At 33.5% G+C, this 144,179-nt stretch overlaps 13 protein-coding genes, 1 long non-coding RNA gene and 1 pseudogene across 15 annotated transcripts in view; 5 read left to right on the top strand and 10 right to left on the bottom strand.

The window, feature by feature from the left end:
• LOC128160756 (neurogenic locus notch homolog protein 2-like) overlaps positions 1–287 on the bottom strand; it is a 3,157-nt gene extending 2,870 nt beyond the window's left edge. Inside the window, exons 1-2 of the mRNA XM_052824094.1 lie at positions 136–287; position 1 (exon numbers count right to left, since the gene is read on the bottom strand). The exon at position 1 is cut by the window's left edge and continues 128 nt beyond it. Coding sequence (XP_052680054.1) covers position 1; positions 136–287 — 153 coding nt within the window. The remainder of the gene's footprint in view (positions 2–135) is intronic.
• A 14,847-nt stretch (positions 288–15,134) lies between these two features.
• Positions 15,135–21,715, bottom strand: LOC128159721 (fibropellin-1-like). Its single transcript, XM_052822904.1, has 6 exons — positions 21,635–21,715; positions 20,510–20,652; positions 19,219–19,342; positions 18,481–18,659; positions 17,408–17,526; positions 15,135–17,327 (listed from the first exon to the last, which is right to left on the bottom strand). The coding sequence occupies exons 1-6, from the start codon at positions 21,686–21,688 to the stop codon at positions 15,157–15,159; spliced, it is 2,790 nt and encodes a 929-aa protein (XP_052678864.1). The 5' UTR covers positions 21,689–21,715; the 3' UTR covers positions 15,135–15,156.
• Positions 21,716–27,775: 6,060 nt separating this feature from the next.
• Positions 27,776–39,621, bottom strand: LOC128160755 (neurogenic locus notch homolog protein 2-like; annotated as a pseudogene).
• A 9,566-nt stretch (positions 39,622–49,187) lies between these two features.
• Positions 49,188–57,497, bottom strand: LOC128159716 (neurogenic locus notch homolog protein 1-like). The gene is made up of 8 exons (XM_052822901.1): positions 57,304–57,497; positions 56,535–56,683; positions 55,171–55,294; positions 54,719–54,897; positions 54,305–54,423; positions 50,177–54,220; positions 49,900–50,047; positions 49,188–49,382 (listed from the first exon to the last, which is right to left on the bottom strand). The coding sequence occupies exons 1-8, from the start codon at positions 57,349–57,351 to the stop codon at positions 49,307–49,309; spliced, it is 4,887 nt and encodes a 1,628-aa protein (XP_052678861.1). The 5' UTR covers positions 57,352–57,497; the 3' UTR covers positions 49,188–49,306.
• A 630-nt stretch (positions 57,498–58,127) lies between these two features.
• LOC128159718 (neurogenic locus notch homolog protein 1-like) lies at positions 58,128–65,743 on the top strand. Its single transcript, XM_052822902.1, has 8 exons — positions 58,128–58,228; positions 58,506–58,651; positions 58,929–59,052; positions 59,263–59,438; positions 60,735–60,853; positions 61,319–64,888; positions 65,067–65,220; positions 65,411–65,743. Exons 1-8 carry the CDS (start codon positions 58,172–58,174, stop codon positions 65,454–65,456), a joined length of 4,392 nt encoding a protein of 1,463 aa, XP_052678862.1. The 5' UTR covers positions 58,128–58,171; the 3' UTR covers positions 65,457–65,743.
• A 150-nt stretch (positions 65,744–65,893) lies between these two features.
• On the bottom strand, positions 65,894–69,632 carry LOC128159722 (MTRF1L release factor glutamine methyltransferase-like). Its single transcript, XM_052822905.1, has 9 exons — positions 69,355–69,632; positions 68,958–69,040; positions 68,738–68,831; positions 68,235–68,351; positions 67,952–68,069; positions 67,417–67,522; positions 67,095–67,190; positions 66,257–66,370; positions 65,894–66,108 (listed from the first exon to the last, which is right to left on the bottom strand). Exons 1-9 carry the CDS (start codon positions 69,556–69,558, stop codon positions 66,078–66,080), a joined length of 963 nt encoding a protein of 320 aa, XP_052678865.1. The 5' UTR covers positions 69,559–69,632; the 3' UTR covers positions 65,894–66,077.
• Positions 69,633–69,820: 188 nt separating this feature from the next.
• LOC128159726 (formylglycine-generating enzyme-like) lies at positions 69,821–81,434 on the top strand. Its single transcript, XM_052822910.1, has 11 exons — positions 69,821–70,542; positions 71,371–71,445; positions 71,927–72,009; positions 72,438–72,560; positions 72,714–72,828; positions 73,735–73,851; positions 74,993–75,052; positions 75,269–75,353; positions 78,038–78,119; positions 78,805–79,103; positions 79,782–81,434. Exons 1-11 carry the CDS (start codon positions 70,150–70,152, stop codon positions 80,075–80,077), a joined length of 1,728 nt encoding a protein of 575 aa, XP_052678870.1. The 5' UTR covers positions 69,821–70,149; the 3' UTR covers positions 80,078–81,434.
• LOC128159724 (uncharacterized) lies at positions 80,740–84,179 on the bottom strand. The gene is made up of 4 exons (XM_052822908.1): positions 83,988–84,179; positions 82,475–82,595; positions 82,218–82,378; positions 80,740–82,116 (listed from the first exon to the last, which is right to left on the bottom strand). The coding sequence occupies exons 1-4, from the start codon at positions 84,064–84,066 to the stop codon at positions 81,929–81,931; spliced, it is 549 nt and encodes a 182-aa protein (XP_052678868.1). The 5' UTR covers positions 84,067–84,179; the 3' UTR covers positions 80,740–81,928.
• Positions 84,180–85,511: 1,332 nt separating this feature from the next.
• Positions 85,512–89,651, bottom strand: LOC128159923 (uncharacterized). Its single transcript, XM_052823150.1, has 4 exons — positions 89,477–89,651; positions 88,759–88,828; positions 87,509–87,669; positions 85,512–86,720 (listed from the first exon to the last, which is right to left on the bottom strand). The coding sequence occupies exons 1-4, from the start codon at positions 89,544–89,546 to the stop codon at positions 86,503–86,505; spliced, it is 519 nt and encodes a 172-aa protein (XP_052679110.1). The 5' UTR covers positions 89,547–89,651; the 3' UTR covers positions 85,512–86,502.
• Positions 89,652–90,581: 930 nt separating this feature from the next.
• On the bottom strand, positions 90,582–96,815 carry LOC128159659 (vacuolar fusion protein MON1 homolog A-like). Its single transcript, XM_052822834.1, has 7 exons — positions 96,558–96,815; positions 95,861–96,003; positions 95,260–95,701; positions 94,728–94,903; positions 94,340–94,460; positions 93,805–94,086; positions 90,582–93,420 (listed from the first exon to the last, which is right to left on the bottom strand). Exons 1-7 carry the CDS (start codon positions 96,813–96,815, stop codon positions 93,280–93,282), a joined length of 1,563 nt encoding a protein of 520 aa, XP_052678794.1. The 3' UTR covers positions 90,582–93,279.
• Positions 96,789–99,604, top strand: LOC128159658 (uncharacterized). 2 transcript variants are annotated; one of them, XM_052822831.1, is made up of 2 exons: positions 96,789–96,946; positions 97,330–99,604. In XM_052822831.1, the coding sequence occupies exons 1-2, from the start codon at positions 96,789–96,791 to the stop codon at positions 99,098–99,100; spliced, it is 1,929 nt and encodes a 642-aa protein (XP_052678791.1). In that variant the 3' UTR covers positions 99,101–99,604. The 2 variants fall into 2 exon arrangements, with proteins under 2 accessions (XP_052678791.1, XP_052678792.1); XM_052822832.1 differs by having other exon boundaries at positions 96,872–96,957.
• Positions 99,605–103,527: 3,923 nt separating this feature from the next.
• Positions 103,528–110,584, bottom strand: LOC128160600 (uncharacterized). The gene is made up of 4 exons (XR_008240307.1): positions 110,465–110,584; positions 105,384–105,439; positions 104,440–104,527; positions 103,528–104,182 (listed from the first exon to the last, which is right to left on the bottom strand). It is a non-coding gene; the product is annotated as an uncharacterized LOC128160600 (long non-coding RNA).
• A 2,021-nt stretch (positions 110,585–112,605) lies between these two features.
• On the top strand, positions 112,606–126,160 carry LOC128160176 (protein CFAP20DC-like). Its single transcript, XM_052823459.1, has 18 exons — positions 112,606–112,794; positions 113,757–113,916; positions 114,271–114,343; positions 114,795–114,909; positions 115,683–115,839; positions 116,244–116,414; positions 116,579–116,679; positions 117,532–117,580; positions 117,883–118,059; positions 118,655–118,795; positions 119,122–119,346; positions 119,719–119,860; positions 121,932–122,040; positions 122,331–122,930; positions 123,371–123,667; positions 123,931–123,986; positions 125,515–125,630; positions 125,965–126,160. Exons 1-18 carry the CDS (start codon positions 112,774–112,776, stop codon positions 126,102–126,104), a joined length of 2,850 nt encoding a protein of 949 aa, XP_052679419.1. The 5' UTR covers positions 112,606–112,773; the 3' UTR covers positions 126,105–126,160.
• A 4,355-nt stretch (positions 126,161–130,515) lies between these two features.
• On the top strand, positions 130,516–137,864 carry LOC128161265 (uncharacterized). The gene is made up of 3 exons (XM_052824519.1): positions 130,516–131,187; positions 131,794–131,876; positions 137,217–137,864. Exons 1-3 carry the CDS (start codon positions 131,124–131,126, stop codon positions 137,637–137,639), a joined length of 570 nt encoding a protein of 189 aa, XP_052680479.1. The 5' UTR covers positions 130,516–131,123; the 3' UTR covers positions 137,640–137,864.
• On the bottom strand, positions 133,682–135,178 carry LOC128161264 (collagen alpha-1(X) chain-like). The gene is made up of 2 exons (XM_052824518.1): positions 134,796–135,178; positions 133,682–134,231 (listed from the first exon to the last, which is right to left on the bottom strand). The coding sequence occupies exons 1-2, from the start codon at positions 135,115–135,117 to the stop codon at positions 133,756–133,758; spliced, it is 798 nt and encodes a 265-aa protein (XP_052680478.1). The 5' UTR covers positions 135,118–135,178; the 3' UTR covers positions 133,682–133,755.
• Positions 137,865–144,179: the final 6,315 nt, after the last annotated feature.

Raw genomic sequence — 144,179 nt, 5'->3', positions numbered from 1 at the left:
CCTATCATAAAAAGTAACGAAATTAATCATAAAACCACTTGTTCGTCGTCACTTATGCTATGATCAAGAAAATCAAACTTTTCGAAAAAAAAGTTTTAGTACAATATTTAAGCTTATATCAAATTTATTTATTACTTGAGGCATACAGTGAGGACCGGTTTACACAGTTTTGTACACTTCGTCCCAGATACACCCTGACAGCAGGCACCACCATGGATTTTTCCATCGGTCGTTACTTCATCAACGTGGATAAAGAAGGTTATTTTCCCTAATGCAACCTTCAACATAGTTCAAATGATTTACTTCTGCACTACTACTGTATATATATATATGTAAACTGGTTTCTGGTAGACATAATTTTAGAAATAGTTTCAAATAGTTTTAAATAAAACAAAATTATATATTTCTTTATTTCGAAGATCGATTCAAAATTTAATGCTGCAAAAATGAGGTCGCGGCGCACGTTCAAAACTTTTGTTATGTCAACAATAAACCATATAATGTCGAAAATAATATTTATATAAACTGGACTTAAAACCAAAAAATATTGTAACGTCAAATTAAGTATTGTCTTGCTATTTTATGTACCAAATAATGACGAGATAAATTCTTTCGTTTAATAGAAGTCAGTTACTAAAGGCAGTTATTCCTCTTTAAATCGACTAAAAACGTTAGCGTCGTCGACGTCATGTCGCAACGAGCGATACAAACAATATGGATTTAACTCTGAAAAAAGCCAATACAAATTGTGTATTTGCTCAATGCATGTAATATACTCGGACAATTTCCGGTCCAGGGCTCCCGATGGGTTTTTGCCTATGACGTATATCTCCGCTATTTTAAGACCCATCAACTTGAAAGTCGGCATGAGTGAATTTCACACATCACTGTTCTAAAAACTACATGCATATTGCGAATGTTGTTAAAATAAATTCATTTATTAGGCTTTTGAAGCAAGCTGGTAGATTTTATTTGGGTCAGAGTATAATTCCAACAGTGTTTTGACACCATTGCCTAACTAAACACCCCCTTTTTAATGCACCAGTGAACTTGGAAAACAGATGCTCATATCATGTCAAACCATTTCATGCTTCTGAGCAGGCAAGGATTCAGACGTTGAAAATTTTTTTTTAAGGTAATATACATGTAGAAAGAACCAGATTTTAGGAAAAGCACAGCTGGCGATTGAATAACTTTATTTTAGACTTTCAAGGTGAAAGTACATGTATGCATGACAAGATTCTATATCATGAATTGGAATTTTTTATTCTTTTGTGTGTTGGAAAAACACACTTTAACGTTTTGTCTTTTTGTGCTGTATGTTTGAATATATTTGAATATCCAACTATATTTTAACACTACGAATCGATTTTGTAACGTACAGTCAAATACATTTCATCAATTACTGATATAGCAGTATCGTCGGAAAAGTCTAATATCTTAAATTTGCATAAATGATAAATACTGCTCAGACCCCAACCCCCCGGAAGACATCAACAATATTTTTACTCTTTTGAAAAAAATTTGGGTTCCGTGCATTTTACATTTTAGTAAATTAATGCGCTTTGTTTCCCTATACTTTTGATCGCGGTAAGCTCAAAGCGCTTGGGACATACACCGAACGTATTTTTCAGTTAATTTGTCTTTGTGAAATAATACAAATCTAGAAATAAACCCTATCCATCCACATTGAAACATGAGGAGTCTAGTTTTTATCTAAACATCTGACTCAACATTGACACAAATCAAGTTAGACTTGTATACCGATAGACCGCTTTCGAGGTTAGGGTGATTAATAATGAGATTAGACCGGTTGTTTGACACTTTTACTTATTCGCATGGTGCATTGTCCAGTTTAGTAATTTATAGTCATCATTGTATAAAATTGACTTCATACAGGTACATATAAAGCAAAGATACAATTTCATAAATGAATAATGCATGATTAAACACAAAAGCCAGTAACGGGTAACCTAAATACACACATGCATGATTTTAAAACAATGGTTTTGGGTTTAAGATTAGAGAAAAATCGTACTTTTATTTGAATTTTATTTGAAAAATGAAGATGAATTGTAAGAGAGCAATTTAGTTTTAATATCATTGTGTCAAATAATGTTCCGAATTAAAAACTCTTCCTTTTAATGTTTGAAATTCTTAGAACTGATAAATCAATATTTTCAAATTCTGTTTTCTTTACTTGAAAAACTGGGGGGAAAGTATAAAGGGACGTTAAAACAACATATTGCATTATTGTTTATCAGTACCGAGCATTCAGATCTTAGGATGTGTGTATATACAAGTACACCTGTGTCTGTCACCTTATTGTTCCCAATCTCGCTACCGTGCGCAGCAAATTGTGGCTGTATACGGTAGCTATTGAATAATCACTTACTGGCCATTCAGATCTTAGGAAGTGGTGTATATATACATGTACACATGTGTCTGTCACCTCATTGTTCCAAATATCGCTACCGTGCACTGCAAATTGTCAAGAAGGGCTGTGTACAGTACCTATTATATAACCACTGACCAAGTGAAAAAATATGTCAACATCTTCTCCTTTAAAAACTTTAACTTCAATTGTTAAACATGTGTTTTCAGGTTATTTGATCTGGTGTTAAATAAAACATTGATGGATAAAAGATTAAATTAACCGCTCTAAGTTAATCTAAATAATTATGCATTGTACGAGGGTCAATCAAAAAATACGAAGGCAATATGTCTCTCCATCACATATTTTTCTTGAAAGTCATATCTAACAGATAAATATGTACACCAACACTTATTTTTTTTATATTCAAAGTTTAAGCCGATTTGATAAAACGGTATCTTTGTTACCTCTTTGTATAAATAACATGTTTTGTCACCACGGCGCATGGTAACGTTCAAAACATGACGTCAAGCTAAAACACGCAAAGTTTATAAATATACCCCATCTTTATATCATGCTTAGTCTCTTGTGTCTTAAACCTTTCAATTTAAAATGGCACTGTGTCACTAAACATCCTATTTACACAAATTTGTTCAAGAATCATAAGTTAGTTCTCCAACGTCCGCGTATCTCTTTGTTTACAGTAAGGATAACCCTAAACTTCGGTTGACGTTACTTATTTTTTTACTTAATATTCTACTCTCTATCGGACTCTTTGATTTTCAAAATACAATTACTACCCCCCCCCCCCCCCACCATGTATTTCAGTTAAGCACAAACTTGCAAATAATAGTTGACTTATATTTTGCACCATTAAACATTTTCAAAGTTTGTGTCGGCTTTCCCCCAAGTTAAATGAGTTCTGTTTTTACTTCGCGGTGCGCCGTGACGTCCGGCGACATCAATGTTTTTAGTCAATTTTAAAGAGGACTATCTGTCTTTAGTTACTAATATCTGTTCAACAAAACAATATCTCCCGTCATTATTTGGTACACAGAATACCATGACTGTACTAAATTTGAGGTTTCAACATTATTTTGTTTTAAGCCCAATTTATAAAGATATTTCTTTCAACATTATTTTGCTTTATTGTTAACATAATACAAATTTTGATCGTGCGCCGTGGCCTCATTTTTGCATTATAAGATTCTAAACAACTCTTAGAAATAAGGGAAAATATTAACTTTTTTCTTGCAAATTGTTTAAAACTATGGCTAAATTATGTATATCAAATTAAGTACTGATTTGACGTTAACTAACATAGCTATGACAAAAGTCTTCGTATTTTTTCATTTGGTAATGAAATTAGGACTGCGAGTTAACTTATCAGGAAATAAATTCCCGTGTAAACTATAAGGAAATCTAATTCAAAATCAACACAAAATCTCTCTCTCTCTCTCTCTCTCTCTCTCTCTCTCTCTCTCTCTCTCTCTCTCTCTTGTCCGACAAACTGTACAAATGTTGGTGTAAAGTTAACATGGCTTCTTTACCATGACACCATACACCTTGTAATAGTTGATCTTTTTTTTTTAGCACGGTCGGTCTTACTTCCGGTTATATAGCCTTACATTGTATCCCGCATCACATTTTATATACAAATGGTTTTCTTACATGTGATTATCTGCATATGGCAAACCATATTGAATAAAAACATTAAGATGTTTTACGACTGAAATAACAAAAAAACCGTGGCATTCTGAGTCATTCGCATCCAACATCCACCTCCAATTCCACCCCCTTCTTATTTTTACAACACAGTTTTATGTTTAACAAGAAAGTCCCATATTAGATTTTTTTTATTATGACAATTTTTCTTATCATAATGTTTTGTTAACATTAAACAAATTAAATATAACAAACCCAGTTAATACTCTAAAATTAATATTAGTCTATCTAAACTTTACACTGTATCTAGGTACCTTATTTATTAATGGTGAAAAATGATATAAAAGAAAAAAGATCAGGTAAAATTTCATTCAGTAAGAGTAAGAACAATAGGGTCAGTACTTATCAGTACTTGGCTCAATTTCTCCTTCACTTAAAAAAATACATATAGAATTGACATTTTCATTTTAATAAGTTTTTCAGTACCGTCAGTAAAAAGTGTCAGTACTTTTCTTAGTTTATCAGAACTGTCTAAATTTGCCAGTACTTTTCTTAGTTTCCCAGTACCGTCAATAAAAACGCCATTACTTTTCTAAGTTTATCAGTAATGTCAGTAATTGTCAGTAGATGCCTAAGTTTATCAGTAAAAAATGGAATGTCAGTATTTTTTTGACTTATTAGTGTGATTTGAATGTTGTCTACTATCAAATATAATTTAATCATGGGATAGAAAGGAAATATTCAAATGAGGTATGTTTTAATAAAAATTAAAGATGTAGCACAAAATATAAAATTTACATGCTGTACATACAAATGCAAAAAATTCTATGTTTATAGTTATTTCTTACCTTAATTACAAGTATCCAAATGAGTATAAACTTCAGCCCAACCATAGTGAAACGGTATGTGCACCATTTGTTATTAGATAACTTTATTAACTGATATGTTATCTGGAGATATGATATCAACAAACTTAATAATCACCCTGTTTGCTACGTCAGTGTAAATCAGATTACAAACTTTATGTCTGCATGATAGTTAATAAAATTAATTTAAATTGCAAAGTAAAAAGGGGAAAAAAAGAATAATGACATTATGGTTGAATCAATGTTTTCATGTATTTACTTTTTTGTCCTGATTTAACTTATTCTTTCATAAACAAACTCTTAATAGATTAGGATGTAAACATACAGGTACACCATGGTGTCATAAAGCAGTCAACTATCTAATGGCCGCTTATATCTAATAAATCACACCGCTGCGAATGTTATTGTCATTTAAATTTCGACCACGTTGTTTTGTAGTTTCGCAGGAAAAATCGTGCCTAGTGTTTAAAGTATAATTCCTAGAATCTAACTACTTGTAGTCAAATAAAAAAATCTAGACGTTTATTGATTTTAAACTTTATTTCGATTAAATCGTGCCTAGTATAATCTTTAAAGTATAATTCCTAGAATCTAGCTACTTGTAGTCAAATATAATTATTTCCATTAAATAATGGATAAAATGGGTTCTAGTAATAAATGTGACAATAGAAAATATAATTGTTTCTGCTCTTGCAACAATTAACATGCTTAGTAGCGAACCCCTCCCCCTGAGGATTAATATTCGATCCGCGCCTGACCTAGTATTAGCATCAATAGTGAAGCAGACTATACTATACAAATAGTGACTGGGGTTTAGGACAACATTGATTATATTAGCCCCCGAGGGACGAAATATTGCCCGACGCAAAGCGGAGGGTAATATGTTCGTACCAAGGGTCTAATATAACCAATGGTGCCCGAAAACACAGTCAACATTTGTTTTGTTATATGAAGAAAAAAAACACACCAAAAATTGAAGATATTATTTGAAAACAGATCGCCGGAATTTTCTCAGCTTAACAAAGAATTCACGAATTCAATTTTGTAAAAAGTTCATTTCCAAAATATCCTCAGCATTAAACTGTCACCGGTGATATTTCGCTGCCCGTAACAATTAACATACCTATGTTCTACATGATTGAACTCTAAGTACTTTGCGAATCCTTATATCCATTATGAAAGCAAACCGTCACATTGCTTGTCACAATGTCCGTTGTTTACTTGCTTTGACTGACTATCTATTATGACGCCACTTTGTTTTGGAGTCGTGAAGAGTTATTAACGTCATCGTTTTCGAATCAACAAATCGACAAAGAAGCGATTAATTGAAATAGAGGGAGCATTCTTTAGATATTGTTCCAAGCCGGTCAATATTAACAATATATTGACCGGTCAATATTTTTCGGACGATATAATATTACAACTAGTAGACTAATTGTTCTCGAACAATTAGAGGTCTTTCCACCTGATTGTTTTTTATGTTTGAAATAAGATTGCTTCGATAGAATAAACTATTTTTTCTGCGTTACTTCATTAAAAAAAGTGTCACACGATTCAGTTTGCAAATTTTTATTGCTTGACGACCTTGACCTTTGACCTTTATGTCATTTTCATCTGACAAGGTAGACGCTTCAATACCAAGTGGTCCGATGTATCTATGATTATTGATTCAAAAGTTATTTGTGTTTTTATTGAATGTTCGAAACTTTCAGGGGCAATAACTGCTAGAAAGGGACTTTGGACCCTGTCGATATGAAAAGATTGAAGAATCCTCTACGTATACTGAATACATTATTGAAAGTTTCAAGTTTCTATCTCTAACAGTTAATGAGGAGTAGCGATAACAAATATTTTGTACAATAGGGGCAATAACTCTATAATTGTTACATGGTAAGGGTCAGAGGGTGATATTTTGAAACGTCTTAAGATGTCCTACTACATCCATGAAAAAGTTTTTCTCTACCATCCTAAACAAAAGAGATACAAAAACGCATTAATTAAGAGATTTCCAAATGATCTTGACCTTTGACCCTTATGTCATTTTGTTCGGCCAAGGTTGACGCTTCCATCCCAAGTGGTCCGAAGTCTCTATGATAAGTAATAAAAAAGTTGGGAGATTTTATAGAAATGTAAATACTTTCAGGGGCAATAACTACTAGATGTGGACCTCAGATCCTTTCGGTATGAATGGATTGAAGAACCGTCTATGTGTACTGCAGACATTGGTAAAAGTTTCAAGTCTCTATCTCTTATGGTTTCAGAGGAGTAGCGATAACAAACATTTCGTACAATAGGGGCAATAACTTTGTGTTTATTCAAAGGTATGAGCCGAGGGGCTATATTTTAAAATGTCTTAAGATGTCCTAATACATCAATGAAAAAGTTTTTCTCTACCACCCTTAACAAAAGAGATCTAAAAACTCATTAATTAACAGATTTCTAAATGACCTTGACCTTTGACCTTTATGTTATTTTGTTTGGCCTAGGAAGACGCTTCCATCCCAAGTGGTCCGAAGTCTCTATAATAAATAATAAAAAAGTTGGAAGTGGTTTTATGGAAATTCAAATACTTTCAGGGGCAATAACTGATAGAAGGGGGTCTTGGATCCATTCGGTATTAGTAGATTGGAGAACCCTCTAAGTGTACTGAAGACATTGGTAAAAGTTTTAAGTATCTATCTCTTATGGTTTCAGAGGAGTAGCGATAACAAGCTTTTCGTACACAAGGGCAATAACTTTGTAAGTTCTGGGAGTTATCAAGCAAAGGGTCATTTGGTACCATAACTTTTAATGGCCAATAACATAAAGAAAAAATTGTTTCAATATCTCTAGAAATAAAAAAGCTGTCCCTGGAAAAAAAGAGAAGAAAAAAAATAAAAAACATAAGAAAAACAAAAGGTCTTTCACCTGAAAGGTGGAAAGACCTAAATATTGACTTTTTGTCTATATACAGATATATATATAGTGAGAATATACTACTGAATATAACAATATTTTATGCAAATAATAATGATAATGATAATGTTCCTTGAAATTGCTCGATATACTAAGTTTTAATTCAAAACAGGGCACCCATTCATTTTTTTAAAAGCATGGTAATGCACCTTAAGGCATCAAACATAGCTATGATTTTATTAAGCAACCCAATGTTTATATTTTCAACCACGTGTAGAGTGGTTGAACACGAACAATAACTCTGTTTTGAATATTATAGTTTAGTTTAAGTAACCGCTTAATGATGAGGGAAGACATATATCTTAATACATTTTTATGTTTTAACATAAATCAAAGTAAAATATGATATGAAAAACGACCAGTACTTACGTATTTAGAGAATATTATCCGAACACACATAAATGTACTTCCGCTCGAAATTTCACAGGAACTTAACGAATATCGGGAAAGTCTCGTGAACTTTCATTCGAGCAATTCTGGATTCATTACATACTTGATGACAACGATAAAGAAAAAAACATTCTGAACATATTCACAGGGGTGAATCAGATTACACGACTTTTAATGTTTTAACAGTGTCACTGCATAATAATTTAAATATAACCAAAGTGGTAAGACTTTTACCTCTCTGTTTGAAATTAAGCTAATCAGTGGCAATATCAATCTGGAAATATTCAGGCAAAAAAAAAAAATAATGCAATAAAGCACTTACTATCACATTTAAAAAATATGGCTGCATGGTGGTAGTCTTAGGGATAACTTTATCGTTTTTAGACATAAACTTCTATGGAGTATAAGATAATGCTTAAATATTACAGCTAATATATTAGAATATTCTCCTTACAAAAATTTAGTTTATGACCAAAAATATCAGGTTTAAAAGTTTAAAGGAAATGCATTAGACATTTTGTTAACTATCAACCCTCCTTTAATGCTTTCTATAATGTTAAATTTCGGAAACAAAATAGCAGATACATCGCGAAAGTCTGGGATTTAGTGTTTTCAATGTAGCAAAGTTTTCGATCGACCACGAAATAATTAACCATTAGAATATAATTCTATTGAATTGAGATTTCTTGTCATAGTAAAGCAATATCATACATTTTCATTTGTCATTTATAATCTAAAGAGAGATATGCAGCATGTGATTCTTTTTTTTTATTGAAATATTACATTAAAACATTCTGCGCTGGTTCACAAGGTATTTAAAACCTCTGTTTGGGTATTTAAAGATTTGATTGCCATGTCAAATCCCGACTGTTTAATAATCACCTAGCTGGCTATAAATATACTGTAATCAGTGTGTCTAAACATTTCAAGGATATTGAAGAGGTACACAGGCCACATCGTTCACCTGAACCATAAAAGCCATCACAGGTCAGAAAAGCTTAACCAAATAAGAGTTAAAAATACAGAATATATCTAAACAACTAAGTACGGTAAACCTTGCTTATAAAATTTTCCTCTTTTTTCTCCAGATAATTTTAACTCGGCTATGTTAAGGCTGTGTGAGGCCTATATAATATCGGAAACGATACTGTTTTAATTACCGATAAAAAAAAATATTTACTTGGAGATTTAAGACTTTATTACATAATTTAAAAGCGATATAGAACACTATATACATGTATTTAATGCATTTTTTTTAAAGCCATCTGTACTTCTTTATCACGTGACATGCGTCTTCTACTACATAAAATGATCTATAAAAATTGCATCGGTGCAAGTGATTAATGACATTAAATTGAAAATTTTTAGGAAAAAATCCTTTCATATGTTATCTTTTTTATAGGTCTTGCTGGGGTTCATGAAAGTATTTGGTTTATTAAAATTATTACCAAAACCTCAAAATTAGGCACATATGTCTTAAGCGCGATTTACAAACCATCTGGGGAATTGGTAAGTTTTCTTCTAGCAGTATTCACACTGATACTTACTTTTCTCCAAATTTCAATCAAAATATATTATTGATCTTTCACATGTGCCAAATGATGTTTTTTGGGGCTTTTTTAAAATTCATTAATATCCCTCCATTCATTTGTTTATACATAACAAGAGAGACTCAAAAGAACTAGTTTATGAAATTGCCTTACACGAAGCGTTAAAGCTGTCGATAATTTGATACCCAATATTGATAATATTAAATTTAGTATCACTAGTATCATCGACAACATAATGATATGTAAAGGAAACAAGCTGTTTTCTTACGGTTTAGTTTTAACGGCTTTGGACAAATTACATTTTTAAGTAATGCATTACATTCCCATTACTTCATGCATTTGGGCATTAAATTATCATCATTTAATTTTCTTGAGGTATTGCTCTACATTACCATTACATGAGTAAAGTAATGCATTACCATTACCATTACTTTGTAAAAATTTAAGTCAATAATAATTTTTTTAAAGTAAAGCTAAATAAAGAGTAACTGCAAATGTACACTTTTTTGCTCACCTGAGCTGAAAGCCCAAGTGAGCTCTTCTGATCACATTTTGTCCGTCGTCCGTCTGTCCGTCCGTCTGTCCGTCTGTCTGTCTGTCTGTCCGTCTGTAAACTTTTCACATTTTGAACTTCTCCCCTAAAACCACTTAACCAAATTCAACCAAATTTGGCTCAAAGCATTCTTATGGAAAGATGAAGATGAGAGAGAGAGAGAGAGAGAGAGAGAGAGAGAGAGAGAGAGAGAGAGAGAGAGAGAGAGAGAGAGAGACAGAAAGTAATTATTTTCAAATGGGCAAATAATAGAAGAGATTTAAGCCTACAGAGATAGTTTTTAGACATTGTATTTATTTTTGCTTTTTAAAGTGCATGTCTGTCCTCTATTTTATTTGAACGCTGTCAATAGAAGGATATTGGGGTTTTTAGCACTTCTTAAAACAATAAATTATTTTGATACTTAATATATATCTAGAGAGCATTTTGTGTTGTCGACACATTCTTCACTGTAAAGAATCAGTTGAATGCACAACTAATTGGGGTAAACTTTCCTAACGATTTCAAACTCTCAATTACAACACTCTGAAAATGCTATTAAATTGTGTTGTTATAGCTAATAATATTGACAATTTAAACAGGGATTTTAAAACATTAATAACACAATTCAAACATTTGAATTTTAAGAATTTTTTCTTTCTTCTTTAAAAAAGATTCTAATTAAATACAATTTCAGTTATACAATTCATCATGATTTTAAGAATGAACATGCATAAATAATCATGACAAAGAAAAAATAATGCCTTGTTATGCCGGTGTAATGAAGAATAATGACCCCCGTAGAATAATGACCGGGGGTCATTTTTCGACGTAGAATAATGACCCCCCTAGCTGAAGAATAATTGGACTTTTCTGAAGAAAAATGACCCAGGTGTTATTTTTCTTCATGTTAAACATGAAGAAAAATGACCCCCATAGAAAAATGACCCCCCCCCTCCCCCCCGTATTGGTTACCCCGTTAATAAAACTCTGTATATAGTTTTTCATATCCATAGCAAGCACACACAAAACACTCTTACATTGCCACAAATTGATTGTTAACAATTACGTCACTTCTCTCGTCGACATACGGCGGGAAATGACGCAAATAAAGAAAGATTCATACACAATGAGGATATTGTGTGATTTAAATTAACGAACAATAATAATGAAAGAATAATTGTTGTAATAATATAAGCAATATTCATTGGTGAATGAATTGTCAATCTTAGAATGATACATGTATATATCTTTATGGAAAAATACTAAGGGGGCAGGTATATGAATACTTCTTATTTCCATTTCATGAGGAAAGTGATTTTAAAAAATCACTTTGCGTTTGTTTTGTTTTCTTCTACGTAATACATGAACACCATATTCTAAACATTTGTTGTAATGTTGTATTTGTGATCATGAATAGACTTTATTCTTTTATAGCAAATGTGTGAAGAGTACCTGACTATAGTAAATCTTAATAGATAATAAACACTGATTGATTATAGTAAGAAACGATTGTTTCTAAATGCGTTGATAAAAGGTTAGGGCCTATGTTAGGGGTTTATATCCCCCTTGATTTTGATCACACGATCTTTATTGTATCCAAAGTAATAGTGTAAATCCTTAATGCCCGTATAATTCATGAACAATATGAAGAATATAGAGGACCAGCCACGATTGGACGAAGTTTCAAGTCTGTTGGACGCGGTAATTTAATATAAGGTTCACATAAGTTTTGTATTCTAGTTTGAATTTGTTTCGACTTGTGGATTTTTAGTAAACCGTAAAAGTTACTGGTTTTCACCTCAAAGTTGAGTAGAAAATCTTCTTGTTTGTCTGTTAGATTTTTAGAAAACTTTGTAACATATTTCTTAATTCTAGACAAAACCAGACTTGAAACTTCAAGTTTCAAGTCTGTTGGACGCGGTAGTTTAATATAAGGTTCACATAAGTTTTGTATTCCAGTTTGAATTTGTTTCGACTTGTGGATTTTTGGTAAACCGTAAAAGTTACTGGTTTTCACCTCAAAGTTGAGTAAAAAATCTTCTTCTTTGTCTATTAGATTTTTAGAAAACTTTGTAACATATTTCTTAATTCTAGACAAAACCAGACTTGAAACTTCGTCCAATCGTGGCTGGTCCTTCCTGTCCAACACAAAGACTTAGCAATTTCCTAGACAGTATACTTAAACCGCTCTGTAAAATAATACCGAGCTATATTCGGGATGACATGGACTTTTTAAATCATATACCAAACACCGTCAAAGATAATACACATCTAGTGAGTTTCGATGTTACTAGTTTATATACAAACATACCTCACAACCTGGGCGTTAAGGCCATTGACTACTGGATAAATAAAAATGAAAGCATTCCACAATCAGGATTTTCGAAAGAATTTATTCTTGAGGGAATTTCACTCGTACTGGAAAATAATCAGTTTTTCTTTGATGACAAATATTTTCTACAGACAAAAGGAACAGCCATGGGAACAAAGGTTGCCCCCACTTACGCTAACTCGGTTCTTGGTTACCTCGAAGAAAAACTTACTTCAGAGTGTAAAACATCTTTTGGAGAAGAATATGCCCTATACATAAAAAATAACTGAAAACGCTACTTAGACAATTGTTTCATTTTTTTGACAAAATCACTGGACGACTTACAAAATTTCCACAAAATTCTTAATTCTCTACACGACAGCTGACAATTTACAATAGAAATTAGTGAAAAAGAATTACCATTTTTGGACATTTTAGTGATAAAAGAGGGAATGAAAATTAATACGGATCTTTTTTACAAGAAGACAGACTCTCACCAATATTTGATTTTTGATTCATGTCATCCTCATACAAAACGAAACATTCCTTTTAATATGGCCCGGCGTATCTGTACCATCGTTGTAGATGAAGAACGGAGGAAAACAAGACTGTCCGAATTTAAAACATCTCTTACTAGACAAAAATATCCGATACAGCTCATCGAATCAGCAATACGTAAGGCGACAGAAACACCAATTGCAGAACTTCGATCAATTAAACAACGTGAGGAAAGCAACAATACCAAAATTCCTTTTGTTCTCACCCACATCCCGAGGAATCACAACATGTTTAAATCAGCCAAACAGTTGTTCCCTATTTTACAACAATCGGAAAACTTACAAGAACTGATCCAGCCTAATGATATACTTTACAGCAGACGGCAACCTCCAAATCTGAAGAACATTCTTACCAAAGCCAAAATCACTTCAAACCCCGTAAAAACAACTGTAACTAAATGCGAGGATCCACGATGCGGGACATGTCCTTTTCTTCAAATCGGCCCATCCATAATGTTCAAGAACGGTATGCATGAATTGCAAATCCAAGAACCTGATTTACTGCATGACATGCCCTACTTGTGGTGACAACTATATAGGACAAACTGGAACCAAACTTGCGGATAGAGTGCGCGTCCACAAGCAGCAGATCAGAGACCCATCTGTGAGGAACACACCATGCAGCGGCCATTTCGATATATGCGGAAAGGGAATGTTTTATATTTTCCCTTTTTATAAAGCGAAAGAAAATAATGAACAATTGCGTAAAGCTAAAGAAAATCAGTTTGTTAAACTCTTTAAACCTAAGTTAGATTCTTAATATTATGTATTTTTAACATCTGCAGATCAAAAAAATAATTTGCCATCAGAATAGAACATTTTTTAAAATATTTGAATTCAGTGCATAGAGAATTATTCATACTTTTTCCATATGACACCCTGTATCAACCCGAGACACTAATATCAGCCAGAGGGCCTAATAAGTCATTTTTATTCCAAAATTCAGTGTAGCCGAAACAACACGTGAATAACTCAGACGTTTTGTGACGTATGAATCGTTGCGTAAATTGCTACCTTATTCTGAAGAGAAAAAAATCAGAGGAATTCAGAAATGGTGCGATACGGATTCGTATCAGCACTGCAAAATCCGCTTGAGCCCCAGAGACTGATAATGGTAATATAAAGTTAGCTGTATAGCATATGCAAAAACCTGTACTTATTACTAAGTATGTAATAAATTAATATAAAACTTAAGCTAATTGTCTGTCCAGGTAGTGTTGTAAGTACACGTATGGTGATAGTGACTTTTTGTTAATTTATTTAATTCAAGGACCACAAGATATTGTTGTTTATGGCATGTACAACTTTTTTTGGAGGGGAGGGATTGTTTTGTAAGTTTGTTGGGTTGACTTTAGTATTTTGCAGTAAAACGAAATAGCTGATTTAATTTGTAGGCTTTTCCTAGTAAACCAGCAAAGCTTGAGTCGGATGAATGCACGCTATTACAGTGGTTGCAAGGGGTTCTTAAAATATCTTATCCAGTTTGACACTAACTGTAATATTTAGCTTCAACACGCAAACCATTATTTTGACAAAGAAAAGTGTGATATGGATGGTATTTAAGACTGCATTTACATGCATATATATCGAGGAAACATATAAGAATATAAGGACATTATATGATATTAGTACCCATGGCTCATTGTGTGCTGATATACTAAAGTCCCGATAATTTTCCTTTTTTTTCTAAATGTTTTAGCCCTTCTAATTACTCTTTTGCATAAGAACCATTGGCATCCGCGATAAAACATTCATACTACCTTAACTACCTATGGATTTCTAGGTCTGAATATCTCAAGATCAAAATAAATATTATAAATATGAATTAAAAAATGCAATACTAATAAAAATGACTGATTTATTTATTTATTAATCAAAAAATATGATATATATTCTATTTTTGATTCTAATTATTTCTATCTATATATTATGCTAGCATGTATGGATGCAAAATTAAATATGGTCATTTATCATATGCTCGCAGTTAAAACCAGTTATTTGCCCAGAGCATTTGCAGACGTATGACCCATGTGTATTTAAGCAACTGCCGCCATTTTTACAAGGAGACACTAAACACTCATCAATATCAATGTCGCAATGTCGACCTTTGAATTTGTCGTTGCACTGACAGTGATATGTATCCTCTAGGTCAACGCAAGTAGCGTTGTTTTTGCATGGCATAAAAGAACACAATTTGACACGATTTTCACAGTGTTTGCCTGTCCAGAAAGGGCCACATAAACACGAAAAGTTGCCTTCACTATTCACACAAGTCCCGTATAATCCACATGGAGAGTACCTACATTCGTTAACATCCTCCTGGCACGAGTCCCCTTTCCAATACTTAGAACATGAACAACTATAACCATTAATTTTGTCTACGCATTTTCCGTTATTCTTGCAAGGGCTTGATAGACATTCGTTGATATTTTCCTCGCATTGTGACCCTTCCCATCCGTTTTCACATAAACATGTATAATTTCCTCCTGTATTATTCACACAAATTCCATGTCCGTTACACATATCAATAGAACAATTATTTCGTGTTTGACAACGATTTCCATGGAAACCATCAACACAGTTACACGTATAGCTAGAGTTTCCATTAAGACACGTAGCGCCATTTTGACACCCATTATTGTAACAATAAGTGTGTTCACAATTTGTCCCAGTGTATCCTGGATTACATGTACATTTGTATTTATTGTTGTTGTTATGACATGTACCATGATTTGAACAGTCTATCTTGTAACATTGATCTGTTATTTCACAGTCTGTACCTATATAACCGCCAATACATCGACATTCGTAGTTATTAATTTTGTTATGACAGGAACCGTGGAATGAACAATTTTGGTTATAGCAATGATCGAGTACATTACAATTTGTACCTACATATCCTGTAGAACATGAACAGTTATAACCGGTATTCGTGTTGGAGCATGTTCCATGTAAACACGGGTTACTATAACAGTCGTTTGTTAGTTCACAGTTTGTTCCCCGATATTCTGGTTGACATTGACAGGTAAAATTCGATGTTTCATTCTGACATCGACCGTGGCTGTTGCAATTTTGATGATGACAATAATCCCGTGTTTGACAATGATTATCTATGAAACCATCAGCACAGATGCATGTGTAGTTAGAGTTTCCACTGAGACAAGTTGCGCCATTCTGACATCCATTATTGTAACAATAAGTGTGTTCACAATTTGTCCCAGTGTATCCCGGATTACAGGAACAGCTGTATGTATTATTGTTGTTTTTACATGTTCCATGGTTAGAACAGTTCCTATCATAACAATGATTAACCGTTTCACAGTCTTTGCCCATAAAAGTTTTATTGCAATTGCATGTATAGTCATTAGTTCCACTAATGCACACCCCGTTTTTGCTACAAATCTTACCAAAACAGAAGTCGGTAGATTCGCAATCCTTGCCTACGTATCCCTGAGAACAGTTGCAATCGTACCCATTGTATTGCGGCAAACAGACTCCGTGTCCAGTACAACTTTTACCCACGCAGAGTTTGTAGGTATTACAGTTTGGGCCAATGAAATTATCTACGCATCTGCATGAGAAACTTGAAACATTATTGACACAGATTCCAGCATTTTCACACGGACGGCTGACACAATAGTCAATTTGATCACAATATTTTCCGGTATAACCCTTTGGACATTGACAGGTATAAGTTGATCGATAGTTAACACATGTTGAATTATATTGACACAAATTGTTAAAGCAAACATCTCTGTCGAAACAGTCTGTTCCAGAATAACCGGAATTGCAACGACACACAGGTTTTCTATTACTAATGGTACAATATCCATTGTTGCTACAAGAAATACCGTCACAGGTAGTACCAATCAATGTTTCACAGTTTTTCCCTGATATTCCATTTCGACAATGACATTCATAACTACCGATTTTATTTATGCACTCTCCTCCCTTGCAAGGTTCCATCAGACACTCATCCGCATCAAGATGACAATTTAAACCGTAGACAGAAGCATGGCAGGTACAGTGGAAACTACCAACAGTGTTTGTACATGTTCCCCGGCTGCAGAAATATCTTGCATTGCATTCATTGACATCCTGGTCACAGTTATGACCAGTCCATCCTGTTTAACACAACAAATCATGATTTTGAATTATCTAATAAAGTAACTCCAAATATTTTTGCTTGAATATATAAACATACCCGTTTTACAGTAGGTGCGTCCATCAACAACACATTTGTTTGGATTACCGGGACAGTGAACTGAGCAGTTTAGTCCATAGTAACCTTCAGAACAGTAAGCTTTGTATGAAATCTGAATTCTGGAATAAATACAAGGATTGAATGTAATTCGTTTCAATCTTTAAATTACAATGAATATCACTATTTATACACAAGTCCAAAGAAATTGCTATAAGATAATATTTTTTTGCTACAGTTACAGGGTAATGCTTTTCAAGTTCTTACAATATTTCAAAAACGCTTAAGTCTTTTGTCGTTAACGTTTACAAGATTTACACTCCATAAAATATTTTGCTTTCTTCATCTCAAGATGAAATTAAAATAGAGGATAGACAAATAAATAGATTTTATACTTATTGTTGCGCCACAAAGTGGTGACCAGCGCAACATTTCTTTATCAATTTTGTTAATAAACATATACTTCTCTGATCACATTACGATTTAATCCTTTAGTAAACCATTTTTTTTGTTAACTTAAAACAGGTGGTAGAAATTAAAAGTTTATAAAGAGTATACGAAAATCTCAAATACATGTAATAGGACCAAACATTTATAGTAACCACCCAAAACTGAACTTTTAATTTGATAATAATTTTGCAATGCGATGTAAACAAACAATAATAACAGTTACTCAAAACGAGCAATCCTATTGAAAGAAACCTTACGTAATAACCGTTGTTCGTAAGGAGCAATAATATAGACACGGTATTAAGTAATTGTATTACATAATTTCTTACAAAGTGATCATATATGAAAGAAATAAAAAGTAATGATTAATGATGGGCAAATAACGGCAATGTAAAGAGAAGTTGGTTTTTAAAGCATGGTATTTGAATATTCATTTAAAGCACTGATCAGCACCTGCCAGTATTATGTAAAAATACTACAGGAAAAAGATCAAAGTTTTTTTATTGCATCTCAGAACTTCTAGTGCTACTTTTGTTGTTCTTCGATCGTTAATTAGACATTTGGAATTCTTTAAGAAATTCATTTCTTTACGAAACCTCTATATAAGAATGTAAATATAAACAAACCTAAATCTATTTTTGTCGCTGAAATAATTTGCTACCAACTTCTTCTGCTGCCAGTTCTGAGACAATATGTTGTGACCTATCCTTAGGTTGACGTCAGAGAACTCTGTCTTGTAGATGAGTGGCCGAGAGGATGTTTGTAGATCTCTCACGGTAACTGAGATCTTGTTTCCATGTTTACTCTTCAAAGATATTTGATACGCGATTATATATTTTAACAATATGCTTAATTTTCAACAGAGCGGATACATTAACATGTTACAGGTTCATTTTACTCAGTCACAAGATATTTATGCACTTTATTTTTTTTAATTATTCGATATCAATATATGCCTCAGGGTTCAATCGGTATTTATTCAAAAATATGAAAAAATCGCAAGAATTTATATCCCTTTTGAAACACCTCCTTGCTTGTTAGGTAGAAATACACAGTCAAATAAATATTTGGGGATTTTGCATTGCAAAACACATGAAAATTGCTGGATTATAAACGTTCAAATGAAAAAAGTGTCTAATTTCTTTATTTTAAATTGCACCAAAAACCCTTCTGTTTTGATTTTGTGAATTTTTTCGAGTAAAAAGAGATGACAAGTTAAAAAAGAAACCATTATATTTACATTTTCTCTATCAATGAGTTTTGAAGTATTTTGCTGAAAATCGTAAAAGGGTAAGAGGACCTGTTACTTTGGATATACAACAATTTAAACAAAATTAATGATTAATGATACTTTAGTGTATTACCCAGCTATCGACTTCCAGATATTGAGGATTAGTTGTATTCCCAACTTTTAATCCATACACAACATCATTTCGTATCATATCAAGTGTCGTGGTAAAGCTGGTCAGACAAAGATAGCTTCTGTTCCTGTCATAAAAATAACAACGAGCTACAAAAGCATTAATGTTGTTACTTACCGTCAGATACAGACAGTTACAGTTAAGCTTGTAACATTCTGTAAATGAAAAGATAGCTTATTTAAATGTATATAAGTCGTTTTAAATGAAAAAAAAAATTTAAGAGAACACAGTTTTCATTTTTCCTTTAAGCTACAAAAGTTATTAACTTTCTGCAAATTATACAGTTTAAATAAAACGTATTTAAAAGTATTAAATATAAATTCGAATTTATTTATTTTTTGACCGGGCCAGTCAAGAAACGCCCAACTTTGACATATACATTAGTACGTGTTGTGGCAAGCTAATTTTAAATGAAAAAATGAAATGAAAAATTGTGAATTATTGTATTGTATGATAAGTATATATCAATATATTTGTTTATATACAATTATATACAATTTAAGGTAGGTCCCTACTCAGGATTCTTGTGGTTAAAATAAGGTTTTTTTTCATAAATCAAGTAGAATAATACCTTATGTAAAAAAAAAACAAAGCCCAGAAATACATGTCTTAACTATTTACTTTTATCAATACAGTCTCCAGAAGATGCATACCCCCTTCTTCGATTACATGATTTCAACCAAACAAAATATTTGGCTCATATTAAAAAAATTTAAAGCAAAAGAAAGTTTCAAATGTTTCAATTTATCATTAAATATGTACGAAAGTAATAACAAGTGTTATTATCATCATTTGATTGATTATAATGAAATTTTATAATGAAATGTTACAAAAATGTTATTTCAAAATTTTTACATAATTTCACATTTTTTAACTTATCCTAAACATTTTATAACAATAATCTGTTCAATCGGGGTGGGTGATGGTGTCTAATGTGCAGTTCACGCTATTCTAAGGGTCTTCTTAAAAAATATTTTTTCAGACTTCAAACAATTATTGTAATTATCATAACATTGATGCAACAATATTTTTGTGCTATTAAAACGGGAAAAAGGGGGATCAGCCCCTTTTTTGACATCCAGCAGAAGTTAACATTCAACGAATTTACAAAGTCTAAATATATTATGGTTATCTATTCTGGATTCCCATGAGCCATTTACGTTGATTATAATTTGATTTAGGTTCAATTTTTCTGCCATTCAATACAAAAGTCACTTCTCTTCAAACAGCTTACCTAAGGCATACAGTGAGGACGGGTTTACACAGTTTGGTACAGTTTGTCTCAGATACACTCTGACAACAGGCACCACCGTTGAGTCGTCCATCGCTTTTCACTGCATCGATATGGACAACGAAGGTTACCTTTCCTTGAAATACCTAAAACCGGAAAAACACAATATTTCTTTATTTTGAACTAATACTTTATATTGTTCCATGAAGATTATCTAAATAGACATTCATGTATGGACATCGTTAGTGTGACTGTATGTATTTAGATACTGTGTTTGTTGTTTACCAGAAACAAACATTTCTGCATAAAAATGTCTCTTTTTGTCACATATAAGCTTCGATTGTTTTAATTTCGAGTATCATCGGTCATGCTAACTGATTTTTAAAAAAGTGATATCAGCAACAAAAATCGAAACATTCCCACAAAATAAGATATTCTATCGTTCCTTCTATCATTCACAAAAAGAAATATAAAACAGAAGTCTAGGATGAACATATAATGTCAAATAATACACTAAAACTATGATCGGACACCAATATATAGTGTAAAAATGAGAATGTGGAAATAGTGAATAATCATTTTTGCGGAATTCCTATACCAGCATAGTTTTTTTTGGCGGAGGGGGTGGGGGCTAGGTCAGGGGTAATTCTTCCGAGTAGTTATTCTAAACCAGGCCCATCTCCCAAGGAGGAAGTTTACTCCAGACCCTTTTTCCGTATTTGGGTTTATCATACAGCACAGGTAATACAATGATTGGTTCTTTTCTTTTATGAAGAATACCAATAAGTAAGCAAATACATCTAGATACTATAACAAAAGCTACAAACATATACGTAGTTATTTACTAATGTCTTTTATTTAAGAGTTAAGTAAGTCAAAAACAGTATTTATTACCTGCTACCCCCCCCTCCAAACAAATTCTTTTTATATTTCTTAAGTTAATCTAATCTCAGTAGATTAACTAATTTCAAAACACAAGTATACATAAACAAACTAGAAAATAGATTATAAAAAATCAATGGGTATTCAATGTTGAACAAATAAACAGCGAGCTAGAACATGCTGGCATTTCTAAGATTAAAATATAACTGTTTTTGTTCATGTGTATAATTTCTTATCATACTTTACCTCAACTTGAAAAACAAAACAGCATAACATCAATAAAAAAGTAGATCCAGTCATTTTAAGACGGTTTTTCAGCGACTCGCATGAAAATTATATTTGACTTAACATTCAGACCTAAACAAGATAATTTTGACAACGTTATCAAATAAAATTGTTATTTTGTTTGCTCTGATAAAGTGGTTTTATCAGTTACTGTAGATGTTAAGATAAAAAGCTAATATATTTAATTTAAAAATAAACAAGTCAATTATTCTACTTTGCAAAAAGCTGAATTCATCCTCGATTGATAGGACGAATATAAAGAGAATTCAAGCATACATTACAAGTGGAATTGGGATCAAATGTAAACTTTTGATACTTTACACTTTGATTTGTAAAACTTAACTTCATGATATGTTCAGCAATATAATGATATTTATACCATATATTTCCAAGTTTATAATTGTTCAAAAAATGAAAATAAACGCATTCAAAGATATCTTTTGATTTTGAGTCATATAACAGTCATCAAATCTATATGATTCCACAGAGGAATAGGAGATTGAAACCTTTCAGAATTATACACGACAATATCACAGTTAAACACTTTAGAAAACAGTAAGTTGCATAGTTTTACAGATATTTTTACCGTCTTGCCTTCTGAAAAATATTTATCTTTGATATAATAGAAAAAATCTATCTTGCTTGTGAACCTCATAATCTTGTCTAGTTAATTTTGCAGAACATTTTATAACATTTTTGGTTTTTAGCCCACCCGAACTGAATGCTTATGTGAGTGATTCTGATTTTGTTTTGTCTGGCGTCCGTTTGTTTGTCTGTCCGTTTGTCTGTCTGTTTGTAAATTGTTTCACATGTGTGACCTCTTCCTCTTCGTCTACAAAACAATTTCAAAAATTCATTTTTTTTGAATGCGACTTTCTCTTTCAATGGCAGATAATTCATTAAAATCAAGTTTAAAAAAATGGCATTTATACAAAAAAAATCTCAAAAAGCATTTGACTAGAAAACTTAAACTTGTGTGGAAGCATCCTCATGTTGTTTAGATCAATTATGTTCAAGTAATGATCACTGTAGGTAGGGTGTGGCTACAATGGGAAGTGGAATATTTATATAGAAATTTTTGTTCGAGTGTAGTCCTGCCCCACTAAATTACATCTTCACGAAAACGAATTTAGACAAGTGAAAAGCTGTCAATGTGACAGCAAACTGGGTTTTCTTTAATGTAAAATGTATCCATAATCCATGTTAACCCGTATCCAGTGAAATGGATAAGGTGAAAGGGTACCCTATACGCAATATTTTGCCAAAAAAATGACTAAGTTCAAAAGCTTGTATTTTTTCATAAATAATCAGAAATCAAAATCCTTGCAATATGCACACCTCTGATATATATATACACTTAGTCTGCAAAAGAACAACTTCCTAACTTGAAAACTGTAGGAGGAGTTATCCATACAATGAGGGTACCCTATATGCAATAATTGCAAAAAATGACTAAGTTCAAATGCTGGTATTTTTTTCATAAATTATCGGAAATCAAAATCCTAGCAATATGCACACCTCTGATATATGTACAATTGAACTGCAAAAGAACAAATTCCTATTTTGAAAACTGTAGGATGAGTTATCCGTACAATGAGGGTACCCTTTTGGCAGCCATCCGCCCGCCCGCCATTTTCACCATTTTAATAACCGGATTTTTCCGATGGGAAACCCGGTAAAAATGATCTTTCTTATTTAAGTGAAAACCGACGCATAAACGAAATTACACCACCACTAGTAGCAAGAGAACCCTATAATTCACGAAAATTGGCCCCCGTGAAATCAATTGATTCTTCAGTATACAAATGTTTCTAAGAAAAGCCATGGCAATATATTAAACTTTTAAACTTGCAATTTTAAAAAAATACCTTAACTGTCTTAAATACAATACCCAATTTAAATTGATATTTTACAAGTAAATTATTGTAGAAGGCAATAAAATCAAATGTGATGAATTTTAATGATTGTTGTCAATAGTTATCTTTTTTAAGATGTCTTCTAGGGTTATTTTTTTCTAGATTTAACAAGGCTAAACAGTAGAGAACTGTCCTATACACTGAAATGATGAAGACTTTATTCATAAATTGCATTTTGTAATATCCTTCATTATAGGATATTACTTTGTTTTTATATCATATCGTTTCTTAATTGCGTGATGATTACTTGATACTACGGGTTAAAATACCACATTTAGTTATTTATATATAAACTTATCTGCAACTAGATACATTTTGATACAATTTAAATGTTATCAATACACATTCCACACATTAGCTAATATCTATCGGATCAACATTCAAAGGTGGTATTTATTTTTGATAAAAATTTCATATAACCGGGTTATTAAAACTTCCTAAATGATAACGGTATTTTGAAAAATGAGATTTATATTAACGCAATTTATAATTAAGATAATCCATATATGATTGTCTAATATCACCAGAAAGTCAAAAAAAAATAATATCAATGTACGTTTTTCAGATGACGACATTGTCCTTTTCCTTCGATAATCAAGAACTTCAAGAGATTTAGTTCAAGTAATCAATTGTGAATTTGCTTAATTATATTTTCTATATGTAATTATTAAGGACTCTATTAGTATAGATTCTTAATTTTAGAATCTAAATGAGGTATACAGTATGAGTAGTTATGCAAATCATATTTTACTATTAGTATTCATGTTTTTCGATTTTTCAAAAAATCTCATGAAAATGTACTGTTTTTCAAACTTTATATTTGTAATGTTTGAATACACAAATAGATGAATAAGTGTATCCACATGCCATTCAATTTTTCTTCAAATTAAAAAAAATATATTCAAATACAATATTAATCGATAAACATGCCGATAAACATACTGTAGATTCCTTATTTTACGCGAGTACCTAATTCTGCGATTCAGCCGTTTTTCCATTAAATTTTGAGAACATAAAATCGCTAATGCCGAATTTTTATACTTAAATATTCACGAGAGGCGCGGATACTAATTCCTCGCCTTTAAATAGGAATCTACAGTATTGTATATGTTATTCAAGTATCATTTTGTTTATGCAAAACATATAAAAAAAATTAATAAACCACGACTAATTTGATCAAGATATCATTTTTATTGGCTTTCGCCAGTTGTTAATCTGTAAGGAACAGTCCTGGGAAAAGCGTGGACTATAACACAAACAGATCAAAGTCGTAAAATTCATCAACGTGACTAAAAGGACACACATCTTTTTAACGTTTCAGGGTAAAGTACACATGGAAATTCTATGTATGATAACGGTTATTTGTATATGTTGAAAATCTTCTAGTTTTCTTTTTACCCGTGTCTATACGTACTATTTAAGTGTTTTGTATTTTATTTAATGTATATTCTTAAACTGTACTGCTAAATTGTTTACTTTAGAAAAAGAAAGTCATAGTCACATTTAACAGCAAATTTCTTTAAGAATCCGGTTTTACCTGAATTTAATCCAACCGTAACAGCATATATGACATGTTTTCCTAGACATATCTAGTTTAAAGCATGCAATTGACTATAATGACTAAAATAGTGATCTGTAAACTAGCTTTTTTATACAAGTCCATGTAACATACTCATAAAAATGCAATATTTTGTAAGAAAATTTAAATGAGTACTTCAAATCGTTAAAAACAATTTACGTAAAAAGCCTGAATGCAACATATTTCTAAAAGTTCCCTCTTCAGCGAGGGCACTTTTAAATATATATGTTATATTATTGGTTCACACCCACCAGATTGTCATTGCTTCCTTTGATATATAAACCAAACGTTTTATTAACAGAGAAACTTATTGTGACACTTTGTAGGATAAACTTGCACGTATTAGTGTTCTAAATATACTGTCTTAGCTGTTGGTGTCTACTTACATGGAAAAGGGTATTTTTTCAAATTTAGAAAGTGGTATGATCTTCACTGAAAACCCTTAACATGTACATTCTTTTTGATAATTCAAACCTCATATCCAATCTCTACGAAATCTAACCCGATAGTTTTTATATTAGGTAATTACTTCTACGCATTTTTAACATCATCTGAAAGATGTGAAAAATCTCATTACTTATGATATATATGTTTTTTAAAGATATTTAAATATTAATTCATTTCTTTATATTTACATCTACCAAGTATTATTCCCTCTACTTCTTACAGAAACTTATAGTTAATTCATAGCTCTAAAGAAACAACCAGACTGAAATCTACACGCCCCGTTTATCGATTGGTCGAAATCTACAGCGGCTGAAACTGACAAGAAAGTGACAGGACTGAAATTGACACGCCCGGTTTATCGATTGGTCGAGACCTACAACTACCCAAGAAAAATCACGGATTGCACAAAATAATCATGATGATGTCAGACTTACTCTCAAAGGTCAAGATTTGGTTGTTTCTTTTAGCTAAAGTACTTATGTACATTATGATTAATAGCAATTAATTTTACTTGGTTTTACACTCAATTTATTACATAGTTAAAAGAAAGATGTTAATATAAACAATAAAATGCTTTCTTCGGTGATTCATTCGGGATAGGAAGGTAGCAATCATTGCAGAAAAAATAACATAACTAAAACCACCAAAGTTTAATTATCTGAATTCACAGATATAAATCAAGTGTGTTGTTTAACAAAACAATTTTGTTGATCCAGTGTAAAGGGAATTTCTTGGGGTGGGACGGTGAAAAGATATGCATTTCGTTATATTTAAACAATATAACTGAAACGTGTTTCTAAAACAACAATAAATATAAGGGTTCTTTTTAAGGGATATATAATTTTCCTAAAATACTCTGCGTATTTTAATAAATCCGATTTTTAAAAAAAATTCTCCACTCACTCTTCCTGAGTTTTAATGAATTGCTTCTATTAAAATGATTGACCAGAGACTTTACCAGGTAATCAAAAGACTGGGTATACTGTCACCGCAGACTTCCCGCTACTCAGTTCCTATTAATATTGGGAACCAGGTGCCTCAATCGTATGCAGATCTACTACGTCCTGATTCTTAACTTAATTCCCCAGCCAACAATACTGCTGGTGATTTTTTTTTCTAATTATCACCTTAGCCTCTACTTTCGTGACTATTGCCTTCCTAATACTTTTCTTCTTCTGCTCAGACTTTTCCAATGTGTTCGAGCTTCTCAGCCAGACACACAGCTGCCGGCTGGGCTGACTTATATACCCTTGGAACAGTTCATTTTAAAGGTGTCAGGTCATACCGTTTTGATGGGTGCGTTCAATTCGTTTCATAACTAATTTGTAACTCGCATTACCTCTGGATAATCCTTCTTGAATTAATTATTATTTTCATGTTAAACTTTTAAATTTATTAATGACAGTGTGTTAATAAATTACGTGGCAAATACTTATATTTCCATGAAAGAAATGTCTGTGTTGAATGTTTTAAAAAAATAGCCATCAGGAATGAATTCAGAGCAAGTGTAACATTACAAGCTAAAATACAGGGAGTGGGTAAATTATAAATGCCAACTATGAATGTAACAGGACAATGTAACGATATAATAAAATTAGTAACCTAGTTACAATTTTACCGACGTCTATATCAATACATGTAATTTAAACAGTCGCTGTTATTCTAAACTTGATTTATCTCTTAGTAATTCTGTGTAAAGTTCAATTTTTCATTGATAGCTAATATCTATCGGAGAACATTCAAAACTGGTATTTATTTTGATAAAAATTTCATTTAATCGGGTTATTTAAACTTCCTGAATGATAACGGTATTGTGATGAATGAGAGTTATCATATTGCAATTTATGATTACGATAATGCATATACATTTTATTTACACAATTTTGACACAAATGATGTGTACTTGATTACCCTGTCCTACGCTAAATCGTTTAGATAATATGATGAGATATGTATTACTATTTTTCTGGTTTAGCGATCTTTCTGTGTACAATATCTGAACAATTATAATACGTTTAGATTGTATGCAAACTCTAACACTCGACTTGAACAAGTTGTATTTTAACATTATTATATACAAAATTGATAGATCTCTATATTTGCAAGATATGTTAAAAATTTAAATAAACCAAAAAAATTCAAACAAAAAAGTGTGTTACCTTTATTTTTTATTCAACAAATATTGATAATTATAACAACATTATGCATTTTTCCGTAAATGTTATGGGTGATGAGATCGTGGGGTGGGGGTTGATCTGTTGTAAATAAAATATTGCCAATATTCGTCACTTTGATCTTGTCTTGATGGGACTGAGATAAACTTTGAAGGGGATTACACCAATGCATTAACTGAGACTGTGAACTCAAGTTGACTGGTTTCTGAAGAAGGTTAAACTGTACCAAAATTGAAATCTAATATTTAAATAACGGTCGATTCTGGGGTCCAAATCTTTCTGTTCAAAATAACTTAAATGTTTATGATTATATTAAAATATTGATTTATATTATTTTCAAATAACGGGGTCTCAACAATATAATTTTTAAGAAATATGATATTATTTAATAATATTGATATCTGATGTTCCTTGCGAAAATTAGGCAAACATTATGACTCTAAAGATGTGACTGTTTAACAAATGATTTATTTATTCATTATTTGAACTAATTAGTTATGACACAGGAAAATATAAGTGATTGTGTATTGCTAAATAGATGAGTAATCTCGGCCCAATTGAATTTATACATATTCGCTAATATAAACAAAGAGCAAAAAAAACCGGCGGTGTGCCTTTAAAATGTTAATCACATTCCTTAAAACACAATATCATTGAACTATGAGAAATCATTTAAACAAGTAATTGGAAAACCAACAGATATCAAAATGATGTTTCATAATTTTTTATATGTACTAAAATTTTATCAATGGAAACTGTAAATCTTCTTATCTTCAGGCTTGTAAAATGCACCAGATCTTGAAATAAAGGAATATGCCGCCATTCCTGTGAAAATATAATTAAGATAATTTCTTATTATTTTATTCTGTATTACAATACGTAAATCAAAACACAAAACCTGGATTTGTCAATACATGTTTGGACAAAATAATTTTACAAACTCTTGGTTTTCATTTGATTGATTCGCATTGATAAATGTTTTTGTTTTTTAAATAAAATGAAATATATATTTTATATGATTATGTTTTTAAAAATATGCTATTCGATGATGCCACAAATTTAAGGTTTGTCATAGATTTAACTTTAACAATATATTTTAGGTATTTAATACTATCATATTGATAGGTGATAGTGTTTAATTATTGATCTTTTAAACCAATGCGTATTGAGTATTTTAAGATTTTTTATTCATAAAGTTGAATAATGATGAATACTTCAAAAATATATTGAACCTTAAATATCAATACCTTTTAAAAGATAACGATGCTGGCTCAAAAACTGATGTTTTCGAGTTACACGTCGCTTTTTCAATCAGACGGCGAGCTGTGACAATGTTTTCCGTCAAACTTCCCCGAGTGTTGATGAACTTTGATAACTCTAAAACACCACTTTTTGTCTCTGAAAAAAATGGTTCTATAGTACTTTTGCTTTTTTATATTTTGGCATTTTGAATAAAACAATTTCATTACCAACCTTTTATGATCGTTTCCCTCTTTCGTCTTCGTTCCCATATGCACCTGTATCCACCATCTTCATTATAGCAGGTGGATTTTGCTGGACAAACATCTGTTGTGCATTCGTCGCGGTCCTTCTCGCAGTGCTCTCCAACAAATCCGCCATGACATTTACAAACATAACTAGACGTCGTTATATTTAAAAGACAAGTCCCATTGTTTTGACAAGGTCCAGATAAACACTGATCTACAACATCGCAAGAGTGTCCCAAGAATCCCGATGGGCACAAACAAGAAAAGGAGTTTCTACCGTTGACACAAGTTCCATTATTATGACATGGAGAATTATAGCAATAGTTATATTCCTCACAGTCCTTTCCTTTCCAATATTGTGGACAGGTACAAGTATATGTGGAATTTAGATTGTTACAAACGCCGTCATTACTGCATGGCAAATCATTGCAATAGTTGAATTTGTTACATGTTTTACCTTCCCAACTTTGTTGACAGATACATATGTAATCATCTTGTACGTTTTTACAATATCCTTTGTTTGTACAAGGATCGCTGTGGCAGTAATTATAAATTTCACATCGGTCTCCGAACCAATTTCCGGAGCATGCACAGAAAAAGGAAGAATTTTCATTTCTACATGTTCCGTTATTTTCACATTTATTTCCAGTACAATAATTTATTGCTTCGCAAAATTTTCCTTTCCATCCTGTCTGACACTCACAGAGATATTCAGCTCCATGTTCAACACATAAACCATTATTTTGACACGGGATGCTTTGACAGGGATGATATTCACAGCTGTATGTATTCTTTTTGTTGACACAAAGCTGAAGTGCTCCACATGGTCCATCTTTACAGAAATTCTTTTGACTGCAATCGTCGCCAACCCAGTCATCAGTGCAATTACAAATGGGACCAATATTTGAGTCATGACATATACCACTGTTCATACAAAGGTACTTTGAACAATTTTGACAATCAAAGCCATTATTTCTATCTATACACGTTGTATTAAGTGGACAAGGGTTACTTATGCATTCATTAATGTCAGTCTCACATAGACCCCCTTCCCATTCTATTGGACAAATGCAGTCGTAGGAACCAAACGTATTGACACACGTTGCACCATTCCTGCAAAATGAATGTGTTTTGCACTCGTCGATGTCTATATCGCAATGCCTTCCAGTAAACCGATTATCACACAAACAAAAATAAGTGTCGTCGACATCAAAACAGGTCCCATTGTTTTTACAAGGTTGAACAGAACAGGAACTAACGTGGACTTCACAATGACGACCCACCCAGTTTGGTTCACACGTACAACTATAATTACCAAACATGTTTCTACAAGATCCGTGGGAACCACACACAAAATACTGACACTCATCGACATCCTTTTCACACCTCTCTCCATCAAAATAAGAAGGACACGAACAGCTGAAATCACCAATCCTGTCAATACAGGTAGCATTGTTAAAACACGGGCTTGATAAACACTCATCAATATTTGTTTCGCATTTTAGACCAGTAAATCCATTAAGACAGTCACACGAAAATCCACCTATGCTATTATTACAAATCCCATGCCCATGACAAGTGTCATTCTTTAGACACTCATTTATATCAATACTGCACTGATCTCCTTTCCAACCTTTAGAACAACTGCAAAAAGCAGTAGCGTTATCTGTATTGTTGGTTCTATTTCCATATAGAGTTGATGTTGAGTTATTTGGATAAATTATTGATTTACACTTTCCTCCATTTTCGCAAGTCAGATTTGTACAAGGGTCTGGAACATTACAATCTGGACCTATCCAGTCTCTCGTACAATTGCAATCAAATAAAGCATCATTTGAAGCTTGGCAATAACCGTTAACACAAGTGCTATTCTCACATGCAAATGTTTCACACTTCCTACCTGTCCACTGTGGATCACATATACACAAAAAGGAGTCTTCAAAGTTATGACAAGTCCCCATTTGACCACACGGTTAATTATTACAATAATCTTTTGTAGTACAGTTTATCCCCATCCAACCATCAAAACAGGAACATCTTGCTTCTGAATCAATTTGAAAGCATTGACCATGATCTACACAAAGCTTAGATGTGAAGCAAATATTTTCAGTTTCACAATGCTGCCCTATCCATTCATTTTGACACAAACAGGTAAAGTGTGTTACATGATTGAGGCATGATCCGTTATGTCTGCAAGGATTGGTATAGCAGTGATCAACGTTCTCGCACGCTGAACCGAAAAAGCCTGGTTTACAAGAGCATGTGTAATTGAACTCGCTGTTGTGACAAGTTGCACCGTTTTGACACGGATTATTAAAACAATGATTAATTTCAGTACAGTTGTTCCCTGTCCATCCATCATGGCAAGAACAGTTGTAGCCAATGTTATTGTCTTCGCAACTGCCATGGCGTCCACATGGATTTCTCAGGCAATGACTGAGTCGATCACATTTTTCTCCAGCAATTCCATATGGACATTCGCATTTAAACCCTTCGTGTGCTTCAGTGCAAACATATGGATCGATGCAAGAGGATGCATTACAAAACTGGACTATTTCGCATAGGTTTCCAATGTAACCGGAGTTGCACACACAATTAAACCTTGTTGGGCCGTTAAAGCAAGTTCCATGGTTAGAACAAGTCACATTGTTACAATAGTTGTAAGACTGACACAGCGAACCTGACCACCCATTATTACATTTACAAACAAAACCAGATGCAACGTTTACACAAACACCTGAATTTTGGCAAGGACTACTAGCACAGTAATTGGCTTGCTCGCAAAATTTTCCCGACAGCCATTTTGGACATTTACACGTATAACCAGATTCATCATTAACACATGTAGATCCGTTTAGGCATAAATTAGCAAGACAGAAATCTCTGACAGAACAGTCAGTTCCTACGTACTCATGGTTGCAATGACATATAGGTTTTCCATTGCTGATTCTACAATTACCCCGATTATTACACTGAATTCCGTGGCAGGTGTTTCCAATTAACGATTCACAATTTTTTCCTGACGTTCCACTTCGACAGTGACAGTCATAACTACCGATTTTGTTGACACACTCCCCTCCATTACATGGCTCTAACTGACACTCGTCCTCATCTAACTGACATTTCAGACCGTACAAAGAAGGAGGACAGGTACAGTGAAAACTACCAGCAGTGTTTGTGCATGTTCCCCAGCTGCAGAAACTTCTTGTATTGCATTCATTAACATCCTGGTCACAGTTTCTATCTGTCCATCCTGTTTGTTACAAGAAACAATTTTTTAAAGATTCTAATTAAATAACATAGAATTTTTCCATATTGTTTTACTTGTGTACATAAACGTACCCATTTTACAGTAATTATGCCCATTAACAACACATTTTCTTGGATTACCGGGACAGTAAGCTAAGCAGTCTGATCCATAGTAACCCTCAGAACAATAAGCCTTGTATGAAATTTGAATGCTGAAATACACACAATATGGATAAGATATACATATATGTACATGTATTTATAGTCAAATAAGCATAACCATATGAACTTGGTTAAAAATGAATACCATGTGAATGAATTCGAACAATTTGATAGCTGGATCCATCCTGCTGAAGTTGCATGATGATAATGATAATACAAGTATTTTAAATATGTTCATTTTTGTCGCCAATACAAAAAATGATAAAGGATATCAGACATTTCACTCCTTGATTCTTCCAAAATCAGGATTTGTCGTTTGCTAACATAGCTTGTAAGAAACGATGTTCTAAATTATGATTTTATGACGTTGCGTTTTTAATTGCTTATAAATGAGTTGATTGAATTGTATTCACTATCATTGAAGACAATTTATATGCAGAACATAAACAGCAAAGACTTGCACCTCCACATTCTATTTTTCGCCTTTTATAAAATCGGAACGATTGGAGCTAACAATAAAAATCGTATATGTGTTAAAAAAATAAAAATGTAATCAATAAAGCAGGTACGACAAGCTGGCACAAAAATGTCAATAATCCCTGAAAACATTATGGAATTATGCTCAGAAGCAAAAGTTAGAAGTAATATTTTTACTGCATTTAAAATATATGTGTAACATTAAAGTTTTTGAAATACAAAGAATTTAAAGCTTTCTATTACAATTTCTTTAGCATATGTCAATTTTTCTATCTTTAGCATTACATAGTAACATTTCTGATTTTTAAAATCATTAAAATTGTATTATTTCAGTTGATCTACTTTTTTTTTCACTTTTAAAAATGATATTTTTTTTCTTAAGAGAAAAAAATTGCCGGAAAAGTTTGTTTCTTTTTATTGAATAATCATGGCATCTAAACAATTTGACACTTTTCTGGATTCCATTTAGTTACGACAAGTAGTCGGACAATTTGTGAAAAAAAACCTGACAAAATTCATCGTTCTATCTTAGTGACGCTTAGGCGTCTCGCGATGATTTTTCCATTTTTCATTACCATAGAAAACTAATTTACTTGTTTCGGTTTACCTTAATCTTTTCTCAGTTAACATACGAACATCGACATTCATCTAATTGACTTAATCACCTTTTTCGGCCTTTAGTAATCAGTGTCAGCGCACAGAGGAAATTCGGTGAAATTAGCCAGCAAGTTTTTAAATCAAGCATCTTGTTTGGTCAATGAGAGCAATTCCAAATTAAGCTGGTTGGTTGGTCAATTTACTTAATTAACTCTCCATCCGACGCCTACAGAATAAAGAACTTGCAAAGTTTTACGAAATGTTCTTTTCCATTAAGTGGGCTTGACAAAATTAAATGTATTTTCATTAATTTAAGTTTTCATTTCATAATTAATTATCTTTTTCTTTTGCTAATTTGATTAATCTTTGTTTTGTTTCTTTAAAACATTTTAAGAAAATTGATTAACTCTACATATTTTTGAAGAACTATGAATTTGTCATTTATAATCAAGGATTTTAGTTTTTATCCTCTATAAAGGATATTTCACTTTTTTGTTTATTACGCCATGATATTTAATTTTTCTTCATTTCATTTAAATGTGTGATTTTTATTATTGACATTCATGCTGTTTTCAACAAATTTGAATTCGCCGCGTAAATTTTGTAAACCTATAATGAACTCTTCAGTGTAAAAAGGTACATTTACAAATCGGTAGAAATTCGTCGGCTAAGCAATATTACAAAGTTAATTCCTCTTTTCATATCTAATGACAACAATTATTGTTTTCGGTTATTATTTTTTTTTGCATAATCATTCACAATCACAGAAAATATAAATGTGAAGAGCTATATCTGCATATTATTTTTGTTTTGGGGTCAAAGCAGATAAAATATTGTTAACTTCAGATAAAGGAAATTACAATAAAATCAATATAAATTACTCAAATTAATCCAGTACATATGTGTTTTTACAAGACCTGTAAATATGATCAATATAAACACAACATACAGTACGTAAATATATTTTTTCGATTAAATAATTTGCTCGAAATTTCTTCTGCCGCCTTATAATTCTATGTTCGTTAGAAAAAAGAATGCTATAGATAAACTCTTTGCAATTAAACTATATCAATTTTAATTCAAAAGCATTCATTTACATTTAATTATACATAAAAAACATACCTAAATGTATTTTTGTCGATTAAAAAACTTGCCGTCAAGTTTTTCTGCCTCCAATGCTGAGACAGTATGTTGTTTCCTATCACTAGGCTGTAGTCGGAGAACACTGTCTGGTAGATAATTGGCAAAGACGATGTCTGTATATCTCCCACAGTAATTGAAATCTTGTCTGAATATTTATTCTTAAAAGAAGATATTCAATACGTATTTATTATGTGTTTCAATAACTTGTTTAATATTCAACATATAGGGTACGTTGACTTGTTACAGGTTTACCGTCAACAGTCATTTTCTCTCTGTCCCAAGATATTTATGCAGGGTTTTATTAATTACTACATATCAATTCATGTAAATATATCATGGTCCCTGCAAGTCCCTCTTTCTTGTTAGGTAGCAATATACACATTAAAAACTAGAAAGGGGGTCGTGCATTGCAAAAACATAAAAATTACCGTACTTTATTTTCTAAAAAAATTAAACAAAGCGTGTCAAGTGACGTTTAAATGACAAAAAGATCTCATAATTTCATTAAAGATGAAGGTATAAAAAGACGAAAAGTCAGGAAAGAAATTATGATATGTTGGTTCACATAATCTCTTTATAAAACTACCCAAGTTTTTTTTCGTTCCTGTAATTTTCGGCAATCGGTTTTTGGAACGTAGTTCGCAGTTCGAAGTTCGCAATTGAATAGTGAACTGCGTTCTAGAACGCAGTTCGCAATTCAAAATTTAAAGTTCATATTTTGGCCTGAAATTTTCAGGGGCATTTACTGGTGGTATACCACTGCCACCGTGAACATTTGGTGAAGTGGACAGTTTTTGAGATTTTGGCTTTCTCGCAATTGAATAGTGAACTGCGTTCTAGAATGCAGTTCGCAATTCAAAATTTAGAATTCATATTTGGGTCCTGAAATTTTCAGGGTCATCTACTAGTGGTATATCACTCCCACTGTGAAAATATGGTAATGCAGTTATCTATAGTTTTTGAGAATCGGGCTTATATGCAATTGAATAGTGAACTGTGTTCCAGAACGCAGTTCGCAATTCATAATTTAAAATTCATATTTGGGGCCCGAAATTTTCAGGGGCATTTACTGGTGTTATACCACTGCCACCGTTAAAATTTGAAGAAGTGGTCTTCTCTAGTTTTTGAGATTTTGGCTTTCTCGCAATTGAATAGTGAACTGCGTTCTAGAACGCAGTTCGCAATACAAAATTTAGAATTCATATTTGAGGCCCGAAATGTTCAGGGGCATTTGCTAGTGGTATTTCATTACCACTGTGAAAATATGGTATTGCAGTTATCTATAGCACCAGAGGATGACCCTAAACATTTTAGGCCCCAAATATGAATTCTAAATTTTGAATTGCGAACTGCGTTCTAGTTCACTTTTCAATTGCAAAGAAGCCCGAATCTCAATAACTAGAGAAGACCACTTCACCATATTTTCAGGGTGGTAATGGTATACCACCAGTAAATGACCCTGATAATTTCAGGCCCCAAATATAAATTCTAAATTTTAAATTGCGAACCGCGTTCTAGAACGTTCTAGAACGCAGTTCACTTTTTAATTGCAAATAAGCCCGAATCTAAAAAAGAAGATTTAAACACTTCACCATATTTTTATGGTGGTAATGGTATACCACCAGTAGATGACCCTCAGAATTTCAGGCCCCAAATATGAATTCTAATTTTTTTTAATTTATTAATTTTATATAAGACAATTTACAAAATTGTGTTCATCAATAACTTCTACATAAATATAAATTCTATTGAAATCATAATTCATGTTCGAATTTATCAGTACATGAAAACAGTATTACACACACAATGATATATATAAGAAAACATTCATAATAACACATAATGTATCGTACGAAAACATAATAATACATGCGAATAAAGGAATGTTACATTCATCGGTTTACTTAGATAAATAAGATGAACCCCTGACTTACCCAGTGGACATAACATCCACATACATGTATGCATACAGTCCATTACTATACGTCCCCGGGTAAAGCGCTGAATTCTAAATTTTGAATTGCAAACCGCGTTCTAGAACGCAGTTCACTATTCAATTGCATATAAGTCCGATTCTCAAAAACTATAGATAACTGCATCACCATATTTTCACAGTGGTAGTGCTATACCACTAATAAATGTCCCTGAAAAGAAGAAGGTACAGTTTCTTTTAATATTTGCCCTAAAATTCAAAAGTTGTTCAAATCTCATGAAAATCCACATATACTCTCTTGAACATGTGTGTATATGAAATACCAAGCTATATACTTTTATCCTGTTTCAAAAGATAATTATGAGCTGAACATTTTTGCATATTTCTAAGATTTAGTAAAAAATGGTGAAAAATGGTACATTTTCTCATAGTTTTTTGAAAAGGAAACTGTGTCCGCAGCCGTCGCCCACAACAAAATTAATATATTTTATATGTTTTAACGTGATAAAGTTATGATATGAGTTTCATCGTGGACGACGGCTGCGGACATAGATATCTATTCAAAAAACCACTTAGGAAATGGTGTCTTCTGCTCAGTTTTATGAAAATTACGGGAAAATACACTGTTTTTGACGTCACAATTACCCTTGTGAAAGTCTAATCAGGTAACTTTTTATAGATTCTTAGCTTATGGGTATTTGTTTTGTAAATAAATGTTACATTTTCAATTTTTGGTGATATTTTTAACAATCACTCTAAAACAGGGCAAAATATGACTGAAACTGTACTTAGTTCTTTCGAGCCCCAAATATGAATTCTAAATTTTGAATTACTAACTGCGTTCTAGAACGCAGTTCATTATTCAATTGCGAAAAAGCCAAAATATCAGACACTAGAGAAGACCACTTCTTCAAATTTTCACGGTGGCAGTGTTATACCACCAGCAAATGCCCCTGAAAATTTCGAGCCCCAAATATGAATTCTAAATTTTGAATTGCGAACTGCGTTCTAGAATGCAGTTCTATATTCAATTGCATATAAGCCCGACTCTCAAAAACAAGAGATAACTGCATTACCATATTTCCACAGTGGTAATGATATACCACTAGTAGATTACCCTGAAAATTCGGGCCCCAAATATGAATTCTAAATTTTGAACTGCGAACTGCGTTCTAGAACGCAGTTCACTATTCAAATGCGAAAAGGCCAAAATCTGAAAAACTAGAGAAAACTACTTCACCAAATTTTCACGGTGGCAGTGGGATACCACCAGTAAATGCCCCTGAAAATTTCGTGCTCCGAATATGAATTACTACTGCAAACTGCGTTCCAAAAATCGATTGCCATAATTTTCTCCAGGTAAAAAAGACGAAATGTCATAATCATGATATCTATCAGCGATTTATAGTATACTTCTGTGTGGTATTTTTGTTGAAAAACGTAAGTAATAAAACAGTAACTTGGGATATATTTTGATATGTTATTAGCATGCAAATTAATGATCATTTAGCATATTACCCAACTATCAACTTCAAGAAATTGGGGATTAGTTGTATTGCCCACTTTAGATCCGTACACAACATCTTTTCGTCTCATATCAAGTGTTGTGGTAAAGCTAGTCAGACAAGGATGGCTTCTCTTCCTAATATATTAGAAAAAATAGACAAGTACTTTGACGTTGTTAATATCTACTTTTATAGACAAGGACTCTTAACGTTTTATTGGTATTTCTTACATATATGGATTTATAGCTTATATCATATAAATTATTACTTGAGGCATACAGTAAGGACTGGTTTACATAGTTCTGTACAGTGTATCCCAGATACACCCTGACAACAGGCACCACCGTGGAGTCGTCCATCGCTCTTCACTTCATCAACGTGGAAATAAAACGTAATTTTTCCTTGCAATACCTACAAGTGTTACAAAAGACTTTGTCTAGATCGAACGCTTTTGATTATATTCATTATTATGCCACTTGTCTTGGTGGAAGAGATGAATGGGGAGAAATGATTTATTTTCCGGCTGATATTATATGCGTTTCGAAAGAACTTTAAAATGTTATTTATCTACGTAACAGTAAACAATTTGCTTCTAAATACTCCTTATGAGTTAATTTGAAGCATTTATTCATTGAAAAAATAGATTTATTATTGTCAAAATTTAGTGACGTATTGTAAATGTAAAATTATTTATGAAATTATTTAGATTTTAGTTTAGAGGCTATGATCCTATGCGGAATAAAATGAGAAACGTCAATTTTAATACAATCGAATTTAGACATTTGATAAAGGTCTGAAGATTTTAAGTCAACGGACTACACTGTCCACTTAATTCTGATCTTCATTTCATTGTAAAGATACGAATTTAACGTTGAGACAACTCTGTAATGCCTGCTTGGTTACCTTCGTATTAAAACAAATAGTTTGTTTCATTCATTGTTAAAAATCACGTAATTATTCTGATAATTTCCAGTATAAATAGGTTCTATTTTAAAAACTGTGCTCTCTGGTAGATGCTACTGTTAATGTTTAAATAAGCTAATTTGTTAACAATCGCTACATTTTTTCAAATAAAATTAACGTAAAAGAGAACAGAAGTAAAGATAAATAATAAAGAAAGCAAAACATATTAATTTTATATACTGAAAGAAAGCGTCTGGTTCAACATTGTCAATAATTTTATCTATATAACTCTTTCTGTGTATGAATCCAAATTCTACTTTACCTTAATTTGGAAAACACAACACAATAACATCAGTAAAAAGATCGATCCCGTCATTTTTACACAGAACCTCTCACCATCAGACTTAAAATATTTGATATCTTGCAGCATTCATGTAAAAAAAAAACCGATAACATTAACGACGTTATCAAATAACTTGTTATTTTGTTTGCTTGCTGATAAAATTTTGTACCAGTTTCTGTGTCTTGTTTTGGTATATTTTCCAATGACTATAGATAACAGTATACTATATTAGATTAAAACAAGATGCATATGGGCCACATCGCTCAACTGAGCAACAACAGACATAATAAAATCAGCTTAATGGATTCATATATAAAATATTCGATTAATGTTGTATAGATCCTTTATAAAAAGATTTTTTTTATTTTTTCCCTATGGATGTTCTTATGTTTGTCATTGAGCCCTTTTGTAATAGGGTGATTTTATTGACATAGCTCATACTGAGCATTGCAGTACTAAAGAAGATCTTAAACCATTGTTTAAACATTCGATATACACCTACATCAACCTTTGAAGCCCTTGTGAGGCATAAAGTGAGGGTCCAAAGTCTTAACAATTTTCAAGAATTAACAATATATCAAACTGCTTGGATAAAAGTAAACATATTAATAATAATAAAATATAAGAACATTTGATTAATTGTGCATAATTCAATATGTCTTCCTTTGTAAAATTAGACCCGTTCCCCATTGTGTCCCCACCACTGAAGATTATTATTTTGACCAATTTGAATCTACACTATCTGAGGCTACTTTCACTAATATTACAGATGTTCTAGGCAAATTAGTTTTTAGAAGAAGATTTTTAAAGATTTTTTGTAAATTATTCCCATGTAAAAATTTGACAAACTATTGTGGCCCCATCCCATCCCCAGAAATCATGATTTGAACAAACTAAAAACAACACTATTATATTTGAAGATGCTTACACAAAAGTTTCAGCGTTTTTTGTCAATCAGTTTCCGAAAAGAAAATTTTAAATGATTTTTCTCTTTATATTCCTATGTAAAAATTCGAACCCCTATTGTAGCCCCACCCTGCCCCCGGGGATCATCATTTGAACAAACTTGAATTTACTTTACCTGAGGATGCTTCCACTTAAGATTTAGCTTTCCGGGATGATCGATTTTTGAGAAAAAGATTTTTCCGATTTTTTTCTATAAATTCATATGTTAAAATTTAACCCCCTATTGTGGCCCACCCTACCCCCGGGTATCATTATTTAAACAAACTTGAATCGACCTTACCTGAAAATGCTTCCACATAAGTTACATCTGTTCTGGCTTATCGTTTTCAGAGAAGAAGTTTTTCAAAGATTTTCCGTTTTATATCGGAATTTCGAACCCCTATTGCGGCCCCACCCTATAGCTACTCCCAAAAATCATGATTTTATCAAACCTGAATCTACCCTTCCTGGAAATGCTTCCACTTAAGTTTGAGCTTTTCTGGCCAAATGGTTTTTTGAGAAGATCTTTGAAAAACGCCAAAAAACTTTCAATAATTTCTAATTATCTCTTCTTGAAAGGGGTGTGACCCTTCATTTTAACACATTTAAATTCTCTCACCCAGTTACGCTTTGTGCTAAATTCGGTTGAAATTGGCCATATGGTTCTGGAGAAGAATTAAAAAATGTTTTCTGTTTAAAGACAGACAGAGAGACGGACGGACGGACGGAAGTCGGACAAAAAGTGATCATAAAACACACGAGCTTTCAGCTCAGGTGAGCTTTAAACGGCACATTAGGTTAAAGGCGTGGATATTTACAAGTTCATGATGATAGGAACAGGCGGTATTAACCTGTTAATTTTAACTGAAATTGATCGAATGCATTTATTTTTGTTATGTATATCGGGATATAAATACGGGTTGGTCACGTGATCAAATCCCATAAAGCCATAAAAATGATACCTTATTTCTTATACAAGTATTTACATTTTTGGCAAATTATAACATAACAATGCTCTATACTTTCTCTTTTGTGATGACCTTGAAAGCCGCTTCGATTAAGATGACGTGACAAAAAATAGTACAACAATGTTGCAAGCATTTGATTATCATGATAAATAAATATGACACTACTTCTGTTGAAGTCGCAGAGCGGTTAGAAATGTGAAAAAAAGGATTGAAAGTTGAGTTAGATTCTGCTTACTAGGCATTTTCAGGGGAAACAGAGTCAGATTCAAGAGCATAATGGTTTCCTCCGACATTATAGGGGAAAGCAATTTTAACTTTAAAGTTCTTTTTACGGAACAAAACGGACAGAAAAGCACAAAAGGTTAAATTTTACCGTGATCCGTGAATGGACTGAACGAGAAAGGTCCGTGATATTGCTTTTGTAATTTTGATCGAGGCTTGTAATAAAGTCAGATATCAATTTTAGCTGAATTAACTCCTTTGACAAATTGCGATTGTAATTTTTAAGAACGCCTCGTTACGATGTCGATCCATAAACATTATTATGTTTAAAGGCCTAACGTGTTATCTAACATGAATCATTTAACCCCCACAATTAATGTTTCATTTTTTAAGAAAATGAATGAATAAAACTTCGTGTAACAAAATACAGATACATTTATTTTCTATGTCTAAAGTATGTTTTCATTACGATATCTAATAGGTTTGTTTCTGCACAGGTCGGTTAGTTTAGGCATATAGAAAAAGTTGTGACCTAGATTTTTCATGCGCTACTGTGACCTCTTGACCCATAATGATGTTTTACAGGAATAACAGCGGATTGCGCAAACATTTGCAAGTGTAAATATTTTCAAATAATAAACCCTCGTTCTGCAATGAGAAGTTTTGTGAAGAAATATGTGTCATATCGTGCGGTGCAAGCTACAATAACTCCGTTAAAATTGATACTTTTAATTTCAAAATTGCACAATTTGTTATAATTTAACGGGCAGTACATTTCATTTATGGTACATTTTCAAACCAAAATCCACGCAGGTTTTTATGAACAATTTTTCCGGCCTTGCCGTCGCCCGACACCTAGCAAAAGCGGTCTCAGTTTTTTTCCCTTCATGATACAAAAATCACCGAGTACATGGTCTTCACCATCAAGGTCTGTCGTGGTTTACGATCAAACCCCAAACCTCTTACACTTCCTGCAATTGTTTGCATATAGTGCTTGAGTAATGTAAAGTCATAATTCTTTGCAAATCAAGTACTTTTGGATGTTTCGACACTTGTGAACGGGTGCGTCTTTTTACCCCAATGAACCCCAATGATACCCCAATGAACCCCAATGAACCCCAATGATACCCCAATGAACCCCAATGATACCCCAATGATACCCCCAATGAACCCCAATGATACCCCAATGAACTCTTAAATACTCAAATGATACTAAGTATGTTCATAATTAATACACTTAGTGAATTTTTTGTAACAACATGTTACACAAATGAAATTTCAACTATTTGCCGTTTTTTCACCGATTGGGCCATATCTTGTAATGAGTAATGATTAGAATTTTTTGAGCTAGAAGGACTATATATGGTTTGAGCCTAAAATGGCCCCCTAAAATGAACATTGTCATTTTACTGTAATTCTTTGTTTTATTTGTACAAATATACATTTGAAGTTTTTTCATAATTTTTATTTTGATTTTAGTGCCCACAATTTAAAAATATGACATCATAAAGTTGACCTTTTCCCGCCATTATCTCATTTTTAGCATAAAACTGCTTGTTTTGAGGCAGTTTTTTTTAAAGGAAACATTGAGCGACTGCTTGAACAAACAAAATATTTTCACCAAAGATGTATCTGTACAATACTTATAAGTGACAAAAAGTTCGTTCTTGTTCAAAGAGTCGCTCTATATTTCCCATTCGAAAAAAGGTAAGAAAAATGTCAAATTTTGGTTGATTTTGATTGAATTATAAAAATAGCGTCACTTCTGACGTCATATACTGCCACTGAGTGCATATAAATCAAATAAATGGGTGAAAAACATATTTCATGTCAACTCTTTTTTAAAATAACACAACAAGTTAATGTACCTGAATGATTTTAAAAATAGCGAATTTTGGGGGCCAAATTTGACTAATATCATATATAGTTCTTTGACTCAAAGATTAAATTGTTTGTGACCTGTAATTATGTCCTGATTTGAGTTTGTGCTAGTTTAACATAATTTAAAGAAAAAGAGACATATCGATTCTTTTCCATTAGAGAAAGACTTCAGTTTCGATATTTTCATTTGTGAGCTTGCTCGCAATACCTCTAGTTTCGTAAAAAAAAAAAACCCAAACATTATCAAAGTACATTGTATACATGTTTTAAAATATACAAAACATATCCCCAATATTAATAACACAAGGCACCTTTAACGTATCGGGTCTATGTATAGATACTAAACCAGTAAATTGAATATACAGAGCACTGAAAATGGCTAACAACGCGAATTTTCACAATTTAAATTTTTCGTGTCGCTAGCCATTTTTAGTGCTTTATATACGCGGGTTTTTCAGTATTTATTGTGACATTTTTCTCTTATTCGTTTAGGAACAAAGAATAACCCTTGCAATTTCACAAATATCTAAATAAGGATATAGTTTATTGAAGTGAAAAGTTTTCTGTCTACGGCATGATTAGATCATCCCTAGTTAGCTGTTCAACGTGCCTTCTACCAGTGACCCGGCGCAAGTTCTGCAAATTTTTCACAACGTCATTTTAACGCTTCTCATTGCTCCTGTGTTTTAAACACCTTACAGACGAACAGAAATAAGACTTGCTCTTTATTTCTCATCTTTTGTTTTCATTTCAAGATGTCATCATTTATATTTTCTCTCATTCTTGATTTTTTGTGGAAAAAATTTCAGGTTATTTTTACACGAAAGTCAAATTACTGTTAATGTCTCCTTCAGTCATTTTGTACATACATTTATTTCAGAACTGTTGATAAGGGTAATCTAGTAAAAAGTGCTTGATATTTAGTCCCTTTGTTTTAATTTTAGTAAAACCATCAGTAAAAAAAATATGACGAACTGAAGCTCTTTATCCTTGTCATCGTATAGTTTTTGTTTAAGCAATTGCGTGGCCTTAAAAGGTCTTCTTCTGATATTTCAACCAGTTTGAAGTATATTCGCTGCGCCGCCATGACGTCAAAATTCAATGTAAAGTCGTTGTCAGATTTGAATTTTCTATTGCTTGGTAAATATATTTGTACCATATTCGTATTTCAACTCAAACATCAGTGAAACTTGGTCAAAAGGTAGTCGCACAAATTGTAAAACGAACATATATTATTTCATTTCTTATAACATTAACTGTAGGTATACGGGCACTTAGAAATTGGGTGTTCAAGTTTTTAATCTCAGAGTTTATGCCTGCGCCAGTTAATTATAAGACGATAATCACCGAAGTCCATATATATCCTTTCAATGATTACCACCCCATATCAGATTTACAAAATCGTCAGAGAAACAACACATCATGACATTTATGTTTACGGGCACTTAGAAATTGGATGTTCAAGTTTTTAATCTCAGAGTTTATGCCTGCGCCAGTTAATTATAAGACGATAATCACCGAAGTCCATATATATCCTTTCAATGATTACCACCCCATATCAGATTTACAAAATCGTCAGAGAAACAACATCATGACATTTATGTATAAGATCTTAGAAAATCGTCTTCTCTACTCCCATATATATTTGTGCGCAAAATGTTTTTATTGTGTCCACTTTCTGGCCAATCTTTGTAGATTTAATAACTTTATGAAAATATCTAAATATTGCAATCTTTATTCAAGTGTGTCATCAATTCCTGAAATTTCCGATCTACAAAATTCACATATTCTATTATTATTGTAGTGAAAAAAGTTAAGTAATAAGATTTCGACAACCTTAAAGTCATTAACTTTCTATTGGCTGTTGATAAAAAAAAAAAAAAAAAAAAAAAAATGAGACGCATGACCATCCAATGAAACAAATACACAGAGTTTGATTGACAGGTTGAGTCATACATGTATGCAAGTGTGACCCGATGTCCGAAGTTATGCGCGCTTATTGAACAAATTAAATTTAAAAATAATAGACATGACCTTTTTCACTAAAAGTTGATTTAGGTTTGTTTCTATCTAACCTTCCACAACTATCAAATACTGAAAAAGGTTACGAGTGAATTCCAAAAATCAAATTACTACAAAGCTTGCGATAAATGTAACTTCGTTATGTAAACTTTTTAATTGTTACATGTTATTGCTAAATTGAAAATTGTTAAGGTTCCTGAATTGTTTACTTCTTTCGAACCCTAAGATTTTTTGTCAATTGTGACACACATGTAATATTATCTGGAAGCCTCCTTCATTTAAAAAAAAAAAAAACTAATTCTCTTGAAAACAAAAACCCCTATAACTTATAATGAATAAGATTTTGCATTTAAAAAGTAGTTTTGTTACATGTATAACATACAAACAAAATTTCATTTCATTTTATCATGCATTTGGACCTTACAAAAACTGAAATAAAAACAAGGTTTACAAAAGCTTTACAAAAATACATTATTAACACAGTTGAATGATATTTGATATATACTAGAGGAAAATAGAAACTGTGCATTATAAAATTTAGTATAATTTTTCTATATCTTAGTTTGTATTTATAAAATTTAAACAATCGATAATGGTAATGTTTTTGACAATATCGGATGGTAACCGTCCGGCTGCACGGACTTTTTCATGGTAAGTGAGCACCTGTTGTTTATTGAAGAATTTGTACGCAGTTTTACGGGCCAATACTGCTTGGAATAAGAACTGAAAAGGATTTGTTTAAACTTTTTTTGTTAAGGAAATCACTTCAGTTTCAACAAAATTTACCCCTATGTCATGCCACGACTCAACGAAAACCAACGAAATCGTGCTGTTGGGATGCTGCAAGCTGAAATGGCACCAAATACTGTAGCAAGACACTTTGGAGTTCATCGGAACACCATCCATTATGGAGACGTTTTCAACAATCTGGCAACAATCAGGATCGACCGCGCACTGGGCAACATCGTGTGACGTCACGTCAACAGGACAACCACATTAGACTTGTGCATCTGAGAAATCGTTTCCAGACAGCAAGTTTGACTGCCCGTAGCATTCCAGGTCTTCGACTAGCTGCAGAACTGTAATTCTATGGGGAAACAAATATTGACAGACCGGAGAGCTACAGGGCCACCCATTGAAAAAATTGATTATTTATTGCGCAGAAAAACGTGATTTACTACTGATATCGCCTCTTTATTTACCTCAGACTTTTTCCGAAACAGGCTACCGACCTCGGAAAATCAATTATGTTGAATTTACATCAAGATCGAGAGTCGCCATTTTTACATGTAAACAAAGTGCACAATATGAATTTACGGGACTAATGGTGGTGTTTAAAAGACAATCCGAGGCAAGTGAAGAGACGATATCAGTAGTAAATTGCATGAAGAATTTAATGGTACTAATTGTTTTCACAGAATTTGCGTATAAATAAGGTAAATCAGTCCAAAACTAGCGCACGTTTTTCTGCGCAATAAATATACAGTTTGTTCAATGGGTGGCCCTGTAGCTCTCCGGTCTGTCAATATTTTTTGTTCCGGAGAGCTACAGTTCTGCAGCTAGGCTTCGACCAATTAGTGCAAGAACTGTGCGTAATCGTCTGCGCGAGCAAAACATCAGACCAAGACGTCCAGCGGTGCGCCCAGTACTGCTTTAACGTCATCGTATCGCCAGACTAGCGAGGTGCACACGACATCTGCGATTCAGATTACAGGCCAGCGCCATGTGATACCCTTCATACAAAGACATCAAAATCACATCACTCTGCAGCAAGACAACGCAAGGCCACACGTTGCACGTGTATTCAGGGACTTGTTTGTTCAACAGAATGCGCGATATCTTGCCTAAGCCAGCTGTTTCCCCCGATTTGTCGCCGATCGAGCACGTCTGGGATGAAATAGAAAGACGTGTACGCCGTTTACCAAATCAGCCAGTGACATTGGCTGATTTAGGCCAGGCTTTAACCAACATCTGGAACAACATCCCTCAAGCATTTCTGAACACTTTAGTGGCATCAATGAGCATCGCTGTCAAGCATGCGTGAACGCAAATGGTGGTCACACGCGTTATTAATTTTGTTAATTCAATTTCAAATAACAGTGACTTTCGAGTGTGCTGAAATTGACGTTATTCGACGTTGACATTAATGTGTTATGAGATGTTGTTACGAATACATGTGTTAACAGTATACACAGTGCATGTGTACTAGTTTACATATGTGAAATTCACGTGAAGAATTTCACGTGAAATTCGTGTGAGTGCTCTTTTCACGTGAAATTCACGTGAATTTTTTCACGTGAAATTCACGTGAAATTAACGTGAATTTCACGTGAGGCACAATTGTCTGTGTAACAAAAAATGAAATTTGTTCATGGTAATTTTTAAATGTTTTTTCATATGATAAATAATGCACAGGTTTTTTTTTCCGCTAGTATAATTTAGACAATGCATAGTTTATATTTATTTCAGATCAATTGATATTAAATACAGAGAAATAAGTTAAATGCATTAAACTTTACATTATGGTTGACTTTAAGCAATTAAATGGAAGATATCATGATAGTGTATACTTTAATAATTCGACGTTTATATCATGCCCAACATCACATCCCTTTGGCCTACCCACCCCATAGACCCCCCCCCCCCCCGATTTTTTTTCATTTGGATCAACGTCATTGGATGGAATATGCGCATACATCTATGTATGTACAACACACTGACACATGCAAGTCATATACTTGTAATACTTATTTTATAGGTTTGTTACTGAGTGTTTATATACTTTTGCTGGCAATGATCCCGGTTTTGCAAAAACTGAAATGTGTAAATCAATATTAACCTAAATGTAGAGCCCTTAACATCCCGAGATAAGTATTATGACGGTACGTCACAACAAGGCGATTCCATTGCGTTGGGCTATTGTTTATTTCGACCAAGTCGTAGAGCAGTGGATAAGTTATCACAATACTTACTTCAGTTATTGTGTTCGAAAACAACAAGGGCTTTTGTTTCCTTGCATGTTCAAATTTAAAAGCAAAGTTTTCCAACCATATTGCTATTCATTCAGTCATTTGTCTAGTTGTTATCATCCTAGAAATTTACTCATTTTGAAATGTAACCAGTTTTTGCTTATTTAAGGCACTTTTCTAAAAGTTTAGACAATCCTTTTTTCGAATCGTACAACTATGACTGGGAACACCAAATTCGACAAGAATGTTTTGTTCATTGCAGCGTGAAATTGCATTTATATTTTGTTCCGACAAACATCTGACGTTGCTTTGGCTTACGCGATGTACATGTATATGTTCACGCATTTCAATAAATTAAATATGTTTAATCTTAATCTGTAGAGATTTTAAAATTCGAAAAAATGTCATTTTATATGTTTCAGTATTAAGTCACTACAGCGAAGCTTCAATTGCATATACATTACTGATTTAACTTTTAACTCTTCATTACTTTATATGTTTTACATTAACTTTGCTTAGTTGCTTTTATGTAATGTCATTTAAGTCGAAATTTTCGACCCTACTGTTAGCTAGGTTTGTAAAATGATAAAAGGAACATGATTTATTTTATTCCATATCGCATCTGAAAAAACAGACAAACTTTTACTTTAACTTTTTGTCTTAAAATATTTCCAGCAAACCGTTTGGAGATCCCTGATACAGAATTTATAATTAATTTTTCATTTCCTTGTAGGAATTCTTTTGTTGTTTGCAGGCAATATTGAAATGCAAGTACAAGCGTCGGTTTCTAAAACGAAAGAAAAGAATTGAACAGAAATAAACAGTAAATATGCAACTATACATTATATAAGAAAAATATTCTCTTTAAAAAATCAAATAAATCAATTCGTCTGTTCAGAGTTAATTTGGTGAGTGTTACTGTTAACCCGTTTAATCGTTTTGTATGGTTATGGATTGTACATGCAATTAATACAATCTGCTCGGTTTTTCGGTTTGATAAAAATTGATATCACTAACCTACAATAAATTTCTTTTAAAAATTAATAGAATTTGATATTTAGTATGGTTTTCATAAAAATAGCTAAAAATTTAATTTTTTTATCAACACTAATTTTTTAAATTTTGTTACAAATAAACTTTATATGAATTTTATCCATATCCTCTAAAAATTATGGAGGTTTAAAAATAATGTGTATGTTCATATAGTATATTATCAATCTATCGTAATAAAAACCTCTAAACAAGCCTAACTGACAATGACGTAACAAATTCTACTTATTACGTTTACAACTGACAATAATTACCGTTTCAAAGCCAATGATAGAGGCTCAAACAGCGATACTTTAGATAGACAATATATCCGCTGAACTTCACTTCTAGCTCTATGAATGCTTTTCTGTATATCCCGTCTGACTTCCGATGCAGGCAACTCTATGACACCTGGTTTTAGACCTTGAAATAACATATCGAGACAAGCATAAGTTCAAATATAAAACTCAAATGCCTAGCAAACGAAAGTTTTACTTAAGTTCACCACTGGTATTTAATTATTTTAAGTTTTCCATGCGTATTAAACCTTACTTTCAAACGTCGAAAATCTTTTTCGTCTTCTTTCCCAAATGCAAGTATACCCGCCATCTTCGTTATAGCATGTTGACTTTGCTGGACAAAGGTTCATTGCGCATTCATTTTGGTCACTTTCACAGTGATATCCTATATAACCTGCGTGACACTTGCATTCGTAACTACTTTGGTTCATTATACAAGTTCCGTTGTTTTGGCATGGACTAGAGAGACACATATCGTGGATGGCACATGTTTTTCCCAAATATCCGCTTAAACAAGAACACGAAAATGAACTTTGTTCATTTAGACAGGTAGCATTGTTCCGACAAGGCGATGTGTTGCAAAAGTCGTACTCATCGCATCTCGTACCTTTCCAATTGTTGGGACAGGAACATGCAAACGAAGAATTCTGATTTATGCATAGGCCATTATTACTGCATGGAGAACTGTAACAGTAGTCCTCCAATTCACAGTGTTTGCCTTCCCTTCCTAGCGGGCATTGGCAAAAATATGAGTCTAGCATATTTTGACATAGTCCTCCATTCGTACAAGGATTCAAATGACAAAAGTCATACAGTTTGCAGTGTTTACCAAACCAGTTGGTTGAGCAGATGCAACTGTACGATGAGTTACCGTTGACGCAGGTTCCATTGTTTTCACAAGCATGACTAACACAGTAATCTTTAATCTCACAGAATTTTCCAGTCCATCCTGCTTTACATTGACAAGAATAGTCAGTTCCACTTTCAATACATTGTCCTTTGTTTTGGCAAGGATCACTCTTGCAAGCATGATATTCACAGGTATATGCATTTTTTGTATTGATGCATATTTGAAGTGATCCACATGGATTATCTTTACAAAAGTTTCTTTGTCGACAATCATCACTTGTCCAATCGTCTAAACACTTACAAACAGGTCCAGAATTTGAATTAAAGCAAGTACCGCCATTATAACACTGAAAAGTGGAACAATCGTTGCATTCAAAACCACCTACTTTATTCATGCATGTTGTGTTTTGTGGACAGGGATTATTTTTGCATTCGTCTACATCAACTTCGCACAATTCTCCCGTCCAAGCAGCTGGACAAATACAGGCAAAAGACCCGTATGTATTTACACAAGATCCACCGTGCTTACATGGTGAAGTTGTCTGACATTCATTAATGTCAACATCGCAATGTCTACCAGTAAACTTTTTATCACAGGTACAAAAGAACGTATCTTCTACATCATGACAAGTGGCGTTATTTTTACATGGGTCCAAAGAGCAGGAACTAATGTGATTTTCGCAATGACGACCAGTCCAACTTGGTAAACACATGCAATTGTAATCTCCGTAGGTATTAACACATGAACCATGCAACCCACAAACAAAATACTGACACTCATTGACATCCTGGTCGCATGAAGTTCCGTAGAAATACGGAGAACATGAACAAGTGTAACTATTGACGCCATCGATACATGTGGCGTTGTTATGACATGGATTAGAGCTGCATTCGTCAATATCTTTTTCGCAATCTTCACCGCTAAACCCCTGATCACATTGGCATGAATATCCGCCGACTTCATTGAAACAAGTACCATGTCCGTTGCAAGATGACAATTTGCACTCATCAACATCTCTTTGACATCTCTCTCCTTCCCAACCTTTTGAACATTTGCAATAAGCTTTCGTCGTGACGCTTGCACCTGATACAGTTGCGGGTGAAGTGTAATTCGAACCAATTAGAGAATTGATAGAAGATATGCATTGCCCACCATGCTCGCAAGTAAAGGATTTGCATGGATCTATGGTATCACATTCTTTACCTATCCAGCCTGGATCACAGTCGCATAAATAGAGAGCATTTGTTCCTGCATGACAATATCCATGAAGACATTTATTATTCCCACATGCATAAGTTTCACAATGAGTGCCCGTCCATTGTGGATCACAAGAACAGGAATAAGCATCCGCCATGTTGTTACAAGTTCCCATTGAACCACAAGGGTTATTATAGCAGTAGTCCCTAATTGTGCAGTTAGTACCCGTCCAACCCTCTAAGCAGGAACACGATACTTGTAAGTCCACTTGGAAACAGTGAGCATGGTCACCGCAAGGATTTGTTGTATAACAAATATTTTCTTTTTCGCAGCGTAGACCAGTCCATTCATTTGGACATGAGCATGTAAACGATTTTTGGTGGTTTTGGCACGATCCTTTGTTGAGACAAGAAGTGTTATAACAGTGATCAACATTTTCACATAAGGATCCGTAAAAACCGTTCTTGCATTCACAAGTATAATTAAACATACCATTACGACATAAAGCCCCGTGTTGGCATAAGTCATTGTCACAATAATCTATTTCAGAGCATATTAAACCAGTCCATCCAGAGTAGCACTTGCAAGTATATCCAGAATTAGTGTCATTACAAATTCCATGGTCCCCACAAGGTTGTTTTAGACAATGGTCAATTCGGTCACAGTTGTCTCCTCCCAATCCAAATGGACACTCACACATATACCCATCATGACTTTCTTTGCAAACAAAAGGTGCAACACAAGAAGATGCTTTACAAAAATGAGTCTCACTACAAAATTTCCCAGAGAATCCAGAATCGCATACGCAGACAAAGTCATCATTTCCTGTATAGCATTTTCCATGGCTGGAACAAGTTATATTGTAACAATAATTGAACGACTGACACTCTGAGCCTGACCATCCAGGGTCACATTTGCAAGTGAAGTCTTGATAGGAAGATTCAATGACTCTGTGACATATACCATGACCATTGCACGTTTTTCCAAAGCAGACGTCTGTTGTTTCACAATTTTGGCCAATGAAGCCTTCATTGCATTCACATCTATAATTCTGAGGGTAATTTACGCAACGACCATGGAATGAGCAATTTTGCTTGAAGCAATAATCAACTAAAGTACACTTATTCCCAGTAAAACCATCTTCACATTTGCAGATAAAGGAAGATACATTTGAAGCACACACACCATGAATGCAAGGATTGGAGGTACAATGATTTATCAGTTCGCAATTTTTTCCGTAATAACTGTTGTTGCATTTACAGGTATATCTATATTGCTCGTTGATACATATTCCATTATTTGAACATGTTTGGTTATGGCAGAAATCAATATTGCTACAGCTTGGGCCACTAAATCCCGTTTTACAGCTACATGTAAAGCCTGATCCATTGTTATTACAGTGACCATATTTACAGGGGTTATATTGACAGTAATTAATCTGATCACAATTCCTACCACTAAAACCTATGTTGCAAATACAAAAATGTCCTGTTTCATTTCTTTGACAACTCCCATGCCCACTGCATGTCTGCTGAAAGCAGGGATCTACTGTTTCGCAATTTGGGCCAATAAATCCCCTATTGCACTCACACCGGTAAGCAGTACCATTTGAAATACATTTTCCATTCGTATTGCACGTCTGTCGAAAACAATAATTTTTTATATCGCAGTTTCTTCCAAAATATTCCTCAGTACATGAGCATACATAGTCGGACCCAGTGTTTGTGCAATTCCCGAAATTTGAGCACGGTGTGTATAAACAAAAGTCAACAATTTCGCAGTGTGTTCCGTTGTATCCATGAGGACATTGACAGACATAACTGTGTTTGTTAGATGAGCAAACTCCCCCGTGTTTACATGGATTTTCTGCACAGTAGTCATGAATTGAGCAATCGGTTCCATGAAATCCTTTATAACAAGAGCACACAGCATGGCCATCAACTACATGACATGTTCCATGATGATGACAAGTTTGAGCATGACATGCTGTGGACATCAAAGCCTCGCAATCTTTTCCTGTCATCCCCGGCTTGCATAAACATTTATAACTCCCAGCTGTATTGACGCAAACGCCACCGTTGCAAGATTTATTAAGGCATTCGTCTTCATCCAGTTGACATTTGATACCATAAACAGAGGGTGGACAGGAGCAGTGAAAACTACCGACTGTGTTGGTACAGCTCCCATGTCCACAAAACGCTCGTACATGGCACTCGTCTACATCTTCATCGCAATCTGTACCCGTCCAACCTATTGTAAACATGTTAATAATGTAATGAAGCAGTGGTATAGAAAAAAGAGCGTAAAAATAAATTAAAGTGTTACCTGTCTTACCCATTTTGCAATACGTATGACCATTCCTAACACACTTTGTTATGTTACCAGGGCAATGAATATTGCAATATGATCCATAGTATCCTTCGGAACAATATGCTTTGTAAGTCAGTTTGATGCTTGTAATGAAAAAAGTAGAAAAATTGATATTCGTAGTATACTAATTAGAGGATATGCAGAAACTATAAACATCCATTTTGTTAATGGCTTACCATGGGTTTTTTTTATCAGAAGTCTAAAGTTAATTAAACAATGGTTTTGTCGCCATTCTTTATGACAATGATTTTGAGGAAACATATAAACGATCTTAATGAAAAACAAAATACAAATGTTTTCTGTCGACAGCTTAAAAAAAGCCACAAAAAACTACTGACTCAATAATTTATCACAGAGGTTTTTTTAAGCCATGCATACCTAAACATATTTTTATTTAGGAAATAGTTGTTTTGTAAAAGCTTCTGAATCCAGTGCTGTGACAATATATTTTCTCCAATCAAAAGATTTCTGTCATGAATTTCCTGTTTTATCAGTAATTTTTGCCCTGATTGTTGCATGTCGTAAACCTCGACGGATATCCGGTCATGTTCGCTGTCCTAAATTGTCGATATTAAGTAAAACACAATTACAAGAGTCATATTCATCGATTTGTTCACTGAAAGAAAGCTGTTGGAATCAATTTAATTTTTACTGTCTATAGGTTTATGCACAGGTAATAAAAAATGACAAATATAGGATACATTTTTTTTAATTAATAAAATATTGAAATCGTTGTTGCAATGAACTGTTTTGTTTGATCATGTACCTTGAGAACTCAAAATTATTATAAGAACTTGTGAATTAAATTTCTCAATTACTATAGTAATTACCCAATGATCAACTTCAAGCATCAGAGGATTGGTTGTGTTTCCAATAACTGAACCGTAAACAACATCATTCAATTCCATGTGGAGAGTCGTGGTCACTTCATTCAAACAGTTATTCGATGAGTCTCTGAAAAACTTCTCTTGCTAATAAAATTCATTCATCAAATCTGAAAGCTATATCATTAAACTGAACTTTAAGGTAAAGATTTTAATAAAGTAAAAGTACGAAATATTATTTAGGATATGTATAGATAAAATAAACGTCGGATTGATTGATTGATTGATTCATTCATTCATTCATTCAATCAATCAATCATTCATTCATTCATATATTTATTCATTGATAGAGGGAAGTAAAGACTCATATTGTCTGTTAAAAAAGACATTCTATTAAATATCTTTGGACTTAATTCTCAATTATATTACCATGAAACTATCAGGGGGCCAAATGTCCAGCATACATCTGATATGTTAAGATGTTTATACAAAGAAAATGGGACAATGTGGGAGGTTATCAACATTTTTGAATTTTGTATTTGGATTACAATCAAGTGCTTTGTTTTCCTATCTTTAATATCGTGACATTTCATGAACTACATGTGTAGCCGATGTATTTATTTACTTGTACATCGTCCAAAACGATTGTTAATATTTCTGTAATTTGGATGAACTAAACAAAAAGTTCAATAAATATATCGGAATATATCTTTTTACAATGATAAGCACTTGACACTCAAATAGCAATATGGAAGGAGTTATATGACAGAAATTGTATAAGGTATACTATGGGTGCTTCAGTAGCGAGCATCAATTTTCGTGGATTTGGTATTAGACTCAAAGTTACTGGCATAAGTAATTCGTAGACAATGGTCGTATTGATACAATATCTACTGTGGTTTCATCAATATTTGTTGAATACCAACTTCCGTGGATTTCGTTGTTTAGTTGATCCACGAAATTTAATGTTCATTGAAATGCAATTCTTATTAACATTTTGTATTGATAGGGTTATTGGCCACAAATTTACATATCCTTGAAACTGTGATTTTCACTTTATCCACGAAAATTGATGCCCTTGAATATTAATGAAACCACATATACAATATGTTTTCAGATACCTTAGTCCAATAGCATTTCATTTCATTTCGATTAGACAACGAAAGTTACAAGAATTCGTGATCAGCAAATATGGGTAAAGCAAAAAATATCTAAATGTTTTAACATTTTCAAACATATTGGTATTATATAGTCCGTATATAACAGTTTTCGATTTGTGAATGTTTTATTTATAAAATAATTTATTTCATTTTTTCATGCATTTGTAAATAACCGAAGAACTTTTTATGAAGCATGCAATGTTCACCTACTTGAGACATATTTTCAATAGAGGTTTGCAAAGTTCCGGACATGAAAGATTTCCATTGGCCCCTTGACAGCAATCTCCGCCATTCACAAGGTTTTGAGGATTTTTCACCTCATCGACGTGGATGAAAAATGTTATCTTTGCATTGGTACTCTTTTGAAGAGGAAAGACATTTTTTATAAATTAAATGAGCAATCAATAACCAAAAAAAATTTTCTTCCAAGAACTGAACATTATGATCACGATGAAGTCATCGTAATCATAATGTTCAGTTCTTGGAAGAAAAATAAAAAAACGTTGTAAATTATTTATTTTTAAATAATTGTTTATTCAAAACATCTCACTTTTATTTCTCTCAACACTTTTTTTTCACTTAATGCTACAATTTTCATGCTGAAATTGTTTTTTACTAAAATGTTATTTTTACTAAAATTACAAAACATATCATGATTTTTAAAATTTCTGTTCACCTTATTTTTGTTGAAAAAGCCGCTAAGAAGCCTTAATTGAAGCACGATTGAATTATTGTCGTCCTGTACAACAATTGAACTGCTATATATTCCTTAGAAGAGAAATCTTTCTTCTGACAAAAATTGATGATTTTTTTAAAACTTATTTATCATAAAAGATTAAGTTACATGCAGACTTAGCATACTAACAAGTTTTTGCAGCATAATAAAAAAAATTTAAAATACATCTTATATTGCTTTAAGGTCTTTACCCTCCGGAAATCCTTTAATCAAAAAGGTTTCGAACTTTAACTTGAATCTTACCGAAAGCAATACCAAATTCAGGAATAATATTTTGATTAATCCATCCATTGTTTGTGACCAGTTAACCTACATTTGAGATTACATTTGGACAGGTTTTAAAGTTAGTGAGAGATAGAGATAACATCAATTGATAAAATAAATATCTAGTGACAATAACAGGGTCCGATTTTTGACAAAGTTGTTTTATATCTGAGCAAAGTTTATTTCAACATAAAGTTCATTTTGCTACTTATTCGCTATTTTTTTCTATACGAACACATATTTCCACCATTTATATATCTTTTTTCATTGTTTTTTTTTTTCAAAATTTGAATTCTAATTTTCTCAGATTTTAAAGAAAATGTTTTGGAAGAACTATTTTAAGATTTGATGTCGAATCTTTTTACATAATGCATTGTATAAATATATCGGACATTTACGGATTGACATGAAAAAAGAAGAGACCCCATCAGAATAATAGGACCTTCATGAAGTTAGTTATATCTGAACTATCTTTACAAGTAGTAATTAAAAAATATATTTAACATTCATATTTTTAATTAATTCAAATTAAACATTGCTAAATGATGACTATAATTTTAAAATGATGATTCAAATTAAAGGCATTATTTTGGTTAATATTTTTCTAGTAGTGTTCCATAGATTGTCAAACTTCGAAAGAAAAGCTCCAGTAAATGAACGTATACCTGATGAAGTCTATATACATATGATTTAATGGGCTACATCTATATCATACTTTGTAGATATGGACATACATTAACATTGTGTATGATCACTGTTATCACTCGCTTCTGATAAAAATGACGCCACTTCCCCCTTTCTTAGCTGGTTACAATTTCACATTCATAAAAACCGAAAGAAGTAAAATATGAAGTTACTATTTTGCTATTTATTTCCCCTTTTAATGTGGATTTCTTTCATCCAGGTAAATATATACACATTTTCTTGCTTACCGTCGTGAAGAAATAACTTTACATTCACCTAAACATCAGAATGTTGTCCTTAATAGAGATAAATTTTGTAAATGATATACAATAATTAAAAAGCATTCTGTATTAACATATGAATGAAAATAACCATTACATAAGTTCTTTTAAATATTGCAAATTGGGGTTTTTTGTGTGAGTGTAATTTCATCTTTTCCTGTTATGGCTATTAATGATACTGTTCTAATAAAGTTGTCATCATCAAAATTTGATCAGATAACAAAAGGCAAGATAACGTTTTTCATCGAAGTTAGCGAGATAAAGAATAACGGAAGTAGAATTTATGGCGGAGCTTGTTGTCAAGGTATCAATGGTAGTCAGTGTTCAGTTCTATGCAAACCTCTCCTGACGATTTCCTTGAGGTACGTTTTAATATTATGAACATATAAATCTAAAACGACAGCGCTGTAGTTAGCTCATTCTCTTCTTTACCCTTCTTTAATACTGCTCAAAATAACCAAAATGTATGCAAAAATGATGTTTACTGTTCATAAGTTAGGTTTCATTTATTCCTTATTTACATTCATTTAAAACTTGGTACACATTGTACATTTAATAAAACTTTTCATATATTCTTTGTACACATCCTTTTAAATGTTTTTAGTTCTCGAGTTCTTTGTTAAACATATATTGGTACAGAAATCATAGTGGCCAACACTACGATTCCTTAACGACTAATGTCAACATGAGGAAAGAAGATGTTATCCTCGGATCTAGAATTGGAAATTCAAGTAACCCAATAGTTCTGGAGGCAAATTCGTGGGTAAGATATGTGGGGCTTAAAAATAAGATTATTCTTATTAAAATATATCTCCCCTTTTTACACTTGTATATATACAAGGGTATTGTCTTTGCTATGAAGCTTTATTTTCATAATTATTTTTTTTTAAAGATTAAGTCTATGCAATTTTGGATTTTTTTCTTACCAACACTATTTAAAAGTATTGCACTGCGTTGTCTCCTTTTGATATAGGACAAGCTTTGGGACCAAATACACGTAGAGGTCAGAGATTTTCGGTATTATGTACAGCCGTTAATCTTCCAAGATTCATTTCATGATTTCAACCTAAACACTGGAGATAATATCCTTTCCCAAAACTGGAGACAACGAAGACTGACATCACAATTCAACAGTAGCAATGATTTTAGGTCTAGTAATTTTTATGTTTTAATTATTCAAACACTTCAACGATTCAGAGCAATATGAACTGTATTTGCAGAAATTTATTTTTCTGTCAAAACGTGTTAATATGATCTGTAACTTAATACATTTTTATGATAATCAATATAAATGAAAAACAAATTCTTTAATCTGATCAACCTAATTATTTCTGTACATTTGAATAATGTGGAATAATTTTCAATATTGGTGGGGGTGGGGGGGGGAATGTTCGTGAGTTGGTAAAATGTTCCTTGTTTGTGGCGAGGTAATGTATTACATGCTATTATCTACGTTCGTGGTAATGTACATGTTAATTCGTAGGCAAGAGTTATTAATGAAAGTAAAAAACATTGCTCCCCCCCCCCAAAAAGATGATGATTTTACTGAATACAGCAAACCAATTTGTGCATATGATGTATGCTGCTATCAGAGTCTCTTAGTAGCTTTTTCAACAAAAATGTGACTAACGTAAGTTTATAAACCATAATTGTGTTGGTCATTGAACTAGCGAGATATCTAATTTTAAAAAATTATATTAATAAAATTCCAGCTTAAATTGTTTTAAAACAATATTTGCAGTGTATAATGTCTGATTCATCATAGTCTGTCGCTTATAATTTGATTTAATTCAAAGATTCAAATATTCATATATCTTTAAAGATTTCAATTTTTTCTTACTTTTAGCCATTCGAAATAAACTAGTTTATAGCGAATTTCAATAGACAATAGAAAACACTTCGTCATAACTGTAATCAGTTTTGCGTATATTGCGAACTCGTAAGAATTCATTATGAAATAAGCAGCTGACAGTACTTTAAACAATTTTAAGTGATTAAATCAAATTGAATATGATTGCCATTTAAAAAATTCAATTTATCTTTTTCACTTCGATTGTTTTTAGGCTTTATTAATTCTGTATAATTATTGTTTAAATTCAGCATTTTCTTATTATAAATTTAAATTTTCATGTATCTTCAATAAAATTTGTAATTTAAAATATTACATTAAAAACTATACATGATAAACTACGTTGAAATTTTGCCAGCGGGGGTCTGTCTTAAAATTACTTTATTAGAGCCTTAAATTCGTGATATTCGTGTTCGTTATTTACGGCAATTTACCAGACCTTTGCAAAGACATGAATAAGAATTTGTTATAGCCGTAAATTCGCTTCATCCGTGTTCATTATATTCAGGTTTTGCTGCATAGGATTAACTTATATGTCACAATAACAATATTAATGTTAAATTATCATATCTTGATTATTTACATAATTTTTACAGCATTACTTTGACTTACAAGGCCTACTGTTCTGAGGGTTACTATGGCAATGACTGCAGCGGCCACTGTCCAGGGAATCCAAGAAAATGCGTTGTCAATGGAACAACGTATTGTAAAACCGGTAAACTCAACGAAAACACTATTTGGTTTTATAAAAGTTTGAAAGAGTTGTCACAATATAGAAAAATAGCGTTGAATGGTCGTAAATTGTCTTCACTTACACCTACGAATGTTTAAAACTCAAAGAAAAAGTATGTCACCTAATTGCGATAGAAACAGAAAATAGCAAATCTGTAGACATTTTACCCTTACAATTGATTTCAGGTTATAATCACTTCAAAATTTATATGATCATCCAGTGTTATTAATTTCAACAAACAGTTCATGTTTGACACTACCGACATTTAGAGTTGGGATAATAGACATAAAAATACACACAATACACACAAAAATGAAATGGGAAGGGGAGGTTTATTTGATTATACTTGTTTTAAACCATTTTATGCAATATGTATGTTTATTTATCTTAAATGGATTATAAATATTCTTCTTTTACAGTTCTGATTCTGAAGAATTCTAATTTCAGGATGGTTTGGTGCTGACTGCAACAAAGACGTAAACGAATGTGCCACACCTAAATTCTGTAACCACGGCATATGTACAAACACTGCTGGAAGTTTTCATTGCACTTGTCCACCATCTTTCTATGGTTTAAAATGTCAGTTAGATGAGGATGAATGTCTCCTTAACCCTTGCAATGGAGAAGAATGTATCAATAAAATCGGAAGCTATGAATGCGTGTGTGGTAATTCTACAACTGGTACAAACTGCGAGAGCCTGGTGGCCTCTAACTGCACCAACGAAACGTGCCATTATCATGGGACGTGTAATAATCAAACTGGAGAAGCAGGTTGTAACTGTAGTTCCGAGTATTCCGGAACTGCTTGTGCGACGATTAATCATTGTTTCCAAAGGAATTGTTCTCACAATGGTGTCTGTATAAATGGAATTGATGATTATGTATGCAATTGTAGTTATGGTTACACCGGAAACGATTGCGAGCACACGTATTGTTACCGACACCAATGTCGAAATGGTGCCGCTTGTGTCACTGGAAAGTCGAATTATGCGTGCATATGTTCTCCAGGTTACACTGGGAATTACTGCGAGACGCGTGATCACTGCTACTTGCATAGCCAGAACTGTAGTGGACATGGGTTTTGTAGCAACGGGCCATATAATTATACGTGTATATGCGACTGGGGCTATCACGGAAGTGAATGTGAAATATTCAAATTTGATTTAAATGTGACAACCATACTCCCTAAAAATACTCCTGAGGCATCTTGGACTACAAAACCTATTTGTACCCTTTCTTCTTGCAACAATCACGGTAAATGTTATCTAGAAAATAATTCAAAGGGATATCTTTGTGATTGTGAAGAAGACTGGTCTGGTTCAGAGTGCGAACGTTTTGATTACTGCCATAACGTTGTCTGTTCTAATTACGGGGAATGCTTCACTGGACTTGCGGATTTCTTTTGCATGTGTGAAAAGGACCATTTTGGAAAACTATGCAATGTGACGCACTTTTGCAAAAACAATAACTGTTCATCTCCTCGTATTTGTAAAGAACATTTGGACGGATATTCCTGTGAGTGTCCAGATGGGTTATTTGGCGCTTACTGTGAAAGAGTAAACCATTGCTTTCTTAACCCATGCGGGGTACATGGCAAATGCAACAATACAAATAATGGGTTTGCCTGTATATGTGAAGATGGATGGATGGGAGAAAATTGCTCTCAAGTGGACTATTGCTATGGTCGGCCTTGTGGACAGCATGGGCGATGTCAAAACAACTACCATAACTTTACATGTCTATGTGATGCAGGTTTTGTTGGGAATCAATGTAGTACAGTAGATTACTGTTTTCAGAATCCGTGCAAAAACAATGGATCTTGCATATCAGATTCTGGTGGTTATATATGCAATTGCCCAGAGGTTTGGACAGGACAAAATTGTAGTAATAGAAATGTTTGTCTTTTAGACAATCCGTGCAACTCCCATGGAAACTGTTCTCAATCCGAGTCTGAATTTAACTGCTCCTGCTTAGCGAGTTGGTTGGATTTGTCTTGCAATGTCTTTGATTATTGTTACAGTTCGCCGTGTGGAGAACATGGAACGTGCCAGAACAAACCGGATTCATATCACTGCCTTTGTGATCCACAGTGGTCAGGAGAAAACTGTTCAATCAATGCTTGCGAAAATATTACATGTAGCTATAAAGGAAACTGTTCGGCACTAAATTCAACATATCACTGCGAATGCAAAAATGGATGGGTGGGAAAGGACTGTGGTGTGCCAGATCCATGCCAAAATTACACTTGTGAACATGGTGGTACATGTCACCCTTTAATCATATACAACACTGGTGCTTTAGATCCGCTAGCCTTATTCAACAGGCGGAATGACACAATCCATAATGCAACAGCTATCGCCGAGTGCAGATGTAGGAGGGAATGGGAGGGACCTCGATGTGAAAAAGACGTCAATGAATGTTCGAAGAGTAATGCGTGTGAAGGACATGGCTACTGTATAAATAATATAGGAAACCACACATGCCTGTGTGAACACGGTTGGCGAGGATTGGATTGCGAGGAAAATATCAACGAATGTCTATCACAGCCTTGCAAAAATAATGGTACATGCAATGACAAAATAAACAGCTTCACCTGTTCATGTTCGGATAATTGGGAAGGGGATTTGTGTCAGAAAGATGTTGATGAATGTCGGTACTTTCCTTGTGGCGTACATGGGACGTGTTTGAATCTTCAAGGAAACTATTCGTGTCTCTGTGAAACATCATGGACTGGTAGACACTGTGAAACTCACATGAGATCGTGCTCTTTTGGGCCATGCAAAAACAACGCTACTTGCGTCGACTTGGAGGAAACGTACTTCTGTAGATGTGACGAGAGATTCACAGGCCGACATTGTGACACGGATATCAATGAGTGTAAGTCTTCTCCCTGTAAAAATGGTGCCACTTGTTTGAATACATACGGGTCCTACAACTGTAAGTGTAGGAAGGAATGGACCGGCATTTATTGCGATAAAGACGTGAATGAATGTTTAAATAATCCGTGTCCTCAAAATACCACGTGCACTAACAGAGAAAATGGCTATTTCTGCCAAGACTGTACCACCTTTGTTTGTGCAAACGGAGGTCAGTGTGTTGATACTCAAAGCGGACCACAATGTAACTGTTCAAAGAACTGGGTTGGGTCTACCTGCCAGCAGAGAGACTACTGTTTCAATGGCCCTTGTGGTCCTTTGGAGGTTTGTATCAACACACGCACAGCCTACGCTTGCGAGTATCACCCTTGTATTAGCTCTCCCTGTCAAAATAATGGCCAGTGTCACGAGGCTGGTACGAGCTACTTTTGCAATTGTACATACGGTTGGATGGGCCTAACTTGTTCAGAGAGAGATTTCTGTGCCTTTACGAAATGTCATAACAATGGAACATGTACGAATACGAACAATTCTTCTGTATGTCAATGCACGAATAAGTGGTATGGTGAAAAGTGCGAGAACTTCAACTATTGCAATTCGTCCCCCTGTTTGAGTGGCGGTGTATGTAGAAATATGAAAGATCATTATATATGTGAATGTCTCCTGGGTTGGAAAGGTTCGCGTTGTGAAACCCGTGATTATTGCTATAATATGCCATGTTTAAATAATGGCATCTGCGTAAATCATAACACTTCGTATTCCTGTTCTTGCCCTGAGGAATGGACAGGAAGAAACTGCGAGTCATACAACTACTGCCATGTTCACCCGTGCAATGGTAGGGGTATATGTCACAATAACGATACGGGATATGAATGTATGTGTAATCGGGGCTACATAGGTAAGAAATGTGACATCATCGACTATTGTGCGTCCAGTCCGTGCTTGAATAACGGAAAGTGTGTTACAGAACCATATGGGTATATATGTCACTGCCACTCAGGGTACGTCGGGAAAAGGTGTGAACGTGACATGGATGAATGTGCTTTTGATCTGTGTCCTGCGAGATCAACCTGTTATAACAATCATGGTGGCTATACTTGCGTTTGGAACGACAGACGACGAAGGGCCACTTTTTTTAAAGGTATGGACTTTTCTCTCTCTGTTGTCGAAAACAACTTATTTTAATTTTTTTATTGATCCTCTCTTTATTTATTTATTTTTTTCAGAAAAACGTTCACAAACTTAACATTTTGAACACCAACGCGTTTCTCTACATTATAAACAGCAAATTTGATTAACCATATTTTTCATTTGAAAAGGGAAGACAACTCATACAGTCACACTGCCTTATACATCAAGTGCTCTAAACTTGGTCAAAAATCAGTCGTTACTGGCGTCATACCTATCACAAGGAGTCTGCAAAGATCCACAACAGTTCTTTATTCAACCCAGGAATATGACAGTTTTGGCAAGGTATACAACGTTGAAAAGGCTTTCTTACTTGAAAATTTAAAGGCCCATGCTCTCTGTGCGTGGCTACATGTAATACTAAAACATTGCTTTATGATTAATGTAATTAGTCATAATCTCGTAAAAGATCTCTGTTTAGAAGTCATTGGTGCTGTTTTTATACCCATCTTCTGACAGTGTGTTTCTATTACAGCGAACACACCATGTCTCTGAAATTCCAAGCCATGTGTTACCCATGACAACCGTTCAGGGACCAGTTAAAGAGAACTAGAATCAGATTTGCCTTAGTAACAGTATAATAGAATCAGTTCTCATAATACTGATGAAAGGACTGTAAACTGTTACTGATTTGCAATGGGGCACAATTCTATCAATGCGGTCTATATTTAAGCTGTGTGTGGTATATTTTAACACCATTTCACATTTTACATTTTTCTTTTACAATCGTCTACCTCTTTTGTGGATATTGATATCTTTGTTCATCCAAGTTTTGGTTTAAATTATATTAATTGTGATTTAACAACATAGTGATGCATAGTGCCTAAAAATATTGTTCAGCCCTTTTTTTAGTAAAGTAACACAAAAGTTGAAATCAACAATATCGTATATAATTATACTTCACCAATACATTTTATTGCTGATAGGTTGACCAAGAAATTATCAATAAATAAACATGGACATTTATCGTTTTAATAAAACAACATTTTAAAATTATTTTTTAAGGTTTAAAACATACACTGTTCTTTTGTACTTGACATTGTAATGTATTATTGAAAGTGCATTTATATTGTTCTATAAAATAATACTTGTATTCATACTATTGTTAAATAAAATTCTTCTGAACATGTGCTGCCAAATGTTCATACTTTTTGTATGAGACAAAACCGCTCTCTACAACAAAAAACAAAGCAATTCATGGGATACCAGAATATATGTTGACAAAAACATATATTTGCATTATTTTATATAACTTTATAATATTTGAGGTTACGTAATTAGATTGTTATTTGCCTTGTTTCTCCTGAGGGTTTGCACTCACCTGTTTGTAAAGTCCTTCATGGATTTGATAAATTTTAACTGACCAACAGAGTGATTGTTGATTGCATTTTCTATCAAATTGTGTTGTTCTAATCCTGTCTCAAGCCATAGTTTTCTAAAAAAAAAAAAAAAAAAACAGATAGGGATCAATGGAGATCACTATTCTGAATCGAAAAGGATGACGATGCAATAAAATTTCACAAGATGAGAATGACTTCATCATCAGTATGGATGATGACGTTGATCTTATTGTCAAAGGAATTTGAGAAGCTCTGGTACCATTCAGAGAAAAAAGCGACAACGACTACCAAATAACTTGCATTAATTTAAAAAAGCACACAATGTAGACAACAGACTTGTGCTGAATGAGATGCAACGAAAGAACAGTTTGTGGCCTAAATGAAGAACGTATTCAATAACTATGTTGACAATGAATAAAGGATTTAGCTCACAGTGAATCTCATTAGTTTCATTCCACCTAGTTTTTAAAAGTTACAATGCATTAATAAGCCTATAAACAGATTAAAAGAATAACATTTTAAGAAAATAAACTTTATTTGTCTTTCTCGTAGTTCACAAAACAATGAAATTGGGTGAATTTCTTGATGAATACTATAATTTTGATATACACGTTATCATAAAGATTAAAACATCAAAATTAAAAATAAAAATACAATATCAATAAAATGCAATATTCTGTGCGCCATAAATTACAACTTTTTAGATCGCTCATCAGAATTTTTACAGACCAGGAGCCACAGACCTGCAGCTAGATTTTTTCTCGCTATAATTGATTGCTTCACAAGATGACAATCAAATCTAAGTACAAGTGTACCTACCCCTCTTTCTTCAATAGTAACGGTGACACTGCTATCAGATGCCTCACAAAGTCCAACCCATCCTGTCCTCCATCTAGTGCCAATCTATCCTCATATCTAAAGTAAGTACACAAGTTCAACATTCAGTTTGACTCGAATTTTAGTAATCTTTAAAGATAAAGAATCTTATACAAGTAACAGTGAATCTCAGGGAAAATCATTGATGTTTTTAAGTTTTCTATACAAGTTGCTTATAATTTACATGACATGTATCTTAAATTGAAATCATTTCTCTTTAATATCATTTAAATTCATGATCAGCATATATCTTTCAGAGACCTACTTTTTGACCTCAGGATCTAGGTCATCTAGGTTTGCTGTAGGTATGTATGGAGGATTGCTGATGATGAAATCAAATGGACCATGCTCAGAAATCAACTGTATAGTGTCTGAAGAGATCAAAAAGGAAAAATAATGGGATTCATCAATTTCTTGTTTTTCCAGTAATCTCAGAATGATTATCTTTTCAATAAAATCAACATATTTAGAAGATGAACAAGGACTATGAAAATTGAAAATAAAACAAATACATGTTAATGAAATTAAAACTATAGCATGCATTATAAAAACACATCTGAAACACAAATTAAATACATCTGAAGGCCGAATCATAATTTTGAGAATAAATTTTGTGAATACCCATGAATTTACGTTACCATGAACTCGGTTGACCCATCTGTATACACAGAAGTAATATGTCTTATTGTGATTATAACCCACAAAATCGTATTTCACTGAACCAGTTATATTTTAATCATGCCCCCCAGCATCCATGAGATGACATGATCCCCGATATTGCTATTAAATGACAGACAAACCTGGGCTTTTGAAGTCCTTGTTCAGTACACTGGCCCTTTTGTCTACATGATATCTGGAGAGATTTTCTATGGTCAGGTTACAGGCGTCTTTGCTAATATCACAGGCTACTGCTTTCATCTGTACATACAAGAGTAATTTAGTTATGAACTACACAGTTGACCCAGGTCAACATTTTGAAAGCTAAAGATCATTAAGAGTTACAAAACTAAATTCTATTTAATATTAACAATACAGTAGTTAATTGTGTGCAAAATTACAAATCAAATTGGGGTGTTTTTTTACCCATGGAAGTTTGGAGAGTAAGCACAGAGTTACTGCCCCTGATCCACAGCCAACTTCTAGGAACTTCTTGTAGGTTTCATCTTGTCCTATATCTTCTAGAACAAACTGAACCAACTCCTGTAAAGGAGATTCAACAGACAATATGTTTATTAATAATACATTTATGTCAAAAGTTGAAATGAATAATTAATGATCAATAATGATTAATTGTGGAATACATATGTTTCCTTGTAAGTCAGATTTACATAACGGTGATAGAGTGCAAAAAAGATATATAATAGCCTAAATAGGCTTAGTACTGCCACATTCCTACTAGCACAAGCTAGTGGATTGACCCTTTACCTCTGATATTCTACTGCAGTTAAACCAGTATTTTTTTTTTAATACGAATTTGATCATCTAATAGGTAAGGAGGACAGCATAAACATGTAGAAGGGCATGTTGGACTAGCAATATAAATCTTAATCTTGGTTCATTCTCTTATATATTACTTACATACATACCTCAGTTTCTGGCCTTGGAATAAGAACAGGTGGAGCTAGTTTCACAGTAAATTCATGGAAGTCCCATTCCCCAAGAACATACTGGAGTGGCATTCTTAAAAATGTTATGATGTTATTCATTCAGTTTTTTAACTTTTGAAATAGTGTTTTCAAGTGCATTTTGAACAAAATGAAAAATGAGCATTAGAAAAGGTATCCAACAGTTAAAGTTGTTCCATACCTTTCTGAACGTTTCTCGGCCAGTTCTTTAATTTCCTTTAGCTGGGTTCCAGGAATTTTTGCACTCTTTGAAACTTGGTAAAACTGCAATTGATAAACAATTTAACACCGATCGACAACATTCTGGTTAACTATAATATAGGATATTTGGGCTTAGGGTCTGTACTCCTTTACATGAGGTGCACAGTAAGTTGTTTCTGTAATAAAATCCACCCTATGTATCATAATAATAGTGTGTTTGTTATACTACAGAGTCAAATTTTATTAAAACAAGTTCCTTTGGTGCAGGTCCAAATATATCCTAGCAAAACCGAATTTTATCAGGATTGATATTCAATTCATCATGAAATGTCTTATTTTAAAATGTAAACACACATATTAATTTCAAGATGGCTTACCATCTTTTTGCCCATCACATGGGCTATAATGAATTCCGCTGATAAACGTGATTCTGTTTTCTCGATTCCAACATTTTGGAATTTTCTGGTCAAATCAGCGCTTAGTTGATTCACTTCATTAGAAATTGAACGAAACTGTCGAACTGAATATCTTTTCATGTAATGATTTAAACTTATTCTTGGACTGTTCAATAGACATTTCATGTTCCTTGCAAGTTCTCTCTCATTGTTTGTCGGTCGTTTGTGTTTAATCAAATCGAAAGTGAAAGTAGATACATGTGGTTTCTGACAGGTTAAGTTGGTCTTGGAATAATTTTGACATGCTAAGTCTAAGTTAAAACATTGCCTAAATATTGTTTATTTGATTTCAATATTAATTTTTGTTTCCTCGATAAAAACAACAATAGAAGGTGAAAACTATCCGATCGCTATTTTCAATGAACGAGCTAACTTTATTTTCCTTAAACAGAAAGTAGCATTTTTAAAGTTCACAAACTGAGGTGATGACGTCCTTAAAGTACATCCTTCGGCTTGACACGATAAATGCATTTTTTCGGTCGTATTGTTGAGATTCTAGAGGAGATAAGTAGTATCTGGAAAACCCTTAAAATCACACAGAGGAACCTGTGTAGAAGTTGTGTAAAGTTTTACGTGCCAAAATAACAAACAACTGATTGCAGATTCTTTGGAATCGTTCAACCATAACATCACCACGTCGTTAATACATTAATATTTCGTGGAGCTAATATTGTACATTCATCTTTTTTTTTCAATATATCGATCTACTCGACAGACATGGAAAAACTAGTGTGCGTGTTTCTACTTTCACTTTTCCTGTGCACCTCGTGTGAAACATGTGATGGGGATTCAAGTCAATGTGATGGCGATTCAAAAGAAGAAGGCTGTGGGTGTAAAGTTAACCGTGACTCTACTAAATACTCAAGCAATGAACATAATGAAAAGGCAGATGAACAACATGTAAACATTCCATCTGATATACCCCGAACAAATGAGATGTTGTTCATAGAACGGGGGACTTTTACTATGGGGACTGATGAACCAGTTTTTCCAGTAGACGGGGAAGGTCCAGCAAGGAAAGTCACAGTGTATGGATTCTATCTGGATAAACATGAAGTCAGTAACGCCGAGTTTCAAAGATTTGTAGCAGAAACAAAATATGTGACGGAGGTATAATTATGACACTGAGTGAACATGATATTTATATCTTATTTAATTAAGGTTCTTGTCCGAAAAAAAATACCTATAGATGATGCAGCTCTGATGTGTACATTAATGAAAAGTTGTAAGCAACCATGCATGTTTCTTATTCCCTGATTTTTTGAATGGGAATTTTATTTTATTCCGTAATTTTTTTATAACCTTGCATATACCTGGTACCTATCAATATTTTGACAGCATTCTACAAAATTCACCATGTTGTGATACATGTATCAAAAGTCTATTACAGCCAGGAAAAAAGTTTGTTTCTTTCGCAATGCAGTGATATATAATGCACTTTATAATAGACAAATCTTGCAGTTTATAGGCTTAAACAAACATCTTTATCTGTCAATGATCATAGAGTTATGCTTGATATACCTGGTACATCACAACATGCATGTACATGAATATAGTACATACCGGTATATTGCAATATGCATTACATCACACAGTATCAGACTGAATTTTTAATAGCATGCTAGGCTGGTTGATAAGGGCTAGTCGTGATATAAAGAGTTGTTTTTATACATGTACATATGTAGCATTGGCATTACTATTTAAAATTGATATAGGCTAGTGAGTACACACTATCTTATTCTTTAATAATCTTAATTGTTAATAAAATTTGTTTTATTCCTTTTAAACATGTTCAGTTATACTCAACTCAGATATATTGGATTATTGGTATATTTTTAAAAAGGAATCATCTAGTCTAAGATTTTGTATTTGTACCATAAATCAGTATTTGGTTGAAAGATAATAAGGGTGTATTTATTTTCTTTCTTTTTTTGGCAGGCAGAAAGTTTTGGAAATTCCTTTTGCTTGGAGAATTATGTCAGTGAAGAAGTTTTAAAAAATGTCACTCAATCGGTAAGTGAGCTGTTGAAATATCTGTTGATTTTATTTTTTGTCCAGACATTTTGTTTCTGCCAATAAGATACTGTACGCAAAGGATGATTTGGACCCAGTGTTAAAATTCTTATTCAAGCTGCAAAAATGTAGCCCTCTCCCATTTAAGGGGGGGGGGGGGGGGGGGGGGGGGGGGGGGTGGGGAGAGTTTTAATCTTTCTCCAGAAAATATCAGGTAAAAAAAATTGGAGAGGGCACATTATTGCAGCTCTTCTTAGTCACACTTGTTAATAGCTACTTCACTTCATTTTAATCAAATCTTCTCTGACTCAATTGCATGTATAAAGTGTAGAAAAAGTGGAGAAAACTCTAAAATTGATCACAAACAACGAGAGAGAGGATATAAAATTATCCTGTATGAAGAAATCATGCATACAGATGTATATATTTGTAATGACTGTAACTGACTTTTTAGAGCACTGTAGTATTTATATACTTGTAGGTAGCTGCTGCCCCCTGGTGGGTCCCAATAAACGGCGCTGACTGGAGGCACCCCAATGGACCAGATTCTTCCATCAAAGACATGTAAGTCTGCATCTTTGAAAACAACTAGATCTGGATGTTTCTCAAGACTGTATTAATCATGTCATAATACAACTTCCAATACATGTTATATAAGAGGGGCATATGAGATGAGACAGAGCAATAGCAATTACATTTAATTTGGAAAACATTTACCACTGGCTAGTACTGTATCACAACCATCCAACTACGGTACCTGTCACCTCGTTTTCCTTTTTGCACACAAATATTGATGACGTAAAAAAACACAGAAAATTCAAATTTTGTATTGACTTCAGACTGTAAATTTTTAGATAATCCTATGACATATTTAAGAAATTTTTATCTGATTCTTTGAATCTGCATGTATAAATGATAACATATAATAGCAATTATGTCATTTTGAGATGCATGTATCTAGTTTTTGATTAAACAAAATAAATGTATTCCAGAATGGATCACCCTGTTGTACATGTGTCATGGAATGATGCTGTCAAATACTGTGAGTGGGCGGGGAAACGACTGCCGACAGAAGCAGAGTTTGAGCGTGCTTGTAAAGGCAATCTCAAATCAAGGTCAGACAACTTCCCTCTTTATAAATACAAAAGAAAGAGGGAAATAATTATGTATTGTTTGTGTGGTGGAAGGGGGGGGGGGGTTAAAAATGATTGTTTTTTGCATTTTATTTTGATGTTGATATTTTTTTTAAATATTACCTCAACATGCAGACTTTTCCCATGGGGAAATAAGGAAGAACCTAAAGGGAAACATTGGATGAATATCTGGCATGGGAAATTTCCCTCTGAGAACACAGCAAACGATGGCTATCATACCACAGCCCCAGTGAGTGATTTATACAGTAAAACACGGTTATAGCAAACACGCTTATGATGAATTGAGGCTTACAGCCCGGTGACTTAATTACATGTTGTAAACTTGACGGATATAATAAACTAGGCTTATAACAAAGTAAAATTGCCCGTCCCAGGTACTTCGTTATAAGTCTTTTACTGTACTAGATTGTTAGATGAATACTTTGCACAATGTTATATCATATGTAAATTATCTCTTCAGTAGACTTTAATAATACATTCACAACAAAACGACACACACAAAGTGTGGATGCTCAAAGACAAACAGTGATTACAGTAAAGCACGCTTATAACGAAGTGCCATGGACTGACTATTTTGCTTCATTAAAAGCGTAATTCGTTATATCTGTCAAGTTTACAACATGAAATAATGTCAGGACGAATGGAAATCACTTTGCTGTAAGCATCAATTTATTAAAAGCGTGTTCGCTGTAACCGTGTTTTACTGTACATAGTTTATTGCTTAAAGCAAAATGAGCTGTATTTCAACATGAAAATTGCAGCTCATATTGCTTTAAAACAATCATTTATTGCTCATCAATCCATTGAATCTTAAACATCTCCTGGACTCAGATAAATTGACATGTGGTATAAAATAATTTCAGTATATATCACTCAAGACCTCAATTTGTATGTTAAAGGCTTGATACTTTAAGCAGAGTTATGGAAAATTTGAATTAATGTTAGAGTATGTGTATGTCATATATTTATTCATGTTGCAAAGATCATGAATCATCATTCATGAATTCCAATGCTGTGTGCTGCAAGCAATGAAATACATGAAAAAAAAATTAAAATTTAGGTTTAAAAATACTATAAAAATGCTTGACATTGTAGTTATGCTTGAAATTTTATGAAATCATATTTCAATTTACAGGTTACAGAATTTCCAGAACAAAATATATTTGGTGTTAAAAACATCATAGGAAATGTTTGGGAGTGGACACAAGATTGGTGGGAGACCAAGTTTACCCCCACCCCAAAGAAAAACCCTGTAAGTGCCACATATCATACATTTCTTAGTGACAATATACCGGTAGATAAAGCCATTAGTCAGTGGGCATTCTCAATACAAAGTACACCCTGTGTTTATTTTTACTTTTTGAACACTCAAACCACTGCAGTTGCCAATGAAAAAGTCCACATGATGCTAAGATAAAATATCATTGCTTAAAAAATTGTTTGTTCAGCAGATATTTGTTTTAAAAAAAAAGATAATGTTGCTTAGTCAAGATTAAGAAATTAAATTAAAAACCAGATTGAAAGCACTTAATTACAAAAAGTTGCAACAGACTTTCATTATGTGATATCATGCAACTGCAAAAGTGGCAGAAAGAAGAAATGCATGCACACCACAATCAAATTTGCTTGTACAGGGTGTTTCAATAAACATGTCCCAACTTTGGATGTCTATATCTTTGCACAAACATGACATATTATCTTTACAATAACTGCATCTGAAAGCGTTTGTTCCGGAAAAATGTATTACAGTGTAAATACAACATACTATGGTGTCATGATTAATTTTTGATGACATCATCAGAAGTCATGTATTCAGGTATTTGAAAATTGATGATAAAAATGATCGCTATATTGATATTGTAAAACTATACTTGGAGAATGGCAAATCGCCGACCCTAGTGAAAAAGGTTTTGAAAAAAGAAGGGCCCAGATGTGAAATATCTTTCAAGGAAACAGATTTTTCGTATTGTTACTAATACTCTTGTAAAAATGTTATCAGGAACGTCAGAGATAGAATGAGACTAGTGACCGAGAAACAAGGCGGAAATTTGGAACACGTCCTAAAATTAGGTTAAATCGAGTACAGTCTATAAGTTGACTTAGTTTTAAAATGCCTGTCTGAAAAATAAATGATTTAGCTTTATTTCAACTTTTCATTTGATAAAATTGTATGAATTTGCTCTAAACGTTTTTGCAAATTTTCAGTTCAAACATGAAGCATAACTTTTATTCTAAAACTGTAAAGTGGGGACATGTTTGCTGAAACACCCTGTATGTACATTATATTGATTCCTTGACATACATGTGATGTGTAAAATATAAGTTGCTCAGAGGTGAACATTTACAGTACAAGTATAATTTTGTTGATTTACGGTATATTATTGATATTACAGAAGGGACCACGTTTTGGAACAGACAAAGTAAAGAAAGGAGGCTCTTATATGTGCCATAAAGTAAGATAATGATATCATAATTAATATATGAACTATAGTAGACATGAATGTTGAGCATACTTTTATATCCACAGTTTTTTTTTATTTCAATTTTACCATCTCAGTAATCTGATAAATACCGGTAGTTAGTATATAAAATTAGAAACAGAATACATTTTACAGGATTTGTTTTGAGATGATTCTTTAAGCTATGAATTCCTATCCTTTTATTTCCAGAACTACTGCTATCGCTATAGATGTGACGCTAGGAGTCAGAATACACCGGACAGCTCGGCGGTCAATTTAGGCTTCCGTTGCGCAAGTGACACACTTCCGTCATATTTAAATGACATTAACCTGGTTCAAGAAGAAGTTTTATTAGATGAGGATAATATCGTCAAAGAAGAACTCTGACCCAAATACTGTTAATCAATTAAGTGCAATCATCAAATACACTGCCTCATAATGTATTTGTTTTTTAATTTTAATCATCATTTAGGTCGTAATAAAATCATAAAACCTAGTTTTCCATTGTTCTTTTTGATACCTTGTGTATTCAAGAGAAAACACAATATTATTCAACAAGAAGTTCATTTTTTAAAATGTTAAACATAATTGTTTCTACATGTATTTATGATAAGATAATTTCCCGTACTATTATAATACATGAAATTATAATAAAATGGAATATATTATTATGATATGATAATTACTTGTACTGTAATAATACATAGAATTATTATAAACAGAAATAATTGTTTCTGTTTATAATAATTCCATGTATTGATATTATAGTACAGGGAATTATGTTACCTGAAATATTTCCAACGTCAGACGCATAGTCCTTTTGATACTGACGGGGCTGAAATCTACACGATCCAGTTCTAACCAGTTTGTTGATCCCGTTGAAATTTTCACGTAAGAAAATTTCACAGACTGCTCGAAATAATCATGATGATGTCAGACTCAAATTCCAATACAAGCAAACTTGCTATTTCCTTGATCAAATTTCTTTATGTACATTTACAATTATTAATTAAGTTTCTTTATCTTCTCTTTATGATTACCTCAGTAATTTATCGAAAAAAAAAATGTTAATATACATGTAAAAAAAATAAATGCTACATGTATCTTGATAATTTCATGCGGGCTATTAAGGTAGCGATTATTGCAGATTAACGTGGGTATTGTACTTTCCTGCAATGCTATGATCTACTTTCATACCTGCATGAATCCCCAAAAAGCATTCTATTGTTTGAATATTGATATTTTTTCCGCATGCTGTGCAGCGCCTGTAATAGCATATATCTAGTACATTGTGCAATTTTCTTTTCTACACTTACCGTTCAATGACATTGGGTATATTCGGAGTAATTTTTCTGCTGATGCAAATTTTGGCGCTATATTTCACAAAGTGGTACAGTCAGTTTTTGTGAATTCATTATAAATGCTTTTTTGAATTAATGTCTGAATATCAAATTGATTTTTGCGATAGATATTCGGTATTAAACTTTTTTAAAAAGCAAAAACAGCACTTTTCTTTGATATTTAAGTCTGATTTTATCATTCATCCACCTGACTGCGTTAAACACATAAAAGTATGGGAATTTTTCTAACTAAATGTAATTTTATATTTGGATTTATAATTATCTAATTATTGAATTTTTATGTTATTGAAATTTAAGTACATTTGATTTATTTGAATATGTACATATATATTTTTTAATTCATTCATTTACACATCGTCGGAACCCACGGGTTTTCTTTCCGTTACACTGCTTTCAACCCGTGGGTTCCGACGATGTCATTTACATTACTTGAGAAATTCAACTTTACGCGCGTTTAAGTGCTGATCAGACCTCTACGCTTTTTAAAAATGGGTCTAATTATTGGCTAAGACTAAATGCCCCACCATGTTTAAATGTCCAAATCCATTTGCCATTTTCAGCCTGACTGATGGTCTTTAACATAAACAAATACTTCCAAACATAGAGACAAGCGGTTCAAATATCCTACATGTAAATGCTAGTGTAACATCGTTGCTCGGTTCTTCATTTTGGGACAAGAGGTAAAATATGCAACTTTTTCTAGATTTTTGATATGTAATGCCTTTAAGAATGTCAAAAAAATAGTTAATTGTGGTATATATTGATATCAAGGACATGGAAATTACTATTCACCACTAACTAAGTGTGTACATGTAGGTTCCTGTTTAACAAGCAAGTGTAGACTGTACACTTTATGTATTACATGTACAAGAGCATGTACAATGTTTGAATGCGTAGTTGCTTAAAGATCATGATTATTCTGTTTTAATTTCGATCAGAGAACCAGTTCCCTTTTTGTAAAACACAACACGTACAGTAATGAATTATCTTTATTTGTCAAAGAACTTTTACCATCGAAATAAGATTATCCTATGGCATTGGATAATAATTAGGGGGATGTTAGACTAATATGCATACATGTATATAAAATTAAAGTGTTTATAACAGATGAACCAAATTGTGTTTAGGAACTGCATGTATTTGTTTAAAAAATTTATCATCAAAAACTGCTCAGTATTTTCAAGTGTATTATATATTTGAATATCAAAAAATAAACGAAAACTTATGCCGGGTAATATGAAGAACTTGACAGTTGATATGGATTGGACTCATCAACATTGGCCTAACGTGTAGTTACTGTATACATCCGGGCTATTAGTATATTCTCGACTTTTCATTGATTACATGTCACAGTGTTATTGAGGTCGTCACAATGTATACATGTAATTCAAAATATGTGATTGGACGAGGATGAATGATTAATGATTACGTGATCATTTCAGCCATCAGCAGGAACCATGACGTCATTTCAAACCATTTTCCTGATACTCTTAGTTGAGATTGGTAAGTTCATAGACATATAACGATATATGTCTATGGTAAGTTCTGTAACTTCTGAGCATTTCATTTCACAAGTCTTCCAGTACAGAGAAGCTTGATTTCAATTTTATCTTTACAGTGAGTTTTTCGGGGGTTGCAGCGAGAAGATATTCCCGATCTGCTCGGTACAGGTCTTACTACTCTGGCTCAAGCACAGAGGAGTGAGTATCCTTAAATATTATTAGGCTGGAGCTCATGTCATTTTCTGACTATTGTTGAACAATTAAACAGGCAATGTGTCTACATGTGTTAGATCCGTCCTAACATTTAAGACGTGATTTTTTCCGCCATAGAATATTGATTCGTAAAATAAAAATCTAGAAATTATTGTTTTAAATTAATATTTTCCGATGTAAGGTATTTAAAGCAATATGAGCTGTATTTTTTAGAATTTTATTTTGCTGCAAAAATCTGCTAGTATGAGAAGTCTGCATGTAACTTAAACTTTTATGATAAATAAGATTTAAGAAAATGGTTGATTTTTGTCCGAGGAAAGATTTCTATTCTAAGGAATATATAGCAGATCAATTTTTGTACAGGACGACAATAATTCAACTTTGCTCCAATTAAGGCTTCTAAACGGCCTTTTCCACAAAAATATGGCTAACAGAGAGTTAAAAACCATGATATTTTTTGTCAACCTAGTAGAAAATAACATTTTTGTTAAAAAAATTTCAACATGAAAATTGCAGCTCATATTGCTTCAATCAGAGTTCTCCGGCAAGTTAGAATTAATGGTCTTAAAATAACCATGACCACCTACCTATAGCCCTTTTTTTTTAATGGAATCAACAATTAACATGAAGAGAAAAAACATGATTTATAAAATGGTTTAATTTTTTTTAGGGACAATACAGAGGCGATCATTGTTGTTTGCTCAATTTTGGGGTTTTTCGCTATAGTCACCATTGTGTTGCTTCTACGCACCAAATATTGCCCCTTTTGGTCCCCAAAGGAAGCTATTTCAGACTGTACCAGCGACTGGAAATGCTGCAGAACCGAGGAGAAAAACGAAAGAAAAATGCACGTCTCCGCGGTCTCCCCAACTGTACAACTCAAAGAAAAGGAAAAACGAAAGTCAAATTGGGCGCCAATCAAAAGGCACATGTCGGACTTAAAAATAGTCATGCAAACCCCTAAACCAGGTACATGTATGATTATATTATTAAAATACAATAACAAGATTTGTGTATACTTTTCTGGGGTTTAAGCTCTTCTGAACCTCATTTTAAGGGTACAGTGACTTTATTTCACTTTTTATATTATTTATAGTTCATTTTACAATATTGTTATCTTTAATGCTTTGTGGCCCAGGATAATAAAGAAGGTTAGTTGATGAGATCTTAGGATATGATGTTCAAGATAGTAGGTTTCATTTAATGTATCTTGCAATATATAAGAGTATTACTATACTTTAAGAAAGTTCATATTTAAACATTTGAAAAATAGAATGATACAAGAAATATTTTTCTAGGTGAGCAATATGGTCAATGGGCCTCTTTTTATTTTTGAAAGCCTCATGAACGAATACAATTTGTATTTATCATGTTCGTTTTAGTGATGCATCGTATGTAAATTAAACCTAAATCGATAAAAAAGGAAGATTTTTTTTCTTTTTAAATGTCTGAACTACTGCATCTTCGTTAGACATTGGTTTTCGGTCCACTCCGCTCCCCAGGTACCATAAATGTGGAGCGGAGTGGACCGAAAACCTTGGCTAGTGTAGATGGAACTACTGTTAAGAGACTTGAATTTGAGTACATTAAGGCACAATCTATCATATGACGTGTATCTATCATCATCATTTTTCTCTGCTATTGTAGTTCTTTTAAAGAGGGAGTCAAAGGAATTAGAAAAGAACATTTCTCTATATGAATCGAACCCGATGCATTACCGCAATTTCATGGAACCGCCGCCTGCGTATGAATACCTTGACCCACCGCCTGAAACCAAGAAGCAAGACGATTCAGATTTTCTTCAGAATCGCCAAAGAATCAGTAGAATCAGTAGGACGATATCAGCATTACGTATAGAGAAGGTCAGAGAAGAGGCGAAGAACTCACAGGAAAAATTCGCCCCAAACGGTCGGCGGTTGAAGCGCGTCCACTCAGCACTATAAACAAGATTGCAACACCAACTAGAGACACTAACTTGAATTTGAGACTTTAACTAAACGGTTGCAAATCCCATTAGTAGTTATGCAGATTATTGCATTTATAAATCCATGTTATTAATATTGTACATCTGCTCATAGCTTTTATGCAAAGAACACAGTCATTTATTTTAGGAATTTCCAAGCCTGACAACAAAATAAAACACACGGGTACTTACATAAGATATGCAATTACGTGCTTGCTTCTTTTTATTAAAAAAGTGAGAAAAATGGGCATATTAAATGAACTTACTGAGTTGATTTTGAAGAATTATTTTGCATACTTAAGTGTATGAATCAAAGTGACATTTGATTGTTGATCGTGATTGCCGATTTACTGTCTGTTTTAATAATTGTTGCATAATCGATTCATATGCTTGTACATAATTAAAGTTTAAAATGTGAAGTTAATAATATTAGAAATCCATACTAGTATGCAACTTATGCATATTCTTTAATGTCGAATAATAACTTCAATTTTTTCAGTTCTAACCCCCAACCCCTCCCCGCTCTCAAATTACTTCGCCGTCCAATGAATTTAAAGAATACTTACTTAAATTACTGATGTTCTATTCACTGTAAATCTTGTTCAATATCGTATACATAAAACAACGTAGAATAAACAAAAATTAAAATCTTCATTGCATTTATTAAAGATCATTCACTTATTTGTTCATATACATGCAACATATTTGGCCAAATACATGAAAGAACATAAATACATGTATAATATTGGAGAGTTATTGCAATGTTAAACACATTGCAACAGTGTGCAGGTAGACATGGGTAGCAGGCGTTGTTTACAACAACAACCAATAAATAGCACAAAAATGATGATAGCACAATACTGGACGGAGAGCTGGACGATGTCGATTCAAACTTTCTCATGTTTCAATCTAGAGACTGAGACGTTCGAGATCTGAACAAGTAAACAACATAATATATTTGGTATATTTCTTCCTTCAAATTGTCCGAGATCTGAACAAGTAAACAACATCTATTTGGTATTTCTTCCTTCAAATTGGTGCCGAGACCAGGATTTTATTAAAGTGTAAAAAATAAACGGAAAAAATGGTTTAATATAAACCATCATTATTCGTGGGTTACAATGTCTATAACAAAACCTTCAAAATTAGCTCGGTATAATTTTTTTTCTAATCACCCGTACTTTCCTTATCATGCATTAATATTGTAAAAATTATAACGTACAATTTTTCAACCCTTCCCGTGTATATTCTTAATTAGATTATGAATTATCATGAAAGTTTGAAATCACGGGTATCGAAGCAAGTGCATCGATGGGTGAAAAAAAGAAGTAAGAATATAGATATAAAAAAAAATTAATTCCTTCAACACTTTTTAAAATATGTTGAAAGTTCTACATTGTAGCAGTGTTCACCAGTCTTGTTTATAGACATCAAATCAAAACAAATATAATCACTTTCTGTTTAATCTGAGTAACATTGTGTGGTTGGTTTTCAAACAGAAAAATAGCTGGACAACAGATAAATATATAACTCTATATACAGTATCTCTATACATGCACGTGTAATGCATGAAAAGTTCTAAGATTAGAGAAAAAGTAAATGTTATATATTCCACCATCATATATAATTTATATCAGTACAGTATCATAGGATACCACCATAAACGTAAATGATAATCCATATATACTTATACTATTCACACATCAAATAAAGTTAATTTTTAAAAAAAATGCATTATGCTTTAACAATATATAATGCTGTTCAAGGAAAGCTGAACAATCTGACTCCAAAACCAGCCGGGGTCAGAGGTCAAAAAAGAGTCACTTTGAAACTACCGGGGGACATAGCCCGGGGGGTAAGCTGGGTCTGACGGTGGGGGGTACGCGGGTTGGTACTGGAACGCCCCTGGGGGTCCGCTTCCGTATGCGGGCGGTGGTGGTGCATAGGGATTGTAGCCACCGGACTGTGCGAAGTACTCCGGGCCCTTCCGGTCGTGGAACTCCTGTCTCTTTTGAATGACTGTAATATACATGTATAATATAATTATTTTGTATTAATTGCGTTGAGAGAGAGAGAGAGAGAAAGAGAGAGAGAGAGAGAATAAGAAGTATGCTATTTACCTGAACTGGGTGTGTTAAGTGTGACTTTCACAGCTGGTGGTTTTATGCTTGGGGTAGATGATCGACTCATGTACTTCTGTCTTATGATAAGTATCACAACAACTATAACAATGACTGCCACAATTCCGCCCACCACCGCCCCCGCAATAACTCCACTCGAACTGAAATTTTTTTTTTCATAAGAGATATTGGTACCTTCACAAATTTGAAAATCATTGAATCGCATACGATATAAAACTAGTTTAAAAATCACATACCTGGAACTTCCGCCGGTACTGTAGCCATAGTAACTATAGTAATAATAGCGGGAATAGTAGTAAGTTCTGTAGGAGCGGTAATATCTGGATCCGCCTCTCCGGTATGCGTCAACGTTGTCCGCTGCAACGATATGAACAATATATTTTTAAGCCTTTATTTTTTTCTTTTTGTTTCTATACCAGTAATTGGTATGGGGTTTTTTTATTGGATTTGGAAAAAAAATTAAGTTCCATATATCTTTTATCCAGGCTTGAAATGGGAGATTCTGGTTTTCGTTATTTCGTTTTAGCGATCATTGCAAAAAAAAGCTAAATAACCCACTAACGCGGGTTATATATTTTCTCTGTATATCCTGCATGAATCACCAAAGAAAGCATTTTATTGTTTAAATGAAATGTTTCAGAATGATGGGTATATTCTAGAATTATATAATACTATTTCATTGCGCAACACACGGCAACACTGCATGCGGGATTTGCGCAATTTTGTTTGCTTAGTGCGATCGCAAGCTGATCAAGGTTATTCTTACTGCCCTATGCTGAACAATGTACTTATCATTGAATATGAAATGTTGCAATCAACGAATTAAATCGCTTATAACAATGCACAATGGACATACTAAAGAGAAGAAGAAAGTGGTTATATTACAATATTGCAAAATTTACACCGCATGAAGTGTAACATTTCGTCTATAAAACAGTAAATAAAGATTTGAATTAAAACATTTATACAAATTTTGAAGTGATAGAGGGGGCAGAAATAGTATGTGGTAGTTATGGTTCATGTACAATATTAGGAATCCGGAAAAATGTATTCCTTGGCTGCAGTCGGTGCAAAGTATTTCAAGGATTTGTTATACCTGCAATTCATTTATGCAAAGTTAAATATTAATGTTAAATGACTGAGAGATATGAATACAACAGAATACCACAAGGATTTAATGTATAAAAATGCACATGATCTTCACATTAAAATCACGTAAAGTTAATTAATCATCGTGGTTGCACATGTCATTATTCACGCGAGGGACAATTTTATGTGATTGCTTCAACAATTTGCTGCAATATTTGACATTGTATATACCGATATATTTATAATATAAATGTGCTATAATATATAAGGCCAAACTGTTAAAAACAGTCGTTTACAGTTTTTTGCATCAAGAAATCAGAAGAAATTTACAATCTTACGAGGTGAAGTTTACAGTTCAATGAACAATCATGGTCGGATAATCCACTGAAAACGCGCACTGGGATATGATCTCCTAATGCAATTAAATCGATCAATAGGATATCAGAGTTATTCATAGAGAAAGACTTTGCTTTGCTTTTATCTTATGTGCTTCTTTCTGTTAACCATAGGCTACCTGATTTCTTTCTTTAAATTTTCATTTGTGCGTAACTACCAGCATTTTTCAAGAACGAATGAATAAATAGAAGGCATATATATACAGTACATGGAATGCACCATTCCGATATATTTTGTTTATTAGAAAATGCAATAAAGTCCTACCTGAGAATAAAACCAGGGCTACGATTACCGATAGAAGTACAACAAAAATGCTGACGAGGCCTCGCGCCAGATTACCCATCGTTCCGGCTACAGACAGACAGACAGACACACAGAATCCAGCCCGTCACTCAGTGAGTTGTGTTGTCGATACCAGCATTGCTATGCATTGAAAACCATTGCGAAACCGTCGTCTATTGTTCACTTTTAAATCCCTCATACACGGTTTCGCTGTGACGTCGATTTGGTATATAGGTGGCTTGTTTTTTTCGATACGTCAGAATTAACTGACCCAAATATTGGATTTAAACAAATGTATGTAGACCGCAAGGGCTAAAGAACACGAACCCGATTAAAGGCAGGGATCAACGGTTTTATATCCATGGAAAACTTCAGAGTTTGAATGGTCAAAAAAAAGATTCTATTATTTGAATTTTTATTCATGAATATTAAAATACATATTGCAATTAAAATGTAGAACATTATACATAATATTGAGTTTAAAAATTTATCTTTTTTAAAGATACATGTATGTTATTAATCATGGGTGCCATGAACCAGTGCATCATTTATAATATAAGACATTGTCTGATGAACTTCAAGTTGCCTTAATCGATTACTAGGAAATGGACTGTATAATTCAAATTCTGCAAAATAAATGGGTTTTTTTAATTTATTCCTTTAAATCTATATTCTTTATCTTTATTACGTGTATGTCTAAAAGTGTCGATCGCCATTTCTATATCTAAAAACTCCTCCGTCATGTGTCTGAATAAACTCTTTTTTATCAATCAATCCTACCGTCTTTCAATTAGTTTTATAAATAAGAAAGTTCTGCTTTTCATAAAATAGGAATGTAGATCCTTTAAAAGGGTAATTGTGTCCTCTTTTCGAAACCTTGCTATGTTTATAACATTTTAGCACCGGAGTTTTAAAGGTACTCGAAGTTCTTTGGGATTACGTGACAAAGTCAGCTGATTAGTATCAGGTACGACTGCTGATGAATTAGCTTGGATTCAATTTAATTTGGTGAAGTTTCAAGCTTATTTCATACGTGGACAAAAACACGGGAAGGTCAAGATAGAGACCAAACTGGATCGAGGTCAAGGGTTTCTACAAAGAACCACGTTTCAAAATTTTGTTTTATAGATCATGTAATTATTTGCAAAATTGATATGTAAGCTACACTTGTACTTTCAAATAGAGCTAGCTCTATTTTAACAATTGACGTTAAGTATGATATATCCATTATTTAAGATAAATTAATGCTTGACATTTACTTCTACTAAAACAGGTAACTTTTCGTGGTTTTTTCCTCTATTGTTGTTCTAAAATTGAACAACTCTTCACAGTGTTCGTTAACGACTTCTTTCTTATCTAGATTTGATTTACAAGTATCGCAAAAACTATTTAAGAATTCAATTATGATATAATGGCTATGTTTATATGGGGTTAAATCCCACGAGGAGAGACATAACATTGCATGGTTTTAAACTGTACAGAAAAAAATTGTTTTTGAGACTTGCATCAGTCTTTGGTAGCCTTTATTCACGACATCTCATTGATGTCAAATCCATCGAAGACGAAGATCTCCAAGTCATATACATGCATCATGAATAAAAGTAAATCAAAACAATTGTACATATAAATGAATTCATTAAAACGGAACAAAATGGTAGAGAATATAACAAGTGGTTTTTGGGGACACTTATTGGATCAACGGTAAAAAGAAACAATTGAAAGAGAACGATGTTTCTTGACAGTGTTATAGATACAGCATGGGATACCTACAAATTATGAAAAACTTCCAAAAATCTTGTACATAACGATGTTTTGCACATTCAAACTGCAACATGCTAGAGCAATGTCAAAAAGTAAGGCCATTCCAAGTTTTTTCTATGTTTAGCGTCCACCCAAAAGTGAAAAAATATTTTTCTATCAGGAAAACAAGTACAAATCAACAGAAAAACCAATTCAACTACTTTTTCGTATATTAATGAGTTTTATCATCATTATTTTAGTGTTTTCTTTATACTGTAGCACATTAAAATCTTACTCTTTCGTAGATATGGTAAAACAAAGCAATTCTAAATTCCAAGTATATTTTTTTGGTAAAAGATGAAGAGTACACTGGTACATTTTTTTTAACAATATATGTGTGTCTTTTAAATGTTCATTTTAAAAATCAATCCTTCCGCGGACAATAAATATAGAAAAGCTATTGCAAAAGGTCAATGTATCGGCTGCCGAAAACTCAAGTTGCTTTCACAATTTTGACCCCACTCATAATTTTTCAAAAGTATTATAACTCAAATTTACACAAACTGAAAATATCATAACGGCGGCTTTAATTTTATTTTAACAGTCTTTCATCCATTTTGATATCTCAAGATGCCCCATACCAGCAAAATAGGGCGATCTCTTGAAAAGAGGACACGACTATTGGCGTAGGTATTAAATGCGTCTATGATAAATGAAATCAACACAGTAGTTGTCTGAATGTCCAATAAGCTATCGTCTAGTAAGCCGGCGGTAAAAAGTCGTCGTCCTCGACGTCATGGAAACCGATGCCGTGGTTATGACCGGCAGATGTAGAGACGGTCGCTGAGACAGTAGGGGGTGGGTGATTGAAGTTGTGGGAGTCGTAGGACGGCGGGGCAAAGTCCGGCATAGACGGCGGGGGTGGGGGCATATTAAACATGCCGTACATCGGCATGCTCTCTGGCGGCATATGATCTGCAAGAGTAATGTTTACATGTTAACCAAGAAGGCACAATGTATATTTATTTCGAAGAACTGGATGAAAACAAAGGTACAGCAAAATTTGAATATAACGAGACCGTATGTAGCAAAATTCGAGCTAAAACTAATTATAAGTGAGCTCGATGGTCGTGGCCATTCTTTAGACTTTATTGATCTCCTTTGAAAGGAGAGCTCCATAATATAAAAATATAGGGAAATATATACCAAAACTTAAAAGGTAAACTTTTTGGACTTTTTCTTCATTAAATAATAGTTTATAGCTAACGACATCAAATTTAAGGAAGATCTGATGGTTAATATTGACCACCCAGCCACCTCAATATTGATGACCCGGCAAAATTCTAATATTGACCTATGGAAAATTATTGAACACAGGTATAACTAATGTCCGACTGTTATAAGTAATTTTGAAACGTAAGAAAGGTTTAACCGTTTTTCTTTGTAAGTGACAGGCAGTTATACTAATCACTAAAGATATTAATTTTTGCTTTATAACAAATTCGTTTTGAGATTTCGTTAATGATTTTGCTCTATACGTATACTACATGTACAATACATTACGGCTAAAACGAAGTCCTTTGAAATTAGTTATAGTAAGCTAATTTTGCTAAGCCCATTGATAATAGCTCGAAAACTAAGTATCATGTTTTCTGTCAAAGAAATAATTCGAAATGACTCAAAAAGTCAAAATTGTAAATGAAACAATTAAACACAAAAGAAAAAATGACGGAATTCAAGAAGAAAAAAAAACCATTACTGACCTCGTCTGCTGGCCTCAGACACCTGCACTCGGGTAGGACGTGCTGCTCGGGGCTGCTTCTTCTTCTTGTTACACTTGGTGGCACAGCAGACTATGATGCCGATGAGGACGGCCAGACCGATCACTGCTCCTATCACAATGCCTGCTATCTCACCGGACTGTCTGCAGGAAGCAAGTCAATTTAATATATGTTACATGTACAGTGTATTAAGTTACATATACAAAGTATAAAGTTAGATGAATGTATAGTATGTAAAGTTACATGTTCGGAGTGTACGGTTACTTGTACAGTGTTTAAAGTTACATGTACAGTGTATAAAGTTACATATACAGTGTATAAAGTTACATGTACAGTTTATAAAGTTACATGTACAGTGCATTGAATTACATGTATGTACAATGTATAAAGTTGCATGATCAGTGTGTACAGTTAATTTGTACTGTGTTTAAAAATACATGTACAGTTACTTGTACAATATAATGTATATAGTAATATCTACAGGGTATATGTATATTGTATAAAGTATCGAGATCAATAGGATCAACTATGATTTATGATGGAGTAGCAGTTGCACCTCTTTATTCCTAACTTATTTGCAGTTGGGCTATACGTCTGCATACAAATTTCATATACATTTTGCCTAAAAGGTGTTTCAGGTAGCTTTCACTTGATAATGCCTTACTTGAATTTTCGAAAAAAAAATAATGCTTATATTTAAAAATAACAATTTCACATAGACTAACAATATATATATTTGATTAAAATGCTCCTTCAAACCAATTTTACAGGAAAATTTCAAAGGAAAAATACTTATGAGAGCTTAAATTGTGCGAATTTCACATTTACAGTTGGAACCTATACAGAGGACCTAATTTTCTTTGAAATATTACATGATTTTTTTAAAGAACTAAATTTAATCATCCTTGTATATAGAACCTTTTTAACAAGACCTTGGACTTTCGGTTGGACGTAGCTATCTATTTCTTGCGTCAAAACAAGTTAAAAATGACGCGGTTTCAAGCGAAATATGCACCGATCGCGTAGTCTTAGCTCAAAACCCAGACAAATCTTGTTGATTTCAAAGAGCCGTGGCTGAGTGGCCATCAATGAAATTGACAGGCCTACGTCACATTGCTGTTTGACACAACTACCCAAAGTCCAAGCTCTTGTTAAAATGGTTCTATCTCCTTCAGAGGTACTGCACTCAAAATCAATCATTATGGTGAAACGTTTTGACTTATAGTACTTACCCCGCCCCATACGTGTACTGGCACAGGTAGGCCCCTGTAGATGATGTGTAGCAGTACTTGCAGCTGCAATCTAAAATAATCAGGGAGACTAATTAGTACTTCAAGAGAGACATGACGTAGGGCTTTCTTGTATACGAATTTACCTTTTAATGTTGGATTGAAATTTTGTATTTTAAAAAGCAGAGGATGTAAATGTTTTGTAAACATTGTTAAATCTGTCTGTAGTACTTTGTATTTATCATTCAGTGGCTTTGTATAGATCTTCTGTAGTTATAAATTGCATGGTTCAAAGTCAGTTTTACCGTTCTGAGTGTCAAAGAAGTATTGAAACAATTGGCAAAATCTAAAGGGGTAAAGTTACGTAACCTAGAGTTTATACATGAGGCGAGAACACACAACAAATGACTACAAAACTAGACAATTTGAATAAAAATGACAATTATTTATGATTAAACGTTAACAGTAGTAAACACAATCTACTTCTCAGCCAAGTTCATGCATGAATCGATACGTGTTGTTAACTACGCCAAAAAAAAATCACGTTTTTAATTTTTTTTCATGTAATTGTCAACAGAAATACCGACACTTTTTTTGCGTATCAAAGAAGTGAACGTGTGAAGATAAATTATACGCATAATAATACATGTATATATCTATTATCAGAGATTTCGGCAATATCATTGATTTGTTGACAATTTGTCCTTTGTTCTAAGTTTACCTGAAATAAGCGTGAAGAATACTGTCCACCTAAAACTCCATTTCACTTTTTCATATAGAGGGTCCATCATATCTTATGATACATAAAAATATTTTTTTTTCGCGATTTCTTAATCTCCGGGGTTTAACATCGTGACAAAATGACCGTCTCTGTGCCAATAATTTGGGGTTTAATTAGGACAATGAGAATGGAACAATATAAATTGTTCTGAGGTGGATTGAATAAACTTGACAGAATCCTAAGGAACAAAGCCACGCTTCATTTGACACATTGCAAAAAATCTTAATACCGATACTATCTATCACGCCTTTGAAGGTTTGGGTCGCAAGTGCCTTTATTTTATTTTTACCTAAGCATTTGCTGTGGCCATATGAAGAACTATAAATATCTCTTAGACTTGGTGATATTTTTCCTTCACTTGGCATACCATATAAATTACTTCCATTAGAGCTCTATACCCGTATAACATCTACTTAAAAACTATGGAGGCGAGAAGAGTGGGGTGAAAGTTTATAATAAAGAACCATTCTGGTATGCGCAAACTGCTGTGTATTAGTATGTAGATGTTCAAATTAGTTGGTCGGAATTTCTTATAAACCGCTTCTTTAATCTAGTTCCGAGTTATTAAAAGTTATTTTAACTCATTCAAGGCGTGTGCGGATCTAAAGATGTCAGAAGAATCGTTGGGGTTCAGTTACTCACCCCTCCTGAAAATTAAAATGAGCATAATTTCATGATCACATGAAAATTAAAATAGGTATCGGACCCCCTGGAAACATAAGTAACATTCGGAACACCCCCCCCCGCCCCCCCCCCCCCCCGGAAGAATTTTCCGAATCTTCGCATGTCACATGTTTCATTATTGAGAACAAGATCATATTTATCTTGATCCGGAGATATTTAATGGGAAGATAGTTGTCCCTTGAAGTTTGTCAAAAATCATCTTTTAAATACTAATATTTAGATATAGCCAAGAAATTAATAAGTAAGAACGCAGCCGTTTAGGTTTAATAAATTAATTGATTTTAAGTGAGCTTCCTACGGGGAAAAATCAAAATATGATGTATGCATTAAGAAAGTTAAATAAATAAAACCTTTATAAAATTCAGTGTTTTTATTTCACACATTCTTTTAATACAATTCAGAGTTCTACATTTATATATCTCAGATGCAGCGAGCCTCACATAAAACAACAGATAATTATATTACATAACACCAACCTCCTCATAGGTCTACGCCTAAATAAAATACAATAATTATTATAATATTATTGTAGTTATCACCGTGTTATTGCCCTAAATTCCTATACAACAAAAGGGGAGTGAAACAGTTTTTATATGATAATCTTTCAATTTTTAGTTTCAATTAAAATCTACATGATCGTTTATTTTCATATTTATGTACGGTAGATTGAACATCTTGCAGAAAAATATTGTAATTTTAATTAAAATTACATAAATAACATTTTTACAAGTTAAGGGGTCTATGTCTGTTTTTCTCCCCATGGATAAATTACTGCAACATAGACATTTCTGGAGCTTACAAATCAATATAATGAATAAATATCCAGGTTGTGTGCGGAATGTAGAGTATTACATGTGTGTATTCCAATAAATATACATGAAAACGAAATGTTTCTATAGATAATTAATTCCAAGACAATGTGTTGTGATGATAAGAGAGCTTTAATGGCAACACTCCATAATTGCTGAATTTAGTATCCTGTCATGTCTGGTTTCTCTGTCTTCATATAACTTGATTACCTAGGTATTGCTGATTGCATACGTGTGTGATATATCTGTAACAGCATGGCCATCATCTCTGAGGTTTTTAAAAAAATAAACCGCCCATCCCCCAGGTATCTAAGCATCCAATAGGGACCATGCTTTTTGCAATTTGTAGTCAACAGACATCTTTGTTTATTTTACAACAAATTTTGAACAAAATTATACCACTAAAACTTAATTATTAATATTTGTTTCAGTTGCATGAATTAAATTGGTAATACTGAAATTCAACATGATTACAACAAAAATTATACCATGGAATTTACTACTAAAACAAATGTGGTTTTACAAGACAGACACTTAGAATTTCTCACATTTCCAATTCCTGTAATTTTCTATTAAAAAAAAATCAATACACTCTGTACACTTAGACTAAAAATAAACTTATATATCTGAATGAGGATGGTAATCATATGATTGCATAATTCAACATTTCATTTCCTATAAAACATAACAGCTGCTAAATATATTTTTTGTACATGATTCTCATTGCTTTAATTGTTTGTGCTTGCATTTAAATGTATGATGTTGGTAATAAAGCAATAGACCATTATATGAAGCAGTCAGTGCCTCATTAAGTGTCAATTAACACAAACTTTCGTGCGCGTGTAAATTACATACCAAATTGAGGCGCCAGCGGGGTTTGTTTATTTATATTTAAATATTTAATCGTATGATGGCCTAAAATTATATAAATATAAGTAATAAGGAATCATTCTTTGAATATTATGAGGTGATAATTTCGTTCGGGGCATGATCAAATCTATCATAAAGCCCTTTGGGCTTTATTGGATTTGATCACGCCCCGACCAAAATTATCACCTCATGATTCCTTATTCCTTATGTAGTACATGTACTAATGTTTATGCATGGCTGCTTCAAGCGCTTGCCATTAAACTGGCAAATACACTATACACAGATAAAAATTAATAATATTGAAAACATATTAAACATTGAACTTTCAAATCATGACTTAATTGTACATATAGAAATTAAATAATATTATTACAACATTGTTCAAATGATGCCCATTTTGGTCATGCCGTCGCCATGGCTCTCAAGCTTTCAGACAGAGCACATCAAAATGCCCTGCACTGAAGCTTTAGATCTGTGGCTAGTAAATATCATGGATTAATTTGATACAAATCATTTATCACAGTGCTACAGTTTTGCAGACAATCACAGGAATCCAAATGGCTACACACCTCAACATCTACATGTAGCTATACTATTTGATACAACTGGAACAATGTTCATACCCCACGTTTGCATGTTGAAGCCTTTTGACACCCAAATGACAGAACTACATGTATAAAATATACCCATGTAGTAAATAAATGTATGATATCTTTTGGAAAATATCTTTGATAGATAGCTATAGCAAGAATATTTCTTCACAAGAAACATTAAATGAAGAAATGATTTGATAGCAGTAATAAGTCTACCCCCATGGTTATATTTACAGCTTAGGTCATGTTCCAACATACAATTTTTCTGTGTGATTTTCAATACTGGGATATTCTACTCATTTTCATACATTAGCTGCAAAACTTATCAACCGAAACTACAAGAAACTTGTGAAAGAGTGGAATAGACAGATGGACAGACAGAGGAACAGGACAAATGAGGGAATTCAAGTATGGAATGTTAGACCTATGATCTTGTCACACTTGTCATGATATAAATACAAACCAGCTAAACATTTGCACATGCATGGTGCCCATTGCAATAATTTTCCATATCGTTTGACATAATTCTTGTAATGTATATGTAATCACATATGATGATACATTTTTATTTGCACAAAGCAAGTTGTTTATATGGCAAAGAATGGATTTAAATATAATATCTATTACTTATAATAGATTGGAAATGATTGCTTTTGATATCTGTACTTGTACACATATGAAATGGTTCCTCTGAATTCAGTGCATTCCTATCCACACATAACTTCGAATCAGAGCTGCATGTATAGACAAATACTAAAATATTTCATATTCTAATGTCTAGTCCTAATCAAAATGTCACAGAGCTTAATATAAATAAATGTTCTTCCTCTTTCTTGATCCACCTTAGAAGTTTGTTTATGGCTGCTATGGCAACAGGTTTGGTAACTAGAGGTCCAAATACTGCATAGAGCTCAAAACCCTGAGTTAACTGTAAAGCAAGAATGACATTAAATTAACATTCTTCACAACATATACATCATGCTGCTTTCATGCACAAAGAAAGTTTGTGCTAAAAATCCCTACTTTGTACTGAATAATTTGCTAGAGTAGCAAACAACTGAGGTGGAATCACAACCTTATAGAGAAAAAATCCAACCTACTGCAATTTTTCTAAATTCATCTAATAATTTGAGAAGAGTAGATCAATGTAATTTGTAACTTGCTGAGATAGCATTGAGATGAATGTAGTATTCATGTCAAAAACATGCCAGTAAGATTCAACAGGTGAGCTACACTTTAAGAATCTCCCGAACTGACTTTTGTATAGTTGACAGACTAATCAATTACCAAAATCAACAAAAAGAACACTTGCCCATCCTAGTAAAGTCTCGTGCTGCCCTACATGATACAGAATCTTCAGGGGCCGGTCCGTCATGTGAATTCTGTGATGGAGATACAAGTACAGACCAAACAGCCTCTCCTGTTCCTCGGGTTTGAGGTACGGGGCCTCGATCTCGGGACTCGTGAACTGAGCAGTGGACCGTGACTTGTACAGGAAGTGACGTAGGTCCGATATCCCACACTGACGGATGCCGTAGCTGGAGTTGGCGATCGAGTCACTGATAGCCCTGAGACCATTGTACTTGTTCAGTCTCTGAAATTGTAAATGCATCTTTCAATAATGATGTTAATGAGCTAAAGTATACATTTTTATAAGTATCTAAACACTTACAATTAATGTGTAAGCATGATATTTTTACTATTCAAGAGCACTGAATTGAATAAAAAATAACACAATTACACACAATCCAATGAACATGTGAAGTATGACCTTTGATCTATCAGTGAGCTTTGACCTTTTGGTCTATTTGGGAAGTTTGACCTTTCATCTATTTATTGCCCCATACCTCCAGTATCTTGTTCTTGCATTCAGAGAGCGTGAAGAAGGATTCCCTGTCTACAGAGAGCAAGAGGAGACAAGTCTGACAACCCTCGTCCAGGTACGATATGTGGGCCTGAAGGTAGCCACTGAAAAATACACAAATACAAGTGCAATACACCTCCTATACACACCATTACTGGTAATCCAGCAAAAAATATTCATTTAGGTATTTCAAGAAACATTCCAAATATAATCCTAAATGTTTATTCGTTTTTTATATTTTTGTGTTAAGAAAACCGCTTTTCAGAGGGGAACATTATTTTTCTAATTCATAAATTTTTGCTAATGGAACATACATGTACATGTATTTATCTAATTTACAGGAAAGTTTATGACTATTTGATGGTAGTTACCTGGAGTCAAATTTGGGAAGACAAATGGGTATCCAGGACTCTGCTGCTTTGAACGATTCGGAGGAGTTGACTAGGTTAATAATCAGATGGAGGTCCATCGGGTGGAGGAAGTACTTCTTCATCCTGACCAGTGTCACCAGCTGGTTGTTGGCCAGAATCAAGGCGAAAACCAGGTCCTGCAAAACCAATATATATATATATGTAAAAATCTTAAAGTTTATCATGACTTGACCTTTCATTCAAAATTCTATGAAATATCTGTGCTTTACAAAAGTTACTACATGAATTTAAATGTAGTTATCATGCATAAAAGATAACACCAACACTAAACACCTTTTGTCTATTAATAAAAGTATTCTTTCCTAGATAAAGTAGGAACTTTTTAGACCTATTAGCTAGCTTCACACTTAAGAGTCCATTCACTCAAGCAATATCAAATGATTTCCTGGTCATTGTTATCCGACACACTGAATAAGCATGACAAATGAGGACAAGACAGCATTTATTCAATGAAATGCAATTAACAGGTTACCTTTACTTTGGCTTGCTGTCCCACACTTTGAGCTATCTGGTCCCTAATCTGGCTGTCCAGGGGTAAACATCTCACCGCTCCCAGTAAAAAACTGGCATCTGTGTCAATCATGTGCAACAAATTGTCCAAGAATTTCTCTGCCCCACTCAACAATCTCCGGAGATCATAATTACGTCTCTGTTTAAATATTTTATTTAAGGTTGTATGAGTCAATACGCTAAGAATCTGGTTGTATAGATATGAAAGCTGGTGTAGAATTTGATGCGGTGAGTCTTGGCTGCAACACACGCCGACTAAAAGAAGATGATCCCGAACAAGAAAAACAAATTTATGGTCACCGGCCACAATGCATCGGATATTGTCTTTGTTTGAATCATGCACAAATGAGACTAATGCCTGCAAAAGTCCCATGATGGTGACAAGTTTATCTTCATTGCCATATCTAGAAGGAAAATACAGGAAAATTATCACCTTGTATTTTGTCAAAAAAAATTAAAAGACAGTCAATACTGTATTGCCTGTGCCCAATAAACATGGGTTTGAGTATTTAGTAGGCTAGCAAACCAGATACTAATATTTGGTCATTATTTTTCACACTTACCTTGAGTATACTGGTTTGCCAGATTCACTTAAAATAAAGATGTGCTTTTTTCTCTCTCTCCATTCTGCTGTCTGTGTCTCATCCAGTTCTTCTTCAGGCAGTTCTTGAGGTTTGAGTGACACCTTTTCCATATCACTGCTCGCCTAAGGAAATAGGATGAATAAGTACATGTATATGAACATTGCACATAATAATCTACCAGGTTCAAAATGTTCAACAAGAGATGACATACATGTATCTTAGATATCAGATCAATAAAAAATTTCTTCATGCTAAAATGTTCATCATGCTTTAATTCACTTAAATTCAATGGATAACAATGTTCATGACCAGTTTGTTTTTAGTGTTTAAGAAATAAATCCAAATGTTTTCTTAAAAATGCATCAATTGTTATGACCTTTTGGAACTATGACAGCAAATAGTATAATCTAGTTTACTGGTGTACATTGGGGGGAAATCCTATTTTTTATTTTTACTTACTGAATAATTATATCAAACATTTACAACGACAGAAAAATTGGAATTCGGAGGAAAAAAACTGGACTACTGAAGTACATTAACAAAAAGTGTTTCCTCTAATCAATAATGCAACATTCTCGCTTCTGCTAATTAAGGATGCGAAAACCAATCAAATATATTTCAAACCTTCACCACATAGGGAACTATAAGAATTATTTTCAAGCTTTCAGAGACTGACCTGCTCACTCTCGGACCGAGCCTCTTCACCTCCAGAGATCTCATCGTTTGATGACAGATTTTTTCCGTCGTCATGTGAACATTGTCGAACGAGTTCGTGGATAACCCCGCTTGGTTGGCTGTCGTACTCTTCAAGTGCTTCATAATCTACATTGATAAAAGGCTCTTCGGTGTCTTTGCGCCTTATCTCCGGCTCTATGAAGTCGCTTTGCTCCGATTCTGAGGTGGAAACATGTTCCGCCTCTCTGTTTTCAGCCATTTTTCATCCATCAACTTTCTACCTTTTTCTTTAGAGAGCTCTACTTTCACTTTGTCGGCGAATGGCGCCAAAACTTTAAGAGGGGATGAGTTTTTTATTCCGGGCTGTTGGATAATTGTCACATTGAGTTGGTAATTAATTTGTACGTATTTGGTAAAATTATGAATGATTACTTAGAAATTCAATTCTCTTTTCTTTAAACGCCCATTTTTTACATGTTTAATATTGTTAATTACGAAGCAGCTGCATTGGTTGATTTCAGTTTTGAAATCTTCTCAATACGAGTTACAGGGTCCAATTAAATATAAATCCAGATGACATCAAACTGAAATCCGTTTTTCATTGTTGTCAATCTTAAAAACTGAACATTTTTTTCTGTCTGGCACATATTGTCATATATATTAATCAGGGTTATACTTAGGGTTAATATTTTCATTTATAACACCATAAGCATGATAAATGTCAATTTTTAAGCAAAATAACAGATACACATACAATTGTTTTCATATTTCAGGTCTTTGTTCAAACAAAAAGACATTGTCACAATTTTGACCAAGATGGCAGAAGGAGGAGACGTACAAGCCCAGAATGCCAGCCAGTGTGAAAACTGTGATTGCCAGCCTGCAACACATTACTGCAAAACATGTCCAGGTCGACTTTGTGAGCCATGCAAAGTTCAGCACCTGCAGCGTAAAATATCAAACAGTCATCATATTGTATTACTCAGGGGCAACATCCAAGAGGATGTAATCAAGGATTTTGGGTTTTGCCGCTTCCACCCAGAATCTAAGTACGAGGTCTGTTGTAAGTTATGTGAAGTTCCGGTCTGTGCCCGTTGCCTCACTAAAAATCACAATGGCCATGTTCTGGCAGAAATCCCAAAAGTTTATGAAGAGTCAAAGAAAAGCATGAGGGTTGACCTGAAGGATTTGGATGACATTATTCTACCAGAGCATGATGCTCTGTTGGACGATGCAACACAACTTTTAACAACACTAAAACAGAAAATTGAGGATCTGGAAAATGAGATGAAAGCTCATGCTAACACAATGACGGATATGATTCAGAAAATTATGCAGGCAGGGGTCAAACAGATGGCCAAACTAAGCACTGGTCCATATGAGGGTCTTCAGATGCAGATTATATCCTTGGAAGAAAGAATACTTCAACTGACCAATCTTAAATCTGACATGACAAAGTTGCTGGACTCTGATAACATGGTGGAGTTGCTGTGGTTCAGACAGGAGAACTCCATCTTCAGTGAGATGTACAGTATTCCTGACTCCTGTACCTGCAGCAAGCCAACATTTACCCCAGGGAAGGTTGATATGAACCAGCTGCTGCAACAGTTTGGAGCTTTCACCTACCCAGTCCTGCAATACCATAGGGGACGGAGGGTACCAAGCAAGCATAGAGCAATTAAAGCTAGCGGCCAGCAGAAAAAGGTCATGAAGTCTCCCAAAAAGACAAGCACCCTAAAGATTGACAAGAAACGGAAGGATCCCATCTCAACATTTTGTATGGACCATGATTCACTCTGGGCAATACATGTTGGGAAGAAGTTGATTCAATATGACTTGGATACTGGACAAGAGTTGGATTGTATAGATTTTAAAAGAGATTTTGCCCAAGGAGCTGGATTAGCCATTTTACGCACAGGAAATGTTTTGTACACAGATTGCGAAAGTAAGTTGATATACGAAATTTCCCCAAACTTGGACGAGTTGAAAGTTCAGAAAATGTGCACTACTGAAAACCATCCCACTGGTTTGTATCTCTGCAGAAACGACGACATCCTCGTGTGCCAAGTTTCCCAAGTAAAGTCCGCAGAGGATAAAAATCAAGAGAAAGGCTTCATTGCAAAGTACTCCAAAACTTGGAACCTGCTGTTGAAAATCTCCCATCAAGACCACAAAGAACTGTTCTCGCGACCGTACTTTGTGGCCGAGAACGTCAACATGGACATTTGTGTCTCGGATGTTGGCAAACAGCAAGTGATTGTCGTGAATCGGGATGGGAAGAAGAGGTTCTCTTTGGGAGGAACGACGCAGAAGTTTAACCCCCAGCAGTTAGATACCGACAGTTTAGGTAACATTGTGGTAGCTGACCACACCAATGCCTGCATTTACTTGTTCAACAAGGATGGCATGTATCTGTCCACCATTGTATCCAAACTCACTGAAGCTTTCGGACTGAGCGTAGACAGGAAAGATAATCTGTATGAACTGGGATTCTTGTCTCTGAAGATGAAAGTCTACAAGTACCTGGAGGAACATGGCCTATGAGTACCAGTAAAGGGATGTACATGAAAGATATCCACCATCTGTAGATCAAGATATCTGAGCAGCTGTTAAATCTAGTCAATTATTGAGCGATTTCTCACACCATCTATAGAATTCATTAAGATATCTGAGCAGCTGTTAAATCTAGTCAATTATTGAGTGGTTTCTCACTATTTGTTAGTAACCTCACTTGATTTAATACTGTACTTTGAATAAGAGCTTTAACAATTTATTTCCTTTTCTTTCTTTTTTGTTGTTGTTGGCATTTAGTTGTTTGATGACATTTTACTGTTTCCCCAGTACATAGCTTAAGCTTTTCAGAATAAAATTTTGGTATCGGGGGTATATATTTTCAATCTTTATGAGCTCTGTTTGAATGAATACCAATGTATATGCATGCATGATTATTGTGACTTTAAAATTGCATTGTGACTTTAAAATTGCCATTTGCAGAATAGTGATCATGTAGTATGTGCTAATTTCCCCAATAATCCATTTCTTTCTTCAATTTTTAGCTCACCGAGACGAAGTCAGGGGGAGCTTATGCTATACCCTCGGCGTCGGCGTCGGTGTCGGCGTCGGCGTCGGCGTCCGGACCTGGTTAAAGTTTTTGTTGCAGGTCCTGTATCTAAGCTATTACTTGTCCTATCTTCACCAAACTTGCATGGATGATGCATCTGGACCTACTTATGGACTTGAAAGACTTGGATGCTGAATCTGAGTCCTAAATTTCAGATGCTGGAAGAGGTTAAGGTTGTTGGACCAGGTTAAAGTTTTTGTTGCAGGTGCCCTTTGATAGCAATATCTAAGTTACTGCAGGTCCGTACTTCACCAAACTTGCATGGATGGTGTGTCTTATGATACTGATGCACCAGACAGGCTTGAGTGCTGAATCTGAGCTATAGGTTTCGGATGCTGGAGGAGGTTAAGATTTTTGGAGCAGGTTAAAGTTTTTGTTGCAGGTGCCCTTTGATAGCAATATCTAAGTTACTGCTGGTCCGTACTTCACCAAACTTGCATTGATGGTGTGTCTTATGATACTGATGCACCAGGCAGGCTTGGATGCTGAATCTGAGCTATAGGTTACAGATGCTGAAGGAGGTTAAGGTTTTTAGAGCTGGTTAAAGTTTTTGAAACAGGAGCCCTCTGATGATTATATCTTAGTTATTACTTGTCCTAACTACACCAGAATTCCATGGATGGTGCGTCTTATGATACTGATGCACCTGACGGGCTTGAATGTTGAGTCTGAGCCATAGGTTTCAGATGCTGGATATGGTTAAGGTTTTTGGAACAGGTCACATCTTTAATAGATAATAGTACTATTTCAAACTTGCATAGTTGATTAAACTGTAATATGAATGAATCACAGAGGAAGCTTCAGATGCAGAGCTTGATCTCCATTATCAAGGATGCTAAAAAATATATCTTAGTTATTACAGGTCCTAACTTCACCAAACTTGAATGGATGGTGTGTCTTATGATACAGATGCACCTGACAGGCATTGATGTTGAATCTGAGCCATAGGTTGCGGATGCTGGAGCAGGTTAAGGTTTTAATTGCTAGTGCCCTCTGATGATGATATCTTAGTTATTACTGGTCTGAACTTCACCAAACTTGCATGGAGATGCGTCTTCTGTATACTGGTGCACCTGACAGGCTTGAATGCTGAATCTGAGCCATAGGTTTAGGATGCTGGATGAGGTTTAGTTTTTTTGGAACAGGTCACATGTTTTATAGATGATAGCTTGCATAGTTGATTTAACTATATTATAAATGAAACGCAGAGGTTGCTTCAGATGCAGAGCCTGATCTCCATTATCAAGGATGCTAAAGAAATCGCCTACCTCACTCAAACCTGCTCGATAGATATATGTGTTTGTTGATAAATGATATAACATGATTCCTATGATATAGTATTGTATAGTATGAAACAATATTGTTTAATATGATACAATATAATATCATATGTAATATTATAAAAAGTTATATGATACGATATAATATTATATCAATTTTTTTGATATTTTATGTTATGATATTGTTACATGATATCGTTATGTATCGTATTGTATATTATGATACAATATTGTATAATATTATATTGTATTATTAATTTATTATTTTATCACATGATACTATTACATAAGATATTGCAAAATATAATATTGTATCCTATGATACAATATTGTATATTCTATAATATTGTATCATACGATATTGTATTATATGATATTAGTTTCTATAATATAGAATTATATCACATGAAATTGTATAATATGATACTGTAATATTATATAATATCGTATGATACGATATTGTATAATATGACACTGGTTTATAATATGATATATTATCACATCACATGAAATTGTATTGTATGATATTGTAAAATATATAATTGTATCATATGATACAATATGTATTATATAATGTTGTATTATATATTTTACTTTATCACATGATATTGTATCATTTGATATGATACAATTTTGTATCAAATTATATTGTATCATATGATACATATCATATTATGTTTCAAAAATGATACAGTATCATACAATATCATACTATGTTATACAATATGATATCATATGTTTCACTGTTATGATGTATTATGTAATATGATATTGTAATATAATACTATATTGTTTTATATATTATGATATTGTATTATGTGATCAAATACAATAACGTATAACACAATACAATGTCATATCATACGTTACAATATCATATCTCATCATTGTTTATTATGGTTTTTTATTGTATCATATGAATTATGTTGTAAATATGATAGTATGCAATATTTAATTTTATATTATTGTATTGATTAACATATGAACATATGATTATCATACAATTTTTTAACAGATGATATACAATATTGTGTCAAAACAGAATCCATGAATATCCAAGATCATAAAGTATGATTTTCATTTAATATGATAAAGGTGGTCTCATAAAGGTGAAGTCTCATAAAGGTGATGTCTCGTCTCGGTGAGCTTTGTAATCTGTGATTACCTATGTTTTATTTTATTTTGAACTCGTGTACCGGTACCTGGTATTTAATACAATACACATGTATGTATTTGTTGTTTAAGTTTTTGTTGCGGCACCTTTTTTTAAAAATCTTTTTATGGCTTGCTAGTTAAGCTTCTCTGGCATATAGACCAGTCTCTCTTGTTTCCAAATAAAACTTCTACAATTACAAAAAATGTTTTTTGTCTTATCTTCCTTATGAGATTCAACCAACCAATCCTTAAAAATAGGAAAATGGCATAATAAATTAAAACTACTAAGTATTATTTCTCATATCAATTCAGTTATTGAAAGAGGATTTTTTTTCCTGTGGCAATAGCTTAAAGTACAAAAATGTAATATTTTGTGGATATATAATGAATTGGTAGGAAAAGACGATGTAGACAATCAAATTAATAGGCATAATTACTTGTGACATACAGGGACCCAATATGTTGACTGACAGTCCCACACCAAATTCTTTATTTTTTTTTACTGTATACAGGGTTATTTTTGCTCTGTGTAAATTTCTCCCTTCTACATTATAAGTACACTTACAGTTTCCCCTCATCTTAAATTCGCTCAGACAAAATTGTTTACAGAGATAACATGAGACATTGTATTCACCCAGTCCTAAATTTGCCAACTGACAAGGGCTAAAAGAGCCACAATAAAATGGAGGTGAATATTTCCCCGACTATTTCCAATCATTAGTTGCATTAAGAGAAATTTTGATTACCCATCATCAATGTGTACTGCATATACCGGTATATTTATATGTGTATATTTACATTTTCCAGTGTCTTTGCCTGTGATAACACTACATATTGATTTTGTACTATATACATGTAACTTATAATACAAATGACGCCAAATTGAGGCACCAGCGGGGTTTGCTTATTATATCTAAATATTTAATCGTACGATGGCTTAAAATTACATAAATATAAGTAATAAGGAATCATTCTTTGAGTATTCTGAGGTGATAATTTCGGTCGGGGCGTGATCAAATCTATCATGATGGGCTTTATTGGATTTGATCACGCCCCGACCGAAATTATCACCTCATAGTACTCAAAGAATGATTCCTTATTCCTTATATATTACATGTACAAGATTGCTGTATACAGGGTTATTTTCATCTTGTGTAAATTTCACTACTACACTTCAAGTTTCACCCTGTTTTTAATTCACTTGGACACAGTTGTGTTTTAAAGAAAATGATCCGAGACATTGGAATTCACCCAGGCTTAAATTTGCCCTCTGACAATGAAAGCGAAAGGGCGAAATAAAACAGGGGCAAATATTTCCATGTATATAGTATTTCATATAGATTTTGGCTATACACTACTAGTAATTGTCCTGTGCACCAAAATTTCCTGTCTTCCGAATTCATCCCAAGAATGTGTATGTTTTGTCTCTTTATTTAAAAAAAAATGCCAAGGTTTAATACATTGTTTGACTCAGAGGAAAACATTTACAAGGCAACAATTTCCAATGAACACATAAGAATCTCTAAATTGCACCAAAAAATATTTTTTAAAAAAAATTGACAATGTATGTACATATTTTGAAAAAATTATTTACTTAAAGAGCCTGAGACACAAGTAAACATCTAAAAATGAACAACCTGTCAATGTCACTTAATTTTCATAATTACAACTTATTAAATGGATCTTACATTATAGAAATAATTTTCTTAACAACATTTGTACAAAAGAGACAATGGAAATATCAATTCTTACAAAAAAATGTTCTATTCAAAGACAAACCTTTCATCATCCTCACAATTGTTTAAATTTTAAACATATATTAAAATTGGAAAATAAATGTGAATAAAATCCAAATTCAGAGTAATTTCAATGGCCAACTCTAAGAACAGCTGCACATAATGAAATTTTATGTCTCATAGAAATACCATAAACATTATAAAAAGTTTTGTTTCACCAATCATTTCACCAGCACCAGACAAAGAGAATGTTGCGAGTTACTGTGGAGGATCTTTAGGTTCGTATGTTCTGTGTCCTGTCATTTCTTCCCAGACTTTTTAATACCTCCTGTTGCTGTTCAAAACAATTTTTCATATTAATATATGTGCTAATATGACTTGAATACTTTTTTAACGAGACAGTGAATGAATGCCCAAAATTCCAAAGCTTCACTGGTCCAAGGTCAAAAACACTTGAAGTGACAAAAACTTGCCAGAAAAGATCAGACTGGATTTCTAAAAGGTCTTTTGGACCTGACCTAACATTAGGTTACTACGATTCAAATTGGAACTAGCTACATTATCTCCAATTATTCCTCCTTATATACATACTTAGAGGGCCTTTTCCTGATGCCTTGGCCTGCATTTCTTTCATTGCTTTTTGCTCCTCCCTCTGTTTTTGTTTGAATGCCATTTCGTCCTATAAAAGAAATTCAAACTGAAAGCTTCCCCTTGACTCATTCAATGAGTATTATTCTATAAATATTAGACTAAAGACGTTTTAAAGCGCAATAAAGGTCCAGAACAATAAGAATTTATTAAGATCAGTGGAATCATCAGAGAAATCTTAAGATTGTATAGATCTAGGTGTAACTACATGTGTAATTAATAACTCTCATGAATCCCGCTTGCTGTAAAAGTTTTCACAAATTTTGCTGATACCTTGATAGAGATATATAATATATTATATATACATTGAAATTTACGAACATTCAATACATGTAGTTATTTTTGTTATTAAAATAAGGCCGAAGAAAAAAAAGTGTTTGTTTCCGCTTTCCCGACCGACCCTAGCTTTTACCCCCCGACTCAAAACTTTTTTTTAAGGATTTTTGATGGAATATCGTTTATTTTCGTTTTTATCCGATTTGGAAAAAAAATTACTCAAAATTTTGGTCACAAAAACGCTTGAAGCAATTACTCTTCTCAAATCAGTGTAACTCAAACGTTTTGTTTCAAAATGGCTGTATGTTTCCATGGGTTGTAGATTTTAATAATGCTCTCATCATTAGCAGAGGAAGTATCTGATATATAATATCATTTTTGTGTTTTCTTAAGAACAGCTTAATAGTCAGGAATGATATTAAAAGTATTTCTCATTTTATACCATTCAGCAGTGTCAGTATCTAACCGGCATGTATGGATACTGCAATATTAAAGGGAAAAAAATATTTGAAAAAAAAAAAAAAAATCCGACCGACCGACCCTACTTTTTTCCAACATGTAAGCGGAAACAAACCATTTTTTTTGTTAGGCCTAATTATGTAATACATTACATCATCTAGATCTTTTGATTGTTTCTTTGGGTTTTTCAGAGGTTTCTTTTTTCCACCTAAAATGTAACATTGTTGATTAGTACAGTATATAAACACAAATTTATTAAATCAAAACCTTCAAATTATTATTATTTAACTTTGTCTTCTGTTCAAATTCCATCATATTTTTGAATTTATTTTTTTTTTACTTTACATGCTTATCAGCCAAGATTAGTTGGAATGATGAAAAAGTATTAAAGTAAACAAAAAGGTCAAATAATCCCTATTTGAAATGTAGAGCTACTGTCTTTTCACCATTAATAGTTGACAATGACATAAATTTCTTGTTGAAATTTACGATGAAATAGTCTTGTATAATAGATCATTACTCTTGGTTCATTTACTCTGTATTAAATGGTTTGTCACGTTCAATTTTCCCAACTATAACACAGGTCTATTGCGCCTAAACCCAGTGGTAAAAATCCCGATTTACGGTACATAGAATTACCGAAATACCCGCGATTTACCGAAATACCCGGTGAAAACACCGAAATACCCTTCAAAAACACCAAAATGCCCATTATTACGCCATAATGAGTGTATGTCTAGTATTTTATATAGATAGTTATTTTTGAATAAAGTTAATTTTTGGAATAAATGTATATATTTATTATAGTACTTGAACTTGTGTTATATAAGGAGCAATTCTGATAGAAATTACGTCTTTAAATAGTTGCTCTTATTATAGTTGCTTCCACTCTATATGGATTTTTGATAGTTATTATATGATATTAAAAAATAAAAGCTGATAAGCTGTTATTTTTAATTATAAGGAATAAAATTTCACACCTCTATTCGAGTGAAAAGCAATTCATGCAGGAGTTATCGTTCTTAACCAAATGTCTACACATGTTAAAAATCGCTATTCATTGTCCCATATAATTACGACATTTCATCACTTTGTTGATGACTTATTGAATACATCGTATATGATGCTTTAACTAATATCTCTATCCACTATGAATTGTGGGTTTTCAGGAACAAGTAATTTTTTCTTTTTCTTTTTTATTCCATTTTAGTGTTAGCAAAGAATATTTGCTCAAAGATATGCATATACTTATTACAAAAAGTGTATTTTTCCAGTATCCCTTTTCATTTCAATTTAGTATGAAAAAATATTCAAAACACTCCAAACAGTGTAATGCAGATTTTCTGAAGTTGGGTATGTGGAATGTTGAAGGTCTATCAAATGAAAAAATCCAAGATCCTCATTTTCAAAAGCAATTGTCCCAATTTAACATAGCTAGTCTAGTCGAAACCTGGACAGGTGAAACAAACCAATTCAATGGATTTCCTAATCACCAATTAATTCATTCAAGTTTTAGGAAAAAACATAAAAAAGCTAGGCGTTATTCAGGCGGAATACATATCTATGCTAAAACAACAATTATAAATGGTATAAAACCAGCAAGTAATAATCATCCAGATATTTTATGGATCAAACTTGATAAAAGTTTTTTTAGATTACAAAGGGATATTTATCTTGGAGTTGTTTATATTTCTCCTAAATACTCTAACGGCAATGTAAACGACATTGAAGACATATATTCAATTCTGCTAAGTGATATTGTGAAATATAGTAAGTATGGTGATGTAATCATACAAGGTGACTTCAATGCGTACACCAATACCCAACCTGATTTTGTTATGTTTGATTTTGAACACACAAGTTCTGATGATGTTCTATATCAACCAGATAGAATTATGTCAAGAAATAATCTTGACCACAAACATATTAACAATAGTGGCAAATGCCTTTTGAACCTTTGTAAGGAATCTGGTTTACGAATTTTAAATGGTAGAACAACAGGTGACCTAACTGGTCAGCCAACTTGTATAACATATAACGGCTGTAGTCTTGTTGATTATTGTCTTGTATCTAAGGATATTCTGAATTCAGTAGGTTACTTTGAAGTTTTAGATTTTACATCCTTCTCAGACCATCGGCCTATATGTTGTGCAATATTTGACAGTTTTTGCTCAGAACCTTGCTCTGATAGATTAAATAATTTACAACCTATTCCCGGAAAATTTCTGTGGAACAATGATGCAATAGAATCATACACTAATAATATTCAAAGCAGTTTATTTCAAATTAAATTTTCTGAATTTATGAATAATGAATTTCTTGATTGTGAATCAATCTCAAAAGCCTTTAGCTCAATACTTGTTGAATGTGCAGGAATATCAACCAAATTTATTATGAAAACATCAAGAGGCAAACATAAAACAAGGAAAAAACCATGGTTCTCACAGTCATGCTCTGATCTTAGGAATACAGTTAAAAATTATGAGAAACTTGTAAACAAACACCCATTCAATGGTGAATACAGGAAAATGTTTTATACATATAAAGCAAAATACAGAAGACTATGTAAATTTGAGGAACAAAATTATAGAAACACAATTTGTAATGATATTTACAAAAATATTAACAATAATCCTAAATCATTTTGGGAATTATTGAACAAACTGGATAAATCTACCACAAGACAGGTTTCGTCTCATGAAGTTAATTCTGAAGAATTTTACCAATTTTTTACAAACCTCAATAAAGCTGACAACAATCTTAATGAGTTTCATAAAGATATATTAAAAAAATTTCATGCTATGAAAAATAAACTACACCATAGCAATTTCCTTGAACCAGAAATCACCATAAATGAAATTAAAACTGCATTAAAATCTCTGAAAAATGGGAAAAGCTCATCTACAGATATGATAGCAAATGAGATGTTAAAACATGGAGGTTATTTGATGTTAAATTCTTTGGAAAAATTGTTTAATTTTATACTAAATTCTGGTACATTTCCTCAAAGCTGGAATGAGAGTTATTTAGTTTTGTTATATAAATCTGGAAATAGGCTTGACCCTAGCAATTACAGAGGTATATCAATTACCTCAAATCTTGGAAAACTTTTCAATAGAATAATACATACTAGGTTACTTGAATTTGTAAAGTCCATGTCACTTATAAGTGAAAATCAAATTGGCTTCAAAGAAAACTGTAGAACATCAGACCACTTGTTCTCTATAAAAACTATCATTGACCATTATAAAAGTAAAAAAGTATATGCTGCTTTCATTGACCTTAGAAAAGCATTTGACACTGTATGGAGAGAAGGTTTATTTTATAAGCTCCTTAACTCTAATATTTCTCAAAAATTATTTAATATTCTTTTTTCCATGTACAGTAACACAACCAGTAGGATAAAATTTTCTGATGGGTTAGGTAAAATATTTAACTCTGAATGTGGTGTCAAACAAGGGGATGTTCTTAGCCCTACACTTTTCAATATATTTATTGATGGTATTGTCAGTGACTTGAAACAAAATGTAAAATGTGAACCTGTACATGTAAATAATCTCAATGTAAACTGTCTGCTTTATGCTGATGATATTGTTATTTTATCAGAGAGCAAAAGTGGTTTACAAACTAGTTTAGATATTCTTTACAACTATTGTTCAAATTGGAAATTACAAGTCAATGTTGATAAATCTAAAATCATGGTTTTTAACTCAAATAGTAAACATCAAAGCATCAATTTCACTTTCAATGGAAATACTATGCAAGTTGTATCAAAATACTGTTATTTGGGTATTGTATTGAAAAGTAATGGGAAGTTTAATTTAGCAACATCTGTGCTTGTTGAAAAGGCCAGAAAAGCATATTTTAAAATGAAAAAAATAATTGGTATTGATAATCCATGTAAGCTCTTAGAAAAACTTTTTGATTCTATTGTACTTCCTGTACTTCTTTATTGTTGTGAAATATGGGGAGTGGATCTCTCATTGAAAGATATTTCAGTTATCGAAAAATTTCATGTAAAATTTCTTAAAGATATACTTGGATTACATTGCAAAGCATCTAATGCTGGTTGTTTGGCAGAATTAAACAGGTTACCACTTTGGTCTAAAATCTCATTCTCAAGCATTAAATATTGGAATCACTTGATAACATCTAATTCTTTGGCATTTAAATTATATCAGGGAACGATCAATTCCAATTCCTGGACTAAGAAAATTTATGGCATCCTAGACAATTTGGGATTCTCAAACATTAGTAATTATAAAAGCACAATCCAACACTTTTTACCAAACATAAAGCAAAGAATCATTGACCAATGTATCCAAGAGCAATCATCAAAAATTTTTAGTTCAGAAAAACTTTCATTTTTTCAAAAATTATATATGAGAAAAAGAAGTCCTTATGTTGATATACTCAGGAAAAGATCTGAGAGATCCTCTATTAGTAGAATAAGATTAAGTGCACATAAACTTGCAATAGAAAGTGGTAGATATAATGCCACAATTAGGAATGAAAGATATTGTAATGCTTGTAAAACTGGTGCAATTGAAGATGAAACTCATTTTCTTTTTCAATGTAAAGCCTATTCTCATCTAAGGAACAGCTATTTTAGTAATTTTTATAAGATAAGTAAAATAAATATTGCCAATAACTTGGACAAAGAAAGATACATTTTACATGTATGTTTAAATAGTGAAATACATACTATTTTAAATATTACTGTTAAATTCATTAATGACTGCTTTGAACACAGATGTCAATTAGTCTAAGGAAATGTTAAACTGATCTATATAGATCAGTAAAAATATATATACTGTACATGCAACTATTGTAAACATACAATGATGTTCTTATATATTCATTGGGCCTTTGCCAATTATTGTAATTGTGTTTGTGCCAATAAAATATTTGTATTTGTATTTGTCAAAATAATTACATTATCAAACTGAAAATTTGGGAAATACATTTAAACACTTAGATTTAAACTATTATGTTAAATATTTGTGCTCAAATGAGGCATTTCGGTATTTTTGAAGGGCATTTCGGTAAATCACGGGTATTTCGGTAATTCTAGTTACCCCCCGATTTAACCGGTCCATGTTTTACTGGTAGTTGTTTTAGTACAGATGTAAATCATTAAACTATAGAATTTATTCTCTTTACAAAGAATCAAAAAACACATTTATGAAATGATTGGTATTAAATGTAAATGTGATCGGGAAGAGTAAAATACCTTCTCTGCCAGACATTTTCAAACAATTAATCTGTCGAGAAACAACACGGTGCAGTGGACACCACTCAAATGCGTTGATTTAAACTAAATGATGAAAAACACCAAGGCTTTCCGATAACCTTATTTTTTTTTTCCACCTCGAACCCGATGGGTAAAAATTGCATTTAGTTCGTGAATTCAACAAAATTTATGTTCAATATTACAATAAATGTAATATATATAGACTTTTTACTAAATGCATGGATGGAAAGCCACTTGGATATTATCATTTACAATTTGGATGATGATATTGTTTGGATAATCTGACTTACTAAGGAGATGATATGCCCTTAAAAAAAGGAGACTAATTAATCTCTCTTTCCTCAGTAGATGGAGATTACCTAGTCAGTAGAAGAAGCAATTTTTCAATATTAGTAACCTTTTATCATGGAATGTCCGCGTAAAAATATTCTAACTCATTGAGCATATGCCTGTTGTAATGTACATGTACACAGCTCTGAAAGAGGCCTGTTAATTGTTACATGTACGTACAATGTATATCTCAGTATACTCTATACATTTAATGTATCTGAAATATGAATATCAAAACCCAATATTGGCAATATGGATCAACTAGCGTCATGTATATTTATGTTATATACATTGTATATTAATAATATGTACATCTTAAGCCTGAGAAGGAGAAAAGAGAGATAGGGAATGGAGAAAGAGAGATAGAATGCTTTTATATCCATGGTTTATGATGATCATTTTGAATTTCAAAATTAATTATGTGCGATATTTTCTTTAATTTGAATAATGAAAATGACTATAAATATGAAAATAGGACGAGAAAGAATATGACAGAATGAATAGTGGAAATGTAAATGCCTCAGGCCAGTAATTTCGAGGTACAATTTCAAATTTTAAAGTTGAGTAAAATAGTTTATACTCAACGAAAATGGGAAAAGAATGCTTTTAGTTAGTTGTATTACAGTGGTATGAACAAAAATAATATTATGTACTTGTACGTTATAACAGTAATTTTAAACAGTTCGAACCAACATAAATATCTATCTTCGGAATTGTGATATACCTAGTAATAGTGATTCAGTCAAAATGTGCATGTGACACCCCCACTTAATTAATGCATTGCAGGTCACTCTAGGGTATTTTGTATCAGCAGCTTAAAAAGCAGAAACAATCCTATAGAAATATTAGCATAAAAGATGTTAGTATTTCCATGAAGTCTCATTGACATATAAAATGGGGATAAAAAAGAAATTATATAAAAAAAATAATTTACTCCATATATATATATATATATGCCTTTGTGAAATCTAAAGTTAAGAACAGTCCGCTGTAGAAACACGAAAGAAACATGCAGAAACCAATATCAAAGTTAATAATTTCAAAATATACGATATAAAATACAATACCTTTCACCACGAATGACTGTAGAATTGTGCTTTGTTTAGAAATTTTGGTTTATTTCGGTTACCGAAAAACAATTTTACCAAATGAAATGTAAACAAATACTATGTAGATAAATGAAGTTGATCAATTCAGTACTGTAGACACATACTAGCTTTAAAAACCGTGCAAGTCCGTGGACAACTTTAATTATTAAATCATTTTAGTCACAAATTAAGACCGAAGGTTTAATACGATACTTTATAAAAATACATGAAGCACTATAGCTGATCCGGCCGCTTCTAAAAATTAACAAACATCGCAAATTTTGGTAAAATATTAATGTGCGATCATCAGGCAATGCAGTTTGTAGACATATACATTGTACAAATCCTTATGCTTTTCTGGCGCTATTTTGAATATGCATACAAGTATAGCTACGTACAGGTATATATACTGATATAAGAACGGATTTTTGATATATATATATATTATTATAGTTTTTATTTTTCAGTTTATAAATTTTAAATCCCTTCTACTTCAGCCATTTTACTCAGAGGCATCTGTTTCAATCAAATCAAATTTACCCATAGTATAATAACAACAATATGGGTGAACTTTAAATTTTTATCTTATTTTAAAGCAGCAATAATTAAAGCACCAAGAGCTGTATGATTAAAGAAATATGTTCGGGCTTGGTATTCTTATTCACGAATTGACTAAAGGAGTTCCGATGGGTTTAGAAAAATGTTAGCGCCTCTATGATTGGACAAAATTCCTGACAGGCTCAGTAGCAACCAATATGGCTTCGATTTCTTCTGTGACTTTTGAAAATTTTCCAGAAGTTGTGACATAGCTTTAATACGACATACAGAAAACGATGCATTGCATGGATCAGACCCAAATGTCTCTCAAGCATGTATAAAACTGACTATCAGGTAAACAAACAACAACAAATTGCCATATTTCCTTGTTTTAAACTTTATCATACCTTTTTAGTACGTAAGGGGGCAGGTGCTTGCATAAAATGTACTCGAGAGAAAGCTTCCCTTTCAGGTCTCTGAAAATGAAGACCTGCATATATAAGTGTACTTATGTTTAAATTGTGTAGACTGTTTAAAAGCAAACGATGGACAAAATGAATAAAATTACTCTTGGAACAATGCCACATTTTCTGAGTCATTTGGAATTTCCTCTGTACTTCATTTACATAAAAATGCACATAGATTCTTTTGTTGATTGAGATTAGATTTGCATATTAATTATGGGTAAATTAGTTTATATGGAGTTTGACAATTGAACAACTACTGCTATAATAGCAAAATTTTAAATGAAAGAAGAGAGTTGTGTAACAATTAGTGTTAGAAATAATGATGGACCAGACCAAGATTTCAACCCAAGCCCCCATAATCTCTAGCCGGGTTCTCTACCAAGTTAGCTTTCTAACACCAGTGATCTAGCTGGTCTGACTGTCACAGTTGCATAACTTAAACTTGATTCTCCATCTGCATGCATGCATGTTGCCACAATTATTGTATAGTTCAATCCACTTTTTACAAAAGTTACGTCCCTTCACTTCCTTGGTCACCATCAGTAGGAGTAAAATCCATAGATTTCTATCAGTATCTTTTATAGATAAGAGATTTATAATTTAGTCATTTAACATTTTTAAATCTGTGTTTCGTCTTGAATTTTGATTTTACCAGGATGACCACCATAAGGCTACATCACAAGATGTTTAAATACTTGTTAGCATAAAATTGGGTTGGTTTATAGTCCTTAAGTGCTTGAAATAATTTTTTATTAATGTACATGTACATGACCATTATTAGATTTTCTTATAAACTTTAAGGTACTTAGTCTTGACAGCTTGATAATGCTATGAGGAATTGTGTTGCAGGGTGGACCCTTTGTTGAAATTTTCTCTGCACAAGGTAAAGACCCCACTCATGGTTGGAAAGTTGGCAGTGGGATCAAAAGGGAATATGAGAAAGATGTCAAGGGGTTTCTGTATTGTTTGGAGGGCTCCACCACAACGACTAAGTTGCAGCTACCAAAAGGTAAGGGACTTTCTTTATTGAGGTGATTTGTAAGTCCCAATCACTTATTTTTTAAGTATTTACTCTTGATATCTTGAATACACTGATATCCCAAAGTTTTTAAACAGTCCCAATTAGTTTGACTGCATAAATTATTTTTTGAACCGAACAATACTGATACTGTAAAGTAATAAAAGTAGGTCTCATATCAAAGAGGAGTAGGAATTCTTTTTGAGTATTGTATTTCAGTCAGATGATATCTGAGTCCCCAGATACTTCGTGGTTTTCTTTTTTTATTGACTTTTGAATTAGATTAAAAAAATGAGGTTTGATTCTGTATTGGCAGTAATATGATTCAACGATTTTCTTTTTCAGCAAATCTTGTGCAGAGATACCTGGTCTTTCAGCTGTTTGTACCAAGGGGGAAAGAGTTTTCGTTTGAAATAGGGTAAGTGGTTTTAACCATACAGAAAAAGGTCATCTCAATCCTTGGATGCTTCATCACAACAGTGAAGGTTACAATCCATCTGTTTGTATGTTTGACTACCATTTCATTTTACTGATTCATTTATATCATATTCAGTTCTAATTCATGCTTAGTGCTACCTAAACAGTAATTTATTTGGAAATTGCATCTACCGGTACTCATATGTACATGTATGTTTTACTTTTTGTCCCCAAAATCTATTATTTTACTTCTGTGAGAAATGTTTCATTTTTCTTCAATTTCATAATGCTCTTCATATTGCTCTTTCGTACACAAATTGAACAATTTTGAAGAATGATACCGTTACTCATATATGTGTAATATTTTTAAAAATGTGTGTTGAGCTTACTTGTGAATGTGGTTCAGATGTACGTGTATTGTGTTAGATTTTGAATGCACATTTATTTTACAGAATTATCGATCAAAGGAAGAACAAGAGAAGATTGATGTTTTCCTCGGCACAAAAGGACACCCATGTTACTGAGCTCCATGCTCGTATTCCTCTCACCATTCTCAGGAGGCACATGGTATTATTATCCTTCAGAATAAGACTGAAAATACATGTTGGTCATATGAAGGAATGAATTTGTGATGTTTGTCCATAAGGATTATTAACAGCATTGGTTAATTGCTTTTCCTTTGTGAATCTTGAGGTGGTTCTTCTTTCCTGATTTTGTTGGTGGTTACACAACAAACTTATCAGGCAAGAGGGGTACAATGAAATTCTTAAAGTCTTTAGCAATTCAGTTTTTAAGGTTGTATCATTGGGGGCTTTGTGTCCTATGCGAGAGTAAAGAGGTCTTCCTACTAAACTGTTCATATCTACCTGTATATCATGTTTGTATTTCTTAACAAGATGCAGACATATTAAAACGTAAAGACATTGTCAATTTTTTTTATATATCTGCTGAACTAAATATGATGGAACAAGACCTATACATGTATTACATTGTTTCAATATCTTTCATGTTTTAAAAAAACTAGGACAGTATTTTACTGAATGCCAGTTAGAAATTAGCAGCTAGTGAGATGATACAGTTGGAATTTTAATGTTCCCAAAAGAGGCTTCTTTTCATATGAAGACAAGCGGCATGTACATAGAGAAGAATCAATGAATTGCACTCTTAAAGAAGAGATGTCATGAAATATATTTTTTACATCTGTTTGTCTCATTGTGTGGCCTTGCTGGAAGTAATAGGACTTCAAATGTCAATCTAATATACAATTTTTTCCTTTTCTTGACATATATTTCATGCGATAATATGTAACGGATGCATAAAATTTTACTTGTGTTTTTCAGTGGTTGAACCTCTGTGTAGACCTAGTGTCTATAGTGGGAGAAACATGGCGAGGCCAGACCTACCGCTCTATCGAGTCTGTCTGTGTGTCAGCCAACTGTAAACTCCGCCGGATATTTACACTGAAGAGTCAGCCACCAGACACCGCGGAGGATGAAGGTGTGGAATGGAAGCCTCTTTATGATTATGTATTGTAATAGAGCAACTTGAGTTATTACAGAATAAGCATTTTTTGATAAAATTTCCAAATAAGATACCTAAGGAGGAAATTATGTTGTTGGGAGGGGGTATAAAGGTGGTGAAAAAACTTCTCAAAATGATTCAGAACTTGAGAAGGTGAACTTATTCTGTTGGAATTACTGAAATAACTAATGTACGTTTAAATTTCATTTTATGCAAAAAAATTCCCCCTCTTTGGATTTCCATTGAGATTGAAATTTTTGTTCTTGTCATAGAACAGAGCAAATTTATAATATGTGGCAATACACATATCTACAAGCAGATGACGATGCATTCCTGTTGTGCACATATTGAACTGATATAGAGATGTATTTGAATTACAGAGATATATGGGTGTGAGCCATGTAACACAGGAGAACTAGAGGCCATTCCCAAACAGTGCCAGTTTGCAACAGATGTCCAGTTTGTGACTCAGATCTTTAACATGGCCAAGATCAAGCATGCAGAGAGATTAAAAGGAGGAGATAATTCTGTTAGATTATCCACAGAAATAGGTAAACAGATAATTTTCAAACCAGGGATAAAAATTGTCACCACTGAAGCAGATAATGTAAAAAGATCAAAGAATGTTATTCATCTTAGAATTATTAGTTATTGGAATTTTAGGACCATCTCCTTTTTTATAGTACATGTAGTAATTGTTTGTTCCTTTTTAAAGATCTGAATGCCAGTGGAAGGAGAACCTCTCTCAATGACTCTGGGTACCACATTGCATTTGGAACTAAAGTCCCAGGGGCCCCAACCTCTGGCAAAAACAAGGTGAGGCTTGAAAAAAAAAACCATTATCATTTAATGTTGGGTTGTCATTTTCTTTATATAGAAAAAAATACTGTTAGGTTTCTTGCCAGTTTGCTTTATCTGCCATTGATCTATCAATTAAATGTAATGAATTTAATAATGATAAGATTCAACTCAAGCCAGTTTTGTTCATGTTTTGTTGAAGTTATTGAGAAGGACATTTTCCAGTGGACATGCCTCCATGACATCCTTTAATTGGGGGGTAAATCATTGTGCTAAATGTCACTCAAAAGCACAGCATCTACTGCTGCACAGCAGAGTTAATTCCCTTTGAATTACTCTTTTGTACAATCCATGCCTTTGTTTGATGTCACATTAAAAGTAGTTTTATATGGAGCAATATATAACACTGAGAGAAACTAGCAATAGAGTTTCTTGTCTTTTCCTCCCAATAATGTAAACATATAAACAGACACACTGATGACACTGATTTTACTATCAATGATTGTACTGCAAAATCTCTATGCTCCAGTATTCCATCTAAATTCACATTCACTGCAGCTTTCTGAAATGTTCAGATGATTCAATCCTTGTAAACATTGTGATATTATCTTTATGATATCTCTATTTAATACAGTACTGGTAAATATTTTACTATGCAATTTGGCAGAATGAAATTGATGAATAAATATGTCAGAATAGTAAAAGAATGTGATATGTGACAAGTACTTTAATGGTTTTTGGTTGGTAATTTACTGGTTACTGCTGAGGAGCCTGTCTTAATTGTTTATGAATCAGAGTTTTCCTGGTAAGGATTTAGATTTATAGTTTTATTACTGACATGCTGTTTTAAATTTGACTGTCTTCTTTCAGGGAAACATCACCAATAGAAGTAACAGAAGTGCAACTTCAAGAGCTGATGGTAAGTAAAGTTGTTTAGATCCATAAATGGTAGATCTCAACAAGTAAACGATTCAGCCATTTGCCATTCTATTGTGTGTATTACAGAAACTACATGTATTCTCTTCACATATGAACCTATACAAGATTGAACAATATTTTATGTCAATGATGCCAAAGTTTAACATTATAAAAAAAAATACAGTTATCTGCAATTTCTCTGAGTTTATAGTGACTAAAACTTTAACTTGAATTATCTTCTGTGTATATATACTGCAGAAATCTGATAAAAGTTACAAAAAAAAGAATGTAAAATTGTTTAAGATCCTGGAGAGTCTACATATCAAGACCTGTCAGACAGCCTATCCCGGGAGGGTGGAGGGTTTGATACCGGAGGGGGAGGGGACAGACCCCAAGAAACAGTCCATAGAGCTGTCACCCACAGACGCCAGTTCTCTGACCCTGCCACCCAGCAGGACTTGGAGATGGCCAGTCGCATAGGTAAGGCTATCTACAGTCAATTACATTGATCAGTGGATCAGTGGTAAATGCAATCTACAGTTAAAACACCCAAACCAGGTAATGGGCAGTCACATAGGTAAGGTCATTGATAGTCAATTACACAGGCTAGATAATAATGGCCAGTCACGCAGGTAAATACATTTATAGTCAATAACAAAATCCATATATTAATGACCAGTCACAAATTAAAATACATCTACAGTTAATAATGAAGTCAGCATACCATGAAAAGTTACTGCCAGAAAAACAGAAAGGGAATCAAAATCTGGTTTTTGGAGTGTTTTCTTTGATCTTCATTTCTTTTTTTTATTTATTATTTCATTGAGCTTAGATTTTGCACAAAAAAGGTGACTTAAAACATTTTCTTTGTGCTTTTTTTAGTAAAAGCATTTTTGTCAGACGTAGTCTAAAATTTTTCATTTCTGTTATTCACCATTTTTCTCACAAAGACTTCAGTGTTAATTAGGCATGCATTATGACAATAGGCTCTTTCTTGGATGTTTGATAACTCTAATGACCCAAAACTTTGTTTTTAAGTATGGGACTGCTCTAAAGTAACTATGTCTATTTTTAGATTATGTCCAGCCTGACCTACTGGTGCAGCCCCACCCTCCCCGGGAACCTTCCACTGACCGGCTGAGGAGGAGAATCCGGGTCAAAAACGGGTCAAGTAGTGCCAATAAAGACAGAGTGTCCAGTGCTGGATCTTTGAAAGGTTAATAAGATCAGCAATTAACTCCTGTCATAATGCTGTGTCTAAGTGTCTGGTTGTTCTAATAATTAAAATAGATGTAGAATAGGCAGCGTTTTAATTCAAAGTTAAGATCAACATGGTTTTTTTACTAAAATATTCACTTAAAATTTTACAAAAAGCAACTGTTTAATTATGTAAATTATACAAGAAAAGACAATTAAACACGCATGATGATTAATAATAAATACCAATATCTTTTCATTTCCCTTTTAACTAATTTAAAGTCTTGAACTATCAAGATGAAAATTACATGTTTTAACACAATTTACTTTTGACTTTGTGAACAGATGAAGGTATAAGCTCAGCAAGTGGGACCAGTTCATCTAGAGCCCCCAACAGTTCCAACTCTGGGGGGACAGAGGATGGGCGGCGACAGAGATTGGTGTCTGACACAGAGCTCATCAGAAAACACGGCAACAAAGGGAAATCGCCGGGGAAGGGCAGTGAGGAAGACAGCTCTCCCTCCCTTGCATTTGAGTCTGGAATCTCCCTGTCACAGTCATATAAGAAAGGTTAGGAGTTTATAATTATACATGTACATTATATATATTTCATATCTATTTATCTACATTTAAGTTACATTCATGTACATTGTACAGTGATTGTTTTTTTCATTAACATTTTCATTGTGGAAAAGATATTTCAAACCTAAGGTTTTTGTGAGAAACTGTAAATCACTGTGTATAAGACTAAGACTGGAGTTCCAAACTTTCAAAAAGCTCTATAATTGTGTTAATGCATATTTGAAACATATCATTGTATATGTTAAAAAAAATAGAAGCCTCCATTGTTTTAAAATTTTTATATTAAAGTTTAAATGCTGTTCTTATTTTTGACTTTCTCTAAAGAACTGTACTAAGACTGGAGTTTGCATACTTTGACAGAGTACAATCGCGGTGACTATGAAGGGGACGGAGCTATAATGGACGACTCCTTGGCTGGCATCATCAGGGCCCTGAACCCTAGCCCACGCGGACAGTACGCCGAGGAGGAGCAGTATATAGAGGAGTACCAGGAGAGTGAGGAGTAAGTGGGTCAGGGCTTAGGAAAGGGTTAATTGTGAGGAGTAAGTGGGTCAGGGCTAAGGAAAGGGTTAATTGTGAGGAGTAAGTGGATCATGGCTGAGGAAAGGGGTTTATTGTGAGGAGTAAGTGGGACAGGCTGAGGAAAGGGGTTACTGTGAGGAGTAAATGGGACAGTCTGAGGAAAGGGTTTACTATGAGCAGTAAGTAGGACAGTCTTAGGAAAGGGTTTTTTGTGAGGAGTAAGTAGGACAGTCTGAGGAACAGGTTTACTGTGAGGAGTTAATAGGACAGACTGAGGAAAAGGATTACTGTCAGGAGTAAATGGGACAGTCTGAAGAAAGGGTTTACTGTCAGGAGTAAATGGGACAGGCTGAGGAAAGGGTTTACTATGAGGAGTAAGTAGGACAGTCTGAGGAACAGGTTTACTGTGAGGAGTTAATAGGACAGACTGAGGAAAAGGGTTACTGTCAGGAGTAAATGGGACAGTCTGAAGAAAGGGTTTACTGTCAGGAGTAAATGGGACAGGCTGAGGAAAGGGTTTACTATGAAGAGTAAGTAGGACAGTCTGAGGAACAGGTTTACTGTGAGGAGTTAATAGGACAGACTGAGGAAAAGGGTTACTGTCAGGAGTAAATGGGACAGTCTGAAGAAAGGGTTTACTATGAGGAGTAAGTAGGACCATCTGAGGAAAGGGTTTACTTTGAGGAGTTAATAGGACAGACTGAGGAAAGGGGAATAACTGAGGAGTAAGTGGGGCAGGCTGAGGAAAGGGTTTAGTGTGAGGAGTAAGTAGGACAGGTTGAAGAAATTGTTTACTGTGAGGAGTAAGTGGGACAGGCTGAGGAAAGGAATTACTGTGAGGATTAAGTGGGACAGGCTGAGGAAAGGAATTACTGTGAGGATTAAGTGGGACAGGCTGAGGAAAGGGGGATTACTGAGGAGTAAGTGGGACAGGCTGAGGAAAGGCTTAATTGTGATGAGTAAGTGGGACTGGTTGAGGAAATTGTTTACTGTGAGGAGTAAGTTGGACAGACTGAGAAAGGGGGTTACTGTGAGGAGTAAGTGGGAAAGCCTGAGGAAGGGGGTTATTGTGAGGAGTAAGTGGGACAGCCTGAGGAAGGGGGGTTATTGTGAGGAGTAAGTGGGACAACCTGAGGAAAGGGGTAACTGTGAAGAGTAAGGTTTACTGCTCTATAATCTACATGCAGTTTCAGGGATTAATCTAGGGCATATTTACTACTGATATTCGGTATTTTTCCCCCCAAGAGAAAATTTTCCCTGAATCTCCTCTTTTCCCCTTTTGATAAGGAAAAATTCCCCCTTTACTATAATAAAAAGCTGAAATTTTTTTTTTCTTTTTATTGTGATTATAGCTACTCCAAATGGGGTTGAATATGTAAATTATGTGAGCATTTGAATTGTGTGAGCATTTTACAGGTATGTACTCATAATAGTCATAAAATGCTGAAATTCAATTTCAGCCATGTGTCTTCGACCCTCTGGTCTTCCCAGCAGGGCTCTGACTTACCCAATTTCTCCAGAGAGGGTAGTTTTCCCCAAAACCTAGATTAATCCCTGAGTTTAACAAACTGGTGGGAGCAAACCCTTTCATTGTTATTGTAGAATCATTAATATTTGTGTTAGCTTAACTTCTCTGGATTTTGGGGGTACCCCTCTCACATGAATTTTAATTCACAACAAATTTTAAAACTACAAATCTTATTCATTATTCATAAAAATGAATCCACAAAATAATCTTCATCTTACATGTTAAAAAAAACTTGCCATCAATGAAACTTGGCCCCCACAAATTTAAACGATTTCACATTATTGCATGTACAAGTATAAGGTTATGAGAGGGACTCCCTGTATCACATGACAGACAGGTGGAAGGAAATTCCTAAATATGTGTAGTATCACCTGCTGATGGGAAGAAAAAACCTGAAGCTTAATGGCAGAAACTAGAGCTGAAGGATAATCTTCAAATTATAGGGAATTCCTTTTTTTTTTGGGGGGGGGGGGGTATTAGTCTTTAATACAAATTTCTAACATGTATATATTTTCCTAAACAGAGAGTCAGAATCAGATGATGAACCAATTTACATGTTTGAGTCCAAGCCAAAGTCTGCTCCCCGGCGCCATGTTTCTCCATTCCAGCCAGAGACAGAGGAGGATTCTGGGGTAGGAACATCATAGAAATTCCATTACACCCACTGAGTTCTTTTGATGTTGTCTAATTTGCTATAGTTTGTAAAATAAAACCCCACCTATAAAAGAGTCATATTATTATACCCACTCAAATCATGTTTTTGGTTCAAAATTGCAAATCTTTTATTTTTACTGTATTTTTATCAAGGAACTTAATTTATGCAAAAAATATCCAACATTTGCAAAGAACATGATTTCTTTAAAGATTAAACTATGAAGTATTGATTTAAGAGTGTCTATGAACTAAATGAATTTTCTTACAGCTACATAGTCTATCCACAAGTACATCACAAGCCAAGCAACAGAGAGGACCAAGACTGGAGCATGACTTTGTTCATAGCAGTGATTCAAGCTTGGAGGATGAGGAGACCCAGAGACGTAAAAAAGTGCCTGGTTCTCGCCCCACCAGTGGCTCTTCTAGCCGCCCCCACAGTGGTTCTACTAGTCGACCGCAGAGCGGCGCTACAAGCAGACCAACAAGTGGTAGCACCAGCCGTCCAACCAGCGGTACTACTAGTAGACCACAAAGTGGTTCCAGTAGACACCACAATGTTCCAAGGCCTACAAGTGCAAAGTCTCAGGGCATTTCTAGTGTAAAAAATAGTGCTTCAAGTACTGGTAGTCCCAAGTGTAGTAAAAATGTTCCCAAACCATCTAGGAAGGATAAAATAGACCTTTCAGCCAATCACACGCCAAAATCTGCGGACAGTCCCGAGCTTCACATCAGCTCACAGCTTCCTACTCATCGCTCGGATTTGATGAACGGGAATGTGACTAATCGAAGTGTTTCAAGGATGAGTCGGAAATCTGTGAAGGAGATTCCAAAGGACGATGTCCGTCTGTCTGTGATAAAGTCTTCAGAGGTAAAATCAGATCCATGTATGCCGAGTTTGTTAGATTCATGTTTTTTAAGTGCATACATATTTTTTGTCTACTGATGCTTAAAAAACATCATTTTCATTATTTCCTCTTATAAAAAAAATCTTTTTTTTTGGAGCTGCATAAATTGATACAGTACTGGACCAAGTTGATTCTGAAGTTTTATCATTATTTTTGGTCACTAAATTTGATTATTTCATTATTGAGTCCATCCACAAAAAAAAAATTTCAACAAAGTGAGAATCATATTGAAGAATATATCAGTGAAACCATTATCCACAAATTTTATACCCCCTGAATAAAATGAAACTATGGTGATGGAAGTTTTTCTTTATAAGTTGACTTTTTGAGATTAAAAGTAACCAGCTCTGCTACATGACTGTACAAAATTGTGTAATCATTGTTTGCATTGAACTTCTTACAGAAGCCCTACGATTTTACCAAATACAGTGCAATCAATTTTAAAATGGAGGACATTACCGATTCTTTTGAAAATGGAATGTTTGCCAGCATGAAGCGGCAGACAGAGGAAGATTACGAGGATATTTCCGCCAGCGAGTCTCCCCGTAAACTAGTTCCCCCATCCCCAGCAGGTGCTATCAGCAATAAAACGCCCCCTAACCCCTCCCCCAGGGAAGTGGACAATAATCACAGAAACCTGTACGATTTCTCTCCGACCTTGACCCTGACCAGTGATGAAGACAGCACCTGGCAAGCACCTGTAAGCAGCTTACTGTATCAAAAACTCAACAAGAAACTCAAAAAATTCACGTTATGTTTAATGAATCATGTGAATGTTGATATTGTTAAAGTAATCATTTATATCTTCATGTTCTTTGAAAAAAGAATAATATTCACTGCATATCCAGTGCATTTAATATGTGATAGTTGTTGAGGTGTTCATTCATATCTCTGAAAAACGAATGATTTTCATTGCATGTCTTTCAAGTGCATTTATTATGTGATATGATATCTATTTCGTAGCCCACAGAAATGAAGTTAGCAGTGAGCACTGATACCCTCACATCTTCTAATCCACGGTATGTCTTGTGTTCATAGATAAAAATACATCTGTATACCTTTGTTGACAAAAATGATAGTCCACTCAAAATAACACTCATTTTATTTTGACACTTCTTTAATTAAACAACCTGCCCAGAACTTCAAAGCAAGTAATGGTAGACTTGTAACACACTCATGGATTTGATTTGATAATTGGGTATAGAACAATAGGAGTGAATTGTGTTATGATAGCAATTATAGTCTGCTTTCGATCAAAGATTTTACCTGGATTTTTACCTGTGTTTTATCAGTGCCTTAACGATAAAACAAGAAGAATACAGATATTTTGTTGTGTTTTAGGTCTAATAACTAATAACTATCACTATTTTTTTTTGTTTGATAAAATAAAGATAATGATATATTTAAAAAGTCTGATAAAAAAATAATGATTAGATTAGATGAATTGACTTTTACATTTTTGTCCATTTACCTTAAATATAAAAACCAAATGAATTAGGAAAAATTACTGGTCTAAAGCCAATTGGAAGCTGATTCAATGGATAATTATATGATGAAGGGGAAAACTACATAGACAGTCATATGGGGTACTCCGTGTCTCTTTTTACAATTGAGTTGCAAATTATGTAAAACGCATGTTTATGATTGATTGTTTGGTATCAACAGAAAGAATATTATGAAAGAAAACAGATCTTTATCACAAAATATTTCAATGTTTGAAGTAGCGACCTTGACAGTAGTTCTTATGACATCACCGCTTTAGTATATGGAGGGTCACTTTCTAGTTTTTCAAATCAGAGGTTAAATTCATAAAAAATCAGACAAAAATGATATTTTAATATTGATGCGATATACCTCAAACTGAAAAAGGTTGAAAATGCATGAATTAGGAATACATTTGATAGGTTTTGTTAAATAATCTATACAGTTTTTGAAGCATGCATATAAAATTGCACATTTATCATCATACAGTTTGTCTATTTTCTTCGATTGTTCAAGATATAACAACATAAATGAAAAATATTTAGCAGCATTTTCACTAGACATATTTCTTCCATTTATGTCAGCAAAAGCAATAATTAAATATTAACATATGATATTTTCTCTTCAAACTTTTAGCATGTACATGTACTTCCTATCGGCAGTAAGTTAAACAAAGGCGCCACATATTCAACACTTTTGCAAATAATCTTTCTTGTTTAAAAAAAATAATGCAATTGTTCATGACCAAATTGATGTTTGAAATCAAATCCATGAATATGGATGTCAATTATTATGTAAATGTGCTTTTATGCAAGTTATATTGTAACATAAAATACATGTAAATTTCAATTGTGAATAGATATGTTTTATTTATTTTATTGTCAATTGCCCTCGCAGGAATTGAGATATAGACTATAGCAATTAAGCAATTATCTCACCTGGTCAAATTCCCGTTTCGCACACATTTCTTCGATACCTAATTTTCAAATGTGTGCAAAACGGGAACAAACCAAGAATGACACTGCATGATTTAAAATTTTACCTTGTTTGTTTTTTGTGGTTCAGGGACTGGAGCGGTGCTTTTAGTCCACCCATTGTGTTCCCTGGAGGTCATCCGTCGGATTCCATCGAGGATTTATCCAGCTGCTCCTTATCTCCACGCAAAAACATTCCACCACAAGGTACGGCATACCTCTGCTGCTCGGTGTTCCGAAGATTAACAAAGAAGATTAAGAAGATAAACAATTCTTTTTTCATGTTTAATAACAGGCCCAGGGGCCATAAATGTTAGACGAGCTCACTTTTGGACTCGGTCTCACTTTTACAAAAGGAATATTAAAAGGGTTCTCATTTAACTTTATGGCCCCGGAGCCAGGTTTTGGTTTAGTCAAATTTTCCATTTTTCCTTTTTGCAATTCTGATTATCTTTTTACTTAGTGAATATTGGTACTTGGTCATTTATTTACTGAATGCATTCTGGAATTTGGTCACCAAGATTCAATGTTTATTCTGTAGATTCCAAGTCCCAGGAGCAGATATACGCCTCACTCAGACAGGATGACGGGAGGGATGAGGACGATCTAGACCTATTGTACGACTCTTGTCTGAACTGTTACTACGATCCCAAAACCCAGAAGTATTACGAACTCATCTGAAGCCTGTAAAAATAATCCCATCATAAACTAGAATGAATTCTTACATAAGACCAACATGAATGAATCATTAGCCAGTTTTGTCGACTAAATTGATGCTCGGGGGGGGGGGGGGGGGGGGGGGGTGGTAATGGGTGAGGGAAAATTTTCTGGGATTATTTGACCCCTACCCAAGGTTCTCTGTGGATATCAGTTATTTCAAGATGTACAATATGGAATTGGGCCAGTGGTACAGATATCAAAAATGTTTGAAGTCTCGTTTATTTCAGTAAAAATCATATGTTATCAAAGGACATTTTTCGTGGTGTAAGATGTGACCAATTTTTTGAGATCTTTCATCTTTCATGAATCATGATTGAAATGAGTGGTTTCTTTATGTTAATCGGTATGGTACTTTCTTGGTTTAAAAGGAAATTTTGATTTGTGAACATTAATTAATAGATTGATAGTTCTGCTGCCCACTCAGATTTCTACAGTATTAGCTAGAGCCAGTGTCATATCTCAGCATTATTTGTTTGCAGCAGGACTATTAGTAAAAGACTAATCAATGAAGGGACTTAAGCTTGATTTATTGCCCTGCAGAGGTGCCTAAATCCATCACTATAGTGGGAACCGTGTGTGTTTTGAGGTGTAGGTTCCATGGTTGGTCTTGGGGTAGGGAGAGCGGGGTGACTTGCATTTAATATCTACACTGTATGTTGTTTATGATGCTTTTTTGATGGTAATATTAAAAAAGAAAGCAATTCTGTTTGAAATGCTCTTACTTGCTGCATACCATGCACTGAAATGCAATCTACACCTTAGTCATTCTATATGTATAACTCAGTTTAGCATATGATTAAGTCATATACATGTACTTAAGTAGGAGTTATTCCTCCTGTCAAAGGGCATTTGTAATATAACATTGGGTTGTAAGCGTAATAGGGTTGTAAAGTTTTTGATGAAGCAGGAGTATTGTGTTTTCGTTATCTTGACTGTCTTGTTCTAGCGAACCACCAAGTGGGGACACTTTCTTTTGGACAGTCACTGTACACATGTATTTTACATGGAGGTATTCTTATCTGTGATCAACTTCGTTGAATTAAACTATGATATATGTTTAACTGAAGTGTTGTTGTATGGATTGATTCGTTACTGGTTACACGCGCCAGTATGTTACCACAATCTTAAAATAAACATTTTAATCAAGAGAGTTGTCTTTCTTGTTGTTTAGCCGTAAGGAGGCTGGTTGGTCAACACATTTTTCATCAGATTTGCCTTAAAATTAAGGGTTAAATTTTTCTTTATTCCCTGCAGACCCTACAATATAATTGCTACGACCACACAGCTCTTTTATTTCTTTTGTATAAAGACAAATTCTGTAAATATGTGATGTAAATAGGAAATAAATATTTATATAACTTCTAAAACTAGTGATATACTGCTATGAGGATTATTAATACGAAGATATTATTGATTTGATAGCTTTAACTTTCTATTAAATTGTTCAACTGTATATATTGTTGCTATTAAATACTTAGTTACAGTTGAACTTTGATATTGCAAACATCAATAATTCAATATCTTGAATACCACGGATATATCGAAATTTCAACCACTGCTTCTTAATGTATTTCAAACTCCGATCTCTCGAATCTTTGGATATATTTTTTAAAAGATTTGCTTGCCCCCTCCGAATTACGATATGACAAAGTTTGACCAATTTACATATATATAAAGGTGTTTGTGTTGAAGGTACTTATGATTATAAGCTGTTCAAATCTAACGATTAATAATTGATGATTATAAGAAGTGATTATAAATGTTTGCAAACAAAAGAACACAATGTGGATTAAAACATCCCTCCATTTATTCAAATCATCAGACTTATCAAGATTTTCTCTGTCCTTTCGAGTTATGAGACAAGGTTTGACTGTATTTATATTTTTTTAAAGACCCTTTACGTTATAAGCCTTGGAATTGACCGAATGGCAAATTACGTGTATATGCGAACAAATTGTGCATTATGTAGATCATAACTGCCTACTGTATAGATATTTTCTTGTTCCAATTTCAGAATGAATTGGGTCTCTCCTGTTTATATATTTATGTTTAAAACCGCGGGGGAAAACTCTATGGTGTATTCGTTTCAGTAATTACTTTTTTAACCTTTAAACATCTATATGCATACATGTATGGGTTTAAGTCATCTGGTTTCATTAGGTGCTACCTGGTGAAAAAATGGGGAAAATATGAGACGAAATAGACATTTATTATGTCTTAATTATCCGATAATTGGTAATAAAGGGGGGCGAGAAGGAGTGTAAACGAGGAGATAAACAAATGTTTTGTCTTAAAGCTTAAGGGGGTTGGCCCCGTGACTCTGCTTTATTACCTTTCCTCGTTACCAAGTTATTTTCATGGGTTTCACCCCTAATTAACACTGTATAGACGTAACGATTCAGTCACCATTCACCCATGGTCATGAGGGCACATGCAGTTTTTTCTTTAAATTCAAGAATCAGCTGATGATGACTTATCTTTAAACCTTGCCCCTATTTCTGTTTTTTGTGTTATAAATTTATTTTTTTATATTCTTTTATAATTTCGATATTTCACCCCGAGTGTTTAAATAAGAATTTGTGCAATTGAAAAATAAGAAATAGAAGCATCCATGCATTTCGTAATATTTTTAAAATGATATAAATATGATCTAAACGTCAACATCTCTATTAAGATAGTTTGTTCTAAAGCCACACGAGTACATGTATCGAAGTAGGGTTCGTGTATTTTAGAAAAGTCTAATATACTTAATCCGGAAAAATCCAAATTGATTTGGAATCGTGTTGTTATTCCTGTGGAAAAACAATGAAATATTCTCCCCCGGAAACTAATAATCTGATCGATTGAGTCTAGACCTGCAGACCCGGTGTCCGGTCTCCCCCACTCCCTGTTTGTTACGTTAATTTAATATGATCTCAACTCGTGCATCCGCTGCATGATTTAACGTGTGAAACAGCTTCGTATGTGTTTTATGGTATAGAGCAAAAACTGTATCCATTCTAAAACTCCTTGATTTTTATTTTTAAAAAGCTATATCATTATCCAATCAAACCTTATTATATTGAACACTACGTGACACACGAAAACTGCAATTTATCGAAGAACTCGAGAAATTAAGTTGAAAAAACATACCTTTACAATCAAAGATTTTTTTTTCTTTCCGCTCATTTGAAAAGACTTGTTTAATTAAAAAAAAAACTATGATTTAGTTTAAGGAGCTTATATAGTGAATTATGAGACCTATTAATTTACATGAATTCCAACGAACCTGTTAAAAAATAGGAATTTACAAAAGTCGCCTTTCACCAAAAAAAGATGTAAACATTTCACTTATTTGAATTTCATTTTTAAAATCGAATTTTGTAATTATCAACGATAGTAATTCGTTTGACAAAAATTGTTGCAACTCTTCGACCTCATAGGCGTCGGAACCGGGGGGGGGGGGGGGGCTAAGCCCCCCCCCCCCCCATTTTTTGGAAAGTTATACCTAACCATTAGAAACATAGCATGATAGAGGGTTCAGCCCCCCACTTTTTCTCGCAGGAAAGATTATTGTTCCTAAATTTACTTTGAAAGATTCAGAAGCATACTAGCCCCCCCCCCCCCCCCCCCCCACGGATTAGAATTTCCATGATTTTGGGAATTACTTTTTTCTCAATATTTCTGAGGATAAGTCTAGCCCCCCCCCCCCCCCTTTCAATTTGCTTCCGACGCCAGTGGACCTAATGATACAGTTTCTTGTTATTATCAATTTAAGGTACATGTACTTCTACTCTGACATTGCGTGACTGGGTTCATGTATTTATCAACAAATAAATCCACCCCTCCCTATCGCTAACCGTGACAACCTTGCGTCATTCATACAGTGCAAAATTCCACTTTCCCCGTGAAACACAACAGTGCCTTCTTTACGAATTGTTTTTCATTAGACAGGCACTGAAAATAGATCTTGTGTGTTCCCTTTGTGAAATATTATCTACGGAAAACTCGGTAATTGAAAATGGCACTTTGCATATTAATATGCCATAGGGGATTATCTATAATAGAAATGCTTCAAATTGAAGCCACTTACGTATTATATATTATTCACCATCTTAATTGCTTTAGTCAAGATTTCCATCAATATATTATCTCTCCCGTGGGGAATTTAATAAGATTTAAGTAATTTGCAGCATCCTGCTCTTATAAAAAGCTACAGAAAATCTCTATTAATTTGCATGTTTCATTCAAAAGGAATTTCTTTCAAAAACAGGAAGAGACAACTGCGAGAGGAAATGTGTTTTATTTTCGCTCTCATATTTTGCGTCATGGCTGCTAATCAAAAGAGCGAAACAATGGCCCATCGCGTCTCTCACCTGTCCAAAATTTATACTCCGCCATTTTTCTTCAGGGAATCGGTATACATCTTATTGGCACACTTATAGACAAGAGAAACCCGTCGGGAGGGATAACTATAATTAGCCAGATCCCTCTTTGACAGCTGATGAGAGATGCGTCAACTTGCATTGGTGTCTTATTTTCTTTTTTGACTTCATCATCATTATGTGTTTTGGCGGTCTGCGCCGCTTCGCTACTGTTGTCGGCTGCTGCATGCACCGCGTTCTCTAGCGCGCGCTTTCTACAAGTCAATAAGCCTATAAATATGACAGGGGTAAAAATCCCTGCAGCAGTGTAACCGAGCTTCATTGTTGTATAAGAAGGACGATATCAATACAGCATAATTATAACAGTTATCGCTGTTTATTTTTATTCGACGCTAACTTCACTTGGGATCTGAGAGTATAGCAAAATTTCTTGGATGTTTTAGATTTCCAGGCGAACTTTGTTGGATAGTATTGAGCTTTCTTAAAGACTTTTTTCTTTAACTTTTTTGTGATTTTACTTCTATAGAAATTTAACTCATTGAGGAGTTGTGATGTTGAAGTGATTGAACAATACGGTAACATTTTGGACATTTATCTACCAACCGTAACAATCGCCATGTTTTCAGTGATAGCTTCGTCTGCTAGAGTGTCCTCGCCATCAGCGTCATGCAGCAAATCAGGCAAGTGACGTCATTATTGCGTTATGATTTTAAAAGTGTGTTGTATACTTGTGATTAATAAATATATGTCTAATTTAGTTAGAAAAGATATTCCTTGATTATGTCATCTCCCCTAAAAATACCCAGCTTACTCAAATTTGTTCAAAACTAATTTTAGTTTTTAAAAAGACATGCATTGTCTTTATAAAGAAATATAATTTTTTACACAAAACACTATTCGTTTATTTTTTGAAAGATATTTTTTCCTTCACATTTATTTGACTTATAACAATATTACCTAACAATGTGATTCTTAGTTTGTTTTTTAATAACTCTAGCTACATTTTAATATAAAAGTAATGCATGTAGTATATCTTTGGTTACGATGTTCGTTTTAAAACCAAATCTCGAATATCGCATTCAAATAATATATGCCATAGTTTGGATCGATATGTTTAAAAAGTGATCAACCAATCATTCCTATTGAAGTTCTGCAATTGGTTTTGCAATATTTGAACTATTATTATCGAACGTTATCAGCTGTTCAGGATCATGCAATGTATCAATTAATATATCAATTGATTGATATTTAATTAGTTTGTTTACTTTTCCTTTTCTCTGTGACAGGACACCATCACCAGTCTCATCCGATGAATTCCGAAATGGAACACAACTACGAGGTGGGCAACGCCAAAAACATCCAGGATAAGGTTAGTTGCTCTCTCTGTTTATCTTGTTTTGCATCTTACACATGCAACAAGTACGTGTATTAAGTACTTTATGTAACCTCCATCTAGATCTTATTTTACTACTTACATTGTACAAGTCTTATATTTGTGTTATGATACAACATCGTTTAGAAAGACTTCGTGAATTAGGACTGAACTGTAGGACTACATATTTATAGGTTTTTTTTGGTCTTATCACACAACATATAAGAAAAAAGTCAAATGTTCGGTGCAAGACCACAAGACAGAGGATGATTCGAACTATGCGTGATATCTGGCATGTCCCGATAATAGAGACCAGAAAAAAGTTATTCGTATTGTTGTTTCCCCCTTTCTAAAAAAAAACAACCGAAGTGCAAGTCCATTAAATCATCCAGTAAGACCAAAAACAGTCCAGACAAATCGAAAAGATACACCAGGCATGATACGTTGTTAACTTGTTATTAGCCTGGACAATCAACAACCCATCAAATATAAATTCCAAGTAAACAACAAAAATAATTCTAGCAAATTAAAACAAGCTTGTTCAGACTTGTCGTTTAAGTTGTTTGTTTTGGTTTGTTTTGGGGTTTTTTTTTTGTTTTTTTTTTTGGGGGGGGGGGGGGGGGGGGTTAAGACTTTAGCATCGGCTACGACACCCCCCACCCCGTAAATGTAGTTTTTTTTTTGGGGGGGGGGGGGTAGGATTTTTTAAGACTTTAGCATCGGCTACGACACCCCCCCCCCCCCCCCCCCCCCACCCTGTAAATGTAGTTCTGTGCTGCGTCTCTATTAACAACTTGCTTGTTCTCCTCATCTTCTCTCACCTTTGATTCAATTCGGTCACATACCGTAATGACGACCGATTTCACCCGTTACTTAAAATCAAATCAATGGCCTCCAAGCACGTAACTGTAATTGCTTTCCGTCTTTGCCGATAACTTGTGGCAGTCTGCATGTTGCGTGCCTGAATACCATAACTGGACGATGTTTTCTAGTTTCCTTCAGTTGTCACTTCCGTTTATTAAATGTCTTGGTACCAAACAAAATCAGAATTAATAATAGTCTAAATGGAAGGTGTGCATTACGATAGGGAAAATAAAGGGTGTTTTAAAAACTTAGTCTAGGTCGATCTTTTTAAATATTTTATTTGTTTTAGTGAGAAACCCTCTTAAGTATTATGATTTTTAGACTCCAACTAGCCAGGATTTGCAAGTAGATTTCTAACAGACTTTTTTTTATGTGAAGTTCATATTACCATATCTTCTTATTTTCTAAATTCAGTGTCACGCGTGAATGCTACAAGTATATGGGGAGTTTAAAACAGATTTACAGAATTTTGATACAATTCTAACACTTATTTAGAGATTTTAAAATTAGCGTAGATTATTTGGAGATCTATTTATTAATCTGTTTATTTATGTACCGGTATTCATATATAATACCGGTACTTGATACACACTGTCACTACCATAGTAATAGATTCATTTAATGCATGTATAATGTTTATGTGGCTTCGGAATATTAGATATGAAAGAGCTAAGAATTTGTTTATGAAGTATAGACTTGTTTGGCCTTTAGTTGCGGCCTCGATTCATACTCTAATAAGAACTCGAAGCAACGGTTGAGTGACTTGTCACATGTTCAATATTCTTTTGCATGTATCCACGCAGCAATTTTTTTGAAAAAAATTTGTTTGTTTGCGAAAACAAACTGTGAAACATTTGACGTAAAGCACCAAAATTTTATTACCGATAATTTCCCTTTAATAATGCATTTTGCGAATGAAATAGGAATAATTCTTCAAATAAACGATACATTTTATTTGGAAATAATATGTATTTACTAAAAAGACCTTATTTACATTGAATTGGGTAAAGCATTAGCCAATTCTGAATCCGGAAAATGTCCAATATTCTCTTAAGTTACTTAAAAACGACCCTTGGCCTTTTGACGGGTTAACGACTTTAACAATATCTCCGGCATCCAGATACAGAATGGCGAAACCAGTGGCCATTTCATCTTCGTTCACCGACTCTGTGTCAGCTGCAATAGAACCAACTGGCGAAGCATTGCGCACTAACCTCACAGATATTTCTCCGAGGTTTGAATCGTGATCCCCAGATATATGATGCCCAGCGACTGCAATTGAGTATGCAAAGGCATACAATCCGCTAGATGGCGCTGTAAAGATCCCGCTGTAGTTGTTGTAAGCGTGTCCACTATTGGTCACCACGGTGTCGTAAATAAACACGTGATCATTTCCGACATGCGTGAAGTCATGGGAGATGTAGGCGTAGAAAGCTATTGGGGTCTCATGAACTATCGACGAGTCGAGGAGGAGACGTTTTTGTAAACCTGAAATGGCAAAAACAAGAAACATTCATAAGGGCGACTTATGCTCTATCCCGACTAAGTGTTATACTAGTAAATAAAACTTTTTGTCGGTTGGTAGGAAAGTTGCCGTAACATCATTGGAAACATTTAGTTTAATAGAAAAATTAATCTGCAGAAGTCAAATATGAGATGTTCAGATGTTCAGACTGAGAATTACCCCGGTAATAAGAGTATCTGTCTTGAGTCAAATACAGTTTTTTCGTCAACCGTAATCAAAGTTTTAAAATTACCAAAATAATGTTCCCTTTTATAATACAAGAAACGAAAAGTCAAGTAATTCCAATAAAACAGGCATAGGCGCTGGATCCGCCACTGATGTCTAATATTCACTGTCTCGTTTTCTTTATTCTCGAAGCATCAAAATAGTAGCTATATCGTCACTCCAGAATAAAAGACATGTTATTGATCCTCAATTTTATCTTCCCCATGATTTGTTATAGTCAACTTGAAAGAACCAAAATAGACACAGACATTCGCCACCAACGACATGTCACAAATCTAGGATCAATTACAAACTGGGCTCACCTGACGGAAAAGGCTTTTGTTGTTCCTTCATTGTCTTTATAATCTGGTCGATTTTGATATCCGTTTTATGTATGGAGGAGTGTATTTGCTTCTCTGAAGCCTCTTTGACCTCACTCTTGGTTTCTAACTCACTGATTCGTTCTTTAAGGGCTGCTATCTCAGAGTTCTGTCCCTTGATAATCCTACCTTGATCCTCGACCATTGCAGCAAGTTTTCTCATCTGTTCTTCCATTTCCCCTCTCCATTTTGAATCTTCGTTTTCTGCCTTAAGTGGAGAGAACAGGCAAAACAGAAGTACGAGGCGACAGTTCCAAGACGCCATTGCGTTAGATTTGTTTTTATTCTTATCTTTGAAACACCTTGACCATACAAGTCCTGATTAGAACTGTAGTGGTCTCTCTACGGAACCTTATTTTCATTCGCGTTAATTTTATTTCAAACTCGCTTTGTTCCTAACACTGAGTTAGGTTTTATGTTTTGCAATTTAAGAAATTGAATATTAGGATTTATAGAAAACAAATTTAATTTATAGAATATCGTAATTAAAGTTAAAATATCTGAAAAATTTACAGTGTATTTGAATGTTGAAAAATGGTGACATATTGCGCTGAAATAAAAATCACGACTCTATCATTGTGCAGCCAACGATATACCTGTATAAATACAGTTTATTTATTTATTACTTGTAGGCTTGTGAAAAATGTTCCAGCTCACTCCCACACCGGGAATTTTATTTCTAAGTTACAGTAGATTAATACAAAATATGATATTATAGACTGATACATTTAAAGTGATATTGTATAGTGGTATCAAGATTTGTCACCCCTGATCGACCCTTCATGCGTCAAATGATCAAAACTACGTCATTGATAACGGCAACCCTATCATATTTAATTATATCTTCCTTCATAAGAGTTCAATGTTGGCACGTGCGTTCGACGGCCTTTACCTTCGTTCGATTTTTCTACGCAAACCACCCTTGGCCTGTTCATTATTATCAAATTAAGATTAACACCGACGGATCCTATAGTTTTTGAGATTGTGTTCGAAGTGAACTCGTGTGGCAATGGAGACTGCGCCCGCAAAATGATATCTAAATTACATCGATATAGAGCAATACCGCCTTCCAAGGTTTCATCGACCACTTAATATCTCTGATTGTTCTATACGATGACCACAATTAGTTTGATAGGACTCGGGCCTGACACGTGACATCGGATTTGATATGATATCTAGATGACCTCGTGAGAAAGAAAACCAAGTAAATAAAAATAAAGATATATTATGAAAGATTATTGGGAGGTACGAGTTTTTATTTTGACTATATGTACATAAATAAGCCGTGCTGTTAAATCGTTAATTTTCGTAAGGCCAATTTTAATGAATTTTACAGCTTTACAAAAAAGAACGTCATTTTGTGGCTTTACTTGCATGATAAATGAACAAATACTGTGTTTCATAGTTCGATGAGAATGTAAGTTCTTGGGTGAGAAAACCCATAAAATACACGAAAATTAAACCTTATGTAAAGTTTCTACAGTGTTTTGGTGACGTGCAAACTACAATTGCAATTTTGTTTTAATTTAAAGCTTGTTATCAAAACTGTTGCTAGATGTTTCAATTGAAAAGCAACAAAAAAACTTCGTTTGATTATAAATTGGGACATAAAAACAGAGATATTAAACATTCATCCAACATATAATCCTTTGCATGCAATTTTTCAATCGTGAATCACCACCTGGTACATTTACCCCCCAAAAAGTGTTGACTTCAAAAATCGGTGAATTGAACAAAGATTAAGGTAACCTGAACCTGGGTTTTGTTAAACCAGAGTAATCCCCTACAATGATGCAAGCTCTCATCGGCGAAATATGAACCTTAAACTCTGATAAACAAGACATTTATGTGTTATAATTTAAACGATCGTCTGCTGAGATCAAGCTGGGATCAGCCATGTAGCAGAAGATCGAAAACGCGATCTCTTCTCGCTTCTAATGTGATTTCAATTGTCCTTTATCGCAGTCTGTCAATATTTTTGTACCACATTTGAGTATTTTGATTTACTGATAATTTTTGGCGGAGTTTTTATATAATATGGCATTTTATATGATGATATATTATGGCATTGATCGTTTCCAAAGAATACCATTTTGGCCTTGATTAATATATGCAAACTGAACATTTTAATAGAATATTTTTTGTTGTAAAAGGAATTATCTTTATTTGCTCTAGAGTATTAATAATGATACCCAACGATTAAGTAAGGGTTTTTTTAAATTAATGTTTGGTTCCGATCAATTTTTAAAAAAGTAGATTATTTTTTCTGCAATATCCTTGCTATATCGAGCTAATTTGAAGAAAAACTGCTGTATAATAGTTGTTTCAACCATGAATGTATACCCTGTTTTTGTATATTTTCAGGAACGCGAGACCTTCCTGTCCTACGGTATTTTCAATATGGTGGCTGGGAAAAGGACTGCAGAATTACTCCACAAACAACATAAACACGAACTGCATCGCCAGTCTCACTCAGACGTTTACAAACTGTCAGATTTATTTCATCATCACAAACATTCAAACGAATCGACTCCCAACCCTTCTCCCAAACTAAAACACCAACGCCCCACGCATGCGCACACGATAGACTTGACAGAGCACCTGATGGCCAACGCCAGTAGTAAGACACACGGACATGGCAACCACCACCACAAAGGTTCCAAAAGTGATCTGTCGAAACCGTCGGAAAGTCAGAAACACAAGAAACCAAGCGACCTTCAACCGAGCCACTCGATGGATTCCATTTTACATAAATCCGGCGTGAGCTGTCATAAGCCCCACAAATGATCCCCGTGATCTGTTGTTTTGCGCGGTGTTTCGTCGCGACAGGTGGTGAATCTTCAACACTATTTCTGTTGGATCAGAGAGAGGGAGAAAGAGATGGGGGTTTTCTGGTACTTGGGGTCGCGTTACAAATACACTTTTGCACATGATGTCTGCTGCGAACTTTATATCTCTTTTTCTGGAGCGAAAACAGATATCGTGGAAGTGAATTTGGGCATAAAAATAAAACCTTGCAACATTCTGTATTTTCTTCAAGTGTATATATGTGTCTACTGTACTTTTTACTTTTATGCTTCGTGTTTCTTCATCTAATCAATGTTTTGTATAGAATCAGTAAGAAACATGCATTTGAATTTTGTTAATCATGCACGTTATTTTAATTTGTAAACAAGACTTGCATTTACGTACAGATGTGTTATGCCTTGGAATCGGTATTACAATCATACTATGTATAATAAAAAATTATTCAATTTACCGTATTATATGCATATTCTTGTTATTAAGTCATTTTGCAAATTATTTTGTCAACACTATTTTATACAGAATGTAAAATGTACAATTAATAAACTCATGTCAATCAATATTGGCTGTGTTATTGATCAATCACATTATGAAACGCCTTGCTGGTTTTGAACAATATTTTTAAAGGAACATGGTCACGATTTTGTTCAAAAACTATTTTCCCGATTTTGATATTCACAATGCTTTAGAAAGGCATTTTTGATAGGCATCCAAAATTTGTTTGTCATTTGTTGAGTTATAAGCGAGTTACAGAGCTTGAAATTCTTCACTATATAAACAAAGCGTTTGTTTACATTTTGAACGTTGAAGTAAAAATTTTATTTGATCATCATTAGAAATGCATTTCTAATTAAGCATTGTAAATAATAAAAACATAAAAATAGAATTTGACCAAAATCGTGATCATGCCACTTTAATTTTTCAGCATGTACAAAGAGAAAATATCAAAACTCGTACATAGGTAGTTGGGGACCTTTTTTAGTACAGGACGCCTTCTGAATGTTTTTGGTGGATTATTCATGTAATTTTACTGTTTGCAATCAAAGTAGTGAAAAGACTTAAAGGACTTGATTTTCGTAGGATTTATGTTTGACAAATGTCTAAATTGTCACTTGTTACAGTTTATTTAAAGGAGTCTCATTTTTATTGGTTCGGTCGCTTTTTTATCCAGTTACTCGTTAATCTTCAAGCATTCCATATATACCCCCCCCCCCCCCCCTTAATTACAGTGTATAATAAGCAATTATTCAAGAAACACTAGGTAATTGGCGACATATTTTATAATTATTGTGTATATGATCTGTCTAAATATATTGTCACTCACACAATAAAATATTGGTCCAACTTAGATAAACTACCCTACCGACCCCCCCCCCCCCCCCCCCCACCCCGTAATTTTAGCGCTTGCTTAAATATTGATTGTATCGGACGTTTACAAAAAAGTTCAAAAATAGTCAACAATGAAATTACAGCCGCCCTGTTACAAATGAGTAATTTGTGCAGGCATTTGGAAAAAAAACATGATTAATCAAGAAAATTGCTTTTGAACAGATTTGAACAGAGGTTTGAAAAAGTAGAGCAAGAAAATTAGTATAAACATTGTATCATTATTCAAACGCTGAAAAATTGCTTTCAAACACCGGATCTAACCAGTCAAGTGAATCACGTGACAATTTGTTTACAAGATTATTATCATGTTTTCTTTAGATGTATTCATAATACAGACGGTTCTTTTAGATAAATCAAATTCCTGGCTGTCTGACTAATTCACTTTTCCTTCTTTAAATGACATCATTAAGAACATATGTTGAAAATGAAGAAGCTTCGTCTCGACCCACGTGTATGAGTGGGAGTTGATATTGTTTTCTTTTCATACATATTTCATCTAAAATATGAATCATACGTATCAAAAGATTTTCTTATAGAATCCATTTCAATTCATCTTGCACTGAATGCTTCGAGCAATGCTTTCATAAAAAAAAACATGTCTGTTCAATTGGAACAGTTTGATTAATAATTCGTAAAGTGCTTGTTTATGAAAAAACAATGATTATAGTTTCGTATTTTACGGTTTATTGGAAATTAAAGATTTTAAAGGTTTTATCCGTTCATTCCTCTTATAAAATTATCAAGCACTACACAAAAGTTATAAAAACTTTTCAATAGTAAAATATTAGTTCTGATTTGTCCATTGCTTGCCTTACCTATATGCTGTGATTTTATGTAACGCATTTAAAAAACATTACAGACGTGTTTACTGTTAACCGACCTTTATTTGCGGGCTAGAAATGTTCGCGACCAACCAGTCCGCATCTTATTTTCTGTATGATCTTCGTCTTGGTCGCGAAAAATAGTCACTGCGAACCAGTTTATCTCGTGTAAATCGCAAAAAAGTCGTCACAAATAAAAGTTGATTTACACAGCTCAGGTACTACGCCAAATATAAATTGTGAGCGTAAAAAGGGTTAAACATTTTTCGGTAAGCAACCTTCATACTTCATACAAGCAAGGTATGAAATATCACAAAATAAGGCACAGAGTACCATGGGCAGCAAGAAAGACATACTAGTATTAGAGGAACATTGCTGCCTTAAAAAAATTATTTTTCATCAGGGGGTTGGTTGGTTGGTCACAAAATATAATTATTGCTAAAAGTTAAAATGGGAGAAATGATAGGATCGAAAATGGTAGAAAAACACGCCTTAGAACTAGGACTCAACGTGAAACAAAAAATGGTGTAAAAACGGGAAACCAAATATAGGTAACAGTTCCGGTCGAAAAGCTTTTACAGCATGAACATTCTTAATAGATTTTTGACTAAATAAAGCAAGTCGTCGTCAATGTAGAACTCACAGACAATGCTTCAATGTTATGTTATAAGAATATATTCAAAGGTTACCGTATCTATTGGAGTACACACTAGGTTGGAACAGCCGCTCTTAATTAATAACGTAGTTCTAAGAACTTAGAAGGATAAAATGTTTCAATATATTAAATAATATAATTGTGTGTAAAGTCGGTACATATTGAATGTTTTCTTAATAATTTTTTTTTTATTATTAAGAACCCACAAACAATAGTTTTGTAATATGGTACATCTGAACCGTTACGTCATGAGATTGATGCGTAACGGTTATTGGCTAATGTAATTGTGACGAAGGCAAAAAATTGTCAGCAAACATAAAATAATTATCGTAGTAATTCAAATAGTGTAAAACAAAAAATTGAATTATCCTGCCTTATGTTAATAATTACCAAACAATTCTTGCAGCAAGTCAATGAAAAAAACCCAGAGTCCGGTCAATGACATCACTCGCCACATGTCTGGGGGAAAAACGTTTTTGTTCCGAATGACAAGAACCACTAATTACATGCATTATGCATATTTTTTCTTTCTTTGATTTTGGAAAATATTATTTTTAAAAACAAAACGACATAATACTTTAAAGTACATAAACATATAGAACAATTGGTTATTCATAGAACCATAAAGGAATGCTTATTTGTCTTTTATCATATGGTATGCACGGCTTTGTTACAACCAGTACTGGATTTGTATACTGTGATAAAAATAATGTATATTATAAACATTTGTCATTCATTGTAATTTTTCAAACATTGAAAGTCAGTACAAACAACACAATCATGGTGAAAAAGTGCATATTCAATGTGTATGTTAACTATGCCAAAACTTGGCCCTTAGATGTGGCATAAGAATGTCAAGGATGTTATATAGGTTTTATTCCATGCAAGATGTGTTGCTTATGTCAGAGAGTTTTTGTTTTTTTGTTGTGTTTTTTTTTGTGGTTTTTTTAGTTCTTAAAACTTTAAAAGAATTAAATCGAGCAAAAGATCAGATTTTTTTTCGAACATAAGTGTGCACTTCCTGTTGAGTTCCGAAAAGGGAAACCTAAAAAACGAAAAGACAGCAAAATGTTGTGTTCCAATTAATGAATCAATTAGCAGGGGGGTTATACAACTTTCAAGTATTTCAACATAGAGGTAAAACAACATATTTCTTGCTTTCATTCTTGTTTGAGTGGAACTGTTGGCTCCATTGCAGAAGTTAACAAGGAGAAAAAAAATGTTTCAAGTTTGACTTAAAAATTTCCAAAGATCTGCATACAGCAACCTTGTCCTACATTTGAGGGATATTAGCATTCTTTAGATAGTTCAAAATTTATTATGCAGAGGTTGAGTGGATAAATGCTAACTTCCCTAACACTGAGTAAAACGTTAACATGCAGCCTCTCGATATTGCTTATTAGTAGATCCTTTAAATTAGCAGGTTGGAATGGAAACATCGCGAAAAATGTGTATACAGTGTTGGCGTTTGAGTTAATCGGCAGGTTAAGAATTTTAGATGTGTGGATTAGCTAAGCTTTCGTTCAGCAGCTAAAATATTTTAAATTCTGAAAGCTTTCACCATGAAGCAATGAAATTGGATCTGAAATGAGGACTGAAAAATTGCATATATATAGGATCGAAATGCTGAATGATTTTATTCATGTTGCTAGAGAAAATACAGATTAGTATATTACTGATTCAAGATTCAAACGCTTTATTCTCTTTATAATTATAATGTCTTGATTTTTATTGATCTATTTCAAATTATGAAAAAACAAAAAATTTGAAAAAAATATGCTGTTCACACGTCCCCCACGACCTACATCGAATCATTGCAAACTTAAGGTGCAACAGCTCATGAATCGCGGATTCACTTGGAACAAGCGTCCATTGGCGTGAATACGTGTCTATATTAAAGTGAATTGCCGTAATAATGTTCTCTTTGGTGAATACCTTTAGTTTAAAACCCAAAACATGCGAGGTCCGGGTAGCTGCTTACATGTAAAATGGCAAAGTACTCAATAAATCTCACCTACAATTAAGTACGTAATTCCTGAATACCGAGTGGTATCGTATTTAGTTATAAATGGAACTTTTTTGTACTGAATGCAATTGTAGTTATATACTTATTAAGATAATATATATATATATATATATATATATATATATATATATATATATATATATATATATATATATATATATATATATATATATATATATATATGTGGTTGTACACAATGTACCCGATTGTGATTATTTTTCAGTGAAATCTCATAGATCTTGAATCTAAAATATTTTTGGCATAATGACTAAAAGAAAAAACAACTAAATTCTTGGCACTTGCAATTGCTTTCAAAAATATCTGTTCAATATCAGTTGAACGACTTTTTTCTTTAATTATTACATTAATATGTGACAACAAAGACTCTTGTTAGTGAAAAACAAAACATGCATCATTCCATATTAGAAGTATTGTGTAGGAGAGCTGAAATTGCAAACAGTTATTTTCTGTCACGAAAAACTTGATGGAGGACCCTTGAAAAAGGCGGTTTAGTCGGTTTAACGAGAAACTTCCGAGAACGCATTTATATTTTTTCTCGGTTGTGATTAAACGCAATGTCGAAAAACAACGGAACCCCTCTGTATCTTCTGACAGTTGCTGTCTCTTGACGAGGACATTGTGAACAATTGTTCCCCCTCTCTGATGTTTTATGTTGTTTACACAGCTAGATTATAGGACCACAATTACAAACACGTGAAAACATAAAATTCGCCATATTGCAGAGAGCAAGGTCGTTGGCAAAATCAGGATAGCTGTCACAGATGGTCTCGCCTTCTTTCGACTTGTTTGCACCGCTATCATTCTGAGAATATTGCGGGGAGCTTAATGCCTCATTCCAATCAATAAAGAGATGCCATGCGAAGAACTTAAGTTCCATTCCATGAACGCTACAATCAAGTTGGTCACTGAAGGATGTATTGTTCGAGAAGTTTTATTAATAAGGATGCGGACAGTTGCGGGTTGTTTACCCCCGGTTATAATCAGAATATTCACATGACTCCCTTTTACTGGGATGGCAATTATCGAATTGAATGACTGAATACATGGATGCGCGTACCAAGCAATGAAATACAATGCATCTGTTCAAGAATGCATCTGTTCAAGAAGATATGAGTATTGGTGGAATTATTAACGTTCATTTAATGTCTGCAAATTAAAAGACACCTGTTAAGTATCGTTTTTTTTCTGGGCGAAAATAACACGAGAAGAAAAGCACACAAGCATTTACTTTCAAAGTCAATAATGAAAACCAATATTACATATATTTAAAAGTATTTGTGAAGTGTCAAATACAAATATATTTAATTCTGCAAAATTTGTACAATTTTATTCATTCCCATTTCAATAAGCAACATCTAATTATTTATATTTTAAGTATTCATGTTCTGAATAAAAAAATTGAAAACATAATTAAATAATATTCAAGTTATTAAAATCAAAATATAAAAAAACCCCGATAATTATGCATTAAGTCCATGATATATTCTTTACACAAAAGCAAAAAACCTGTCGTCAGTTGACGTCAAATGTTTCAGAATATTTCTAGTTTACAAGGGATTGCGACATGTGATTAAATACACTCCTTTTTGGCGTGGCGCCTTTATATTTTT

The sequence above is a fragment of the Crassostrea angulata genome, chromosome 8 (assembly GCF_025612915.1).
Source record: "Crassostrea angulata isolate pt1a10 chromosome 8, ASM2561291v2, whole genome shotgun sequence".
NCBI lineage: Eukaryota > Metazoa > Mollusca > Bivalvia > Ostreida > Ostreidae > Magallana > Magallana angulata.
The sequence above is the reverse complement of the archived record's forward strand: the minus strand, read 5'-3'. Positions and strand labels throughout refer to the sequence as shown.

Coding starts and splice junctions, on each gene's coding strand:
- LOC128159721 (XM_052822904.1), bottom strand. CDS start 21,688: ATGACTGGATCTACTTTTTTATTGATGTTATGCTGTTTTGTTTTTCAA. Junction 19,343..20,509: donor GTCCTCACTGTATGCCTTAG/GTAAGCTGTTTG, acceptor TTTTTATGACAG/GAACAGAAGCTATCTTTGTC. Junction 17,328..17,407: donor ACGCACCTACTGTAAAACGG/GTATGTTTATAT, acceptor TGTGTTAAACAG/GATGGACTGGTCATAACTGT.
- LOC128159716 (XM_052822901.1), bottom strand. CDS start 57,351: ATGGATGGATTAATCAAAATATTATTCCTGAATTTGGTATTGCTTTCG. Junction 56,684..57,303: donor TGAATTTGGTATTGCTTTCG/GTAAGATTCAAG, acceptor CCTCTTCAAAAG/AGTACCAATGCAAAGATAAC. Junction 54,898..55,170: donor TGCTTGAAGTTGATCATTGG/GTAATTACTATA, acceptor TCGACAATTTAG/GACAGCGAACATGACCGGAT.
- LOC128159718 (XM_052822902.1), top strand. CDS start 58,172: ATGAAGTTACTATTTTGCTATTTATTTCCCCTTTTAATGTGGATTTCT. Junction 59,439..60,734: donor AACAGTAGCAATGATTTTAG/GTCTAGTAATTT, acceptor TAATTTTTACAG/CATTACTTTGACTTACAAGG. Junction 65,221..65,410: donor AATATGACAGTTTTGGCAAG/GTATACAACGTT, acceptor TTTCTATTACAG/CGAACACACCATGTCTCTGA.
- LOC128159722 (XM_052822905.1), bottom strand. CDS start 69,558: ATGAAATGTCTATTGAACAGTCCAAGAATAAGTTTAAATCATTACATG. Junction 68,832..68,957: donor GCCGAGAAACGTTCAGAAAG/GTATGGAACAAC, acceptor AACATTTTTAAG/AATGCCACTCCAGTATGTTC. Junction 68,352..68,737: donor TTCCAAGGCCAGAAACTGAG/GTATGTATGTAA, acceptor TCTCCTTTACAG/GAGTTGGTTCAGTTTGTTCT.
- LOC128159726 (XM_052822910.1), top strand. CDS start 70,150: ATGGAAAAACTAGTGTGCGTGTTTCTACTTTCACTTTTCCTGTGCACC. Junction 75,053..75,268: donor GCTCTTATATGTGCCATAAA/GTAAGATAATGA, acceptor TTTTATTTCCAG/AACTACTGCTATCGCTATAG. Junction 78,120..78,804: donor TCTGGCTCAAGCACAGAGGA/GTGAGTATCCTT, acceptor AATTTTTTTTAG/GGACAATACAGAGGCGATCA.
- LOC128159724 (XM_052822908.1), bottom strand. CDS start 84,066: ATGGGTAATCTGGCGCGAGGCCTCGTCAGCATTTTTGTTGTACTTCTA. Junction 82,379..82,474: donor AGTACCGGCGGAAGTTCCAG/GTATGTGATTTT, acceptor AAAAAATTTCAG/TTCGAGTGGAGTTATTGCGG. Junction 82,117..82,217: donor ACTTAACACACCCAGTTCAG/GTAAATAGCATA, acceptor TGTATATTACAG/TCATTCAAAAGAGACAGGAG.
- LOC128159923 (XM_052823150.1), bottom strand. CDS start 89,546: ATGATGGACCCTCTATATGAAAAAGTGAAATGGAGTTTTAGGTGGACA. Junction 88,829..89,476: donor ATTCTTCACGCTTATTTCAG/GTAAACTTAGAA, acceptor TGATTATTTTAG/ATTGCAGCTGCAAGTACTGC. Junction 87,670..88,758: donor CAGTACACGTATGGGGCGGG/GTAAGTACTATA, acceptor TGCTTCCTGCAG/ACAGTCCGGTGAGATAGCAG.
- LOC128159658 (XM_052822831.1), top strand. CDS start 96,789: ATGTTCCGCCTCTCTGTTTTCAGCCATTTTTCATCCATCAACTTTCTA. Junction 96,947..97,329: donor ATAATTGTCACATTGAGTTG/GTAATTAATTTG, acceptor TTCATATTTCAG/GTCTTTGTTCAAACAAAAAG.
- LOC128159659 (XM_052822834.1), bottom strand. CDS start 96,815: ATGGCTGAAAACAGAGAGGCGGAACATGTTTCCACCTCAGAATCGGAG. Junction 96,004..96,557: donor CTCGGTCCGAGAGTGAGCAG/GTCAGTCTCTGA, acceptor CTATTTCCTTAG/GCGAGCAGTGATATGGAAAA. Junction 94,904..95,259: donor GACAGCAAGCCAAAGTAAAG/GTAACCTGTTAA, acceptor TTGGTTTTGCAG/GACCTGGTTTTCGCCTTGAT.
- LOC128160176 (XM_052823459.1), top strand. CDS start 112,774: ATGTATAAAACTGACTATCAG. Junction 113,917..114,270: donor TAAGTTGCAGCTACCAAAAG/GTAAGGGACTTT, acceptor TTTCTTTTTCAG/CAAATCTTGTGCAGAGATAC. Junction 119,347..119,718: donor GTCACAGTCATATAAGAAAG/GTTAGGAGTTTA, acceptor ATACTTTGACAG/AGTACAATCGCGGTGACTAT.
- LOC128161265 (XM_052824519.1), top strand. CDS start 131,124: ATGTTTTCAGTGATAGCTTCGTCTGCTAGAGTGTCCTCGCCATCAGCG. Junction 131,188..131,793: donor AGCGTCATGCAGCAAATCAG/GCAAGTGACGTC, acceptor TCTCTGTGACAG/GACACCATCACCAGTCTCAT. Junction 131,877..137,216: donor CCAAAAACATCCAGGATAAG/GTTAGTTGCTCT, acceptor GTATATTTTCAG/GAACGCGAGACCTTCCTGTC.
- LOC128161264 (XM_052824518.1), bottom strand. CDS start 135,117: ATGGCGTCTTGGAACTGTCGCCTCGTACTTCTGTTTTGCCTGTTCTCT. Junction 134,232..134,795: donor ACAAAAGCCTTTTCCGTCAG/GTGAGCCCAGTT, acceptor TTGCCATTTCAG/GTTTACAAAAACGTCTCCTC.